This window comes from Mustela nigripes, chromosome 12 (assembly GCF_022355385.1).
Source record: "Mustela nigripes isolate SB6536 chromosome 12, MUSNIG.SB6536, whole genome shotgun sequence".
Taxonomy (NCBI): Eukaryota; Metazoa; Chordata; class Mammalia; order Carnivora; family Mustelidae; genus Mustela; species Mustela nigripes.
Genome location: NC_081568.1, coordinates 73,078,050 through 73,222,228, shown reverse-complemented (window position 1 = coordinate 73,222,228; position 144,179 = coordinate 73,078,050). Strand labels below are relative to the sequence as shown.

The 144,179-nt window shown below is 47.9% G+C and overlaps 1 protein-coding gene and 1 long non-coding RNA gene across 3 annotated transcripts; one reads left to right on the top strand and one right to left on the bottom strand.

Annotated features, from left to right (window-relative positions):
* Positions 1-39,689: 39,689 nt before the first annotated feature.
* On the bottom strand, positions 39,690-122,902 carry LOC132028536 (uncharacterized). Of its 2 annotated transcripts, none has more exons than XR_009407470.1 (3): positions 122,811-122,902; positions 41,289-41,385; positions 39,690-40,166 (listed from the first exon to the last, which is right to left on the bottom strand). It is a non-coding gene; the product is annotated as an uncharacterized LOC132028536 (long non-coding RNA). The 2 variants fall into 2 exon arrangements; XR_009407471.1 differs by lacking the exon at positions 122,811-122,902 and adding an exon at positions 73,751-73,863.
* Positions 115,849-122,945, top strand: CXCL14 (C-X-C motif chemokine ligand 14). The gene is made up of 4 exons (XM_059417615.1): positions 115,849-116,100; positions 116,269-116,374; positions 120,068-120,181; positions 122,832-122,945. The coding sequence occupies exons 1-4, from the start codon at positions 116,037-116,039 to the stop codon at positions 122,845-122,847; spliced, it is 300 nt and encodes a 99-aa protein (XP_059273598.1). The 5' UTR covers positions 115,849-116,036; the 3' UTR covers positions 122,848-122,945.
* Positions 122,946-144,179: the final 21,234 nt, after the last annotated feature.

Genomic DNA, 144,179 nt, shown 5'->3' with positions numbered 1-144,179 from the left:
TTAATTTTTTTAAGTTAGCTGTTTCTTAAAGGAAACGTCATATTTTGAGGTAATTGTAGATTCGCATGCAGTTTGAAAAAATACAGAGAGATGCTGTGTGCCCTTCACCCAGCTTCTTCCCTCAACTAGTAACACTCTGTGAGACAATGGCCAGGATGCTAACCTTGATGTAATCCACGGAGCACGGTCAGACATTCCTCATTGTACTTGTACCCAGGCGTGTGTTTAGTTCAAAGCAGTTTGGTCACATGTGAGGATCTGTGTATCCACCACCACAGTCAATATACAGAAACATTCCAAAGCCACAGGATCCCTCTTGACGCCCTTTTATAACCATACCCACGTCCCTCCAGCCCCCCATCTTTGGCATCTACTAACCTCTTCTCCACTTCTGATGTTACTATTTCAAAATGTTACATAAATGGAATCATACAGTAGCCTTTTGGGATCGGCTTTTGTCATGTGGCATAATTCTCTGAAAAGTCATTCAAGTTGTGTGTATATCAAAAGTTTGTTCCTTTTTTTTTTTTTTTTTTTTTTGCAAAGTCATATTCCAAGGCTACCCCGAGAAGGAGGCAGATAGTTAGCTCCCTGATACAAGGGTGGCTTCGAAGCCAGAGCAGGCTAGCCATTGCTTGGGGATATGGTCTAGAGCAAGTTTCCCAAGGAGAGTGATATACACCTAACAGGACAAAGCTTGGTTCTTGGGAGGCAACAAGTCTGAGCTGTTACAGTGGCTGTGCCCTTCAGGGACCATAGTACATAAACAGATATGTGGCATTTCCCTGGTACTGAAATTTCATAGGTGGAAAACATCTAAACAGACTAAGAGATAACACAGTTGAGGGTATCCTTTGCTGGCCAGAGCTTGGGTTGAATGGTCTCAAAGACCATTCTTCCTAGTCCACAGCTTTTGACAACCCAAATCCCACATTCATAATTCAAGGTTTCAGACTCCCAAACTGCTCCTTATTAAACCTTTTACAGAGATAGAATTGGGGACTGCCTTTCTAGCACAGTATCAGGAAGCACTCATTGGACAAGGACAGGATTCCTCTCACAGATGCCTGGAAGCTCTTAAAGAAGAATCAAGGCCAATCAGCTACCACAAGTGAGGCTCACGACGCAGATACTCCTGAAGAAGTAGCTGACTCACGCACACAAAGGTGGAAACAAACAAAAATCAATGGGATCAGAGAACAGTCTCTCTGAGAAATTGTCTCCCCTCTGCAGGAGCACAGGAGATTCTGGGGGACCTCAGGTCAGCAATAGGCTCACTTTCTTCAAACCTACCACCTCTTGCTGGCCCATGAAAAGGTGCTCATTGAAAACCCAATTGTCTAAGCCAGTACACCAGTCACAGGCACAGTGGAAGGGCAGTGGGTCCGAGTGGCTCTCATCCAGTTTTCGCAGGGATGTAGTCTATCCTGCTTCTCTCCCTGCTGAAGATCATTATGGATGCCCCAGGGCTGGGACCTGGGTAAGATCAAGGCTCACATATTTCCCTATAGGTGAGCATTCTTTGTCAAGATGGTAACACACCACCAGGTCCAAGCCACAAGCACTCAAAAGCCTTAGAACAGACTCTTGCAAACCATGTATCGGGGTAACTGGCATAGTTATTAGGGCTAGGAAGCAAAGAGGAAATCTCAATATGAATCACTTGTTCCAAATAAAAGGCAGGAAATACAAAGCAGGAGTCTCAGCCCAGGGAAACAGGGCGATACCACGGCAGGGGCACAAAAAAGGGTTTAGCCCCAGAAAGCCATGCACGCCCTGGTCAAGCTGGATCTTCCAGCTTTGTAATTCTGGGCCTCAGCTTTAAGGAGACCCAGCTTCCTAATTACAGGTACAAGTGATTTCAAGAGAGAAGAGGCTGTTATCCAACTTGCAAGTTCTCTTTCAGGAGGCATTAGCACAGAATGGATGGATTAGTAATTTAAGAAATTTGTTTTTTCCTACAAGTGCACTTTTTATGCCAACACTCCTAGGTCCAAACCTCTCATCTACTCCCTGGGGCTTTGGAGAGAGTCCTGAGAGATGAAGTCAGGCAGTAGCCCACCCAGCAGCTAGGGTGTCTATACAAGCTCATGAAGGGACAATGGCTCAGGCCATGCTGGGGTGACAGAGGAGCCTTTGAAAGAGCTATGGAAGTTGATGGAGCCATCCCAATGCACATCCACCACCTCCCTGGGCTCTCAGGAAGGGTTGTGCTACCCCAGCCAGTGTGGGAGCCCAAGGCCAAACTTGGGGAACTTGGACACAACCCTAACCCCCTCTTCTCTGCCATAGTGACTCACATGGTTCACACAGAAAAGTGTCCCATCCGGGACTGGAAACCACAGCCTGGAAGAGCAACCAGTGTAAAGGCTGGCTGTGTGGCCTCATTTTAGTGGCAGCCCCCCTGCTACTTCTTTCAGATGTAGCCCAGTGGCTCAGCCCTCACCGCCTCTCTGCCCTGCTGAAAGAGCCTCTGTGCAGCCGCCAGGCCTCTTGTCTCACCAGCCAGGCCCCCAGGAACTACCTCATACCTTCCTGGATCACACAACAGACTTGAACTCCCCTGGCCAACAGGGCGAAGCTCACACTCCTTAGCCTGCCCCTCTTGGCATCATCGCTCCCCACCACACCAGGCCTGAGCTCAGAGCACTGTGTGGTTTGCAGGTCCCCTTTGCACTGATCCTTCCACTGCACTGTGCAGGGCCACAGGGACGCCCCCCCCCCACCCAAACATCCTTCCAGCCACTTGCCTTCCCCTAGCTAATTAACCCAAGGGGTGGTTTAAAACCGTTCTTGCAATCATCAGTGTGTGACCTGGAGCAATCACGTGGCCATTTTACGTTCCCTCTGCTTCGTCTGTAGAATGGGGATCCTAACAGGACCTTCCTATTGCCTAGTTTGGGGGGGGAGGGAATCAAAGGACTGAACGCAGGTCAAATGTTTAGAAGCGTGCCTGGCGCGGGGAGTGCTCACACAGCACCAGCCATCACAAGTGGTATGACCTCTGCCCAGAATTTTTGCAGCCAGGGCACCTAAGCCAAAGCATGCAGGAGAAGACAATACACCATCCCCATTGGGCTTGGCCTCCACTGCAAGCCAGAGGTGGTAGGCAGACTTGTAGTCTGCTGACAAGCTGAGCAATTGCAAAAAAGCACGAGGTGATGGGCCTCCAACTGTGGAAAATGGCAGTCAGAGACAACTGCCCTCCTGGCTCCTTTTTGGCTCAGGTACCCTTCTTGTAAAGTCCAGGACAGGGCCTGGATGAATCTGTGGAACAGCCAAAGCCTCATCTGCTTCTGTCCTTTGTAGTGATCTCTAAGGGAGGTTGGGCACATTCGTGTGGTCTGGAGTTCAACACGCAGATCCCCTGTTCCCCTGATTCCTTATTCTGCCACTGGTCTCACCACAGGGTCCTGTGAGCATTTTGTGAATAAGTGCCTCTCTACACTCAGATGGATGGCCAGAACCCAGCATCCTTGGGGAAGGGGCTCCTAGGGAGATGATTCCAAGTTAACAAGCATTACAACCGGAAACTGTTCTCAATAAGCTTCATCAGCACTCCTGTCCTACCCTTCCTCCCTGCACGGGCTCCTGTCCTGGGGGAGGGGGGGGGCGTGGTAAGCAGCAGGTGTTTGCATCCCCTGGAACAGCTCCCTGCAGGGTTTCCCACCACCAGCTACAGGGGCTCCAAGGGGAGCCCCTCCACCCCCGGGGCCAGAGGGCTGTGACAGTGTGCCAGGATGGAGACTCGGGTGGGCTGTGCAGGGTGCCCCCACCTGGAGGAGGTTATTCCACCCAGAGCTTTGCTTTTGAATTTGCAAGCAGCCTCCATAACCACAACAGGGGGACCCCACAAATCTCTTGCAATGGAGCATGAAAGACAGCCTGCGGTCACCTGGAGATGGGAGGTCGGGGGAATTTCAGTTCTGACACTTAGGAAATAAACTGGAACAAGCTTCGATCTATTTGAGCCTTAGCTTCCTCGTGTGCAAAAATGGAAAGAATGCCTGCTGCCCTGTCTCCCTCAGGGGCCTCTACGTTTATTCATTTGTTCAGCTAATTAAACTGCAGCCACATGCCAGGCCTGGGCGCGGGCTGTCAGGGCAGCCTGCCGGTCCCTGGGGCCTCCAGGAACCCAGTCGAGCTGCTCTGATAACCATACAATCCCCTATTTGTGAAAAAGCTTTGTGAAAGTGTGAAATGCGAAAGCACTGGCGTCATTGACATGGGATGCCTTGTGCTAAAGGTTATCATCTGCTGAAAAGGGGAAAATGTGTATTAGGTTAGTGCTCTTCTGACTTTAACATGCACTAGAATAACCCAGGGATTTTGTCAAAATGGAGAGTCTGATTCAAGGTTCGGGGGTGGGCCCGAGACTGCATTTCTTGTAAGCTCTCAAGTGACTGGAATGGGGGCCACATTGCGAACAGCAAGTTAGGTTAATGCTGAGTGATTACAGTTCCTTAAATATAAGCTATGACTTGGCTTATCAGATCTGCTAACTGCAGGATTTGGTGGGAGGGAAACATAGGATAGGGAAGTTTTGATAGGACTGCCTGGCACTGGACAAGTTCTAGAATGCAAGGCCTCTTGGAGTTGTGGTCACTGAGGATGGTCTATGTATCTATAGGGCAGAGCGAGATGCAGGGACATTTGAGGGAGGTGAGGTCTGGAGGAAGAGACGGGTCAGCACAACTTCATGGGTTCCTTGGGGTGTCCAGAACGCTCTGCATAATGACAGGTTGCCCAAGTGCGAGGGGTTGGCATGGTTTGGGCACAGATCTTGGGCAGCTTCTTCCAGGGGATTCTCTTCTCCTACAAGTGTTCAAGGGGAGGAAGATGGTCTTTTAGTGGGTTTCAGTTGAGACTGGATTCTAGGGCAACTGACAAGCCAGAAAATATCCTCAGGGCAAAGCATCAGCTCGCGGAGCTACCCGTGCCAAGGAATGCTGTCAGACCTCAGGAGGAGTGGGATGGAGCTGGCCTTTTGCTCAGGCCCTCTCTCTTGTTTTTGTTCCTCTCTGTATTCCCCAAAGTGCCTACTGCAGGGCCACAGAAGGGGCCTGGGAAGTCAACAGAAAGAGAATGGGTAAGTACGTACTGGGATCATAAATTTGACCTTACAAGTGGTCGCCCACTCAGACACACATGCTTTACAATAAGAATGGAGTTGGGGCACCTGGAAAATTCTGTTCCTCACTTGATGAACTCTTTCCTCCAAAAATAAAGCCCATAAACTTGTTCAACAGCTGGAATTTTCCCTCTGAAGAGAGTACCTCGTCTGGCAGTCGACTTAAGCAGTTATTTGCAGCCTATAATTTTCACAAAAACAGTAGGGTGTGCCTGGCAGGAGATGTTTTCTACAATCCCATGGAAAGAAAACAATGAGAAAACTTTGGAACAAAGAACGCCTCTGATTCCATCCGAAAATCATCGACAACTCAGGGTCAAGGCCAACAAAGACGTGGAAAGTTTTGGAGCCGACTTGCAAGGAGTCTGAAGTGCTGTGCTTTGGGGTGCTGGAGCACAGCCGGCAGGATTCCTGGTAAGAGGAGGCGGCAGGACATGCTAGAGGCAGGGACACCAGGAAGAGGTGGCCGCAACAGTCCAGGTAACAAAGCTCCAGGCCCAGGGAGGCAGCAGCAGTGGAGGCTGAGACGAGGGATTCGTGTAAAGCCTACACAGGGAGAACCAGCAGGGCTCATCAGTGAATAAACTGTACAGAAGGGGAGTCCAGGAGACCAAGGCAGTCTCGAGGTACCAACTCCAAGCTACTGAAGAATATGGTCCAGGCAATGAGGACAGGGCACAAAGGACGGACAGACTTGAACGTGCTGGGGAGAGTCCTGTGCAGTCAGTAGCAATGTGGAAGTATGCCTGTATCCCCAGTCCAGACGGCTCCCCTAGGTTCCTGGGCCCATAGGAAGGCAGGGAACTGAAGTGAACCAAGAGGACTGGTGAGAGAATGGAAATGGTGGAGTCTCTGCTTCTTGGGGATACTCCTTGAGGCCCTTGGCACTGGTGCTTTCCTTCCTTCCTCCCAAACAGCATGAAAACAGCAGCTCACAGGGCCTTTCTGAGACCTGACCAGACAGAGTCCATTCACACCTACACATGAGGCCAAAATAACTGGAGGGGCAGGGTCCTGGAAAGGCTGCAATTCTCCCACAGGCCGGGGACACTAATATCCACAGGGAGCTGAGTATCACCAACTCTAGACAACCCTCATCTCTGCCACCTTGGCTCCCCCTGGACTGAAGAGTAGGAGGGCACACAGAACAGCAAAAAGACCTTGACACGTAGAACTGCCCATAGGAAAAGCATCTGCAGGGCAGAACGTGTACCCTGTGCCTTCCCAGTTGAAGTTCGCATGTGACACTTCTCTCTCTGGGTCTTCTCGCTGCTGCTCCATGTCTGCACAACAGCAGTGACACCGAAGCTCTCTGGCGCTTCAGAGTAGCCGCTCTGGACTGGATCTGACCACCTCTCTGAGTATTCCCCAGGCTTCTCAAAGTGTCTGCTTACTATGACTGTATTAGCGAGGGCTGGCTAATGGTGGGGTTGGAACAGCAATATCCCAAAACTCGATGGCTTAACACCAAGGTTTATTTCTCCCTCACGGAAAGTCCACAGTGGACTCCACGTCAGCCAGCTCTCCTCCAGCAGGAACCCAAGCATTCTGGCTCCTTCCATTGTGTGGCTCCACCATCTCTGCGCCTGTCACATTTTATGACCAGGTCTCTAAGTGGCATGGAACTGCTTATATTTTAAATCAAAGCGTACCAAAGATTTTTCCAAACTTGGCAAAAAAAAAAAAAATCATCCAACTTCTTCCACATGCTGGAATAATTGTAAAGAACTTAATATTTCTTTGTGTAGGAAAGGTCCCTTCGAGGAGGAAATGAAACTTGCCATGATGGAAACGACCTCTCCTTCTCAACCCATACCAGCGCGGCTGGATTATCACAGAGCTTCTAAACTCCTGGATGAAGGACAGCACCTCTGAGACAGGATTAGACACGATGTGGCACCCCTCCACCGAGCCACCCCTCTGCCTGGCCCTATCCTGAGCACACAACATGTATTACGTCTGTGTGTTACCACCCCATGTGACAGATCCATGAACACACCCGCTTGACGGAGGAGCAAACTGAGTACCAGGGAAGCTAGCTAACTTGCATCAAGGTCACACAATGGTCACATGCAATCCTAGGATATGATTCTAGGACAGTCTGGTTCTAAGACCCACACTCGCTCCTTGGCACATGCCTGCCTTTCTCAATGATCAACACAAGACAAAAGCAGAACCAACAAGGAGGCAACAGTGGCTTCAGAGGCCTCGTACCCTTTCATGCCATCCATGGCAAATGGTAAATATTAGCATGTTGGAGCCATCGCTGCCCTTTGATAATCATTTCTTCTCTGGATTCCTAATGCTGGTAATTTGAGGCTATGATTCCCATTTCCTGCATTAGCTAGGAGGACTCAAGGATAGCAAAAATGTGCAAAATCCAGCTGCCCCTTGCAGCAGGAGGTAGCAATTACATTGGACTCTGCCCTCAGCCCTCTGCGTTTATCAGCTCCAGCTGAGGCAACCGCATACTCCTGCTCCACAGTGAACAAGGACTCTGTGCCGGGACTCCACTCACAGCCACACATCCTGGCCCGCTGAGCACATCTACTCTCAGCTCCATGTTCAACATCATTGCATTAGAAGCTTGCAGTTGGCCCTGGGGGAGTATTTGTACCACAGAAACTGGTAAATGTCCCAGATCAGGACTTTTCTTTTAAATGCAGAGATCCAGTTGATAGTGTTCTTGGGACCAGTGTGTGTTGGGGGAGGGGGCCCATGTGCGGGTGAGGAATGGTATTTACTATTTACTCAGTGTGAAGTGGGCACTTACAATGTGCCTGGCTCTTGGCCGCACTCTTGAGCTATTTTCTTGAATAACCCATAGGAAACACACCATGTACATATTATCATTGTCTTCATTTAAACCACCCTTGAGCTGCCTCACTGTACCTCTCAACATAGTGATGCCTCTGAAATATGGCCAGGTCCTCCTCCTTTCCCCCTTCTAGCTGGTTTATTAAAATGCAGATTCCGGGGCACTGTCCCTTCTGTGCCAAGTCATGATGTTTGGGGGAGGGGAGCCAGGATTCTGGATTTGTACCAAGCTCTCTGGAGATTCTTCTGCTCACTACAAGTTGCAAATGAGGGCTGAGGGGTTAAAAACTGGCCCCCAACTATGGTCTTCCCATAGCTTCCCATAAAATTTACTGGGAAACCTGGGCAGAGAGTTGGTCTAGGACTTGAGTAGGGTTTGAGGCCTTAGCCCAAAAGGCCCTGGCTAGGAAGTCTAGATGCTGATTCCAGCTCCTTCCCAAAGAACCAGTGAGTTCCCCAGCTCGGCAGCCTCTGCAGGCCACGGGTCCCCAGAGGCTGGGGCACTTGGAGCAGGTGGCAGGGTCCTTTCTTTTACTGTCAAGAAAGGAGTAGTGTGTTGAGTTCTCACTTTTACAACAATTCTCAGTATATGGAGAAAAATCTGCTTTGTATTATTTTCTTCTCAAAATAGACTTTTCCACATTTTATAATAATAAAATCACCTTGGCAGGACAGTCATGCGACCTAAATGAAAATACTCTCTAATGAAATGGCACTTGACCAACTTGAAACAAAGCAAAGGTCTTATTTTAGGTGGGAAGGGACTGGGGGTGGGTGCACGGGCGCCCTTGGCCATAGTTGTTACCAAGGCCAGCCCAGTTCTCCAAGGCCACGCTGGCCCACCCACCTCCCTGGCCTTTGGAGCCTTCAGGCCCTCTCTCTCCCTCTCTTGTGTGTTTTTCCACCTGAAGTCATTAGGGATGATTCTGGAGGCACTTGGGCTCTCCCTGGCTCCAGCTCAGGTCTGGACCGGGGCACAGCAAATATCCCTCCCATTGCCCATAGCCACTCCTTCCTTACAGGACACCAACCCGGGAGAACGGAAGCGGCAGTGCCACAAACCAGCAGTGGCCAAGTCGCCCTGCGATGGCATGGCCACCTCTGCCTGGCTAGGGCAGGGCCTGACACCCACCATTACAGTAGAGAATCTGGATGAAAGCGTACCCAAGACGAAGCAAATCTCATCACTGACACCTCTGCGGGACTACATGGAGCAGGTCCCTGCTGAGGGCTAGTGCTGACCTGGGAGAGACGGAGCGGGAGGCTCAGGATTCTCGGGGGAGGGACAGAAGGAAAACACTTGCCAGAAAGTACTTCAAAGCTCTTTACACGAAAGGAGGCCCTGTGGGTTTGCCTCAGAATAACCCTTGTGGGGGTTGGGTATGGGGTGTGTGTGGAGACACTCAAGAACAAGAAGGGCCACGAGTTGATTGTTGTCGCAGCTGGGTGACTGCGATGGGTATGGATTATACTCTTCTCTCCACTTTTGCAGATGTTTGGGGGTTTCTGTAATAAAACGCTAAAAATTAAAAAAAAAAAAAGGGAACCTTGGATATTTATACTCCTTTGCACAGCTCCTGCTGCCTGGGAGGTTGGAGGGTCCATGTCCCAGTGGCACGGAGCCAACAGGGAAAGGATGTCACAGCTGCAGAGTCCCAACTCTCAGGCCCCACCTTCTCTCCTCATGTTCAGCCTGAGGCACAGAGGCCTCAACTGACTGCACCCATCTATCATCACTCAATGCATATTTACTGTCCTTCTACCAGAAAGCCTGCTCCATGCCAGGCACCAGAGCCCAGCAATCAATAAGACAGACACGGTGCCTGCTTTTAATAGCTCACATGCTATGTCGGGGGAGATGGACAGTTAACGCAAACACTTGAGGTCATTTCGGACTGATACAAACTGTGGGACAAGAAACCAGGATGCTAGGAAAGAGAGGCTAGCTGCTTTAGCTGTGGGGGTCATGGAAGGCCTCTCTGAAAGGTGACATTGGAGTTGGAACCTGAGTGAAGGGAAGCAATGAACCATGAGGGCTTCTCAGAGAAGTGCTCCAGCAGTGGGAATAGCAAGTGCAAAGACCCTGAGGCAGGCATCCTAGGGAGTCTATGAGAAACCAAAGTGGGGGCCAGAGTGGCTGAATTACTGCTTGCTGTAATTCAGAAAGGCAGGCACCACGATGAGGAGGTGGGGCAGGTAGAGGATAATACACAAGTGCTTGAAAGCCTGCTAGGAGAGACTGGAATGCCACCAACACTCTGGTTTGCAGAAGAGACCGAGGGAGTCAGAGTGATGACCAAGGGATCAGATCACAGGTTGTAGTTGCTTCAGAATCTATCATACTTTTTACTTCTCCCATGAAATGTTTTCCTAATCACTGAAGCCAAAAGAGTCTGCTGCGCTCACCCACCACAGCCCTATAGGGTCCCCTCTGCTCTTTCATGATCATGCCTGCATGTCCTGTATGGGGAGGGAAGACATGGCCACACATCAGCATTTTGAGAAAAGGGACTGAGCCCCTTACGCCCCTCATCCTCCTGGGAGCTCCTCCTCCAAGTCTCATTCCAGTGGCACCTTCTGGATATTCAGTGCCCCTCCCCCAGTGCTTCTGTTGCCTCCATCACTTGCTTCCCTTGGAGCACTGGTCTTGCCACCTCCAGCTCCTTACAAATCAGAAGCCTCTCTGTAAGAAGAGCGACCTCTCTGTAAGAAGAGCTAGGCCCTATGCTCAGCGCATCCTATGCTCCCACTGATCCTTTGAAGTGGGTAATATTGTTAACACAACTCACAGATAGGGGAACTGAGGCTAGGAGAATATGAGTGCCTTGTCCAACGTCACACGCTAGTGAATAGCAGAGCTAAGATGTGGACCGAGGTTTGTCTGAGCAGAGGTCCTGCTCCTGGTCTATTGTATTCCTCCATCTCCAAGCCCAGGAGAGAGAAGGTCTAAATTGCCTTTGGACCCTCAGTGCCTGGCAGAAGTCACCAGGGGCCTAGGAGGTCCATGACACACATCCCCTTCCTGACTGCCCAGCCCAGGGCTAGGGCCTGCCCTGGAGAAGCAGCCAGCAGAAAGGCCCTATTTACTCAGGTGTCAGGTGTCTGGTGGGGGTCTGGCTGCAGAGGCAGAGCACCTTCTTGTAGTCACGAGGCCCACTTTGAAAATAAAGGGCTGGACTGGTGGCCAGATGGGCAGCCAGGAAGAAAAAGCTGAGTTCAAAGAAAATGGTTACAGGGTGAGTGACTCCTGAGAACAAAGGTGGGATGCGGCGGCCACATACACCCGCCTGTGTTCCAGCCAGGCCAGCTCCCTGTCGGTGCAGCTGGGACCCAAGACTTGGCTGTGGGACCAGCCAATTTCAGGAACTCCTGCCATCCTAATGCCCTGTGAAGGCCTAGCTCCATCTCCTGGAAAGAAGACCTTGCCCTTCTGCTATAGAGGAACTCTCTTCTGAGTGGATAGGCTCAAAGGGGCTAAGTAACTTACTCAAACTCACACAGCAAGTAGGCACCAGAGCCTATATACAAACAAGAAGGATGACCCCAGCGCATTTTTTGTCTAGGCAGTGTTGCCGTACCCTGTTTTGAGCAGTAAATGACACAAGTACACAGCCTAGCCTGGACTGGGATCTGCTGGGCACATGGCCCATGCTCTGTCACTGTTGCCACCATCATCACTGTTTCATGTTCAAAGCTAACAGGCATGGAATTTCCCGTGTGCTGATTGCCTGGCATGGATTACCTGATTCCCCACAATGACTCATGAGATAACCATTAACATTCCCACTTTATGGATGAAGAAACCAAAGCTCCCAGAAGCTACAGAACATGGCCACTGCTGGATGGTGGAGCGAGCCTGAGAAGCGAGGAACAGCAGCTATGTGGAACCTCATGAAGGCAGCTACTCGCCCTGCGGGGGCTGCTGCTCTCTGTGTCAGATTCAGAAAATGCAGACCATAAACTGGATATGGGAGCTCTGAATTGGGGGGTCCAGGCCTGAGGGCCTCAGCACAGACCCGCAGGGAGCACTGTGGCCTTGTCAACGGGAAGGGGGTCCAGAGCCTGGTCAGGGCCCACAAGACACTGACTAGTCTCTCCCAGAGCCAGCTCAAGTTCGCTCAGACAAGAATGTTCTTTGCAACTGCCCACACACTCCCCACGGCCCCAGCTCCTTTTCAGCCATCCTGGCCATGCCTGCCCAAGTCGAAGCTTCCTCTTAGACATCCCACCCCAAAGACCTGAGCAGCAGTCAGGAGCAGCCCTGGGCTTGCATCGTCAACCCAGACTCACACTGCAGTCTGCCTGACACCAGGGAACTATTGAGATATGTGGAAGTTGCCAGAAAACTCAGTTAGGAGCATAGCTTTGCCAGCACACAGTACTGTGTTTGAGTCCTGAGTCTGCCATTTATTAGCCATGTTACATTGAGCAAGTTAACTAACTTCTCTCTGTCTCAGTTTCCTCATCTATAAAATGAGGCTAATAACAATAGCTGCCTGAAAGAGTTAATAGAGGGATTACATGGCATAAGATACATAAAGTTCTTCACATACCTCCCAGAACTTAGTATATACAGAGAGAAAAAAACAAAAACAAAAACTAATTTTGATCCAACTTGACCCTTATATGTGTCCCTTAAAGGAAACGGCCAAATAGCACTGACCTGAAAGTCGGAAGTCCTGAGTTTCAATTTATGCAAATAACTACACATCTCTGGGTCTGTTTTTCTTTCTTTAAAATTGGAATATTGCCCACAACCTACTCAATATTTGAAAAAAGAATTTATGTGGCTCATGCATGAGGATCTTTGGGAAATCTGAAGCCTCGGAGAAGATGAGTTAGAAGTTGCCTATCCTCTACATAGCTAAACCGAGGGCGCCTGGGTGGCTCAGATAGTTAAGCATCTGCCTTCAGTTCAGGTCATGATCCAGAGTTCTGGGACTGAGCCCCATCTTGGGCTCCTGGTTGGCTCAGTAGAGAGTCTGCTTCTCCTTCTCCCTCCACTGCTCGCACCCCCCCCCACCCGCTTATGCTCTCTCTCTGTGTGTCTCAAATGAGTAAAGAAAATTGCAAGTAAGTAAATAAATAAATAGATAGATAATAGATAGCTAGCTAATCCAGAATCTTCCAGCTTTAATTAAGGGCAGGCGTGGGGCTGCAGGTCTGATGTGACTGTGAAACTGAGTGGGTTAAGAAACCTTTTTTCCCCTCCTGATTTGCCACCCATACACATATTCGGAGGATATTCTCCCCAGCAAACCCCCAAAGGAAGCGTTTCACAACCCCAAAGGAAGAGTTTCGCAATGCCGATGGAAGCGTTTCACAACCCCGTCCTGAACTGCTGTGTCTGAAGCAGAGGTTGCTCTCTTCCCTGAGTCCTCCCAGCCCAGAGCAGGGCACAAGCCCACCACTGAAATCCGGGCCTTCTGCAGGACTTTGAGCCAGGTCCCAAGTGGATGGGACAACCGTAACAGTAACTGAATGCCGCAAATGGATACAGATATGGATATAGATATTTGCTGCATCTCAGGAAGGAAATCTTTGCAGGAGCATGAGCCTGCTGTAAACACCAGAAGACTGAATCTGGCATTGTATGCTGACCACCAGAAGGTCACTCCTGGGTGCTGGTGATGGTGCAGCCATTTCCAGCCAGATTTGGGGGAGCTGGCACACAGAAAGGATGCTTATGGCCATGACAGTGGGGTCTGAGGAGGTACCCAGGGAAAAACACAGACGTTCATTCATTGGCTGTGTTCTGAATACCCTCTTAGGCCAGACACTGGGCTGGGTGTGGAGGATACAGTGGTGTGTGTGACCATTCTATCCTCATAGAGCCCCACAGTCTGGCCAAGACAGACACTGAGTGTGTCACAGTGTGGTGTCAGTGCCTCAGAGCAGGGTGCCCAGGGTGCTTAGGGAGAGTAGAGGAGGGGGACACAGTTGGCCAGAGAGTCTGGGATGGCTTCCTGGCAGAAGGGACACTTCTTCTGAGAAGTTAGCCAGGCAGGGATGGGCAGTGGAAAGACTGTGGGCAGCAGAATGTCAAGTGAGTCACATGACCTTGCTCTTAAAATGCCCACCCTGTTAAAGCAGCTCCTCACGGAGTAAGCAAATGTGTGGCTCATCTGTCCCCCAGTCTTGATGTCTGCAGCTGCAGAGGGTGAGAAACTGCTGCTCCTCACCATTTGGGAACAACAGGGAGACTGGGCTGGGCTGCCGCGCGGTTATCTCTGAGACATTCTTGGCTGAAAGGTGGAGGCATGCCAAAGCATCCTTGAGTAGTGATTGAAGTTTCCAGGTTTGCCTTTAGGGAAATTCTTCTGCAAAAGCTCATGTGTGGTTCCCACAGAGCTGCTCCAGATTTCAGACTTGGTGTTTTTTTCACACTTGAGATGAAAACAGCACAAGTCCGCACATCTGCCTCTGCTATTTTTGCCTGTGGGTCCCTGTCTGATATTAAATATTGCCGTCTTGCTCGCTGCTGTGAATGGCATTTTCATAGCCCTTTCTATAATAATTAATTTATTGATGTCTTTTTTTCCCTCTCCCCAGTGCCGGGGAGAGGAGTGATGGAAATGCTCAGGTGGTTCAGTCGAGAAGGCAGTTTCCTGAAAAGGGCCCTGCGTGTGGCTATTTCCAGCTCTGGCTTAGCCAGTGAGGATGCCTGTTTGGCATTTAACAGCAGTTCTCAAAGTGTGTTCCTTAAAGCCTCAGCTTCACACCATGTCAAAAGGTATTTTATGAGAAAGGGGTCTTGAGGCCATTTGTTTGGGAAATATGTGATTAGAAAATATTGACTACATTTCCTGGCTTTGGGACTTCTCAGAGCCTTTCATATGCAGTTGGGCCCTGGAAATCTCCAGAAGGAGAATATAGCACCCAGAGGGGGCCAGACCCTCCCCACTGCAACAATAAGACAGTGTATTGCTTTCCCAGGGCTGTGTAACTAGGTGGCTTAAAACAACAGAATTTTGTTTTCTCTGAGTTCAGGAAGCTAGAAGTTCAAAATCAAGGTATTGGCAGCACCACACTCCCTCTGAACATTCTAGGGGAAGAATCCTTTCTCATGTCTTCCTAGCTCCTGGTGGTTGATAGCAACCCTTGGCATTCCTTGTGTAACAGACAAATTCCTCTAATCTCTGTCTCCATCTTCGCATGGTCTTCTCCCTGCACATCTCTGTGTCTTCATGTGCCTTTTTATGAGGACCCAGTCATGGGATTCAGGGCCCACCCTAATCCAGTTGGACTCATCTTCACTTGGTTACCTCTGCAAAGACGCTATTTGCAATTAAGATCACATTCATAGCTACCAGGAGTTAGGACTGGGGCATATCTTTTGGGGGGCAGTAACCCACTACCATCGGGCTAGAGAGAAAAAAAATGTTAAAGCGGGGCACAGTGAGGCTCAGTGCACAGGCTTTGTAGCCAGATCTAGAATTAAATTCCAGCCAGCAATGGAAACAAGTTAGTCGTGGTAACTTCAGCCTCATTCTTCTTATGGAACCATCTCATAGGCCTGTTGCAAGGATCAAAGAGATAAACACATAAAACATGGCGCCCAGTGCCCAGTACACAATAGGATTTTAAGCAGCAATGTGACAGGTTCAGATGAGTTTTTTTGAAAGTGATCACCCTGGTTTCCAGGTAGAGGATGAGTTGGCGGTGCCAGACTGCTGTCTTGGTCTCACTGGGCCTTCTCCTGGGTGCACCTGAGGAAACACCTCACAAAGCCTATCTTGCCTCAGTAAAAAATACATGGGATGGATGCCCAGATCTGGACCGTGTGAGGCTGTGCTCAGGGAACATGGACTCACAGCTGTCTGTCTGTCCCATTGTCTATTAGCTCAGACATCATCACGAGACATGGGCCAAGTGATCAAAAGTTTAGGAAATCTGTTTCCTCCTCTAAATGTGAGAATGATGGCCCCTTGCTATATCCCTTACAAGATGACATGGGGATCAAATGACAAAATGCACAGCGAAGAGTTTTGTAATATGCAAGTGAGTGTTCAAGATGTATGTATGGTGGTGGTGGGGTGGTAGGGATTCTGCACCTCAAGATAGTGCTCATAGCAAGCCACCCAGTGCCTCTGTCAGTCTGGCTTACGCTAATCCCAAGGAAGGTAAGAACAGGGCAGAGGCAATTATTAGGGAAAAGTCCCCTAAAATATGAAGGTATTGACCCTCAGCCAAAGCTATCCTCAGCCAAGCCACTGTCGTCTTTGATTGCCAGTGATCAGAGATGCACAGGGAGAGCAGAATGGTGCACAGCCTGGGCCGAGTGGACCAGGACAGGCAGCAGGGGACTGTCACTAGGCTACCTTGATAGGGTACCCAGTGGCCCAAACTCAGAGGCAGGTGGGCGTGACTCTGCCCACTGCTGCTGGGGCTGGGGCTGGGAGTGTGAAGTACTATAGGTCTCTGGGAGACTGTGTGCAGATGATAGGGAAAGATGCCCATCACCAGATCTGCAGGTGGGATGGGCCCAGCAGACCTGCCTTTACGATTCAAAGGCAAGAAAGCAAGCTCCCTAAGGCCTTGTGATTTATGGGGACCATGATATCTCAACTTGCTCCAAACCTGTTTTTAAAAACTAGAAGCCAGGACAGGCCTGGTCCCCTGCCCTTGGGCCTCAGCACATGCAGAAGCAGCATCGACTGTGTTGCCACTGGCAGGAGTGTCCTCCAGAGCTCTGGAGACAGGGAGTCCATGCAGAGGCCCAGGTGTGCACCTGGAGCCTAAGGGGACTTCACAAGTCTCTCTCTGACAGGGGTCCTATGCCTTAACCTGTTTGCAGAACCAGTGCCTATGATGATAAAAGGGCACTTGCACCATCAAGGGACACATTTCCAAGCAAGGCAGGAGCCAGGGTAGAAGGCATCGGAAAATAAAACCAAAGACTGGGCTTAGAGACCATCAGAGAGGAATGCAGGGGCCAGCAAACACCCGGGAAACCAGATGTTTGCCTGCATGGACCTCTCTAGATTGTGAATTCCTGGGGTGGCACCCCTCTTGTTTGCTGCTTCTGCTCAGCCCCAGGAGAGTGCCCGATATGCAGCACATGTTCACTCAACAGTGGACAATGCCTGGAATTCCCACTGTCAGTCCAATATCATTTTGCTAAAACTAGCAAGGTCAAGTGATAAATGCTGATGGGAACATGGAGGTAACAAAGTAAGAACCAGAAATACAATTAGAACCTGTAAGGCCTCAGGCCACAGAGTTTAGGTTCTGCTCTCCCCCCACCATTTAAAGGGCCCTGAAACCCCTCAGATAAAAAATAGTCATGATGGGTCCTACCCCTCTAAGAGGGAGGTTGTGAGCATGAGAGACCACTGATAGGCGGTCAGTCACAGAGCTGTATAGCATAGTTGTTCAATAAACGCTGGCTCGGGGTGCCTGGGTGGCTCAGTGGGTTAAAGCATCTGCTTTCAGCTCAGGTCATGATCCCAGGGTCCCGGGATCGAGCCCCGAATCGGGTTCTCTGCTCGGCAGGGAGCCTGCCTCCCCCTCTCTCTGTGCCTGCCTCTCTGCCTACTTGTGATCTCTGTCTGTCAAATAAACAAATCTTTAAAAATAAATAAATAAATAAATAAATAAATAAGTGCTGGCTGTTGATATTTTTCTAATTAAAACATAAAATACATTGAGGCACCTGGGTGGCTCAGTGGGTTAAGCCTCTGCCTTCGGCTCAGGTCATGATCTCAGAGTCCTGGGATTGAGCCCTGCATCAGGCTCTCTGTTCAGTGGGGAGGCCTGCTTCTCCCACTCTCTCTGCCTGCCTCTCTGCCTACTTGTGATCTCGCTCTCTCTGTCAAATAAATAAATAAAATCTTTAAAAATATCAGTAACATTTCTCTTAAAAACAACATAGAATGCATTAACTATTACATAACACCAAATGCAGAGACCTTAAATGTCCCATTTGTGGAGTTTTGGCAAGTGCATACACCTGTGTAACCATCATTTCAGACAAGATATAGATATTAAACATTTCCAATCATCCCAGTTCCCTCACACTCCTTTCTGGTCAATCTCTGCCTCCCTGCTTCCAGAGACAATCATTTCTGATTTCCATGATCATAGATGAGCCCTGCCCATTCTAGAACTTCACATAAATGAAATCACAGAGTGGACATTCTTCTGGCCCCATTCTTCTGTCTGGCTTTCTTTTTTGCTTACTATGTTTTTTGGGTTCATCTATGGTGTTGTAGGTAAGAGCACTTTGTTATTTTTTATTGGTGCATAGTATTCTACTCTAGCACTTAAAAAAAAAAAAAAAAGAGCCTATTCTCCTGTTAATGAATACTTGGTTTGTTCAGAGTTTGAAACTACTATAAATAAGTCTGTTATAAACATTCTTGTATTAAGCTCAATATGAACACATGCTTTCATTTCCCTTGGGTGAATAATCAAGAAAGGAATCACAGAAGAGACTTATGTTTGGAAGAAATGGCTAACCCATTTCCAAGGTGCTTGTGCCGCTTTTCCTTCTGACCAGGAATGTGTGAGAGGTCCGTATCCTCACCAGCATCTGGTGTAAGGAGTCCTCCTCACTTCGGCCGCACTCCTGGGTGAGAAAGCATACCTCACTGTGGTTTTAATTTGCATTTCCTTGATGACTAATGATGTTGAGCAAATTTTCATGTGCATTATTGGCCAATTGTGTATCTTATTTCATGCAATCTCTGTTCCCATTTTTTTAAGTTGGCTTCTCTTTTTGTTTTGATCTGTTGAAGTTCTTTATATATTCTGAATATAGTTCCTTCATCAGATACATGCATTTCATATATTTCCCTTCTGGGGTTTGCCCATTCATTTTATTAATGGTATCTTTTGATGATAAAAAGCATCTTTTTATCACTTCTGACGAGCAATATATTATTCTTTTTATTCATAGTTTGTGCTTTTTGTATCCCGTCTAAGAAAAGTTTGCTTACCCCAAAGCTTACCCCTATGTTTTTTTCTAGAAGCTTTCTGATTCTAGGTTTTACATTTAGATTTACGATCCAACTCAAATTCTTATTTTTTAAAATTGTAGTAGTTGATGAGAGCCATGAGTACTAAGGAAATACTCAGAATTTTTAGATGATCAGACTTCACTTAAGCTGCAGGCTGAAGAGATAACATCAGTTCAAAGAAAGGGCCTTTGTTAGAGTCATGGCTGACTGACCACAGGCCACAAATGGCTGGTATAAGAACCACCAGTCAAAGAAAAAGCTATGTTGACTTTCCAAATTACTTCCAATTACTAACTTAGACAACCACAGTGTGACCTTATGGTGGCCCTGGGAACCATAGCTGGTCCCAGCACAGGACCCTAGGATGACCAGCAGAAGATGACTGTCAGGATGCTGGTAAGCCCCACCCCATTGAAGCCCAGCTGGCTCTCAGAGCATGTGAGCATGGCAAATTGGAAGATGACATGACTTTAGGCAGCTCCTTGAGGTAGCAGGACCTGCTTGCAGCGGATGTCAGAGCTGGACACAGCCAGTCCTTAAGGTAGCAGGACCTGCTTACAGCAGATGTCAGACCCTTCCACAAGGCCTAGGGATAGCCTGGACAGCTGAGGAGCCTGGGTAAGAGGGAGAAGGAGGTCATGAGGGGATGATGTGGCAAGGAGGAGAGGCATTCAAAGGTTGTGAACTTAGCCACAAAGGCCTGCAGCCCAGGCTTTGCAAGCCTGCTTCTGTAAACTCATCTGGCAGCTAGGGCCTGTCAGACGTGTTCTTATCACCTCAAGGACACACTAAGGACATCTGTCCATCTCTTGGGCTCTGGGAGAAGGCCATTGGGGTGTTCTGTCTCTCCTGGAGACCCTGCCACAAACCCAGTGCCTTGCTGGCTCTGCTGGCAACCCATTGTACATCTTGTCTACCCTCTCATTATGTTGGACCTGGCTCTTCTCATCATAGCCCTGGTTGATATAAACTGGCTAAAGCTAATATAAATTATGTTACACAGCTTCTCTCTCTTTTCTTTGTATTTCCAAAGACAAGGGTGCTGCTAGGACTCACAGAAGAGCAGGTCAAAGCTCTGGCAAACGAGGCTTTCAAGAGGCCCACACTCTATTAGCCCAACCTCTCCAGAGACAGGAAGAGACATGCCAAGAGCACACAGCTCATGAGTGATAGCATAGGGATTTGAGTCTGGGCAACCTGACTCTAGAATCATATCCTATCCCAAGGAAATAAATGGACCAGTTGTTTCTGATTGCTCCTTGTTTGCCTTGGAACAAGGCAAACAAACAGATATCAGGACCCTTGGTGACCAGTGTTTATGGGGAGCCCCTGAAAATCACCACCCACCGAGGTCAACAAGCCTAAACCTTGGAGGCCAAGCCAAGCTGGCCATACAGAGGGGGCAATGTCTGTGCCATCTCCTCCACCAGGAGGGAAGAATCATGTGAGGTGGCCTGAGATACTCTGGGTTAATCCAAAAACTTAGAGTTTTAAAAAAACAATGTTCTTTGCCTCTGAGTCTCTTACAAGGGACTCATTCCAGCATCCTTTCAACTCAAGTAATTTTGGATGTCAATTGTGTGTCTTTAATGAGCCTAGAAATTTTCATAATTACCCATTTTTTTCAAAGTCATAATTATAGGTTTGAGTATATGCTACAGACAAGAAATTTAAATAGCACTTTTTACACACTTAGGCATTCTGCTTCTTTCTCCTTTCAATCAATCAATCAATCAATCAATCAATAAATAAATAAATAAATAAGCAAGCCTTCCGATTATCCTTCCATTACCTTTCTTTTTCACTTGACATAAATATTAAGAGAGGACTCTAATTGTCTGCTGCCTCAACACCAGGTCACTGGTCCCACCCAGCCCCCATCTCCCTGCCCTTTCAAGGCATCCTTGCTTTTTCCCACACTGGTTCAGAAGAAAGGTCACTATGAACAGGGACAGGCTTCCCATCTCCAAGCACAATGACTGGCAGAAGGTGGAAAGGGTTACGTGGAGGTACTCTCCAGCAAGCAAGGCCCAGGCTAGCCCTGAGCATACCCAGAGACCTCCCATGGGGGTACAAGGAGCCACAGCTCCAGGGGGTATTACAGTGGAGCAGAACCTCCTAGACCAGCCCCTTCCTGTGGAAAAACTTACTCCCACCGGTACTCCATGGCCTGTCCTAGCTCCTTGGCATGTATGTGAATTTGCAGGTAGGTGGGGGCCCAGTGGGGACAGGACAGAGGCCAGGGAAACCACAACCCTTGATTCACTCACTCATTCATTTATTCACTTATTCATTCTTCACTGAGTATCACTGTCCTCTTGGAACTCACAGCCAAACCAATCTCTTTCCTTACTCATACTTACTGTATGCCTGGCACAGAATTTGGCACAAGGGATCCAGGAAAATCAAAACTCAGATCCTTCTCCCTCAGAGTTCATCTACCTCCTGGTAAGTACCAACGAGTTTGGCAGAACTCCTGGCCCCATCTCATCGTCAGCTGAGAGCAGGGAGGAGGGCTCTGCTCTCCCCGACTCTGGCTCATCCCCTCTGAGCCAGGTCAGTCTGGTCCCTACCTAGTGGTCTTGCTGCTCTATGGTCCCAGAACTCTCCCTGGCATTCCTAGATATTTCATCGCTGAGCTCGTGCTGGGCACTTTCCATATATGGCTTTCATTCTACTCTTCAAAACTGCCCCTGAGTAACAGATGTTACTGCTTTTTCTGGTGAAGAAACTAAAGCTCAGAGAGTTGGCATTTGAAGCACACTGCTAGGCTCTGATCCACGCAACCCTCCCCTGGATTTGCAGGGCAAATCCAGGCTAGATTTTTGTCACGGCAGGCTAGAACGTGAAAACGTGTCTTCCTGGGTAAGGATAGGCTATTCTGGCGAGGAAGGGACAGAGATCTTGCTCTTGGTGAGACTTTAGTATTTTCTCTCTTTCCAAAATGACAAAGGTCATCTCCCTCACGTCCCATTGCTGCTGGGAATTTATTTACCTCTGAACCCAAATGCCCGTTTGCTAAGAAGGTTGTGGCAGAAGCAAAAACATGTGGCCAGCATCAAAGGAGATTCCCAAGAGTAACTGTCCTGCAGCCGGGGTCCAAGAGGAAACAGCTGCCTCCAGCCCTGGCAGCAGGAGGAAGGTGGCAGCACTGCTGCCCTGAGGTGGGAGGCCGGCCAGTGAGAAGCCCCTGTGGGTGGGAGGCAGCTTCCGGTCAGTGACCAGCAGAGGCTGAAGGAAGAGGGCTCACCCAGGCTGATGTATGCATTGTTTTGGCATACTGGCCCCAGGAGGGTCAGACTGCTTCCATCCTAGCTCACCATCCTGCAAAGCCAGCTGAAAAAACAAAGAAACAATCCTCTGGTCCTAGGAGACCTAGCAAGTTAAGCTCACTGTCAAACACCTTTGTTGGGTGCTAGGTCTTGCTTTCATAGATCTTATACTCTCATAGGGGGAGACGGACAATATGCAAGAAAAAAAGTAACTAGGACAACTTCTGAGAGTGATGTGCTCTGTGAAGAGAGTGATTCCAGGAGGGGAAGGTGGTGGCTTCAGACAGGATGCTCAGGAAGGCCACACTGTGGAGAGGACCACTGAGTTGACCCACAGGTAATAAGCAGCAGCTAGCTCTGCAAGCTTTGGGAAAGAGTGGTCCAGGCAGAGGGACTGACTAGCACAGCTCACCCAAGCCCCTGGCAGGCCTGTGCTTTTGAGGAGCAGGAAGTTGAGAATGGAGAAGCTGGAGAAGCTGAAGGGTGCGAGGAGTGCGGGAGGTGATGGGGCCTGACAGGTCGAGTCATTCCGGCTGCCAGGTGGACAATGAGATTCTGGAGAGCAAAAGTCAAAGTAGGGAGATGGGAGCTGCCAGAGTTCTGATTTTAATATTATTTGCAGCCATTTTCCAGAGCCATTTCTCATCCCTAAATACCTAAGCAGTGTCCTGCTAAGAGGGAAGCTGGCTTCATCTTCATAGACATCAAGGTGAAGACTGCTCAGAGTATTTGACCCTCTCCAGCCCTCTCTTCATGGAGGCCATGGCCGGGGCTGGGCCTCTGGAAGCCTGTGTGGGCGGGACACATCCGTGCAGCCGGTGGCTCAATAAAAATAGTAAACGCAGGACACCAGGCCACCCAGGGGACCAGCGCATTTCATCCAGAAGCCAAGAGCCTCCTTCGCAGTCTCTCCCTGTCTCCACGCCGGCCTGCCAAGGTCCTGTCCACTGTTGTGGCTGCCTGGCTTCCTGTGTCTGGGAACAGACACCTGGTAGGGCTGCTAAGGTGAGCGGTGACCTGAAGCTCACCACCCACACCCTACTCACCACCTTTCAAGTGTGTTCCCTAAAGCATCTGGTGAGGAAATGCTCTTTCTCCAGAATGTTCCAACCCACCGGACCCGGAAGGCTGCAGGACAGAAGGGCCCTGTGGACCCTCATCCAGACCTGCTCAAAAAGCAGGCCATGCTGCGGGGACAGCAGTTGTGTTTCATCTGCGTCTCCACTCTACTTGACTGGCAGTGGCTGCTTTGCAAAAGGTGTAACAGGGCTTCACATCATGCCTTGTTTCATAAGGAAAGAATGAAGTGATAGATTAGTGATGTCTGCCCTGAGCACAGGGGAAGACCCAAAGCACCCATGCCTTTATTTGCCAATCCTATCACAGGCTGGAGATGTCAGAAAGCAAGCTAGCATACGACTCCATCTTCCTCTGTGGAGCTGAATATCTAGAAGGCTGCTGGGTTGCTCGGTAGAGCCACTTCCCAACCCCCACCCACTGAGGGCAGGAGAACTGCCCAGCACTCTCCAAGGTCTGATCCAGTCCTTTCCTTGACTCCAAACTCCCTAACCATATGGGGACTCATATGGGTTCAAAACAGAACTTTCTTGGGTAGGCATCGGCCACAGCGGACTAAGCAGCTTCAGATCCCTGCTAATTCACAAGCTAAGTGGTAGGACTTTTAATCAAAGAAAATTTAAAGAACATTAAGAAAGTCTCAACACGTCAAGTTATTAAAAAGTCTACTCACAGATCCAACAAGGAAAACCATGTTGAAAACACATTGTGGAGACAAACACTGTAAAATTTTGAGATGACTTAGTTTGAGCTTTGGATTTGATCTTGGCTGGTAATAAGGTCCATTTTCAAAAAATAAAAATGCAAAGCTATTTAGAGGAACTTTCCTCTCTGGGCCTCGCATTCTGATCCACATCTTCAGACCTCAGCTTCAGTTGGACACAGGCTGATCAAATCCAGCTCCACTTGAAAACAAGGACACATCTCTTAGTTGAGTGGCAGGCTTAACAAGCAGCCGCATTCCATTTTAATTGCTAGATTATTAGCAAAGACAGCATCTCCATGGACGACTGCAGTGCATGTCAATTTGGAATGAGATCCTCGGCTATGTAACTTTTTCCAAAGAAATGCACACACGCAGACAGTGCCGGCTCAGGTGGGCTCTCGGGGTGCTGGGTGGTAGGTAGTTGTTCTTTGCCCATAGCTTCTCCGCTGGGGCATTTTTAACAGCCACTAATCCTCTCAAAGGACCAAGTAGGATAGAATTCTTTAACACTAAAAAAGCCTTAACAAATCCACCCCAGGTGATCTATGTCTTTACCTGATGAGTGATTCTTCAAATCAGGTTTAGTCAGCCAACCAGATAAAGTCATTCTCAGGGCAACACCGTTCACTCTCTAAAGAGCACCAGCCTTCCTGGCTGGCTGCTTTGAAACGGGGTCCACTCTGAGACCAACAACTAATATGAGCTACTGTCTGTCTCTTTTCTGAAAATATATTAGCGTGAATGACACAATATGAGTAACCCTTGGGTAGGACTCAGGATTTCTCTGCGCCCTCTGGGTTGCTGCAAGTAAAGGGGAATAGCCCCCTTTTAAACAGCCACATGGAGCAAGGGGCAGATGATAAATGGGTGTCACCTCAGGGCAGGGACCTTGTCTGGGCCCCTGCCCACGACTTAGCCCTCAGCTGCCTACTTTCAGCCAATCCTCGTGCTACAACGGGTGGTGGAACAGCTCTGAACACAGAAGCACCAAGTCAACATCCAACACCTTTGGTTTTAAGCATTCTGCAAAATTGTTGGACAGGAAATAAGGACTCCTGCGCAAAAACATCATGGTCCTTTATACGGGGTGGCCAAAGCGGTCACCTAGTTTACCTGGGATTTTTCTAGTTTAAGCGCTGACTAAAATCCTGCCTCCGGGACACCCGTCAGTGTCCAGGATGGCTGCTCAGCCTATTTCTAAATGTCCAAGGAGCACACGCCAGATGCCTCAAACAGTGCCTTCCACGTCCAGTGAAGTGACTGGAGAAACATGGTCTTTCCCTGGGATTCCTAACTTGCTCCCAAACCCGCTCCGCCTGCAGTGGGGCAGAGCACCAGACGTTGGTTTCCCCGGACAGGCGAGAGCCATCGGTCATTCTTGCCTTCGATGGCCCAGCCGCCGGGTGTGGAGGCATCCCTTCACACAGTGCTCTGAGTAACAGGAATATCTGTGAGTAAAATTTATGATTCGTGTTTCCACTGGAGTTAACCTTTTAACCCTGGGAGTGCTTAATTGCCTTTTCCAGGTTTTGCTTTAATAACCAGGTTGACTCTTGCCAATTTTGGCTGGATTGAGAAATACTGAAAGTGTGACTGGAAACGGAAAGCTCATTATTTGATACTTGATATAGCCTGTGCCAAATCTTTAATTCATTAAATTCACTAATTGTGGCATCTTTTCCTAATGACAGAGATTTCCTTCAGATGAAAAACTTCCCAACTCAGGAGCTATCTTCAAAGCTGAATTTTTATAAAAATGCCTTCCCCTAACACATATTTAGGGGGAACTCCTGGCCATAAATTACAGGACGGCTTTGGAATTCTTGGTCTCCCGGTCTCTCCCAGAGGAGCCCCGTCTTTCTATTGGGGCCTCCCAGGCCCCACACTCCACCTTCCAAAGTAAGCACAGAGTAAGGTGCAGACATCTGGTTCCTGTTTCTGGATTCAAAATTGATCTGCTGGGTGATTCTTGGCAAGTCACTTAACCTCTCTGAGCTTAAGTTTCCCTAATCCTGGCTCACTAGACACCTCTCATGGGGAGGGGGCGGGTGGCCAATTAATGAGCAGGTGTTTTAGAGAAAGAGGACTCAGCCTGTGGTACAGCAGAAGCAAATCCCAAGGAAAAAAATGGACAGGTGGGGGTGGGGGACAGAGGCAACTGAGAATCGCAGCAGAGCAGTAGCTAAATTCTGCAAAACGTAAGGGGCCTGAAGCAGGAAGAAGTTATTTCTAGAGTCACTCATTTTATTCCAAGGCAATCAAATCTCCTTGCATAATTTCAGACCGAGTGTCACTGCTCTTTAAGGCTCTCTGGACCACATTCCCTCCATAGAGTCTTCCTCCGTTCACTTAGGCTCATGCTGGCTGTGTCCCTTCCTGAATGTTCCTGCATGAGTCTTGTCCCTCTTTGATGTCTTAGGGCATTCATATGCTAGTAACCCCAAATTCCACATGCTTTACAAATCTAATCACTTTCCACCCTTTCTTACACCAACTTTAAGGGTTTGGTGTTCTTGCCTCCCTTTTGCAGATAAGAAAACTGAGGCACGGAGGAGGTTTAACAACTTTTGGGTGAGCAAGTCATCCTGGTCTGTGCAGGTCTTTCCTGGTTTTAGCACTAAACATCCCTTGTCCTAGAAAACTCCTCAGTCCCAAGCAATCTAAGTCACCCTCATTTGAACACAAATGCTTGGCTGGCCCAAACCAGGGCTCTTTCTCCAGAGTTCCTTGCTCCTCTTCCTCCCCCATCCTCAGTCCCAAGTCCCCAAGCAGATAGAGACTCCCTAAGGACAGTGGCCAGGTCTTCAACCTTTGGAGTTTGAAAGGACCCAGATAGAGCAGGACCAGGTTAATGTTGGCCAATTTTACTCCTATTGACGTCGACCCCCACTGAGGGCTCAGCCAGGCTCAGGTAGGCGTTGCAGGTGGTGAGAACATCCACTCCCAGTCCCACTTACTGCTCCTTTCGCTGCACATGTGACAGAGACACCTGCTCCTCCGCAGACTCACAGCAGCCCCCAAGGGCAGCCTACTTTCCTGAGCCCTGTTGCATGAGATGAATGTTGCTTCTTCGTGCACAGTGCTGGCCGTTAGCCTTTGCTTTTGGCATGTTTACAATAAACCTGAGTGTTAGAATCAATGTTCTCTGGAACAATTGCCACGTTCCCTCATGGAATCGGTTCTTGAGCAATTTCTTTCCACTAATGTTATTATTATTTTTTAAGTTGCAACACATTGTTCTATAACAGGCACCTTGACAGACATCCCTGCAAAAACACTCTGGTTGCTCAGGTGTGATCTCCAGAAGGGACGTCTCTGTGACCTAGACATCAGGCCCCAGTAAGGGGAACCTCTCAACTATGTCCATGAAGGCTGTGCGAAAAAGCTGCAGAGAAGTGATGGGCTACCAGCAAGCTGAGGCGCGCAAGAAACACTCGGGACAACAGCCGACATAACAGGAGAAAGGTAATAAAGAGGGGAGAAGAATCTGTAGTTAATGGGCACGGCAGTCAGAGGCCACTTCCCACACAGCCAAACAGCCCCATATTACTCCAGGAGCCCTGGAGAACATTCTTGAATACAAGAACCCAGGAAAATCATGTCTATTTATAAAGAGAAGCCCGAGTCTTCGTGAAATGATGACTTGCATCTGAGGTGCTCTGTTCACTAAGCAGGGAAAGGAACATATCTCTGTAAAAATAGTGACATAAAAAATAAAATAAAATAAAATAAGACCTGTCCTAAGTTAATTTGAGGGAAATTGCAAAAGAAGGATTCTGAAAATGCTTTGAAGTGGGTATGTGGGTGGCTCAGTTGGTTAAATGTCTGCCTTCAGGTCAGGTCATGATCCAGGGTCCCGGGATCAAGTCCCACACTGGGGTCCCTGCTAAGGAGGGAGGGAGCGTGCTTCTCGCTCTCTCTCCTCATGAATAAATAAGCAAAATCCTTAAAAATTTTAAAAAATTTAAAAATACCTTGAAGTAATTGAAGCATTGGAAAAATAAAAAAGGACTTAAATACGCAGCCTCAGTTTCATAGAACTCTCACTCATCTGTAACACCATGTTCCTCAACTTGGCAGTAAATGAAACGTTTTCTGTGTATAAATACCACAATTCTAAGTGCAACCGTGAAATCTTTGAGGATTAATCTTTTGATAGATTATGACTGGCTTTTATAGAAAAACATACCTAATGATTTTCAAATAACGTAGGTGGTGAATTGCTCACCTTCTCATTCAGTCTGTAGGTAAACTTTTTGAAGAGTTCAGTGTTACTCCTTAATGTCAGCCTCCTTCCTAGTTCCCTGAGGGCTTGCTACTGATAGCATAAGGACACTGAGTCTCAGCCTCACAGGGGAACGGAGAACCTGGAGTGAGACAAGCTAATCAGTCATGCTTTCTCAGTGCATTTAAAAGGAGGTACCATGGCCTAGGTTCTGCTGAGGAGAAGATGTTCTTGTCAGGTTTCTACCGCTTTGTGGAAAGCACTTTCTCCTTCTTTCCAAGTCACAGCCTTCAGAAATAAAGGCAGCTCCTCCCAGAGCTATCAGGTGTGACCCCCAGGCAGCTCATCTATCTGTCCCTCTACACACTCACACACCCACTCATCCACCCATCTAGCCATCCATTCTTCCACTCAGCCGTCCATCTCACCATCCATCTGTCCTCCAGCAAACCTCTACCACGTGCCTCCTGGATAAATGTGAGTCCAGGGGAGAGGTTCAGCGGCCCTGCCCTCATGGTAGTCTCAGTCTAATGAGGGACACTGGTGGACAGGAAAGGAGACAGCATGAAGGTGCTGTAATACAGCATGAGAGCGCTGATCCTGGGAGGGGTCACTAACTCACACAGGGGAGCCAGAGACGGCTGTTTCTCTGAGGACGAGACTACTCTGAGGATTATAGGGTAACGGGGCATAAGCCAGAGCATGGGTCTCCAAGGAAGTGAAGGAGGCTCAGTGTGGCTGGAGGGGCAGCAGCAAGAGGGAGGGTGGCCTGGGAGAGGGGAGGTTGGTGGGTTAAAGAGGGACGTATCAAGTAGTTTACATTATCACGTTTAATCCCCTCAGCAACCCATAGAGCTCTCTAGTTTATTTATTTATTTTTTAAAGATTTTATTTATCCATTTGAGAGGGAGCGAGAGAGCACAAGCGTGGGGAGCAGCAGAGGGAGAGGGAGAAGCAGGCTCCCTGCTGAGCAGGGAACCCAATGCGGGGCTCGATCCCAGGACCCTGGGATCATGACCTGAACTGAAGGCAGATGCTTAACCGACTGAGCCACCCAGGCGCCCAAGATCTCTATTATTCCCCCATTTTACACATGAGAAACTGTATCTCAGAGAGGCTCATGACAAGATGACATTCTTGTTAAATAACGAGGAGAACATTTGAGTCCAGATGTGTCCAACTCTAGTGCCTCTGAAAATAAAAGAGTACACGCCACAGGAAGCTCTACCCAAGTTCAGTGTGTTACAGTTCCAGGGACAGTCACCTGAGAGACAGAAAAATGGGAAATAGGTTCATCACACTAAACCAAGCCCGGGGAGAAAAGTTCCAGAAAAACAGCAGGTCTTAATGCCTACTTGAAAGTTTCCTAAATATACAATAGTTTCTGTGTCTCCCTACATTAGTTAAAGGGTGAACTTGTCAAAATATATTAAAAAGTTCTGATTTTCATACTATATAAAGAGTTCCTGCCAACCAATAAGAAAATGGTCAACTAAAGAAAAATTAAACAAAGGCTGTAATTAAAATGTTTGCAGAAAAGGTGATGCAAATTTCATTTAAACTTAACAAAAAGACTCCCTCATTCATAAAAAGAGAAAAACAAATTGAAATGACCATAACAAACTATTTTCAACCCTTCATACTGGGAAAAATAAAAAAATGTTTAGTAACATAGTACTGGCAACAGTAGGGGAAATAGACAAGCTCATACATTGCTGGTGGGAGTGTAAACTGATACAGCCCCAGGGGATGGCACTGGATAGAATCTTCCAAAATAAAATGCACAGATTCTTGGATTGTGCAATTTGACTATAGGATATACTTGCACATGTGTGAAAAGACAAATCTACACCAAATCTACAGAACTGGATGTACTTCTAAAAGAATGCTAATAAACTAAATGTCCATTAATGAGGAACTTAAATTATGCTATACCCACCCAATGGATCACTCCACAGCCATTAAAAATGGAGTAAGGAAACTATTCATATACTGATGTGAAACAAATGTCAAGATCTACTATAAAGTGGGAAAAAAGCAATATAAGAACAATGTACATAATATGCTGCTAACGTTGGCCCATGCAGATTAGCCAGCTACTGGAGGTGTTGGAGGGACCCCAAGTTTCTCTGCAGGGGGTTGCCCAGGGGTGAAGAGAGCTGCATCACAAAGGATTATGCCCATATGCAATGACTGATCAAAGGCCTGCCCTCCCATACCCCAAACTTAGAGGGCCATTCCAGCTCCAGAGCTCCCGGGGAGGCTGAAGCCTCTGTTGTGATAGCATTTCAGTTAGAACTCCTCCTTCTGGTCAACCCTGCTTCCTTCTCTTCCTCACAGTGCTGGCTCCTGCCCTGCCCATCTCCATCTCAGAGTCCGTTTCTATAGAACCAACTGCTACTGGTACCATTTGAGGGTGGAGTCGGGGGTAGGAGGGTAAGGGCAGAAAGATGATCCACTTGCATACCTACTTGATTGTACAAAAAATACCTCTAGAAGTACATGCAAGAACGTGCACAATGGATCAGCTCTGGGGAGGAGACCCAAGTCGTCGGGGCCAGGTGAAGTAGGGGGACCCTTTTTGGTTTTTTTTGAAATTTTAAAAGCATTTCCCCTTCCAGTGTTTTTGAAATTCATATCATGAGCATATGTTACCAATTGACAAAATAAAGTAATAATGCCCTTAAAAGGCGAAGGCAGGGGAGGTTTAAGAAAACCTAACGGGACTCTTCCAATCATTACATAATTGCCAGCATTCAGCAGAAAGTCTCTGCCAGCCTGAAACCAGAGTCTGGGTTACTCTCTGGCCTGCTGACACTGCAGGGAGGACATTCCTCCGTTCCCATTTCAAAACCCACAGAGGCATCCTGGATGCAAGCCGGGCTGGGAATGAGAAATGATTCTTGCAGGGCATCCCTCCTTGTGCAATCGGAAGTGTTGCTTCCAAAGTACAGGCATCACCGAGGGAACTTGGGCCTTTGGCGCTAACCTGAATTATCATTCGGAGGACCGGAAAGTACAGGGTAGTGTGCGTCCTCTGGTCAGAAGCACTTTGATGATGATGGGGCTGACCTTCCCACTAGGCCCATTTCTGGGAAGACATCTGAATGCCTGGCCTCGCCCTGCCTTGGTGCTGCTGACCACCCAGCTTTTCCAACACATACTTGGTGGTGTGCTTTTCCAGATGCTTCCTCCGAAGAGAACTTCTGCCTCCATAATGAGCCAAGCCCTTGCTTTTAGAAGTTTCTTCCCCATCCCATTTATGAATATAGAAATGAAACATTCTAAGTGAAATCAGAGGAGATTTTCTCAAGAACTGCTAAGTCAGCAAGAATGCCAGTTGGCAGAAGGAGACTGGGAGTGGAGGCTCTTCTCAGCTTTTGCAGATCCTGGGGGACCAGTAAATATCTGATGCCAACAATTCTGGCCCTAGCCATGCCATAAAATGCCTTTATGAGGCCTGACTCTTCTCCATGTACTAGATCTCTCCTCATTCCCAGACCTTTCTGTACCCTGCTCTCCCCCTACCCCTTGGCCAACACTGATTAAGCCCATGGTATTTTCTCTATTTGCATTCAGCCGGCAGCAATGTGCATTATCTGGAGGCACCGTCTGGGCAGTGGAGGGTTACAATCAATGCCGGAAGTAGGAATAGTGTCAACAGAGGAAAGTCATTCTGGCCGACCCCTCAGAGGCTTCCCCAGAGGGACTTGGGGTCTTAGAAACAGTCTCAGTCCTCCAGTGCCCTGGATCCCTTCCTCCTTCTCCCATTTAGCCACAGCATGACTTCTCAGAAGCAGAACTGGTCCATGATGATTAGTTATAATCATAACAATCCAGATATGCTATACGTCCCAGATGAAATCCTGGTGGTATAACAGTTTTAAATCTATTAAAAAAAAAAAAAACTGCCCCAAGGTATTGTTTGGGGCCCCTAGATTGGATTATTTCCTGCTGTTCATTTTTAGAAAAAGTCCTTTACCTAGCCAGTTGAGGCACTTGGGTTATGTTTGCAAACAGTCTCACCTCTTGGCTTTCAAAGAAACCCATCTCAGCAGCCTTTCCTCCTCCTGGAGGAAATGTCCCAAATCCCCCAAAGTAATGTGATTGTTGTGCAACCCCAAAGAATGCTCTGCCCACAGCGAAAGCACTGTACAGATTAGCGGATTCTCTTCAGTCCTTCAAATAAAGGCATGTATGTATATGAGCATGTCTATACACACATACATGTATATTTATAAAGTGTATAATCTGTACACTTTAAACATGTGTGATTTGTCCTGTATAAATTCTACCTTGGTAAATCTGTAAATAATAATAGCTTTTGTAAGAACTATGGGAGAAAAAAAAAAAAAAGACTGGGGTTAAGTGTCCATTCCCAGAACACCTGGCCGGGCTGTGAGTGCCCAACCTCCCTGCCCTGTACCTCCAACCAAGTCTTGCACTTAGCAGCTGAGCCTCAGTCCTGACACCCGAGAACCTGACACTTGAGATGAGACCATGGGTTTGAATAGCGGGTTTGAATAACGGCAGTCACCGCCCCAACACTCTGGCGGGGAGATTCTCTTCCTGCCATTTAACCTGCTTGGTGACGAAGTAATAGTAAGAAATAAATACGAGGAAAGGCTTGGGGGGTGGGGGGTGTCTCAGGCACCGATGACAGCTGCAAGGAACCTGCTGTGGCTGTGAGCAGTTCAACATGGTCAGCTCCTCCATGGCTCACTGCGGGCCCAAAGCCCACATTACCTCCTTCTATAAGCTTTAATATCCCTCGGAAACACTCTCCCTTTATATTCTCCATCTCTTCCCTGGAACTTCTCCAGAGGGCTCTGTGATTGGGTTGCATACAAGTTTCCGAGCTCGCAACTTCCTTTTGGTCATAAATCACCTCTTACACACTCACTTTTTTCTTCTCATTGTTCTTCGATATTAATAGTCCCAAATCCCGGGAGCATTTGAGAACCGTTCCAGTTTTGGTTAGAAAATCAATTTGGAAACTAGTAGTTGGCTTTGCTCAGACTTCCAATCCTTCTGAGAAGGTCAGTTCCTACAAATTGGCCAAACTGGGGGACGGTGGGGGCGGGGGAGTTGTGGGGGGGAACGCCTGGTAAAGACCCCGTGTTAAAAGTCTAGCCATTTTCTTATGAACTGCTAGATACCTCGGAGTCACTGTTTTTCTTTTAACTCTGTCTCTAAATTTAAAATGTTAATTTGAGGGGGTGGGGAACCTAATGCCTTCTGTTGTGTGATCTGATAGATAATTTTAAAAACTGCTCATTTTAGGATAGGTCAAATTCTATTATGAAAGCAGAGGAATAAATATGAAATCTGGTTCTGTTCGTTAAAAGGCTCTGATATTATTTTGAACTTTTTGGAAATATCTTTCTGCTAAATAAGTTCTGCTTCCTCCCCAGGCTTCTGACCTTCTGCAGGGCAAGTGGAGAAAATGTCCCATCTTGAGGCACCTGTGTGGCTCAGTGGATTAAGCTTCTGCCTTTGGCTTAGGTCATGATCCCAGGGTCCGGGGATCGAGCCACAGGACACTGGGCTCTCTGCTCGGCTGGGGGGTCTGCTTCCTCTTCCCCTTCTGCCTGCTTCTCTGCCTACTTGTGATCTCTGTCTGTCAAATAAATAAATAAAATCTTTAAAAAGAAGAAAGAAAGTGTCCCATCTCATCAAATGCTGATCTCCTCAAATGCTGACAGGCCAGAGCTCACCCGTAGATGGGAGCAGAGATCATCATCTGGGGTCTGCCCCCCACATCAGACATCAGGAGCATGCACTGAGGGATAAATAAACAGACCATTGGTTGGGTTTCCAATGGGAAAGACAGAAGAGGAGCTCTTCACACATAGCACGTTGCCTGGAGTGGTCTGCACCCCAGACCAGAGAGGGAAGTGGAATAAACAAAGCCCAAGCCTTGGCACCATGTTGTCAAGCAGGCCTCCTGGACAGGCAAGACAAGGGCACCGTGTCCACTAGCAACTCAGGGACCACCAGCCTCCCAACTCCGGAGCTGGGCTTGACCTGGACACACCTCTGGGCTGCAAACTTGACCCCAAGCTTGAAAATCATAACTTTCTCTAGCTCCTTCAGCCCTTATTCCGTCCTCTGATATTAGAGTCAGGTTTGGCATCTTTCCCCATATAGCTGATCAGATGCCAGCTTGTGGGCAACCCCGACATGTGCCCCCTGACAGATCTCCAGGTAGTTCATGTGCCGCCACGGCCACAGGATCCCACCTCTCAGCCAACAGTGGGGCCCAGGTATGGCACAGATGAATGATTTATTTAGAAGTGCCTCCCTAAAGCTCCCTCTGGGAGACATCATCAACATTTCAAGAGGCTGATAAAGTCTCCTGCATCTGGGGAGGAAGGCTATTAATCTATTCGTTAGTGTGAGACAATGTCTCTTTTGAACCCGATCCGTCTAATTGTGGAAGAGAACAAAGCCTGACAATTACAGCCTAAGACAGGCAAAGAGCATCTGCTCCCATGACATCAGGATTTCTTCCAAGCGGCTCACAAAGTGCTGGGAGTGCTCCCTCCTGCCCCCACCGAGGGGGATCCCTGTTGGGGCAAAGTGATGAGAACAAGTAGCGAATCGTTTACAGAGTTCTTGCTATGTACTGCACACCATGAGAAGCAGCGTGTGTGTACTAGCTGTCTTCATTCTCAAAACAGCCCTGAAAAGGGAGTAATTTTATCTCCCTTCTACAAATGAGGGAACTGAGGCTCAATATGCATGATTTGCCTAGAGTAACACAGCGAGTAAACCGCAGAGCAGGGGTCTTTCCAGGCCCCTGGCTCCCGAGCCCATGCTTCTTCCCACTGTTCTGTGTCTGTCCCTGGACAAGACGGCAGTGTGGCACCTGGGACCCAGCTCTGGGAGGCCTCCTGGCAGCAGCTCTATTCATGAGCAGGGAGGAGCCCCCACAATGGGTCTTTTGCCCTGGGTTCCCCAGAGAGCATACCAGATCTGCACCAGGTGAGATGGGGTTCTGTGGGCTAGCCAGTCAGCAAGAACCCAGAGAAGCTGGCCTGGCTGATAGCACCAAAGCCGACACTCAAACCTGAAATCCAGTATTGTTTGTTAAACTTGCCTCCAAAGGCTTCTATACCAGTTTACTAACAAACAATTGGATCATTGATTTCTGGGACATTGCTGGGACATCATTCTGGAGCACCATGGAAAGATTTATAAAGTCCTCATGCTTATTAATGGGTAAGGAGTCTCTGCTGGGCTTGAGCCTGCCCCTCTAATTCTGAAAAGGAATTAGTGGTGTGGACCTCTAAGCTCAAGAACAACATGGTGCCTCCCTCTACGGTGTGGTCAAGGACCTGCACTGCCATCCTTCATCCCTGGACCCCCAGGGGCCACAACCAGAGATAGGCCTAGCACAGTGCACTCACCTAGATGCACGAGGCTGGTCATTGAGAATGCCAACCCCTTTCTGCTAGAGAGTTAATGGCCCTAAAAGCAGCCCTCAAGTAATGACGGGTGGTGGCATGGCCACAGATAACTCTAGCGTCTTCAACACTCAGCATAACTCTGAGATGTGGTTTGCATCATCTCACTGCATGCCCCAGTGCAAGTGACATCAGTTGCCTGCAGAAGGAACTTCTGGATTCTGCACCCCCAACTTGGTGTCCTTCCCTTCTCACATCACTATTCCCACCAGCACCACTCCCAACAAAGTCCATGCGTTCCAATTCTTGTCTGGGGTCTGCTTCTGGGAAAACGCAATCCAGCCCCATTCCAGGGCATCCTCTCCCACTCCAACCCCAGGGAATATCCTTCGTGCCTCTCTCCTTATGATGCATGACAGAAGTTGGGCAAGAAGCTTCCTTATATTGTGTGATCCTAGGCTCAGGAGCTGATCTCCCATGGCCTCAGCATTCTCAAAGGTACAGTGCACTGACAAGCAGGCTGACAGTGTAAGGGTGTGATATGGGGGCTTATTATTGTTTTCTTTTATTTTAGAATAACCCAATCACTTGCCTTTGAGCTCTGTTGTCAAGCTGTGACTTCCTGAACGTCATACACATGAACATTTTATCTCTGTCTTCCCCCTCACAGGTGACACTCCATTAAAGACTTGTTGCATTAAATTGCTTTGCCTAGAGATGCCTCGGTGGCTCAGCTGGTTAAGCATCTGACTCTTGATTTCAGCTCAGGTCAGGATTTCAGGGTGGTGAGATGGAGCCCCTCAAGCACTGGGCTCCCTGCTCAGCAGGGAATCTACTGGAGAGTCTCTCTCTCTCCCATTGCCCCACCCCCGCTCTCGCACATGTGCCTTCTCTCTCTAAAAAACTAAAATCAATAAATGATTGTTTTGCCTGATCTTTGTACTACCTGTTCTGAAAGAACCCTAATTCCGCTGCGTTTTTTCCAGGCGCAGGGAACAGAGCCCTAAAGCACTTCCTGTTTGTTGACTTCTTCAGTGCATGTGTGCTACTCTGTGTGAGCCCACAGCCGGAGGAGGCAGCTGTGAGTTATCTCACAGGTTATGATTTCACTCTTCCTACATCAGAATAGTGAGAGCATGTCTCACAGGAGGCAGACCTCAAGGACAGCACCTGTGTTGATCCGTGACCATGCTCCTCTATGCCAGGCCTGTAGAAGGTGCTCATTAAATGTTTGCCATTGGACTCAAATAATCTGATACGAATATGTGAAATAGCACCAGAGGCTTTGCTCTAACGACTCCCATCCCTGACAACTGGATATAGCCAAGGCCTGACTAGGCTGATTTATAAGAGAATACCTTTCAAAAATTGGAAGGTGACAGATAGTCATTAACATTGGTAATTTTGCCCTCCTAGACACCATTTATGCACGTCAGGTTACATTTAACTTTTCTGGGTGTATTTGTAGCTTATATTCGATTTCTAAGATATAAGCCTTGAAGCATCTCAGTTTAGAGACTCCTTCCCTGAGTTTTGATGATTTGGCTATTATGGGTCAAATCTCAGCCTTTTTGTTAGCACCAATATTGGTTAGCTGAGATTTTAAACACTTGATTAGGAACTACCTCAACCACATCACGACTGTTTCTGAGAGCCTTCGGTATCTTAGAGAATACATGGGGCCACTTCTTGGCCTTGGCCACTCTATGATCAGACTCTGCCCTGGCTGCTACAGTTCACAGAGAAGCTGAGGGCTTAGAGATTTCCACACCCCAGCGATTTAAAAATCAATTCTGTGCTTGGGAAAGAGTTGTCACAAGCACATACACTTAACTCCACAGGTGAGACTAGAACCATTCCCAAGGCTGGTGAGGATCTGTAACTGCTCGTAAAGCAGCTATAAATCCTGGCTGCGTGGAGGCATCAGCTGGGAGTCTGGCACCTGCTCTGACCAATCAGATCAGGATCTCTGGGCACGGAACACAGCATGGGGGCAAAAAGGATCCCTGGGTTCCTGTACTGTGCAGTCAGGCAGAGGGGAAACCCGGTGCCCTGAAGAAAGGATACAGATTCAATCAAATTCCTAAACAAAAGCAGATGAGAAAGAACAGGTTTGAAGATGGAAGGAGAATGGCAGGAAGTGGGGAGGACCCAGTATATCAACAGGTCACAGTGAGAAAAGAGCAGAATGGTGGAAATCTGAGAAAACTTTAAAAATGCCTCTCTCTGTGGCATGGTATGCAGGACACACCTCAGCAGAGCACATGCCGCTTTGAATTGAGTCCATTTTCTCTATATTAATTTTAGATCAGGAGCTCGTTGAGGGAAAGAGCCAGGTCCAATTTGTCTTTATGCCTCTGACACTGGCATCGTATTGGGGCAGAGGAGGAGGTCGGGAAACGTTGGACAGCGAGTGAAACAACAAACACCTCTTCCCTCCTGGATGCCCTGAGGACGTGGACCGGACACAACGTGAAAACAGCGGGGGTTTATATGACTGAATCGTTCTACAAAGATGCTTACTTGGCACACCGTGTGTGCCAGACGCCAGGCAGAGTGCTTTTAGGAAAACAGAGCTTCAGAGGCACAGCGTGTAGACGCGTGACAAGGGAGCTGAGGCTCACATGGGAAAGCACGGGACGTGCTTCAGAATGCACAAGACTAGCTGAAGCTCTGGTGCAAGGCACGGGCTGAAATACAGCAGAAGCAAAATGCTGTTCCTGCACTCCCTTCAAGGAGCCAGACAAGGTACGACACCCATTAGAAAGATTTCCTTCCCAGATAATTATGCTTTTTCAAAATCTGCTCACAGGCTCTGTTTTCTGGGAAATCCACTCATAGTAAACTCATTCCCATAATTCTGGATGAGCAAGGCATTTTTACAGCCACACTTCCCACCCAAACTCCTTCCTCCCTGCCCTTGAGTCAACACCTTCTGTGCCCTTGCTCCTCTAAAACCAGCAAATTGGGGCCCGGAGAGGACAGCTTTCCTTCTCCTGATAAGCAGCACTTACAATCCGCAGATCACTCACAACTCACAGCTGAACTCCTGCATGAGGAAGATTCCTGTCCCCAAGAACTGCCCCTCTCTGATCTCTTCAACAGCGGCTTCTATGAGAAATCAGAGCCTGCCAGAGCCTTCATGTCTTAGAATAAGGGCCTTGGATTTCAGCCATGGCTCTAAGTTGGTCCCTGCTTTAGAAGTTTCCCACAACCACAGGAAAAACATCTGAGGAACAGGGGGATCTAGGCCAGGAGTGATTGGAATTGGATTTCAGTCCTCACTTCCATCCTGCTGAGTTCTTCCTGAATATGAGCTCTTTCTGTGAAAGATAGCTAAAAACAGGTGATCGCTGGGGTATTTTGCTGAAAAACCACACTGCTATTTCCTGGTCTAAAATGCACAGATTACTGAAAATAGTCCTTGAATAAATGGAGAAGTTTCCTCTCAGTGGATTAGTGTGCTTCAATAGTGTCTCACCCGATCCCAGGGGTAAGGGTTGTTTCCTCTGTTTTCTGGATGGGACACTGAGATAGAGGAGTTATGAGAGCTGACTGTGGTCCCAATGAAATGGTGGCAAAGCAGGTCCAAGATCTCCATGTCCTGGCTGTTCCATGAAAAGACCTAGTGTCACCTGCAGACCGCCTCTCTCACCAGGTCATGGCCCATAATGAAGGTCAGGTACTCATGGAGCCCAGGTATATAGCTGGAATTTCACCAAGCAGTGATGGCACCCACAGTGGGTTTAAGGCACTCCATGTCTTCAAGGAGTATACACAGTAGAGAGGAAGAGAAATGTACCCAAATAACTATATGACAGATCAGAGGCCACTGAATGTCCTAGGAGAGGGTCAAACTGCAGGACAGTGAGGGAGCACGAAAGCCTACATTCCATCACACTGGGACAGGAGAGATCAAGTGGAAGGAAGCTCAGAAGTCATGGAGGCAGAACTTGAGGGTGGATCAGATATTTTTAAAAACATAATAACCAGGGTATTTAAAAATATAACAAGATTTATTTATGTCAAAACAAGTCATTCATAATCCCACTTCCCACTGCAGTGGAATACCCATTCCAGATTGGTCCATGCTCACCACCGGGATTCAGACACATATGGGCATGCCCTAGAGAGCTACAGGGCAGGCCACCAAGAGCCTTTTGGCAGAACATCAGGCATGACCCGCTCAATCACTAACAAAGCCAAGGTGGTCGGAATGATGAGTCTGTCATTGTATCTGTCCCTTGGATTGAGTCCCAGCCCAGTCTTCCATAAACATCTAAGCAGCAAAGAGCAGGTTCATTAAAATTGCATATCTATAGCTTTGCAGAGAATATGAACAGACCATGTTACCATGAGTGTTCCCCCAGACACAGGGCCTCCAGCATCAGTATGCCTGGTGGAGAACTTCAGTGCTTGGCAGTTGCTTTGTGTGTGGGCATCTCCTAGCCCCTACAGTTGTCTGAGGCTGGGGTAGATTCCATGGCAGAGGCAACTTTTCTGTCATGAGATTCGTTTGGAGAACCAGGGGAGACTGAGTATTCCCTGGAATTTCTGGGACCCAAATCCTACAATAACAAGTGGAAGTGAGAGACCCAAATGCTGGTTTGTTCCATAAAAAACAGCCACTTTTTTAACCCTCCAAAAGAGTAGCCCAAGGAAACATAGCTTACATAACTAAGTTCATCTTTGCATATTCTATTCCAGTCCGTATTCACTTGCATATATAACTAATCACAGTGCATACTTTTCTATAATTCAGTTTTTCAAATTTATCACCAAATTACAAATTGTAGGTGGGGAGATATGGGGGGGCCATCTATGCAGATGAAACAATATAGCTCTCAATAAGTGGTTCTCAACAGGGGGCAATTTTGTCTTCCACAGAAACATCAGGCATTAGGCGGTGTCTGAAGACATTTTTCATTGTCACGACTGGAAGGGTGATGCTATGGGAAGAGGCCGGGGATGCTGCTGAATATTCTCCTATACACGGGAGAGCTCCCCACCACAAAGAATTATCTATCTCAAAGTGTCAGGAATGCTGAGGTTGAAAAACCCTCCTCTCTAGGTGCAGAGACGAGAAAGGATCTGAGTAACTGTAAGTAGCCCAATTTGAAAGCTGGCTGGGTGGGGATACACTGAAGCTACCCCAGGAGGTGTTCTTGGGAGGAACAGAATGTACAGAGAAGGACCTGGAGGATACCCAGACAAGGACCATTCAAGGGCAAAAGAGAAGAATGGCCATAGGGGCAGGGAAAGATCTAGTAAAATCTGTGCCACAGAGGCCAATGGTGCCATGAGGACTAAGGACAGCATGAGGCAGGTCCAAATCTACAAGATGGCACCGAAGAGCTGAGCTGGGGGAATGTCACCTGTGCCCTCCACAGGGAGAGCTGGTATTTGAATTTGGGTCTGCTGGCCCCCAGCCCAGGGCTCTTCCCACTGGCCACATCACACTGTCTCAGGACCCTGTGGGTCCTTGAACACCTCTTGCTGGACACAGGCGGGCTGGCTAGAGCTGGACTATCACAGACACAGAATGATGATTAACAGTTACCAGAACAGAGAGAGTCTGGTGTCATACAGAAGCTTTCTTCTTTCTTCCAACATGAGCTGAAAGCCCTCTGGGGGCCATAGCAACTGCTTTTGCACAGAGTCTTTATGTTAAACAAATAAATACTGCTTACCTCCTCCGGCGAAGCCCTTGGTGGTAACTCCACAGTGGAGAGCTCAGTGGGGAGCTGAGCTGGTGGCCGGGGGCTGCTGGAAACCGGATTTCGTGAGCTGCAGACGGGAAACAAACATCAGAAGGGATGGGTGCCTTCCTAGTGAATCCAGACATGCAACCATAAATAAGCACAAGATGATGTCTTTCCCCTTGAAGAATGACAGCCATGGAAAGGCTTGACGCTACCCTGCCATCGCTGGGATGTGTTGAGTGGACACATATACGCTGTAAGTGGAAGGTGCATGGTGGCGGGTATGATCTTTTGCTAGGTACCACCTATCAAACGCACAGAGGCACTTTCCGTTTGCTCAGGCACCCATCCTAGAGAATGTTCAATGAAACTTAGAAAGTTAAAAATTTAGAGACAAACAAAATGTTCATCACTAGGGCATGATCTGACTGCCCTATGGTATAGCTATGCTGTTGGACGTAGCTGTTAGGGAGAATGAGGCAGGTCTCCATGTGTGTTGATATGCAAACAAGGATCAGGATATATTTTGAAATGACAAGAGCAAGGTGAAATTGTGAGACAAGCAGAGATGAGACATTCCTGTTTCTAGATGAATATGTCTGTGAATATGCCATAGAATATGTACTGGGAAGACACACGCAATGGGCTGACAGTGCTCTCTCCCTGAGAGGTCCGTGGGATGACAGAGGGCAGGAGAGTAGCAGTTTTAACCCGTGCTTGCATGTTGCCACGTCGTTACAACTCACTGGTGAGATTTAATGCCTACCTGATGGGATTCCAACTTGTCTCAGAGAGAAGAGGTCCCAGCCTTGTTCACCTTGCCCAAGGTTGCCAGCTCTGGTCTGGTAGCCATGGCCACCTGGGGCACAAAGACTTCAGGAGGACACCCTACAGGGCTGCTCCCAGGGCACAACATTATTGCTGCTGATGTATGAAGGGCAAGTCAAACTTGGGCAATTTAGGGCTGCTTGCAGACACCTGGGCACTGGTGGTCTTCTCTCATCCCCCTTTCCCCATCTGCCTGCCCAGGTGAAGAAGGGAGCAGCCTGCAGAAGCTGTATTTCTGGAGGCAAAAGAAGCCAGGAAGAGCAAAGTGACTCCTGGGCCACGTCTCTTCCCATAGCAAAGAGCACAGGGATCAGGACTCAGGGTCAGGGGCACATCCACACTCTCTCACCCATTTCTGTTAGGGTCAGTCATCAGCCTCGTACTCCAGCTCCAGTCCAGTCCTGGGACTAGCAAAGCTAGGGGCATTTCGGGTTCTGAACCTTGAAGCTCGGGCCCCCCGTGCCAGCTTCTGCCCCTCGCAGCTTCATACTAAAGCTGGAAAAATCAACGATTCTTGAGTGCTTACTCTATATCAAGTACTCTTCTGAGTCCTGGCCATGGAGCGTGGTCTGAGAACCAGCAACAGTCAGCATCGCCAGGGAGCTTGTTAAAAAGGCAGACTCTCAGGCATGATAGGACCCAGGTGATTTGTGTGACATTAAAGCTTGAGAGCCACTATCCTTAGTACTTGGTTCTATTAAATTCCCTCTGAGTCCTATTATTATCATCCCCATTTTGCAGACAGAGTTTAAGCAGCTTGTCTTAGGTCATCAGTCTAATAAACCCTATGGGCAGGATTGGACCTGTAGAGCCTACACTGTTAGCCACCACAACACAATGCTGACCGTGTCAACAGCAGGGATTACAGCCTCCTGAACTTCCTGTCCAGCCAGATGGCAAAGGCCTTGGGGTGAAGAACAAAGTCAACTTCACCATGACTAGCTCGGTAAAAAAAACCATGTCTTTAAAAATTACAGAATCAGAGAGCAGAATCGTAGTTGCCAGGACTAGGAATGCAGCTAGGTGGGGTGGGAGCTGGGGGTCACTGTGGTGATGGGGCCATTCTATTTCAGCTGTATCATTGTCAGTATTCTGGTTGTGATATTTTATTATGGTCATGCAAATGTTATCACTGGGGGAAACTAAGGTAAGTGTGCAGAGGATCTCCCTATTATTTCTTGAGGCATGTGAGTCTCAAAAGGGTTTTAATTAAAGAGAAAAAAAAAGCCTTCTCCATGGCTAATAATTTCCAAGCTTAAGACCCTGCTGAAGAAGCCAAAGTTAAATTTTTCACATATGGACTAGAAGTGTGTTCTGATTAAAATATGCACAATTAAAGGCCTGGGGAGGGGGGAATGAGAGGAGGCGACCAAATCCAAGTGCAGCTATTTACCAAAACCATTTGTGCTTTAACATTTAATTCTCCTTTGTTCCAGTATCTCGGCTTATAGCATGAACGTGTGTGCGCGCACGTGCACACACACACACACACACACACACACACACACACACACGTATGCATGCCTCCCACAACCACAACCTATTAGTCATTTAGATGGGAATAATCTCATAAAGCAGTATTGATGCTAAAGAATAAAACAGGAGGGCTCCAAAGTGGGGAAACCATGACTGGCTTGCAGCAGAACAAGAAGAGTATCCTATGGGCTACAGTCGACTTTTTTTTTTTTTTTCTTTAAGATTTTACTTATTTATCTGTCAGAGAGAGCAGAAGTACAGAGAGCTGCAGGCAAAACAGGCAGAGCAGGGAGAGGGAGAAGCGGGCTCTCCACTGAGCAAGGAGCCTGATGTGGCACTCGTTCCAAAAATTCTGGGATCATGACCTGAGCTAAAGGCAGATGCTTAACCGACTGAGCCACCCAGGTGTCCCTACCATCAACTTTTAAGAGCAAAGAACCAAACTAGAGTCCTGCTCTTCACAGAATGTTCTTAGCAGGGGGTTATCTGGTTGTTAGACAAGCACAGATAGAGTTATGTCAATTAACAGTCTGCAAAAACACCCAGCCCAATGGTGAACCCCAAAACTCGTGTGTGTGTGTGTGTGTGTGTGTGTGTGTGTGTTAGAGAGAGAGAGAGATGTGTTGTGTACCACATACTTCTGATGGAAACCAATTGTTGGTTCAGGTCATGTGAATCAGGCATTTTTGTAAAAGGCTGGAAAGTTCTAAGGTGAACAGATGACCTCCCTGGTGGGTGGTTCATCAGCTGGCTGCCGGCCACTTGTGGCAGAAGCCGGCTAGTAGGCATCATTGACACTCCTTTCTAGAGTCCAGACCAGACTCAGGAAGCAGCTCTTCCTTCACAGCACAGCAAGGCCTCCCAGGCTTCAGGGAACTCTGTAAAATGAAGATTAAGCCCCCTTGGGGACTGCCACCTCCGGTCACTTTGCACAGTAGTCTCTGATGGATGTTCTCCGTGCTGACCACTGCCAGAAGCCAGCCCCAGATTGTCGCAGACACCACATCACAGAAACCTGCATGGGTGGTCCCAGTAAGCCACCACATGACTCTCGCATTGGGTGGCAACTGAAAAGACAGGCCTTTGTGTGGGAGGTCATTGTCCAGTGATCCAAGGAGAGGACCGAGTCTGCCATGCCTGGGGACTGCAGTCTTTGTGGAATCGCAGTCCGGAAGCCAGTATCAGCCTCCTTCTTTCCACCCCTTCTCTTTCTATGTGTATGTGTGTATGTCTTCCTTTTCCTCAAACCTCATCTCATTGGAGAATGCTATTCAGCTGAAGATTATATTAATTCCATCACCTTCAGTGGAAATATCCAGAAGACTGTTTGATATGCTCCTGAGGAGATCTACCACACCCAAAATCCAGGTTTAATAGGGGACTTGAACTTCACCCCAGTAGACTGACACCAGTAGTCTAGGAAAACGTGCCATCAGCACAAGGCGCTCTGCAGCCTCTATCCTGACCCACTTGTCTTCACCCAGAACACTCCACCTCCCATTTTGTTTCTAGTTTTTCCAGCCTAGGACCTCCTGTCTTGTCTTCCTGCTTATTCTCTTGTTGTAATCCACTTCAGTGTAAACACAGGGGGTAGGGCTTTCAATTTGGTCACTTCATCACTCTTCCTAGCACATGGACCTTGGGACATAGTATCTACTCAATAAACAGTTCTTGGGGGACTACCGGTCTCAGACTGATCTCAGAGCTGAGGGTCAGTCCTACTTCTCTTGCTTCTGGCTTCGCTCTTTGACCAGAAATTTTATGGTCCACTGGCCAGTCTGGAGGAATTCTTCTCTTTCTCCAGAGCACTAGAATCTCATCTCTTCTCAGCTTGTGGCCTCCCCGTTTTCACCCTAGTTCATGGAGTAGAAAAAGACACACAGTCCAGGGCTAAGACCACACAGGTCAAAGGTAATCTGAAAGCCATCCGTCTCCAAGGCCTGGGTGAGAGCCAAGTGACTAAAGACCACAGGGGGCAACCAGGCATGGAGCCCTGATGCCAAAAGTAATGCAAAAGAGGTTTGGGATGAGAAATTTAAGGCTGAAACTTTCTGGAAGGAGCACCAAGAAGAGAAAGACAGAAACTCAGAGCTACACACTTAGCACCCACAGAGTCCATGGCTGGAGGAAATCACAGCACAACACTGTTCTCTGTACACTCAAATGACAAGGAAGCTCCTTAGTGGTTTTCTCTATCCTGTAGCTCATGCTTGATCATGGCTGCCATGTGCCAGAAAGCTGGGAAAGAGTTTGCATTTCACAAACATGGACTTTCATAAGCCTGACATTTCCCACAGGGGGCCCTGCTTCATCAGCATTCGGAGAAACATCTCTGATCAAACCTAGGTCTCAGCTTGGTTTCCGTGGTGTAAGAGCTAATGGAAAAGAACATCCATGTGTTTGGATGTTGGCTCCAAACTTGAACCAGCCATGGTCACACACTCATGCGATGCTTAGAAATAGTGATAGAAACAAATAATAGAATTGGTCAACAGAAGCAAAGGGGCTGGTCTCAGCATCAACTTTGCAACACTCACCCTCTGAAAAGGGCATCCACCACCAAAATGAGTGCAAATGCCCAGTGAGGAGGGGCTGTGCCAGATGCTCCCAGAGGGTGGGGTGTGGACATGTGTTTGAGGGACAGGAAAGATGCCACCCCTGAGACAGAGGATACATACTGTCCTAGGGCCGCTGTAACAAAGTGTCCCAGACTGGGTGGCTTAAAACAGAGATGTACTGTCCCACTGTTCTGGAGATCAGAAGTCGGAAATCAAGGTGTCAGCAGGACCGCGCACTGCCTCTGAAGTCTGGAGGGAGACCATGCTTTGCCTGTTCCACAATTCTAGGGGTTAGCTGGGAATGGTAAATGCTTGGCTGGTAGCCACCTAATTCCAAGCTCTGTCATTGTCTTCATTGTCACATGACTTTCTCCCTGTGTGTCTCCATGTCTCTCACTTTCTTCTTGTAAAGATGTCAGGATGAGGAGCCCATCCTACTGCAGAATAACCTCATCTTAACCTAATCACACCTGCAAGGACCCTATTTCCAAATGAGGTCACTTTCTGAGGTAGTGGATTCCAGCATATCTATTTTGGAGGAGATATAATACAACCTATACAGAGGGGTTGAATAAGACGGTGGGCCCGGGGTTCCATGACTGGCAAGATCCAGTGTCCTGGGAGCATGGCAGGAAGACAAGCAGACTTCCAGGAGAAGCAGAGACATGGGGAGGCAGGATGTAGGACCCAGTGCTCTCAGCCTCAGCAAAAATCTGATGCCCAAACTGGGCACATAAGTAGCAATGCTGTCCGCTACAGACCTCAAGTGCTTGGACAATATGGTCAGTATAGGCTATGGACCACCACACACTTCCCGAGGATACTGGCCAACGTGGCCTGAGAGCAAAGCCCAGGGTGGGAGCCCCATGGTGACCAAAATCAAACCCTGTAACACCAGGCTCTGGCCTTGAATTCAAGATTATTTTGATTCAGAAAAAAAAAAAAAAAGAAGAAAGAAAAGCCAACAAAAAACAAAAAAACAAAAAAACTAATGTAAACATGGCTCTTAAATCCAGCTAATATGGTGGTTGGAAGTTTATAGTAAGCTTTCAAATTTATAGACTATAAACATAATCACACTCTATTTCCATGCACTACACAAAAACCAGCCCTCAAGATACAGAAGACATGAGTCAACATGGCCAACAGGGTCAAAAATGGGCAGAAAGATGCCAAACGTAGGTAGGTGTCAGCAGGGAGTAACGATGAACCCGCAAAAACCAGTGCTGGTGCAGATCCCCTCCCCCTTCTAAGTCCTTGCAGAAAAGAATATTAATAAAATGAAACTCTAAATCGAATCCCGGAGCAATAATAGAATGCTCGTGCCAAACTTCACAGCCGTGGGAAGGATGGATGTAGCTGAGCAAATCTGTGGACAGCATTTCTCAGCTGAAATTCTTGAAAGCTCATAGTGCTCAGGCCAAAATGCTCTGGAAACCAAGTCCCGTGGAAAATGCAAACTTTATGAATTGCACATGTGGCCACAAAGTCAGCTCTGCAGTCGGAGTGAAAAGATTTGCCGAGAAATCTTGTCCCCATGCTGAAGACCACCAGGGCTGATGCAGAGCATACCGTGGGCCCCAGAGAGGATAGGAGACTCATTCAGCCTTTGGGATTTTCTTGGAAAACTCCAGAAAAAACAAGTGGAGGCCTGTGCCAGAATCAGACATGACAGACCAAGGGGCCATTTCCCTTTGCCCAAGGGTCGTCACTGAAGAAGCAGCACCCGCGGAGCAAAGTGAATCCTTCTCCAGGTACTTGCCCTTTTTGTCTCTCCCTTTTCCCATCTGTGAGTTGAGGACCATATAGAATTTATCTCGTGGGGTGGCTGTAAGGGTGCTACGGATTCATATATGTGAAGCTTGAAGAAAGCGCCGGCCAACACAAGTCCTCACCTGCAGCGAGCACTCCGGCAAAGCTGAAGTTTCAAATCTCTCCCCGAAGCTGCTTCTCTTCCAGCACGCCTCCTAAATTTTCATTTTTACTTTATAGATCTCAGATTGCCTTCCCACTTTGTCTCCCAACAACCTCTTCTCAATCTGGAGAGCTTCCCGCTCCCTGTCATAGGATCTAAGGACAGGAAAGGCCCTCCTCAGTCCCTCAGCTTCCGCCCCTGCCCCAAGGCAGAGCTCTGTTCACACCGACTCCGACAGATGGTTGTCGTTTCCAGACAGGAAATATTTATCGAGCATCCATTCTGGGCCAAGCCTTGTGCTCAGAGTTACTAGGAATACGCACAGGAGTGGGGCCGGCTGGGCTCCCACCGTCTGTGTGGGGGAACTGGAAACTCAGACAGGACTAGATGCTACAGTCTTGAGGCAGAATTTCTTCTTCTCTGGGAAACCTCCGTTTTTGCTCTTGTTGCCTTCAACTGAATGGATGAGGCCCACCCACATTATTAAAGGTCAGCTCCTTCACTTCCAGTCCAGTGATCATAGATGCTAATCACATCTAGATTCATGTCTAATTAACTGGCTACTGTAGAATACCAAGTTGACATAAAATTAACCTTCACATTCAAGGTTCATTTATCTTTGCTCTCCCCACTTCATGTCTAGCTTTCTTCCCACCCTCTTGTTCTGTGACCTAGAACAACTTCAGGCCCACCATGAGACACAGAGAAGATAGCTTTCCATTGGCTTTTTCATCAGCTCTCCCACTTGCATTCACTCTTCATCCCTAAAATAAATCCTTCATTCCATTTCACTCATAATGGTGGGACTTTAAACCTGTCTTCCTTCAAATTTATTTAACGTATGTGCCTACAAGGCATCTGCATGGGGAGGTGGCATACCTCCTGGGATATGCCAGGAGGTATGCTCCTGAGGACAACTATCCCCAGAATTACCCAGGAGGATGTCACAAAGAGTGCTCACATAGAGATGCCTTGCTGGCAATATTTTCATGACTCCAGATGCTTCCAGAAAAGATGCCAGAAGAAGATGCTGGCCACTGAACACTTTTGGCTGTGACACACTTACAGGAACTAGCAGTTCCAGAAGCCAACCTCTGCAGGGATGGAGTGCTGGAGAACGTGTGCCCTTCAGCCTGGCAAGTGAGACACAATGGAACCAGGAAGAAGAAGCCTCTTCCTCTTCTCTCCCTTGTGCCCTCAGGGTTCCCAGTGATCACATGGAAAATTTTCCAGCTGGCAAAGAAGAACTCTTTGCAAAGCCCATACCCACCTCCCTTTGCTTACAGAGTCAGCAAAGGGAGGTGGATTTGGAGCTAAGAAGCAATATGCCAAAAAAACTAGCATAGTTTATTCAGTTTCCACATGGGCACTTGGACAGATGTTTGAACTTTCAGGTAACAGTGAAACAATGCTATCTTCTTTCCACCTGCCATGATAAGGCTATCCTCCTTCCAAGGGAAGATTTTCTCACACTGTCATCAAAGCTACCTATGGCTTCCTTCCTCCGTTCTGTACTCCTCCCATGCTCTCAGTCAGATCTCAGATGGCTGGACTCTACCTGAAGGCATGACTGACATCTTAATTCCTGAAGAGTCCTTAGTCACACTTCCTGTATTTTAGTTGCTGTAGTTTTCTATTAACCTGTGCTGCTAGGTGTGGAACTACTAGGAGGTGCCCCCAGAAAATCCCATGGGTTCCAGAAATAGTATTCCTTTCCCCCACTGTGTAGCTACAACCTATCATCTCTTGGTGCTCAGGGTCAATCACTCCAGCAAGTAGGCCAACTGCTTTTTCTTGATTCAGTGGTGTAAGGAACCCAAAGCAGCAAGGTCTCATCTTCCCACTTCATGGAATCACAACTCATGTGAAGCACTCTCTGCCTGGGGGACTAAAATCTACAAAGCAGCAGAGCTCAAAGACACCTGAACAGGAAGCAAAAATTCTGTGTATGGATCACTGGGCATACTAGCAAGAGCAGCAGCTCCCATTTATGCCCCTTGATTCCTTGCCCCAACCATTCTAACTGTTGGGGAGACCGTACTATATTAGGATTTTGATTCAAAGCATATACTACATCCTGTAAGACAGAACCCCACCCATTCAGGAAGTTGTTTCACAAAAGGTACTGCAATTATGTTTTCAGTAACTCACTGAACCTTCCAATTAGCCCAACCATGTCCAGTGGATGGGGTAAAACCACATAATTCCATGGAAGGGGCATTAGTCCACTGCTACACTTCCTTTGCTAAGAAATGGACTGCTGATCAGGAGCAACGCTATGGAGAATGCCATGGGGGTAGACAAATCATTCTGTGGATGGTGGTGCTACAGACAAGCTATGTGAAGATCTATAGCTAGAACACATGTTTATTCCAACGATGACAAATACCTGCTTCCTTCATGACAGAAGAAATCCAATGTAATCAATCTGCCACTAAGTTGCTGGCTACTTAACCCAGGGAACGGTATCAAGGGCCCAGGGTCAGTCTCTGCTCTAGGCAGAATAAGCAGTATAAGCACCCATGCCACTCAGCTCCTGCATAGCCTCCATGACTGCACATGGTTCCTTTGTTAATGGGCCCACTGAGCGAGCCCTGGAGAGGCTGGGGAAGGAGGTTGACTGATGTCCACAGAATATGTAATTTTGTCCACGTGGTGACTAACCTTCCCTGTAGTGGATACCCTTTGGGTATCCACATGGGACACACATATCTTCACAGTTTGTGCCCATTCTGAGAGAATGGTATTGTTCATCCAATACCTCCTTCCCCCAGACTCTATTGCCACTAATCTTCCAATCATGTTCCTTCCAACTCCTGGATCATCCAGCCAAACCATAAGGGCATTGCAGGAGCTCAAGACACCACGACTACAGCAGACATGCACTAGAGAAAGGTAGCCCCTTCAGGAGCCTAATACAGCAGAAACCACACGCTCTCAGGACCTGAGTACTGGACAAAGCATGATCTGTAGGAGTCTGGTAAATGAAAACCAGAGAGTAGAAACCCCTTCTATCTCCAGTGTGTCTCAATGTCCTCTACTGACAAGGCTTAGAATCATTCCAGCTGGCAAAGAAGAAATATTTAGAAAAAGCCCATTTCCACTATCATGGAGCAGGCAGAGATGAGTTTGGAGCTGAAAGGCAATAAATTGGCAACTGGCATGGGGTGGGGGGTGCTATACTAAGAGATGGTCAGAGAGAAGGGCAGGAAGCAAACTAACACACTGCAATGCACTATTCTATGTATAATCTGAGCAGATGTAACTTCATCAGGAGGCAGGGCCAGAGTAATCAGGAAAGACTGCCTGTAGGAGGAAGAAAGTGAGCTTCTGCCACCCCAGTAAGATGATCCGCTCAACCCAAGGGTAGGGGCTGCCTGAGTGTTCTCAGTTCTCTTCAAGTCTAAGCAAACCACCCTTACTAAAAGCAACTTCTGTGAGCCTGACATTGACCTGAGCATCTTCCCTCATTTCCCCAGAAGCTGGCCAGGGCCAGGCTAACAGGAGGTACTTAATAACAGTCAATGACTTTGAGAGACTTTCCTGTTCCACTCCATCAGCATGTGACCACACTTTAACCTGAGGGTCATAGTTTGCCCTAAAATCTTCCTTCCCATGGACCAGCCTGCCTATGACCCCAGCTGGTTCCTGAGAAGTCACTTTGCTTCTGGAGGCTCCTTCATCCCTGTGTAAAGGAAGTGTCACCCTCTATTGTTCTAACCGCAGCTCTGACCTCCTGGGGGCCAGCAAAGTCCCTCCATCCTCATGACAGAGAGAGCTTGGAGTGTCATGATGGAAAGAGGAGTGGAGGGAAGGAGCAGTCCTTGGTGTACCTTGGAGATGGACACAATTTTGGTCTCTCCAACCTTTGCCTTTTAAGAGTCAGGCTTTTAGAAAGACAAAGAAAGAAGCAAAGAGGTCCCCTGGGGTCTCCAGGACTTTGTATTAAGGAAGGATGGTCACTGTACTCTCAATCTTGCAATGTCTCCAAGTTGTGGCCTTGATTTTATAAACGTCTCCGTTTGGGCTCCCTAAGTGAAAAATGTCTTGGACAATGAACAATCCCAGAGAGATACAGAGGCTTCTTCAAGGTTCTTGAGACCCTGGATGAACTGTTCATAAATGTTCTCTTTCCCCCTCCTTTATTGCTCAGTTTGGTTCACACTTCACCTCCCTCAAAAAGGCAGATCCAACAAGTACTGAGTCCCTACCTGGATGGCCATTATCCTCCGTAGCCTGGCTTTAAGAGGGATGTGAGGGCTCTGTCTCTAGAAGCTCACCATCCCACTCAGGAGAGCAGAGTCCCACCCTTGGATGAGGCAGGGTGGGTAGAAGAGCAGGTGCTGAAGGTCCATCCTTCCCAACATTTAATGAGCAAAAGAATCACCATGAGGCTTCTTGAAAGGCAGATCCTTATTCAGAAGTTTTAGGGAAGGCCCAGGCAATCTATACGTCCAACAACTTCAAGTGATGCCAAAGCTGCCATCCTATAGACCACACTTTGAGTTGCAAGGGTCTCCAGTGTGTGGGTTACAGAACCATGGTGATACAGAAACTCATGAATCCAGAGGCTACAGGCCCCAACAAGGTCTAGGACGTCAGGCAAAGTTTCACAGAGTTGCTGATACTGGAACTGGCTCTCCAAGACCAGGAGGTTTTGCAGGGAGAGAGGTGTCCAAGCAGGGGTGCAGCACCCTCACTTCCTCCTGCCACAACCACTATTCTCTCCTATCCTGCCTCTGATCCTCCCACGTGCTCTTCCTGCTCAGCATGCCCGGCTTCCCAGGGTTGGATCAAGTACATGCTGTGTGTCATGGTCACGTTCCTCTTCCCACTCTGGTTCCTTCTCTGACCCCTGAAGGCAGGAGGAGGACACTTTAGTAAGAACTCCTGCCTACTCTCTCCTCAAGCAATTATGGGGCAGCAGGAACAATGGGACTGCAGGAAATATAAATGGGCATATATTGGGGAAATGTGAGTAAGGGCCAGAAAAGGACAAAAGATGAGAATGTCCTCATTCTGGATGACTGGCAGGGGAGGTGGGTGGAGGTGGGCAAGTCTCTGTTAATTCACTCTGTTTGAATGAGGCTCTGGGGAGCGATTTTCAGCCTCTTAGTCAAGAGTCTGGCATTTAAGCTGCATACATATCCCACTTGGTTCAGTGGGCAAAGTTTGTCCACTCCTAAGATGCCGATGGCTACACAGGAACAGTCCTCTTTCCGTCCTGCCCCCACAGCCATCCTATTCCAAAGCCACCCTCTCCTCAGGACTACAGCCAAGCAAATCCTACACGTGCATCTTTGAGGCCCTCACCCCCTCTCATTCAAACCCCGCTCCGCCCAGCCTTTTCTGGCTTGAGAGCCTTAGCCTGTACAGGGGTATCTGCCGGTGATGCTCTGCCCTCCACCCACCGGCACACTGGCTCCTCCTAAGCCTTCAAGTCTCTGAGTAAAGTCACCTCCACAGAGAGGGCCCCCTGTCTGCCACTTGTGACCACTTCCTCATCTGTGGTTCACTTGGTGATGTTCTTTCTGTCCTGCCAGGATCTGGCTCCATCAAGTCGGGTGCCAGCACAGTCTCTGGTACCTCCGGGACATTTGAGAGACATCCATGATGGGAAAAATGAAGCCCTTGGACTCCCAGACCTCTCATGAGGGGTTCCCAGGCTAATTGATACCACATGGATCATTTACAGCATTTCTTTCTAATTCATGTTATTAGCCACAGAACCCCTTCTCTGTCCCAAAGCAATTTCATCCCAGAAACCCAAAGGCCCCCACCTAGTGGCTCCTGCAGATGCTATGGCTCTCAGACTCCCCCGAATGAGGGCCAGTCACAGGCCAGTGTTTGTCCCCTTACTGCCTCTGCTCCATTTTCCCATAAATGAGTTAGCTGGGGACCTTATTCCCAGTTGTTTGGCTCCAACCAGAATTCAAAGCTGGAAGTGTGCAAGAGGGAGTCTGAGGGTCCTCTCAGAGGAGAGCTGGGAGGCCAGGGCTGGAGGCTTCGAGCCCTTGTTTCTGGGAAAGACCTGAAAAACTGTTGCCACAAGCAGCAGAGAAGCAGACGTCTCAGGCTGATGGTGTGTGCCAGCCCTGGACAGCTATGAGTCAGTCCCCAGGCCACCAGTGCAACAGCCCTGGAAGACCAGTTCACCGCTGCTTGGCCCTTGCCTGCCTCCCCGTGCCTACTGTGGTCCTCATCCACAGGCACCAGCAGAGAGGATCTAAGGACTGTTTACATTCTTGCCATTTTTGCTTGTGTTTAGAACTGCTAAAAAAAATCATCTTAAACATTTATAAGCAATCATAAGCCCTCGTGGATTTCAAATAAACTTTCCTATAAACCAGTCAACATCAGAGTATCCATCCCCCTAAGAATCGTAAACCCGCAGAGCTGGTAGGCCCTTAAAGATCCCAGTGTCCTTGTTTTTCAAGTGGAGAAACCAAAGCCCATGAGGCACAGGGACCTGCCCAAGCTCCCAGGGCACTTAGTGGCGTATGTAGGGCTGGAGCGCAGGGCTCCTGCTTCCACAGCCCAATGTTCCCATTTCATGTGTGAAAAATCAGAGCCCATCAGCACACTGCCTCTGCAGGCATGTGGTTCTAGTTTTTAAGAGAACAAACTGATTTGAGGTTTCAAAATATTAAGCACTTAGAGTCTGGAGAAGGAATGTGTGTTAAGTGCACATTCTTGGTCGTCAGCCATCCCCCAGCGCCGGGCAGGCTGGCTGCCTGATGCGAGGGCTCTGAGACTCAGTGTGTCTAGCCGTCCGCGACACAGCTCCACGCCACAGGCCCCGAAACTGCTCACATTGTAGCACGGTGCCACAGCAAAGTGCCAGGCCTCAGTGGCGGCCCCAAAAATCCCCATCTGGAAAGAGGACGGCAAGGATATGTCCTCTCCAGGCAGGATGAATCCTAGGGTTCTTCATGTCAAACTCTCCCCCCAGGTTCTGCCCTAATAAGGGGGCTACAGACCCAGGAATGGAGATCCCTGCTGAGGTAAATGGAAGCCTCCTCAAAGCCCAACACCAGAAAGGAAGGGTCTAGCTTAAGGCCGGAAGACGCCATGCAGGCCCTAAGCCCTCTGGGTCATCACCTTCCTCTCTCCACCACCACAGGCCCTGACAGGAAATTGAGCAAAGCTCTTTCTAAACCTCTACTGTGGGACTTCCAGGCAGGGCTCTGAGAGCCAAGGCCTATGCTCCAAGGAATCGGCTTTTAATAAAAGCGGTGGCCCCAGGGGATCCCACCACAGGGCCTGTTCAGCAGAGGACACTGGACCCTATGCTGGCTTGGGATGATAGAAAAGGCCAAGGCTGGCTGGGAAAGCCAGAAGGTGCTGCTTCGGCTCAATGCAAAGACTTGGTGGCCTCTTCCCCCATCCCTGTGCCCAAAGCCCAGAAGATTCCCTTTGGAAATGCCCTAGGCTCCAATCTCCACACGACTGGGAGGCTGAGGTTTGATGGCACAATGAGGACTGCCACCTTGGGCCCTAACGGTCTCCCTAAAGCACAGAGGTTTTAGCCAAGATGTTTTCAGAGCAAAGTAATTGACTGTATACCCAGACTTCGGTTGTGCCTGGCCACATGCCTGACTGTTCTGTGTCTGAGATGAGAAGGGAGGATGCTGCTAATCTCAGGGGCCTACAGACCAATAGGAGAAGCCTAATTAAATTCAGTCTAAATGCAATGTAGTTCCTTGGATTGGATTAGGGGATAGACCAAGGACACTAGTATAAAACCCAGTAAAATCCAAATAAAATCTTGAGTTTAATTAATAGTTATATTTCGAAGTTGGTTTCTTACTCTTGATAAATGCACCACCAATATGTAAGATGTTAATGTGGAAAGCCGTTACAGAGGAGGGGTAACAGGGTATAAAAGGGTGAGGAGTATATGGGAAATCTCTACTGTTATTGCAACTTCCCTGTAAATCTAAAATGATAAATAAAACATTCATATAAAAAGTAACCACTGATCATGGAATCACTATGTGTCATTCACGGGGCTGAGTACTTCCTCTGTATTATCTCATTTAATCCTCCCCAAACTCTATGGAGACTGCAATTATGATCACCCTTTATAGCCAAGGAGACTGAGGCCAGAGCTGCAGACATTCTGAGTCTAGGTAGGCAGCAGGTCACCGCCCCTCAGAGGAGCAGAGATTGTGTAAGAAGCACCTGTACAATCCCATATATAGAAGGACTCTGGGATTAACACACTACATGGAAATCCACATCCAAGTAAAAGTGAGCGATTTGCCATAAGGCCTCTGAAACACTTGCCAGGACTTCTGAACTCCCTCCAAAGCCCACCTGAGAGTACTCTCCCACCCTGTGCAGTGTCAATGGTGAGAGCAGCCATCCCTCCCTGCACATCCAACTCCTTCCAGCGGGAAATTAAATTCCTTCCTACTCCCTCCTCAAGAGCCTTGGAACGTAGTGCTCAGAAGCTTACCAAGGGAAAATTCTTTCTTCCTTCTATTTATAAGATTTTTTTTTTTTAAAGACTCAAACACTTCCTAGGGCTCTTTTTCACACAAACAGAAATTGTGCAGCTATTTCCAAGTCTCTGGTTAAGCATGAGGCCCTCCTTCCATCCTGCAGTCTGACTGTGCCCACTACTGCCCCTGACAGCCCTCACCCTCCTCTTCCCTCCTCGGCCCTGCATTCCAATGCCAGGAAGTATGAAGTCATGAGATGAAGGAGAAGGAGAAGTTCAAGCTCTCTCCCCAACTAGCCTGTTAGCTGACAGAGCAGGGAGTGGGTCCTAGTCTCTGGGTCTTCTCTTTCTAATATCCATGTTCTACTAAGTGCTAGAAATAGGAATTCTTGGCAGCTTCCGGTCCGAGGAGCTGCTGAACAAGAGACAAACCCACAAAGGGCATTTACACATGGGGATCAATGGTCTCTGCTCTGCTCTCAATTTCAGTCATGAGCAAGAGAGACCAGGCCAGCCTGTCCTTCCCCAAAACACTACTCCAAGAAGAGTTATGATCACAGACAGACCTGGCAGAACTCAAGGAACTTGGGGGCAACCATGTCATGGCAACTCAGGGTGAACGTGAACTCAACTTCCATGTCAGGTTTTGCTCCTAGTGGCTGAATCAACCTCATCAGGAAAAGTTCCCCATTTCGTCCTTGAGGTTATAACCACTTTCTAGGAGTGACTCCAGTGAGCAAGGTCACAGCTGAGATGCTGATGGTCATTTGGGGGTATTTTAGGCCCAGTGAATAATTATGTGAACAAAATAACACAAAGTAGTTGCCAATAGCTATTAGCCCCGTGAAAAATAATAGTGGAAAATTCAGTTGATTGTCTATCAAAGGGCCTTTACAGAAAGGAGGAAGCCAGCTGTAGTTTAACATCTGTAAACTCAAAACACAACGCAAAAGAAGCGAACAACCAAAGGAAAAACTGTCCACAAGTCCTTACCCTCAGAATGATATCAAGACTCCTGTACATCACTTAATGGCCGAGAGCTGGGTTCATTCCAAACTGGTGTGCACCTAAGCAGTTCAGAGACATTGGCTGTTTCCAAATAGTGACAGAGCAGCAGACAGGAGACTTATTCCCACTGCCCCCCCAAAACAAGTTACTCCCTCTGCAGAGACTACACTCTGGTGAGTGAGAACCTTCCTCTTGGTATTCCAACCCTTTCCATCAACACTAATGGCAAGGGAAGGCCTGGGTGAATGCTACCTCCTTGCAGGTGAAATCAGCACTAGGTGATAGCCTCATCAACGACTTACCCCTGCAAAGGTGGCCTCATGGGAGTGATGATGAGCAGGAAAACAGTCTTCATTTCATCCTCTAATCTCCTGGGAAATGTCCTATGTGGTGTGCAAAGGGCATGGCTATCAAATGACACAGACCTGGGTCTGATTCAGAGTTCCATCACCTATTATTAGCTGGGTGGCCTTGAGGAAGTGACTTAACCTCTCTGAGCTTTAGTTTCTTCATCTGCATTGCAGGGCAGGGTAAATACTAGAGATAATAAATAAAAACCCTCCAGTATGGTGGCAGCTATGCAGATATGCAGAACAAATTGCTGGCTTTTTCATGAATATTAGCAGGTGACACCACCCCTAGGACACTAATCACCAGTATGCCACGCATATGCCAGATATCAGCATCAACCCCAAATGTGCACTCGGATTAGAGACGGCACTGCCCCAATCACCATAGCTCCCACTAACTGCTTTGCAAAGTTGACTTAGAATCTTAGCTGCCTGTGTCATCTTCTACCACCTTCTACCACAAATGCCAGGTTCCTACCACATCAGACTTCTCCTATAATATCTTTATTAAGACTGGTCCTCTGCTTGGGAATTTTTTACCATCTGCCCTTGTTGAAATCCCATAGGTCTTCCAAAATCTGTGTCATGAGTGGTCTTCCCTGAAGAGCCTTCCTCAATCTCTGTTAGAACAACCACCTTGACCTTCCACAGCACAGTCTTATGTACTGTCGTCAGTTGCTTATCCTAAGGCCTAGATGAGAATGTACTGTGCTCTGCTGTCAGTCCTCTGGCTCTAGCAAGGTATGGGCTCTTCCATTTATTATGGGTGGCCCATGTCAAGCAATACTTGATGCACAAAGCCTCAGTTTTCTCATCTGTAAAATGAGAGGATACTCATGGTACCAAACACACAGAACTGTTAGGAACATTAAACATATTTATGCAAGTGAAGATGCATGATATGTATTAGTCCAGAAATGTTTGTTCCTACTCTGAGAACATGTGTGAATAAATTGGGTCACTGGCTCACCAGCCTGAAAGCCCACCAAGGCCAAGAACTAGATCACCTCCACAGGAAGAACATGGTTCTTGGCAGGGGCAGATGCTCCATAAATGATGGCTGAATAGGATTTCACTTGGGAGAGTTAGCCCTTGAAGACTGAGACCATGCCCATCCTGATCTCTCTGCATGGTGCTAAGTAAGGACAGAGGGCAAGTTAGCCCTTCATCAGTACTGCAGGAGAATGAGGCCCATGGAAGACAGGTTGTAATGGGGGGTGCCCTTCTCTACAGCAAAATGCCCTTCCCCCATCTTGGCCCCATCAGGGCCCGTGAAGGGTCTCTCTGGTCTCAGCTCTGCCTTCCTGAGGCAGGAAGAATTCATTCTTGCTTCAGTCCCACTCCTAGCTTGAAGGTTCTTCGATTTGGAGCAGGTGAGTGCCATTCTGAAAGGGTCACCATAGAAGGGGCTAGAAACTCAGCTTGGTCACCTCTTCCAGGGACTTTGTGTTTAGCCCCACATTAGGCAGGGCCACAAATGACCAAAGAACTGGGTTTCATTCTCATGGAGGCTGCAGCTGTTCTTGGCTTTTCCTGACCGCCCGTCAGGAAACAGGACAGAAACAAAATTGAGCAGCTGCGGCTGAAAAAAGAACCCGCTTCAGAATAATACATTGTGTCCAGCAAGTATGTGTTATGGGCCGGTGATGGGACAGCTAACACATGTGAGAGATGAGTCCACTCTGTGCACCCCCACGCTGCTCTCTGTATACTTCCTTGCCTGTGTGTCATAGGTTCAGGACTTGTGTGCCATTCCCTCCAGCTCCCATAGCCCCGGGTCCCTCCTGTGGAGGTCCCTCCTGTGGAGCTTGTATGTGAGGTAGACTCTTAATGCCATTGCAAAGATCATAAGTGAGGTGGATGCCATCTGAGGTCCCTATTCCTTTCTCTCTATTCTTGAGCAAATGCCCATCAGATGCCACATCAGCACCATCAGGACCTGACAACAGAGTTTTCATCCCAACCTCAGCCCTTCTTATGTCCAGATCCACTCGTTATGGACGTAGTCAGGTTTGGCCAAACCATGCTTGCACACGTGTTGTTTTGAAAGATTAGCACTGAATCCAAAACAATATTTCTCTTGGGTTCCTTTTCCAAGCCAAAAGAGAAAGACAAGTTTCCAAAAAAATAACACATTATTAACCAATGAATGAGAGCCAAGAAAACAATGTAGCCAGCATATTTATTCCAAACAGCTTGTTTAGAATGCAAATTGCAAATATATTTAATTCCATCAGGCATTCTGGAGAACCATGCTGAAAGCCTCTTACAGGCAGCAGAGCCAAGAAAGTCACCCTAAATGGTTTGGCCCTGCTTGCTGATCAGGGACTGCCTAACACTAGTTATTCTTGGGTTCTCCAATATCAGGAGAAGTTGCTCCATGCCATAGGGCTCACTCTGAGAGCCCTGCTACCTCTCAAACCTCCTGCTTAAGAGCAACATTCCTTCATCCCATGCCTTTGCCTTGAGAATGGCCATCTGGCCAGAAAGGTTTCCCTCTAAACAAAGGCACTTGCCCATGAGAAGAGAAAATAAAAGCCACTGTGACAGTATCTATTAATGGATGTCAAAACTAGCCCCTAAGTGTGTGAAAGTCCAAATCAATTTGATTTACGAAAACTAAGCAAACTTTCCAGTAGGTTTGGCACATCTAATGCAATGAAGAGAGGCTTTAATTATACTGCCTCTGCTCATTAAATAGATAAGATCTTAGCAGAGACAAGTTATGTTTTGTCTTTACAAAAAAATGTGAATCCATCTGGCTCCATATTTTATAGACATCAGTAGCCTGAAGCCATGTGAAATGCCCAGAGTTTTCATCTTCCCAGATCTGGGGGTGGAACAGAAGTGAGACATCAACACGAGAGCTCTGAGCCTGGAGATGACGGTGATGTATTGAAGCATTCCTGTCTCTACAGAGCCCCAGAGCCAAACACTGCACATGGACTCAATGAGATGCCAAGGCATAAAAAGCCCAAAGAAGAAATAGCCCTGCACTTTATCACAGAAATGCCTTCTCTTGGGCAATCAATGGAAAGAAGATTCATACTCTTAATGGTTCAGATAACCCCTCTTCCAACCCAGAAAGGACCAATGCTCTGTGGGCATAAGCCTCTGCATGTCCTAGGGCTTATCAGTGAGGTCATCCCAAATACCAACTAGAGAGTCAGTTGGTACTAATGGAAAACTATGTGTGGGCAACAGAGTTCCAACACCCCTGGGGAGCCTACCATTGTTCAAATGAAAGTGGCTTGGGGGAAATATTGCTTTTACTGACTCTCGCCCAGAAGAAGCCCCATATGCTCCTCACCTCACAGTCAAGACTCAGAGCAGGAGCAAGTATGTGAAACAGCAAAGCTCACTTACAAAGGACCCACAGTCCTTGGACTTTTCTTCTTCCCTCTTTATTTTTTTCTATCATTCATCCAAATGTCTTAAATGTCTTGTAAAATGGTTCTAAATTTATATATCCATGACAGGCTTCTTCCTTGAATCCTAGATCTTAGATTCAGCTGCCAATTTGACGTATCATTTTCAACAGATTTCAGACCAAGCTTCTTATCAGTTGATTGTATGTATTGACCTTGTGCCCCATTATTTTGACAGAATCATTTCTTAACTCTTGTATGTTTCCCCCATAGGTTCTTTAGGGTTTTCTACATACAAGATCATGTCGCTTGTAAATAAAGATTATTCTATTCTTTTTTTTTAAACTTGTATGTATGCCTTTCATTTTTTTTTTCTTCTTGCATTATCTCACTGGCTAGAAGCTCCAGTACAATGTTGAATAGAAGTGGTGAGAACGGATATCCCTGTCTTGTTCCTGACTTTAAGAGAAAAGTATTTGGTCTTTAATGAGAGAATATGATGTTAGCCATAGGTTTTTCACAGATGCTGTTTATCAGGTTGAGAAAGTTCCCTTCTATTTCTAGTTTCCTGAAAAGTTTGATTAAATTGGGTGTTGAACTTTTGTCAAATGCTCTTGCTACATTTATTGAAATAATCATATGGTTTTTCTCCTTTGCTCTTTTAATATACTGAGTTATGATAATCAATTTTTAAATGTTAAATTGAGCTTATATCCCTGAAATAAATCTCAATTGGTCATAATGTACAATACTTTATATATATTTCTGGATTCAATTTCCTCATATTTTGTTAAGACTTTTTTCTGTTTGGCTACTTTCAGGAAAATACTACTCTTTAGGTTTCCTCTTTCATGATATTGTCATATTTTAGTATCAAAGTTATGTTGACTTTATAAAATAAGTTGGAAATACTTCCTTCCCTATTTGCTGAAATAGTGTTATACCAGTATCACATCTTTGTTGAATGTTTGATTGAATTCATCTATGAAAATCTGGGCCTGCAGTTTTGGTAACAGAAAGGTTTTTTATTATGAATTTCACTTCTTTAATGGATATAAAACTGTTCAGATTTTCTATTTCTTTTTTGGTCCATTTTAGTAAGTTGTGTTTTATAAGAAATCAGTACATTATATCTACACTGACATTGGCATAAAGTTCTTCATTATGTTCCCTTGTTATCCTTTTAATAAATGTAGGACGCATAGGGGAACCTCTTTCATTCCTGATAGTGGTAACTTGGGACTTCTCTTTTTACCTTAGTCAATCTTTTAAGGAGTTTATCACATTTAAAAATCTTTTTACAGAGCCAACTTTGAGCTTTGTTAATTTTCTGTTAGTTATTATGTTTTCTATTGAATTGATTTTTTTTTTACCTTTTTTTAAGGATTTTATTTATTTGAGAGAGAAAGAGAGGAAGAGCACGAGAGAGTGAGCACAAGCTGGGGAAGAGGCAGAAGGAGAGAGAGAGCAGCAGGCTCCCCACTGAGCAGGGAGCCTGATCTGGGGCTTGATGCCAGCACCCCAAGTTCATAACCTGGGATGAAGATAAATGCTTAACTGACTGAGCCACCCAGGTACCCCACTTTTTTTACATTTAAAATTTCTTTCCTTTTATTTACTCTGTGTTTAAATTGCTCATCTTTTCCTCCAGCTTCTTGAGGTGGAAATTTTAATCACTGATTTTAAACTTTTCTACTCTAAACATTTAAAGGTATAATTTTTTCTCTAGTGCATTAACCGTATGGTGTTTTCATTATCATTTCAAATATTCTTAATCTCAAAAAAAAATATTTCTAATTTCCCTGGAGATTTCATTTTGAAACTCCATTCAAAACTATCTTTTAGAACACACTTGGAAAAGTATTGTTTGGGATTTCCTAGATATTTTACTAATACTGATTTCTACTTTTTTTTTTTTTTTTTTTCAGAGACCCTTCTCTATCATTTCAGTCATCTGGGTCATCTTATGGTCTTTATTTTTTTTCCTTAACTAGTAGTCACATTTTATTGCTTCTTAGTACATCCAGTAATTTTTTTCTTGTATTCCTAACACTGTCAATGGTGCCTGATAAAGTCCTGAATAATGTCTTCTTTCTTTAAAGCGTATTGCTGTTGTTATGGAACAGTTAAATAATGTATCTTGATCCTATTGACTTTGGTTTTATTCTTTGCTGGGAACGGTCCAGTTTTGCCTTTGTGTGTTTGTTTGTTTTTCCTTAATCTCAAGGTATGGTCCTCAATCTAGGGAGTAATCCTTATTCCTAAAATATGATCTTTCCAGGGTAATAACTGAACATTTGAAGAGCTCATTATATTCACTCCAACCTTGCAGTTTTCTCCCCTCCAAAACCCTGCCCCACTGTATCTCCAAACTCTGATTTTTGCCTCATCAATCTACTTTAATTTGCTATGCTTTATTCAGAAAAAAAAAAAAAAAGCTGGTGATAGATGTCTGTAGAATATTAAACCTTCTGAATATCACAGAGAGCTGGAGAGCTATGAGACTAGGAATTCTCATTGTTTGGCATCTACCTGACTATACTATAGCCCTTGAAACACAAAAGTATCTTTCTTCTGGTGCTCTTAGGATCTATAAAGACAAAGTTGGTAGTTAAGAGCCCAGGCCTTGCTGAATAACTTTTGTTTGAAGTACCATATTAAATGGGCTATTCACACCGGTTGGTACCTAAACATTATTTATTGGTCCCACATTTTCCTAATCTATCTGGTTATTTGATCAGACAGCTTTGCTATGAAACTGGATGCTACTTAAGGTCCTTTACCTCTCTGCCTAGCCAGCTTGTAGCATCTTATCCTTTTTGTTAGAAGGGGGTAGATTGAAAAGAGGGCAGAAATTTGAAAGAAACTGAAGTCATTTATGTTTAAGATTGTGTTCTTCTGTTTTGTTGTGTTCTTTTTCGGGGGGGGGGGGGAGATCTTAAGCAAGGGCTTGACCTCACAACTCAGAGATCATGACCTAAGCTGAAATCAAGAGTTGGACACTTAACCAACTGAGCCACCCAGGTGCCCCTGTCTTATTGTGTTTTTGTTTTCTGAGCCTAATACTATTCTGAGCCTAATACCATGTCATACTAATACCTTGACAAGATGCAGAAAAAGAATCCATAGAGTACTTAGAATTGAAACCAAGTGCTTCATGATTTATATAAGGATAAAGATGTGTGCACATCACTGTATTTCATGAAATCTAAGACCATTTGATTATAAGACTTACTATTTTGGGTACCTTACTTAAACTATGACATGATCCTTCATCAACAGCCTTCTGGGACACAAGAAATCAGATGCACCATTATGGTTCTAGAATTTCTTTCATCCTATGCCTGGGGATTTGGTATTTATCATGTCTTTAATAGTATGACTCATCAAGAGATATACAATCCATTGTATACAGTTCACTAACAAAATGAGCACAGCTTCATGTATTTATAATTAGTTTCCTTTATAGCTTCGGTAAAGCCTTATTACTCAGTGTATGGTCTGGGCCTGTACTAATAACATCACCTGGACGCTAGCTACAAAAGAAGACCCTCGAGCTCCACCCTAGATCTCCCAAATACTCTTAACAAGATTCTCAGACAATTTGTATGCACATTAAAAGCTTAAGAAATATTTTTGTAAAGTACTTGGTTGCTGTTCTGCAAGAAATAAGGAATTTTGGTCATTTCTGCAATGACTGATATTTGTTCCACTTAATAGTGATTTTAAATAACTCTGCTCTTTTGTGTTTGTTTCAATACCAAAGCATAATGTAATCTTTTTAAAAAACAATTCTAAATGTCAGGGAGACTTAACATACACAGCACCAAAATGTATATAACTTCCAAACTCACTGAAGTGAAAATATGAACAGTTAAGACCAAGTTTTCACATGCACAGATGGTGACATGTCATGACTGCTCCCTGGCCAGCAGGAACCGTACCACCCCATGAATTATAGAGATGTTAAAATATGAAAAACAGAGAAAATCTGCATCTTCAAATTGATGAAATGGAGCAAGTGATGAAAAATATATTCACTCTTTATGTAGATTTAGACTTTTCTGGAACTAGAAATCAAGGTCCTTTCTTACAAAAACAAATACAGTCGAAATATTCTCAGCAGTCCCTGTCATTGTGGCCTAAACTGTTCCAAAGGGAGCCACAAATGGCTTCTCTAAAATTGACAGGAGGTTGAGGATGCTGCTTTAACCAAGAATAGGGAGCTGAGACTTCCAACCCACTTCATAACTGCCATTTCTGTTGCTTATGAAAGGAATTCTCTTTGCTTTGCTGCATACCAGACTTTTCAGCACTCACATTTCTCTCCTGATGGAGAAACCCGTGATGAAAAAACACTTCTGCCAAGAGAGACTCCTCCTGGATTAAATAAAATTGCTGTACTCCTTAACCTGACCTTTAGCGTAAAAAAAAAAAAAAAAAAAAAATGAGTCGGGGACCATGATTAAAAGAACTTCTCAAAAATTTTTCACCCAACTGCCCCAAAATTGTTGCAGAGGCTCGAGCTTCTAAGTTGGTAACATCCTGCTCTTCTTTGGGTCCCTGTGTGCTTGGTAAGTTTTCCTTTTCACGAAGTGGCAGGAGGGGTCAGTAGGGGGGAAGTGGGAGGAGAGAAGGGAAGAGGGAGGGAGGGGGAGAGCGAGAGGGAGACCATGAATTCATCTGGAAGTCCTGGGAATCCTGCAGCATCTACTTCAAATTGCTTTCTTTGCTGCTTCAACTCCAACAGGAGGGTTTCACATGGGCAGAACTAAGCCAACATTTGGGTTGTATTGGTTATTTTGCCAGTTCATAGCCAGCATGTGATAGGAAGTTTACTTGGTTATTTGGGTTGACCCCATTGATGATAAATTACAGATTCTGAAGGTCAGGGATGGGATCAGTTCAACTCACCCTGCATCAGCTCCAAATCCACACACAATTGTTAAACAAATGCCAGTCAACACAGATGCCAGGAGTAACTGTGTTTGTTAAAAGGGGCTGACTTTTTAAAGGTCATCTCTATTTTTCACTCCAACTCCTAATGGATGTTCACTCTTCCTCACTCTCTTTCTCTCTACACTGAGGCAGTACAGAACTTGGAAAATTCTTCCTCAGTCCCATGGGAAGCAGACCACACTTCAGCAGAGATGTACAACACGGTCTGGCTTGACTAGTAACAGCCCACATGTTTCCCGGTTTGTGAAAGTGGTATTGCTCAACCTCAGGAGTAATGAAAGTTAAAAATTGGCACCAGAGTCCAACATCTAAAGACTGTGGCTACTGTGTGTGCAGTTGCTACAGAGGATGTTTCTAGTACAAGAACTAAGGGCTCGTTCCATTTCACACGCTGAGCTCTTAATCAGATTAACAATGGCGCTGTTAAATCTCCTATCACTGAAACATGGGCAGCTTCCTACAGACATGAGTGTGACAGAAGCTGCCCAGAACTTTCTGTGGAAAGTGGTCTCTGCCCTAAGAAGTTAGCCATGCTAACTGGTCCCTTTCCACAGCATAGATGCCAGAAACGGCACACCACAAGCACTATAGCGATTTACAGATGACTGCCACTGAGACTTCAAGGTCATCTTCTATGACCATAGAGTCAAAAGTGACCTTTCCATAACAGAAAGCCCCAGAGCACATTCCCACCCCTCATCATAAAACAAAGCACTTCAGATTGGCTTGTCTCTCCCCCTCACTGAACACTTAGCCCCTCAGGAAGAGTCTGTGTCTCACTCATTACTTCCGCACAGTGCCCGTCACAAGACTCGTTACCAAGTAGATTCTCTATTGTGTTTGTTGAATGAAATTAGTTAGAAACATAACATGCTAGATATGAGGTAACCTGTAAGGGGACGATTAGGAGGTCAGCAGAAGGTCATTATTCAAGACCAGTGAGTAATAATTACTCTTTTTATTAGAACCTCTAGTCCTAAAATGCAGTCTGCTTCTTAAATCCAGAGGATGAAATCTGAAAGACCCAAGACATGAAAGGAAGAATGGAATGAGCAACATCAAGGGTAATGAATTTCCTATCACTAGAGGTATTTTACTAAAGGCAATGGTGTGCAGCATCTGACTTGTACTTCCTGGAGAGAGCTGGCTGTTAGTATCTTCCCAGGGTTGTGTTCAAAGATGTTGTAGTGATAGCTTGAAATCAGCCATGGTGGGAGTATTTACACCATGGAAACTATTAATTACAAACAAACACCTTTAAATTTTCCCCAGAGAGCCAGCTGTTAGGCATCTACCAGCATAGCACTGATTAAAGATTCAATGACTGATATTGAGGACATTTATACATGAGATCCTGCACTGAAACAAGGTTGGCAAGATAACCTTTCAGGCCTCTACCAGCACCAAGTTATTTGATACATCTCTTGCCCTCTCTGGAGAACCTCATGCCTTGGATGGCTGTCATTGTTGCTGGCCCCACCACCAAGGTTCCCAGGCCTGCTTATCTCACCTGTTTAAACTCGTATGGACTTGGCCAGAGATCTGGCTCCCCAACACCAACACCACCAGACCCTGGCTCAGTACGTACAGATTCAGCCCCCGAAAGGCAGTCCTGCTCAGAGCCCTGAGTTGGCACATTGCTGGGAATAATTTCCTGTCTGTGGCATGAGAGCTTTCCCCAAGCTCTGCTGCAGACGCGGAGCAGCCCTGGACTCCACATGCTCGTGAACAAGCAGAGGCTGCAGGGCAGGGCCACTAGCATTTTCTTGCAGACAGCATGTGGTTTCTGAGATCTACCCCAGGGATCTCATCCTCATGAGGTCAAGAGTCACATGGGGCTAATGGGAGGGCCTGTGGGTACTGGAGTCACAGGAGACACAGATGAAGGTAATTAGCAGTTGTCCCAAAGCAAAGCTGCAACAATGGCAGCACTCAATGCATGGGGACTCTTGGCTTCCTCCTGTGAATAAGGAATTCATTTGGCTTCAGCTCTCTTGATCCTCAAAGCCACAACAGACCTAGAGAGATCCCCCATGCACATGTGGCTACTTGTTTTCTCCTTTTCACGACACGGCCCTGGCCTGACAGTCAGTAAGCACTTAAAAAGTATTCTCTGAGTGAGCAAACTAACAACCATTTTCTGCCTTGGGCCTCTCAGACTTCATCTCTCTCTGAGGACTGGAACAAGTGCATCTCCTCCAGAAGGACTTCTCAGACCCTAGGTTTCAGGCATACCACAAAAACCCAGGGCTTAACCCCAAATCATTCCTTTCCCTTCTCAGAAACTCCCCCAGTGGAAGTCATCCTGTGAAGACCCCTACTTGGATTTGTCTTGATTTCCTATGGGTCTTGTTTTTTCAAGGAGACCATGAGCTCCTTGAGGCCAGGACCCATACTTCTTCTTTCTCTAGCGTCCTTCTATAGTGTCTAGCTCAATGTCAGGGGTCTCAAGGTTCCATGATTATTGGTCATTGGCTAGGCTTTCCAATCACTGGATCATAGATCAGCTCTAGAAGATATTTTCTCTCTCCCTCTTTTTATTGTTTCTCTTGTTTTTTGCCTTTGCATGTACACTGGGTTGCAGAATGGACTCCATGCCAGCAATGCCTCCCCACAGAGTGACAGAAATGGCAGCCACTTCCCTAATGAGGAAGCAGCAGAGCCCACAGGCTAAGCACACCCAGCACTGCCTCATGACCAGGTGACACAGAGCTGGCCCTGCCTTCCTACCGTGTTCTTGGAGAAAACTGGACTGACTAAAAGACAGTTCTGGGCACAGTACCCCCACAGAACAGAAACAAAAATAGCATGAAGAACCTGGCCTTCCCCAATTCTAACTTAGTCTCAGAAAAGAACTCAAACTTGGGGAGAAATGGATTTACTTTCTCTGAAAGAATTCAGAAGTCATCTGGGGAACATGTCAGCCGTTTGCCAACTTCAGACTTAAATTAAGTTAAATTTTTTTTTAGAGCTCATAATGTTTATGCAAATTCTAAAACTGAGCAAGATATTTGCTACTTCATTGTACAAAAATCTAAATCCAGAAGAATCAGTGTTTATTACTGATTCCAAACTTAGAACCATGAGAGTGGATTTGTTTTGTTCAAATAAATACTATAATTGAATCATCCTCACATCTACCTGTCTGTCTTAGTCTGCTTGGGCTGCCATAATAAAACACCACAGACTGGGTGATTTAAGCAATAGAAATTTATTTTCTCACAGTTCTGGAGGCTAGAAGTTGAAGATCAGGGTGCCAGCACGGTCAGGTTCTGGTGAGAGCCCCCTTCCTGGCTTGCAGGTGGCCCCCTTCTTGCTGTGTCCTCACGTGGCCTTTCCTTAGTGTGTGTGTGCGTGTGTGTGTGGAGGGATCTCTCTTTCTCCCTCGTTCTCTTCTTTTAAGGCCAACAATCCTATCAGAATAGGACTCCTCCCTTATGACCTGATTTAACCTTAACCTTACCTCTGCCTAAAAGCCCTATCTCCAAGCACAGTCACACTGGGGGATTATGAATTTGAGGGGTGCACAATTCGGTCCATAGCAATGTCCGTGATGAGTTTTGCCACGTCTCCAAGTTCTTCCAGACTACTTATCTTTCTTATGGTAGGCATGTGTCTGATTAATACAACCCACTGTCTTACAAGAAATCTAAACAACAGCGCGCAGAGAAAAAACATCACTTCATCTAGTCTGTCATGTTCCCATTACTCGGATCAGCTCCCCCATCCCCTTGCAATCACCATTAAACCGCAGAGATAATTACCGATCTGAGGGCTGCAGTCCTCCCACATAACCTGAAGCCATTGCCATTTGTCACAACAGATCATTTCCAGAAGTCTGACAGCCTGTCCTGGAAGCAGGAAGAATGCTCATTTTCCTCACCCTGCCAAAGCTTCAGAAAGAACTCAGCTCAAAATAGATGCTATTGAAGAAGGAGACACATGAGGAGGTACACAGCCTATCACTACCTCGACGCGGGCCTCTCCTTGCCCTCCATTCTATTGACCACATGAGAGCCGCTGCTGGAAGCTTTGTAATCCAAAACCATCAAGTATTCATGTGGCTGGCAACCACAAATAGAAAATGAATTGAATCGCTCTCTTTCAAATTAGGATAATGACATTGTCTGGGAAATGATGATTAAAAAAAAATAGTTCAAAATATTGGTTTGAACTTCCTTCCCACTATTCTTTCTGCTCGGGCTCTTCTCTCTGTTTTTTCACAAGGTTTCCCTCCCAGTGGCTTAGAGACCTTGTGTTCAGTAACACGCTCCCAAGAATGAGGGGCCAAAGTCAACCCTGACTTTGTACATCACTATTTCCAGGGTAGGAACTAGACTTTTCCTCCTTCGGTACTTCACAGTCCATCTTGATGGATTTTAAGTTTTATCTCTTAGATATTCTCAAATGTGCCTCTCTTTTGCACTCCTTCCACCCCTGCTTGAGTTTAAGCCACCAGGTCTTCTCTCACCTGGGCACACACCTGCCTCTCACAAAGTCTCGGTGGCCCTAGGTTCTCTTGTGTCATCCATCCATCACATGGAAACCTGAACCATCCTTCTATGGCACTAAGCTTCCTTGCCACTTTGTTGTAGAAACCTTTTAGCGGCTCCCCAAGGCCCTGAGGACAATGCCTACACATTACAGTATGGCACGCAAGGCCTTCTGTGACCTGGTCACCGTATTAACTCGTGATGTCCCTATGGGCCAGGCCTCCAGAGGATGCTAGGAGAACCTATCCAGCCACAAGACATGTCACACTCAGGTTAGTCTTTCATCCTAACCCTCGAGGGACAAGAACCACACAGGTAGAGGGGATCTTAAGAAACACAACACGTAGGCCCTTGTTTCTAGGCAGAGGGCATCTAAATCACAGCATGGAGAAGGCTGGCATGGTCTCAAAGACTTCTCCCTTCCCTGGGTCTGACTTCAAACAGTGGTTTAGATAAAGAGCAAAAATATCCTATGAGAAGTAACGCCATTTAAAATCAACACTAATGATTGGATTGAGAAGCTGTTTAAATCCTATGGCTGTTCTTCGTATGGGGGATAAAGTGCAGAGCAACCTCACAAGATGTTTTAAATGACTCATCCTCCAAACAGAGTCTCCTCTCCAGAGTAGACCCGTATCATTCATCTGTGATTACGGCTGTTATTTTGCACAACATGAGAATGACTTTGACGGCTGTGCTGATGTGGGGAAAGGTGAGGAGATAAGTCAAGGAGGACAGATTAGTTCTGGAAAATCAGGCATTTCCTGGGTCACCCTGGAGTTTTTACCTTTGAATTTGGTCTCCTGGAGCATTAAGTCAGCCTGAAATCTTTCTAAAATGAGAACCCCTCAAGTGCCAGTTGCACAGAGCCTTTCTTGAGCTGCAAAACAGATAGGAGCCATGCAGAGATGAGAGGCTGCAAGCACCTCGAAGGCACAAGGCATGGCTCCATCTCCATACTTTGGACACAAAACTCATAGCATGACCTGAGCCCACTTCCCAGGAAACTCATCAGCCCATGAAAGGAAACCCCACCACAAGGAAGTCAAGACTCTTCAGTCTATTTTCCTCCCTCCTCTTCCATTCTCCACTCTCCTAACCAAAGCATGCCCCAAATTCCACCTAGAGAACCCTACACTCTGCATGGATCATTGATCATCCACCCACAAAACTGTCCATTTTGCCAAATGAAAGACACACATGCTTCTAATTAGAGGCTTCATGCCAAACTCCAGGGTCAGTGAGGAAGGGAAGTGTTCAGGATCCTTCCACAGGCCCTATCGTCTATCCTGGCCATCCTCTGGGGATAGATAGCAGGAGGGCAGAAGTGGTGCTGCCTCCTTTGGTCAGGCCCAGCTCCCAACATTGTTGCATGAGAATGGCGCTCAGCCATTCCCATCTACCCTCAATCCAGAAGGGAGAAATGTTTAATGTCTAGAACTCCATCCTGAGAACCCTGGACCAGGACACTCAAGTCAAGGCTTTGTCGGATCTACACCAGAGCCTTGGTCTCACCATCCCCATGATGAGGAACAAGGCTGCAACAACATTCTCCAAACTTTCCTGTGGGGCCAGGTGCTCCATTCTCAGGGCTGTGGAAGAGACTTTTCATTAGAAAGAGGCACAGAACAGGATGCCTGGGTGGTTGAATTGTTAAGCATCTGCCTTCAGCTCAGGTCATGATCCCAGGGTCCTGGGATCGAGCCTTGCATTGGGCTCCCTGCTCAGTGGGGAGCCTGCTTCTCCCTTTCCCTCTGCCCCTGCTTGTGTGCCCTCTCTCACTGTATCTCTCTGTCAATAAAATCTTTCAAAAAAATTAAATCTTAAAAAAAAAAAAAAAAAGAAAAGAAAGAAAAGAGAAGAGAAGAAAGAGGCACAGAAGAAAGCGCCCCAGGAGGCCTCATAGGACTACAGCAGAAGTGGGAGAAGGCACGTGCCTTTGAATCTGAGAGAGCTGGCCGAACACAAGAGCACTGCCCACTCCAGACAGGCTCCTCATTGGCAGGAAGATCACTGCAGAAAGGTGACTGGGGCCTGCCCACCCCAAACTCTCAGAAACCTGCCACATTCTACCCTAGTCATTCAGTTCCTGGCATAAGCACTGATGTGGGAAACAAAGGCAGGAGAAAAATTACTAAATTGCCTTACTACCTACAGCCCATTAACAAGTCCTTGAAACAGGCAGTGTGACATTCCTCTAGGGACTCAACTGCCTCCATGTTCATACTTTGTTAAAGGCAAAAGACAATCCTAGCCTAATCTCCCCCACAGCCTCCACCACCAGGATCCTGTAGGTTTACTCTAACATATAAAAATTTCTTTAGAAATTTCCTTTATCTCTAATCCCCCCCCCCCAAGATATGTGTTGGCAATCACCGTCCCAAGCATATGACCCACTGATATACATCCGAAAGGTCATGACTAAGGTTTTATTAGATAGTAATAAATGACTTTTTCCTAACAATAACTAGCCCCCTCAAGGTCCTGGAAACCTTGTTTCCAAATTCCTTAGAGTCTTTAGCTATCCCTAATCTCCTCCCAAATCGAAAGTGTAAAATGGGACACTCCTCACAACCCTGGTGCAGCTCTTTCTGCCCATGGGTCCTGTCCCCATGCTTTAATAAAACCACGTTTTGCAACAAAGATGTCTCAACAATTCTTTCTTGGCCATCGTCTTCAAACCCTAACATTCTTTCCTTCATCAAGCATGATACTTTCCAAGTCCTAGGTAAGAATAAACACCTCCCTGCCCACGCCCCCCCACCCCCCACCCCCCACCCCCCGCTCCCAGGGAGAGGATCACCTACTGGGTTCCCAGCAGGGTCACAGAGATGAAATGACCAGATCAGGAATCTGTGAGTCTGGGTACCTGCGCAGTCGCTGCTGATGCCTTGCCCTTACCCTCTCCATCATTATAATGCATGCCAACTGTATGGCTTCCACACACAGGGTCCCGAAAGTTTTTGTCCTAGGGCTTTCTCCAGCCAACAGAGTCTGCTGAGACCGTGCACAGAGCAAGCCTGAGTGCTAGGGAGTCAACACTACTCACCACCGGCAGCAGCCCTCAACCCCTGGTGGATGGGATTTGTAGGACCAGTATCCAGCCCTCTCATTCCTTGGTTGTGATAATTCTGGACACATTCTGCACTGTCTCCCAGAGCTCCCGAGTCTGATGTACTCTAAGTCACTCACAGAGTAACCCATTAGACCCTCTACTGGCTTCTTTCCCTTCCCGATCTTACTTCCTCACTTTCCACCCTTCACTGTCCAGTGTCCCTTGGGATTAGAAGTCAAAACGATGTGATGCCAAAGCCCCAGATCTTTCCACAACACTAAGCCCCTTTCTTTGTACAGAGCTGTCCCCCAGGGGCAGTAGGGGAGAGGGGCACTGGAGAGTCCTTGTCTTCAGAGACCACACTGGCCTCTGAGTCAATAGCTTATCCACAGGTGCTGCATTCCTGGCATTCCGTGCCTGTTTTATGCAGTTGGAGTCCAACACAGGTGTTTGGCTACGAATCCAAAGGCTAGGAAGTTTTGTTGTTGTTATTTGTTGTTGTTTTGTTTTGTTTTGTTTTAAGTAGGGCTGCTTTAAAGAGGCTACAACACCAGGGATTCTGGTATTGGATGTCCCTTTAGATTCATTCCAAAGTTGAATTTCTGTGCAATAGTCCACAAGGCAGAACTGGAAACATAACATAATAAAACATCCCCCCTTAGAAAGTCATAGTTTAACGGCTGTTATAATTGTTGGGGACTTTATGAAAAGAGACCACAGCCTAATTTTGGAAATTAACCTAGCACCAGCTGCAGCTTCCTGGCCCCAGCCTGCAGACATATATCCTTGTCTTCACACATATGCTCATCTGGACATGGGATGGCCTCGGGGGGCTGAAGCATGCAAGATGAAATCCCACAAATCTCCATTATTAAATCCATGATATATTTCAAAACCTACCCTCTATCTCAGTAATGACACCTCTGACATCCCTCCAAAGTAGGAGAGAGGGAGGGAGGGCTGTAGTGAAAGAGGGAGGGAGGTTCTGTTTTCCTCTGTCCATGCACCAGCTTCTTCTCTGCCATAACCCTGGGAACAGTGAGACAGGTCTCCTGCAACACCCCAGACCACAGAAGGGACTGTCAACCACTGACTGATTTAAATCTGCCCAATCTCACCTTCCTTTGGTCCCAGTATCCTCAGATTGCCTTAAGATAGTCCAGACCCACTGGGATGCTCTTCCCAGGCTATCTCTGGGGCCCAAACCTCATTTTATTCCTCTTCCACTCTTCTCCCCTCCAACAATTTACCTCAATCTCTCTCTAAGCAGATATATGGAAAGCAAAGTGAATACCAAGTGAGCTTCTCCAACAGAAGACAACCGAGCCCTAAAGAGCCACCTTTGGAATTCTAAACTTGCCTAAAACATATTAGAGATTGTCTTCAAGCTCCTCTGGGTGTGAATCAACCCTTTGTGGTGGCACTACCTCCATGGAAAGGGTTTAAGAGGCTTCACTAAGACACAGACAAGCTGTTGAGGGCTTTGCAGTTATTTAGAGGAATTAAAAACCTTAGACTCCACCTTTAACCTCTGGGTATCTCCCTATAGTCATCTCTGCACATCCTACCCATCCTTCAAAACCCAGCCAAATACCACCTCCTCTTGAAAGCCCTCCATGATTCCATATGACAAAGGCAGGCTCTTATGCTCCAGACTTCTCTGTACTTCCCTCCTTGGGTGGTGCTCCATGTTACCCTTACTTGTGTGCAAGCCCCTACATTCTCAGTGTGTAGCAGGCTCCTGGCAGGGAGGCCTGCCTCTTCATTTCTGGTCCCAGCTCCCACCCCCAACATCAGCATAGAGTCTTCTTGCTGCAAAAAGTTCTCCATACATTTTAGAGGAAGAAGATGGGCAAAGGAATAACTTTTTAGGTCTCTCCATGACAAGAGTGGCAAAAGGAAGGCATAGGGCAGATTACATTCCCCTGTCCCATGTGACATCACTTCTTTCCTCAGCAAAATGGAGCTGGCAGGAGATAGGAAGGAAGAGTAAGTGATGAGGAAGAGGAACAGACAGTCCTTGATCATCCAGGCCCAGTTAAAAAACAGGAGGTAATTTCACAGAAGGATTTTAGTACAAGAAACAAGTTACAGAGTGGCCAAGGGCAGAGAACAATGAGGTAACCTAGACATCATCCAAAACTAGACCCTGCTGGAAGGTTACAAGACAGAGATAGTATCACCAGAGTCCAGGAGCCAAGGCCACCAGTCAGATCTGAGAGCAGAGTGGGCCACGCAGTCTATGGTAAATACAACCCTAGAGGAGATGCGGCCATTGCCGTAGGCACTGCCCTGAACAGAAAGGGAGAGACACACCCTGACTTCTGCCTATTTCTTGCCCTCCAGGTTCCCACTGGGGCCTCCCATTGGCCAAACATCCTCTGAAACCAGAAGGTAAGGGAACCTGAGGAATGCCACCTAAGCCCTTGACTGCTGCTGTGATGCCAGTTGGAGCAGGGGGTGAAATGGATCTGAAGCCACAGTACAAGAACATTCTTCTTTCACTTCTTCCATAACAAGCATCTGTCCCGCCTCTTCCATGGTCCTGAGTTTTCCTTTCTATGTCCCTCCCACCACCACCCCTGCCATGCCGATTCAGGCCATGAGTGGGGATACTTCTGTAAGTCTGTTCCAAGAGGACAACCAGCCAGGTCAGGGAGCGACACTGGTTGGACCTTGGATGATCAGCCCCTGATCAAAGAGCCCGGGCAGGCAGGTTTCCTGGCTAGTCAGGATGTGGAGCAGTGCAGGCAAAGGGAACCACCAAGCTTGGCAACAGCCTGGGCGAACTTAGAACTGCCCAACTCCCTCACCCCACTCCCAAGAAGTCCCCATCCCAATGGGACCATAAAGTCAACTCTCTCAGGACCATATGATTGACCTGGCCTCTCAGGGCTTCAGGATGCCTCTAAGATCATGGATTTGCCTACCACCCTCTAATGCAATCTGATAAGAGCCACCAGAGGTTTGAACCACAAGAGGGAGGAATTAGGAAGCCTGCTTTCCAGAATCTCGAAGCCAGTGGTCAGTAATGCCGAGAACAACCAACTCTGACACATAAGCAGAGCTCACATGCCCATGAATGTTTACAGGAAAATATGGAAGAAATCCCACTTTGCAGAGAAACAGCTGGGTATTTAGAAGCATTGTTTACACTCAAGGATCTGCCTCACGAATCTGACATGTTAAATAAACTCATTACCACCCACCTTGTCCAAACTTTCATCAGAGAAATGGAAAAGGACCAACGAGGGCAGGTAGACCCTGGCTCCCGAAGTTCAGACTCACAATTCTGAGTAGTCTTATTCCTACTCCACCCCAATTGCATCAAGCTTTAGCCTTGGTTTTAGGGTCACTGACGTTGGGAGACTCTGAGGCTATTGCTAAGCCCAGAAGAGATGGGGCATTTAGAAATTTGAAGGCCAGGGGTGGCAGTTTGGCTCATACAGACAAAGTCATTGTTGGGGCCTGGGAAGACCCACCTTCTCAGTGGCCAGAATAGTGTTACTGAACCAGACACATATCCAGAGTTTGCCAGCTGCTGCCCTACCCCAGGAAGTAAAGGCTGACCCACGAGACTTGGATGGTTCCTTGCAAGGTGGCTGTCACAGCCAGCTCAGGCAAGACAGGGAGTCTGGGGAGGTTTACCTCCCATATCCTTGCCTCCCTTTAATGGCCTTCTTCCCCCATTACACCTGGGAGTACCCCAAAAGGCCTTAAAATGCCAGTCTGCCATTAGGCATTTGGGAACAGATGCACACAGACACGGAACTAAACCCTGAGCCCTAGGACAGAACTCCCCGGTTGAGATGGAAGGGAAGGGGCCCTGTTCTGCCTGGAGGGCCTCATCAAGTCCCACCAAGTCTGAGGATGAGTTGTCCAAAGCTGGGTAAGAAGGAGCCTGAGCAGACCCAGGTAATGCCCTATAAACAAGTTCACCTCTCAGGAAGGAATCGTAGTCTCCTGGGTCCAGTCCACAGAGCCCCATAAGCCTCATTTCCTGCTGTCCCTACCACACTCCCCTCATCTGGCTCTTATGGTGCCTCAATCTTCACAACACAGAGCTTGGGTCTTCTTAGGCCAGCAGTTTCTGAGCCTTTGCCTGTGAATCTCTGCCTCCCATATGGCTCTTCCCACCTTCCTTTCAAGGGCCAGGTCAACCACCACTTCTGGTCTCATCCTCACCTCCCCAGGCTCCTCACCCCCAGTGGACAGGGAACTCAATGGGGCAGGGCTCAGGAATGTGTCACCAGCCCTCCACCAGGCACACTCAGATTCCACAATTCAGTTCACAGAAAGGAAAGCCATGTCACTTAATCATATCAGCCACACTTCCCCACCTGATTTGGATGGACAATTCTGTTCCACATATCTGACCTGTTGGCCACAGACCTAAAAGGAAATCTCTATTATCAGATCCAGCCAAGAAAATGCTAAGCCAACCATAGCGGCCAAAAATGCATTCTGTGTTTTCCATGTATCTATAGACTCAAACAAGCTTCAGACAAACACAAAGTTGGTAACTTCTGATAAAGACTCCCCCAGGTTTGGACAAATTTAAAGGATCCCCTGCCTTGCCATTATCCATTTAAGATAACACATAAAAATGGATGAACCAGAAGGGCCCACTCACAGGACAAAAGACTCCATGGAATTCCAGTTCTCAAACGCTCATCCCCACCATGGTCATAATTTTTGCCATCATCCACTAACTATCTGTGTTATTATTAATTTTGTATTTTTCTTCATATAACATTAAAATTACCCTCTTCTATTCAAACTGAGCTTTCCTCATTTAGTGCATTTTATTTTTCCTAATATCTACTAAGCCAAACACAAACAGCTAACATTTCCATAAGTCTATACACAACAGACAACCTTTTGGGTCTCCCATTCGGGTCGAGCATGGCCACCTTGGGGGTGGCCCCCATTTGCTGTGTCTGCCTTTTGATGCTGTGGACTGAAATGTCACCACTTCTGCTCCACTTGATCAGGGAGCTGGCACAGTGGCTCCTGGGCCTGGCTCCCGGGCTCTCGGCTGACTCACTGACCCTGCCCAGAAGCTCCCGGGGGCCCAGTTAAGGAGGTTACTGTGAGCAGAGTTTGCAAACACTGGAACGGGGAGGTCAAAGCCAGGCTTTGTGCTCATTTCAGGGAATACGCACACCCACTCCAGCTCCCACCCACTTGCTCTCCATCCTCCAAGTAGCTCCGGCAGATATGAGAACCTGTAGAAAGCCTGTTCTCACAAAGACCTAGCTGAAGGTGGGGACTGGAGAGTCTTGCCATCTGCTCATGCAGTGCCTAGGGGCAGAGGCCATAGCAACAACAGCAGCAGCAACAGCAATAATAATGACAGCCTGCAGCCCCTGACGTCTTCCTGCCCAAATGCCAGGTAAATTTCGTGAGCACCTGGCACCATACCCACATGCTGCCTAGCTGGGGGAAGACAAAGGCTGAAGTCATTGTAACTGTGATTTATGGAACACCTCCTTCTGTGTCGGGCTGGGATAAATGCTTTGCATACATTTGCTTACTTAAGGCTCACATGGCCCCTCGAGGTACTTAATACCGATGGGGAGCTTAATTTATAAAGGGAGGGCCTGAAGCTGACCTCAGTGAAGTGAAGGGACATGGTCACACCCAGAGTCACGCAGCTTCTTTGCATTCCCACAGCAGGAGTCGACACCCAGTGTAAAGGACTTCAACGCCCAGGAGCCTTCTGCTGCTCCTCCCAACCTACATGAGACCAACCTTCCCCGCCATCCTGGTGTCCCCAGGTGACATTATAGTCCATTTTGGGGTTGTCAGCAGAGATTACACTCTCCCAGGCCTTGAGCACCATGCCAACGGGGAAACACTTGTCTCCAGACCTTACTGGCCACTTGCCCAGTAAGCAGCCAAGTTCCTGGTACTAGGCTGGGTGCTAGACAGGAGTAAGAGGAAAGAAAGCTCAGTCACAGCACCGTATTGGCAACCTGAGGTATCTCAAGAGTAAACTCTTTATACCAGAGATCTTTTCCTTTTAATGCAGCAGAGTCAAAAGGAGAATTGAGGAGCGGGCAGGGGTGGGGTGCCTGAGTGGCTCAGTTGGTTAAGTGACTCTTGGTTTTGGCTCAGGTCATGGTCTCAGAGTTGTGGGACTGAGCCCTACATCAGCCTCCACACTCAACATTTATCCCAGTAACTCAACTTGGAGTCTCTTCCCCTTGCCCTCCCCTGCTCTTGTGCTCATTCACTCTCTCTCTCTTTAAAAAAAAAAAAAAAAAAAAAAAAATCAAATAAAAAGAGAGAACTAGCCACACCCCATACGTCTTTGCCTCAGTGGCATGTTTGGAGGCACCTGCTATGCTGTAGTGAGTGCTCAGGGGTGCGGGCTTCGTTCATGCCTGGTCAGCGTGGTCTGCAGGATGGGGTTTACTCAGAGGGGGTTCAGCCTTTCTGAGAAGCTGTGGCACCCTGCAGGGCCTCACACACTCTGCCCCCAGCCTGCCTGTCTACCTCCATGCCACGCTGCCTTTCCAGAACAATCAGATTCTGATATATTCATTCTGCTTCCTTGATTCATACTATTAAATCCAGGACCACCGTCTTCTTTCTACCTTTTTTTTTTTTATTATGTTGTTAGTCACCATATAGTACATCATTAGTTTTTGATGTGGTGTTCCATGATTCATTAATTTGTGTATAAAACCCAGTGCTCCATGCAATCAGTACCCTCCTTAATACCCATCACCGGGTCATTACTTCCTTTTCAAAATACGACTCACTTTCAAAATCTCTCAGCTAGTCTCATCTGTTTGATTATGTTTCAACTAACATTTTTCTCATTACAAGTATGTATGCATTGCACAAAACTGGAAAATCTGAAAAGTAGAAAGAACATAAAAATTGTTCAAATCCAACCACCCAGATGTAAGTACCATTAAAATGTTGGTATATCTTTTTTCCTTCTTTCCATCTTTTATCTAAGTGTGTGATTATTTTTAATTAAAAAAAAAGGAATTACACTATATACAGTTAATATCCTGATGTTTTTACTTAATACATTGTAAACATTTTCTCAGGTAATTTAATGACAGGATTCTTCAAAAACATGATTTCTAATGACCAGAGTATTGTCTCATGGATGAGCCATGATTGAGTTAACTGTTACCATATTGTTGGACATTTCAGCTGTTTCCAATTTTTTTCTATTAAAATAATGCTTTGATAGATACCTGCATATGTAAGTCTGTATATGAATCTCTGATTCTCCTCCAAGATAAATTCATGGAAGATGAATAGCTTGGCCCCCTAGGTATAGATATTTCTCAAACTTTCCAAACAAAGCATTTCAGAAAACTGCTTTAGCATCCCCACCCTCACCTGAAAATCAAAATGCTCATTTCACTGCATCCTTAACATCACTGCTTCTTATCATTTTTAAAACAATTTCTCTCTTGAAATATGAAAAATGATGTTGTTTTAGTGTGCATTTTTTGAAAGTGAAGTTTGGCATTTTTCCATATGTTTATTGACCTTTTCCCTTTTTCTTTTGTGGTCTGGTTATTCATGTCCTTTGCCCTTTTTACTCTTGTGCACTCCTATTTTTCTTACTGAACTGTCAAAGATCTTAAACTGAAAATATGGAAGATGATATAAATATTTCCTTATTCTGTCTTTTGGTTTGACATAGTGATGTTGACATTTATCCCAGTAACTCACCTGGAATGTATTCTGATGTGTGGTATGGGACAGCAGTTCCCACATTTTAATGTGAAGCTCAGGGTAAACCTTAAAAATTTGCATTTTAAGGAATGCATGGGTGGTTCAATCGGTTAAGTGTCTGACCTTTGATTTTAGCTCAGATTATCATCTTAGGGTCCTGGAACAGAGCCCTGTTCCAGGCCTTCCACACTTCCACACTGGGCATTGAACCTGCTGGAGATTCTCTCTCACCTTTTCTCTCTGCCCCTCCCCTACCCTCTAAAAAATTCTGCATTTTAAGAGTGCTCCAAGAAATTCTGATGGCTGCAGCCACACTCTGAAAAACACTGCTACAGAGTGAGAGGCTAAATTTTTTGGTAACGGGGAATTGTTCCAGCTTATTTATTGAATAACCTTTCCTTACCAATTGTCATAACATATTAAACAATAAATTACATTCCAATATCTACCTGGGTCTAACATCTTTTAGATTTTTGTTTAATATTCCCATAAACTGAAGCATTAATTTAGGGGAATTAGTATAAAAATAATAGCTCATATTTATTAAGCCATTTCCTTTGTAGCAGGCACTCCTCTACACTCTTGCCACGTAACAATTCACAACAATCTAATGAGGCAATTACTATTATTGTCACCATCTTAGAGATGAAAAGACCTAGGTCCAGAAATATTAAGCAATTTAACCAGGACTACACATTTGGTAAGTAGTAAATCTGGCACTAGGATCAGGGTAATATGACTATAAGCTGTTCCCATGTCGTCTTCATGAAGCAGTGTCTCACATGCCTCCAAAGTACCAAGTCCTCCAATTCATGAACATGGCACACTTCTCCATTGATTCAGTTCATCTTTAATTATTACTCTGAGTAATATTCTGAGGTTCAACATATTGCTTACTCATTCCTAGATATTTTATATGCTTAAAAAATTAAAATAAGATCTTTTGCACTGAAAACATTTCCAGCTAGCTGTTTTTAATACTTGGGAAAACTACTATAAAGTATCTATGCAGCTTGGCCATCTTACTGAATTTTATTAACGCTAATAATACTCCTATTAGTGCTCTTAAGTTTTCTTGGAAGGTAATTATACAATTTCAAAGTAATGATCACTTTGTTTCTTCTTTTCAATAGTTATACCTTTTGTTTTCTGGTTTCATGCTTTACTTCATAGAGTCATATTAAATGTAAAGGTGGGAGAGAACATTCTTATATTGCTGGTTTTAATGGGAATGGCTCTGCTGTTTCCCTATTTTCTACAAAGTTGGATGTTGGCTTAGACAAATATTCTTTATCCTGTTAAACAAACATTCTTTGCAACATAGCATTTTTAAATGTTAATTTCTGATTTAAAAATCTTTCTAAAATTTATTGACTTCTGTCTTCTTTAAATGAAAGATTCAGAGCATAATTTTCCTTGACAATTCAGAATCACTGATTGCATATCTACTACTGTAACATTTTGGGGCACACAAACATTCTTGCCTCTATAAGAACATGTCTCCTGCCACTATGTTTCTTGAAGTCAGGGTTCTGCTTTTTATGTTTCTTTTCTGTGCTATTAAGCTGTCATTTCCTTCTGACGGCAATGCATGTGTCTCTAACTACTCTTCACCATAGAGTTTTTTTTTTTTTAAAGATTTTATTTATTTATTTGACAGAGAGAAATCACAAGTAGATGGAGAGGCAGGCAGAGAGAGAGAGAGAGAGAGAGGGAAGCAGGCTCCCCGCTGAGCAGAGAGCCCGATGCGGGACTCGATCCCAGGACCCTGAGATCATGACCTGAGCCGAAGGCAGCGGCTTAACCCACTGAGCCACCCAGGCGCCCCACCATAGAGTTTTGTAGAGCACTAAGTTAGAGAACCCTACTTCTTAAAGCTATATGTAAAATGAGAGTAAGCTCTGAGAAAGCAATTTCTTTAGGAGTGAGAGTGAGTTTTATTACAAATAAACCTTGAGCCATTATGGCTGATTTTAAACTTCTCCCTGTATTCAGTGGTTTTCAGTCCTGCTCCAAGGGAGACAGGATTCCAGCTAGGGGGAGCATTATTACCCCTATAGGCAAGAAAGTAAACATAAACATGCTTTAAGAACTTCAATAATAAAACAGGAGTAAAGCAGACAGAAAAACAGAAAATTAAACATCTCATTCTACAATCATTCAAGAGGCTTCCTATGAAGTTATTGGGAGATTTCATTCTAGGACACAATGAAAATTATTGTTATCCATGCCCTTTCTACCTTGGAAAGAGCATGGAGGAGGAACAGTAAAGAATCTACTGAGGCAAGTGAATCTGGTTTTGTATACATCTGTCTTCCAGGGTTACTCACGTACTGACACTGCATGAAGCTCTATGTATGCTAGCAACTCTGGGGGGACACAACCCTGGAAGAGAATTGAATGTGCACAAAATTATTACAGTAACAGGCAGCACATGCATGAGGGCCGGGGTTGCAATTATCAGATTCAAAGAAACAGTCACTTGAGGTAGGAATGCCAGAGAAAGAAAACAGGCACCCCTGTCTCATGCAGTGGGAAAAAGACCATGGAAAAAGGTCTGAGCCTGTGGGAATGGATGCCTGGGGCCGGTCACCCCCCTCTCCTAAGCTCTCCAGGCTGGAGCTGGCCCAGGCCCATCCTTAGTCCCACACCTGGTTTGTTTTTCTGGCACCGAAGATTCCACATACCCTTCCTCATATACCAGTCTTACTTTTGTTGCCAAATGGCCTACAGACATTTCCTTTAAGTAAGCATACATAGTTTTATACAACTGGGTTTTTGCATTGGGAAGTAATATATGCATGTGGCTAAAACAAAAATCAAACAGTGCAAGTGGACATGCAGTTACAAGTGAGTCTTTCTTTTATCCCAATCCCTCTCAGGCACGACCACCAATTTTTAGTGTACGCTCCTAGAGACTTCCGCAAATGTACAAGCATACATGAATAAACACACATTCTTTTAAACAGATGATGGTAAGTTATACACCTTGTTCTGCATTTTGCTTTTTTCCATCTGATCAGCTAGCTTGGAGATGGAGTTAAACCTTAACCCAACAGGCTCAGACTCCCTCCCCCAATCCTTGCAAGGAAAGGTAATCTGTAAACCACCTGCAGAAGTGGCAATGGGACTTGCCATGTGTCCCTCTGCCTGGAACACATTTCTGCAACTCTGCACAGCAGTTTCCTCAGGCTCCGGTGCTAAAAGTCACCTTTAGCAATGTGTCCTCTTGGGTCACCTTATCTAAGAAATACCTGCCACCCCCACTGGATGGATTCTTCTCTCGGAACAGGGTATGGTTTCTTCATACCATTCAACATGGTATTCAACTACTTCATTTGCCCATCTATTTACTGGTTCACCATGCATCTCTTCCCATGAAACAGCCCCTCGATGAGGTGGCAAGACCATGACTACCACGATCACTGTCATTCTCCTGGTGCCCAGCACACACTGCCTGTGACAGGTGCTCTCTGCACACTGGGTAAGAAAATAAAGTTACCTTGTGACTTTACAAAGCTCCTTTGTTTCCCAAGTGAGGGACAGATGAGGCAGTATGAGATCATGGGGTAAGAATTAACCCCAATATACTGGTGGAAAAACAGGTTTGGAGAGGAAGTATAATTTGTCTGAGGTCACACAGTGGGTCAGTGATAGAGTCAAAATTACAACTCAAACATTGTGATTCAATTCATTGTGACTTTTTCTGCCTCTAGAAAAATGCCGATTTATACTCATCAAATCTCAGCTTCCAAAATGTCAGTCCTTGTTTTCAAATAGGACCCTAACTCTACAGATATCCACAGATAAGGGGCCAAAATCCCTCATACTCCTTCCTCCAGTTAAGATCTAAGGATGTGCCCCAGCCCACCCCAGGAAGCAGCTAGCCCCTCAAGGAACACAAACTGTCCTCCTCACATTTGACAACTGTTAGGGATTTGGGGCACCAGAAAGAGCCCAGGAATTTCTTCTCATGCTTGCATAGCCAGCCTGGGGAGAAGAGAGCCCCTTAAACCTCTGACCCAGCCCCCTCACTTCCATAGATCAGTGTGCATCACGGAGCAGTCCCCCACATACTGCACCCTCAGTCATTATATACCCGCATGCTTCAGCCCAGGACCTATAGCTGCATGATCAAGGTCAGAGTGTGGACAAGGGGTGCATGGCTTCAAGTGGAAAACTGTCTTCCTCTAATGGGTCGGGCTTTCTGGAAACCACCTCACTAGCTGGCCCATTTGCAGACATTCCAGGCCAACTGCAGAGTTCTCCCTCCTGGTGAGAAAAGGGCTATTGCTGGCTCCCCTCTGACTTGAATCAAGCACTGATCTTCATGGCTGGTCCTACTCAGACTCTGACCATCACCATTAGATGAACCTAAAAGAAACCAGCAGAACTTTGCCAAGTGGGCAGACATTCATGTTCTGCTTGATTTATATCCTCTATAGATAAAGAGGCCACGAGACTTAGTTTCCAAACCAAGACAGTCTTAAAAATAAAAAGGGTCCCCTTATACATATGCCAGGATTTCAGGCATGAACCATAAATGTTCCAGGAAAACCTGGCATATTTCACACTAACTATGGCAACAAGTTTGCTATTCCTAATGGCCCTGAACAATCTCTGAGCTTGGCCCATCCTCCAAAACACTACCCCAGCTGCATATTCTCCACTGCCTGGCATTTATAAAACTTCCCAAGCATTTCACATCCACATACTTTGTGAACTATAAAAACAAGTGTAATTTCCACATTAAAAGCAAAGACAAAGGTATGGTATGGTAAGGGGATGGCCAAGATCCCACAGAAGTTCGTGGCAGAAATGGGACAAGAACTCAAATTTCCTGACTGCAGTCCGGTGAATAAACAAACTCCACGTCCTTTTTCCACTGTCCACCGGCACTTATTTACATAGTGGTCAAAGTAGAACAGGCCCCTCTTTGAAGTCATAAGATGAGCTTCCACTAGGAACTAATGAGTCACTATTCATTAAGAAATCCTGAGCTAGTGGCTCAGTTGACAAGCGTCTGCCTTTGGCTCAGGTCATGACTCCAGGGTCCAGGGACTGAGCCCCACATCAGGTTCCCTGATCAGCAAGAAGGCTGCTTTTCCCTCTCCTGCTTCCACTGCTTGTGTTTCCTCTCTTGCTGTCTCTCTCTGTCAAATAAATAAATAGAATGTTGGGGAAAAAAGAAAGAAAGATAGATAGATAGGGGTGCCTGGGTGGCTCAGTGGGTTAAGCCGCTGCCTTCGGCTCAGGTCATGATCTCAGGGTCCTGGGATTGAGCCCCGCATCGGGCTCTCTGCTCAGCAGGGAGCCTGCTTCCTCCTCTCTCCCTGCCTGCCTCTCTGCCTGCTTATCATCTCTCTCTGTCAAATAAATAAGTAAATAAATAAAATCTTTAAAAAGAAAGAAAGATAGATAGATAGATAGATCCTGAGCTAAAAAAAAAAAATTGCTCTTTTTACCTAATACAATTTCTAGTGGGTTTAACATATTTCAGGGAAACATATATACTCAGAGATGCTTGTATACTCTTCTTCCAAAAATAATAACAGAATATGTAACCTACCCTTCTGTGATCATAGAAGATCTCATTCCGTAGTGCAGTGGGGGGCTGGGTCTTTCTTCTCACACATGAGAATCAGGGCTGTCTTCATCACTGCTATGCTCTACCTCTTAACACAGGGCCTGGCTTGAGCAGGGACTCAAAGTTCATGAATGGGTCGATGATGAATGGAAGGATGGCTGGGTGCATATAGAGATAGGTACATGCGTGGACATATGCACGCCTGCTTAGAAAGGAGTTGGTCTCCTCTGATGGGGGATCAGTTATATTTACAGATCTATCAGAATGGGATTAAGTAGGTCTTAGTTAAGTTTGACCTTTGACAACCACTTTTTCCCCACTGATAATTCAAGTGCTATTGTGCGAGAAAACAAGGCAACCAAAGGCGTTGGAGAACATCCTAACCCAAAGCAGTGAATAGAGTAAACACAGGAAGCTGAGCTTCTGAGAAGCAGCAGCTATGAATGCAGCTAGAGGGCAAGAGAAGGAGAAGCAGACTAGCTGACTCGGTGGACACTTAGAGGTCCTGGGGTCTAGACAAAGTGTGGGAGTGGTCAAGGCAGGATACATGGTCAGGGTGGGGGCAGGAAACCTGGGAGAACTGAAAAGTATTATGGGCTTCACCAGCAAGGAATTCACTCTCTCATGAGCCACAGTGGTAATCTCATCCATTTTATTGCTCCTCTGAACTATAAAAGCAAACCAAATACACATTGGGGCAGCTTCTCCAGGCCTGGAAAACCTCTCCTTTATGGCTGGGGAAGTTTGTTCAGAGACCACAGAAATAAAAGCACCTCGGATGGTGATGTTATGCTTCCAAGGAACTTCCTTACTCATCTTGTGTTGCGTATACATCCCAGTGAAGTTTCACTTGCCCTGGGAGAGAGCATGACCTGTGTACCAGGAAAGACAGAAGAACCCTGGGCATTTGGGAGTCAAAAAGAGCTGGCATCCAGCTCAGGGTCTGCCACTCATCAACAGGGACCCTCGGCTGAGCCACTTATCTTCTCTGAGCTTTGGCTTCTTACCTGTTAATCCACCCTGACACTACCGCTGGGTCACAGGCCTGGTGAGGACACAAAGAACCTGTCACAGAGCACAGGTGGCCACCTGGTGACCCTGAAGGGCTCTGCACAGGGACAGTGGTGTCATTTGTCTATTTAGAGGATTAAAAATCACAGATGGCTTGTCTGCAGATAAATGCTTCTCAAATACTTTAAAGATTTTATTGATTCATTTGAGAGAGAGAGAGCACTCAAGGAGAGCAGGGAGAAGGGGAGCAAGAGAAAGGGAGAGAATCCCAAGCAGACTCCATGCTGGGTGCAGAGCCTGACACAGAGCCTGACACATAGCCCGATCCCACAGTCCTGAGATCCTGACCTGGGCCAAAACCAAGGTTCGGATGCTTAACCGAATGAGCCACCCAGGTGTCCCTTAAATATTTCAAATGTAAAATTGAAAAGTGAAGTCAGATCCTAGCAAATTATCATCAATTTCTAGGGCCTCATATTAACTTTGAGTTTAACCCAAATTAACATCTTCCCCAGCTTTGTCGAGATAAACCAATAACTCAGACCACCACCCTCTGAACTGAAAATGTGAACATTTTATATGGAAGAAAAACGTAGGGCTGGTAGAATGTGAGCCAGCGTGAACCATCAGGTCTCGCTCTAGACACAGGCCTGGGTCTGACTTAACCGCACGTCAATACAACTGCAGTGTAAAGGTTTTAAGCCAGTCTACCCTTGCTAAAAGGCCAGATTTTTTTTTCTTCCCTTCCCTGGGGCTGAAATTGTTATCACAGCTCTCTGCAGTGGCATTGCTTAGGAGAGTACCTAGCACATTTCAGATAATCAATACATGTTTCTTGAACTAAATCTGAAAATAAGATGGTAATTTGTGAAATGCTGGCTTTAAACAGCCAACCTATCTTTGACAACACTGTCCGAAGCCAGGTGTCCACTACCCAAAACTTGCAGCTCCTGTCGCAACACGGATTTTTCTCTGTTCATTTCTGGTGCTGTGGTAAAAACCAGCACTGCCAAGGAGCAGTCAAGACCAGGCAGAATAGTCTTGCTCAGCCTGAGACTTTCGACTGGCACCAAACTTAGGACAAATTTTCAAGCGCAAGTTCACTGCCACTTCCAAAGATGGGTCTTTCAGGATGCTCAAACTTCAAGCAAGGAAGATGATGTTAAGCGCTCATATTTCTGGAAAGCAAGTACCCAAGGTAAGCTCAACCCAGAGTGTCCACTGTCTCCATGGATACCTGCAGCATTTCTGCAGATGAGATGGTATGCCCCTTCTTCATTCAGAAGAGACCCAGAACAGGTGTTTCCCACCAGACATGCTAGCCAGAAGAAGGCTACCAACCAGAAAATTCCCAAACCCTCCTAATCAGATCTAGATAGGAAGCCTTAGACATTTCCAATCAAGAACCCCCAATCTTTCAAAGGTACACAGTCCTCATCATTAGAACCCATCTTGTAAAGGAGTGAGGGCTGGGAGGGCTGGATCCTGGCCTGAAAGAACAATCTTTGTTTGATATTCTTCAATAAGATTTTTTAAAATTATAAAGTAATTCATGTTCCTTGCACAAAAGAGAGAGAATACAGAATGTTATAAAGAAGAAAATAAAAACCATCCAAATTTCCATAACATACAGATAATCATTATTAAAATTTCTATAAATGCATATGTATATGCATGTCTGTATATAAGTATATATAATGTGTATGTGTATGTATATAAATATATAATTAGAAGCATAATTTTTGCATCCCACGGTTCTCACCTAAAATTACTTAAAAGCATTTTCCAATGGCATTCAATGTTTATATTTCATGAACACCCACATAGACCTTACTCTGCACCAGGAACTATTCTAAGTGCCTCACAAGCATTAATCCTCACAGGAGGCCTGTGAGGTGAGTATTATTATCCTCCCTATGTGCAGCTGGGGACACAGAGCAGGCAGGCAGCAGAGCTGGAGTTCATAACCTGCTTCTAATTCCAAAGGCTGTGCTCTGTCGCCCACCATGCGGCACTGTCTCTGCAGCCTTTAGAAACCTGACTTTTTAGGACTCAATAATATTCCAATTGGGTCTCCTGGGATTGAAGCAACGCCACATTTAAGTCCTCCAAGTCCTTTGCGGCCAAGGTCCTATTAGGCTCTCTCAGTTTGTTGGACATAGGAAGAGGATCCTGGCTATCAGATACCTCGACTGTTGACTACAAGCCACGTATAGCAAAGTGGGGGAAATACTGCCAAAGAAACACCCATTGTGAGAGCATTAGCTCTTTGACGCCTGCCACCCGTCTCCCCCCCCCCGCCCCGGGGGTCCTGGTGCTCCAGGGAGCGGCTGCTTCCCCACTTGTTCAAGATCGGGCAGGCTGCCTCATTTGCCTGCACTTTACTTTCTCTCACTAACACAGGGCACTTGGACCTGCCTGACAGGATGTTGATAAGACTTAAGGAGAAAGCTCGATGAACCTGAAGTACTGGCCCAAGCTGGCCTGGGGTTGGGTAGAGGACAAGCCTGTTTTTTTGTGGTATGTGTGTGTGTGTGTGTGTGTGTGTGTGTGTGTTGTTTGTTTTGGTTTTGGCTTTTTAAAAATATACCTGTTTATTTCGTGGATGTCATCTCATCCACTGGGATGGGAAGGACAGACTCTACAGTCAGACAAGGTAGGACTGACTCCCGGCCCTGCCATTTCCTAGCTGTGGGACTTTGGACAAGTTTCCTAGCCACTCTGAACCTCGTTTGCTCACCTGTGTAACAGGCATCATAATGGCAGCCACCACACAAGCCACTGTGAGAATTAGATGAAATAATACATGTCAAAGAATTTAGCATCTGGCAGGGACTCGCTAAGTCATAGCCCTTCGTACTACTTTTTTGCTCATTTTCTACCTTCTCTGATTTCCCCTGTGTTCATTCCTTTCTCTGTTGAGGTGGAGCCCGGGGGGGAGGAGGGGGCGGCGGCAGAGGAACCACCAATCGGGTCTGAGTCTGTCACACAGTAACCCTCAAGCAGCCAGAATTAAGGGGAGGTTAGAGACCTGGTCACCCTCCAACTTCCCTTTTCCAATTCACACCTCAGGAGACCTGACTAGTGTGCCCAGCCACGGGCCACTGGCCACCACCATCAGAGAGTACTGCTGGGGTTTTGAAGGCCTCTTCCAGCACCCTACACAGTCACTAGCATTGCTAAAGGAATCACCGAAGGAGAGCATCCTGAGGAGCTTGATCCTGCCCCTGGGGCTGGAATACCTGTTTCCAAAGTCCCTGTCCTTGGTTCCTACCTGAGGTATGCAGGAAAATGGCTGTCACCACACAGGCCTGCCAGCTTCCAGTGTTACGGCTCCCTAGGACTTTGAGCTGACAAGCCCCTCAAAGACAATACCCCCTCCCCAGCTCCAGAGAGATGCAATCTGTAGGCAGGACTAGGCCTGCTGGAAGGCAGGCCTGCTTCTTCAGTATTTCCATTCAGCCCTCGGGCTATAAGGGAGGAACAGGACACTCCTCAAAGCCAGCATCGTAATTGCAGGAGGCATTAAGCTTAATTAGGCTAATCATCTGCCTGAAGTCATTCACTCTCAACCTCCAAAAAGTGTCTTCAGAAGAAAATCCCATACCAGCTGTGGGGCTGGAGGATGCAGGTGGAGGCTTAGGGTGCTGGTATCTGGAATTCCTAGGGGGCCTCCAGCATGGTCTCAAGAGTTTTGGGAGCAGAGCTAACCAGCTAAATCTATACCCAAGAAGGACAAAAAGAGGGGACTTCTCAGCCTCAGTCTCAAGCCAGCATCTGGGCCTGAACTGGAGGGGGTCTTTTCTGGTTTCCCTCTGAGCCTATTTGACTTGGTCAGTCGAGGTCTGACCCAGGAAACCGTCATGCCCAGGCACGTTCCCACAGGTTCTGTGGTTTAGTTTCTCCAGCCCTTTCCTCCCCACAGCAGTGGCCTCCTATCTGCCAGGATGATTCTCTGTAACCAGCCAACCTGAGAGACAGAAAGACTTATCTGAGTGGACTAGTTCCTCACTCAGAAAACTTCATGGGAGGCTACAAAGCCCAGCTGAGAATGAAAAATCTTTTGCAACAAGGAAAAAAAATCTATTTAGAAGCTAAAATTGAATCCTAAACCCCATAATTTAAAAGCCCAGGGAGTAGAGATGCCAGCCGCCAAACCCTTGTGCGTAAATGCCTTCCTGGAACTGGGGCATGGGGAGAGAATCTGGAAGCTGGGTCCACCCCCAGGTCTGCAGAAGCCCACACACCTACAGCAAAAATCTCACTAAATCAAAATCACTCATCCAGAATTCAGGATAGCTAGGATAGGGAATGCTTGGTTCCTTCCATTGTAATGGTTTATGGAAGGCACATTAGAGAACACAATTGTGGGAGAAACACTTAGCCCCACTGAGTCTTCCCGATCCTCTTAGTTGCACGTATTAGCACAGAAGGAGCTAGACGTAAATAACCCTACTTTGTCCATCAGAGATGATTCTTGCCATTAGAGGCTCACTTTGTAGGCAGTGGGCCCTAGCTTTATATACAATCTCTGCAAAAAGTAAGAGACAGTTTATGGATTGGTGCCTGCCCTGTGCTGGAGAGAAGCACTAATCCTTTGCTCTCTGCTAAGTGGCAGACCCAGGGCAAGGTGATTGACACTGAAGTCACTTCTCACAACAAACCCAAGGAGGGGGGTTAGATGTCGTTAACCCAGATTTATGAAAAGAAAAAAGCAAGGCCCAGAAACATTGCATAACCACCCAAGGTCACTGAGCAAGCAAGTACGCTGCTAGATTCAAACTCAGGGTGCATGTGTGTACACACACACACACACACACACACACACACACACACACACACGGCATCCTCAGGAATTCTACAATAGGACTTCTTTTGTCACAGCTAGGCGTTCACTGTGGCAGCCATGTGAAGGATGGATAGATACGATAGGAATGAAGCCCAGGCTAGTCCAGCTGGGCAGCCCACAGTCCCCACAGTCCAGCAGGAGATGGCAAGGGCCCAACCAAGGCCACAAAAGGGTGGGAGCCCCCTGAAGGGAGCCATAAAGAAGGGAAGAGCTTGGGGAGAGAGGACAGCTTCTTCAAAGACTGTATAACCCCTGGGTTCAGGTCAAGAAGGGAAGAAGAACCACACTTTCTCCTAAGAGTGTAGATAAGGTAAAGACAAACACTTCAAACACATATGACTAGCTCCAGGATAGAAGAACTTATCCCTAGAAGATTCCCAGGCCTGCCCAGGAAGGTGGAAACCAAGTAAAAGCCAGAATCCCCAGGCATGGCAGCAGGAGATGCCTGTAGAAGGAGGCAGTCCTCAGCAGCGACAGCCTCTCACATAGACATAAAACACTATGCAGAGTTTTTATGAGGTCCCCCCGGCCCCAGACCTCTGCAAGGACACTAAGCAGCCATAGGTTGTAACTGCAGATGGAGACCTTGGTGTCTGAAACCATAAATGACTTACCCACCCCAGGATGGGTGGCTACCTAACCAGTGGTCAGAACTTCCCCAGGTCACTCCCTCACCCAGTGCCAGCCCTTTGCTCTCTGGTGTCTTCTTCTGTGGTTGGGTTTGTGACTTCCCACTTTTGTGACTAACTCTGTGAGAACAGGGGAGGGATAACAACTGTTCATTCATCTAGTCAATCGGTCAGTCAACAGACACTTGAGTGTCTACTATTTGCCAGGCACAGTGTTTGGTGCTGGGATATGACACCAAACACACAGTCCCTGCCAGGGAAGACATTCCAGGCAAGGACTCCAGACAAGGAGCACAGAAGTAGGGGCTACAAAGGGGTAGGGGTGAGTGGAAGGTTGGTCAGGGAGATAGCATCTGGGCATGACTTCGTGCCAGGGACTAGCCTGGGAAGAAGGGAAGGGGAGGGAAGGGAAAAGAAGAGAAGGGAAGGGAAGGGAACGGAAAGGAAGGGAAGAGAAGAGAAAAGGTGTTCCTTCCCTCCAGGTACGCTTGCTCAGAGGACACCGGCACCACTGTCCGTAAGCTGAAGACCCTCAGACTGACAAAACGACATCCTCAGGGCTTGAACACTGGGAAGCAGAGAAGGCAAGAATGGCAACCCTGCCCCCCTGCAGAAGGAGGCCACCTTACTCATCTGTTCCCCAAGCTGTTCTACTTGGAATGTCCCAGCCATCACCAACTAGGCACCAGAGCATGAAGGCCCTGGAAATGCCTCATCTACCTTATTATTTTAACCTACTTTTAATCAAACAAAGACTACACCCTAAGACATAGTTGCTAGCAGGAGAAGCTTTAATGAGGCCAGCAGATGGAGCCTTGACAGCTCTAACACAGCACAAGGGCTGAGTGATCTCTCGAGCCCTGAGGGGGCTGGCCAAGGGAGAAGGGAGTATGCAGAAATATGAGTGGATTCTTTCTTAGATATGTTATGGCATGGACAGACAGGAATAGACTCCTCTTCCCAAAGTCACTGCCATGTACTGACTTCCCCAAAGTTGCCTGGAGAGGCAGCCCCATCCTGGACAAGCCTGTGAGTGCAGAAGGCCAGGTCTGGGGCTGTGCCCTCCAACTTCTAGCTCCCCGCACAGAGTGAGCCCAAAAGTAGCAACAAGGAATATTTTCTGGATAAAATTTTCAGGGGAATGAATGCCAGAAGGAAGGGGTGACAAGCAACTTATCGGGCTGGCCTGTGCTCCCTACAACTAGAGTAGCAAGAGCACCATTAATACTGGCAATATTGGCTGTGTCCTCCCAGCCTCAGTTTCCCTAGTAGCCCATCCTGCCTCCAGCTGTTCTGGACCCTCATGGGTGCTAGGTGGTAAGGATACCTGCAGACCCGGGCATAGCACAATAGAAACCCTGTCTGTGTGTGGTGAAGAAGAAAGGGAAGCAGTAAGTGGGTTGATTACAGCAAACCCCCAAAGGCTCTCCGCCAGAATCTGGTGGGAAGGGAAGCACCCCTAACAGCCATCAGGTCTAGGAATCCAATCAGTCAGAAAGCCCAGGAAGGACATGCACTGCCATATAATCACATAATTGTCCCCAAAATGAGAAGTAAGCATGACCGTCCAGGTGGAAGTATCCTGGCCATCCCTGTGCAAGAAGGATCCTTCCCAAGTTCATGGTCCCTTTGCAACCATGGTCCTATGAGCTAAATTAATGGTAACGGTTATAGCAACTCCACCACATCTTCTCCCTCTCTCTGCCCCAGGCCTCATCAGCATCCAGCTTTCCCCTGAGGGTGCTGCTTTCCCACTGCCTGCTTGGATGGAGGCTACCCCTTCCTTCTTCACTGGCAAGTGGCTCCAAGCTGTCTTCACTCCCCAGAGCTGCTTCCATCTCGTACTCCTCTGCTAGCACCTGAAGCTCCTGTCCATCTGAGGCTTTGCAGGCTGGTCCTCCTCTCCTTGCAGTGGTCACCTGCCATCCACATCCTTCACACCCCCTCACTCACTTCAGACCTGCAGGCAGACTCACTGTCCTCCCCCCAGGCCATCCAGGGTGACCTCAGCCTCTGGGGATGTCATCAGTCCTGAGCTCCTTGTCGCCAGTAGCCCTTGTCCACACCCCAGTCCAGATACCCAAACCCAGAGCCATACCCTGCACCCTGTCATCCCCCAGACTCGCTCCACCTTCCAGATCACCAACTCAGACACCTCACCCATTAACCACAGGCTCCAGGCCTCCCGCCCTTGGGGTGCTTCATCTTCCTGGAGAGCTCCAACCCTGGAGCTGCCCCTGACCTGGACTCTGCCACAGAGCCCCATTGGTACGCCCCCACGGTCTCACATGAGGGGCCTGTGATCCTCCCACAGACTTCTGTGTCAAAATTCCAAACAGCAGCTCTTCTCACTCTCCTCTCCTCCCTCCTGACACCACCGCGCCCTTCCTGCCACGTGCAGATCCATCCCCACATCACGGAGAAGGTCCATTTCTGACTCAATATTGCATGTCATCGTTCCACCCCTGGGCTCTGGGTCCCTCTCTCACTGCTGGGGGCACAGGTCTCTCCTACCCATCCCACCTCTTGCCAGTCTCCCGATTCCACCCCCTCCCTCTGCCTCCTTCCCCCAAACATGCTTGGGTCCTGCCCACTCATCCAAAACCAAAGAAGACACAACTCTCCTTCCCCTTCATTTCTCCACCTTCCCTCAACTTGCTGCCCTCTCTCCTCCCACCAAAGGGAGGTTACCTCTGAGAGTTGCTTACAACCCTCGCTTGCCCTCGTCCACTTCAACCACTGCAGTCTGGTTCTATCCCTGCCACTGCCCCAGAAGTGCTCTTACCAAGGTCACTGTCAGCTCCCTGTGGCCACGTGAGCCTTCATCCTTCTGACCTCCCAGGAGCATCTGTCCCTGACTTTCCGGCTCCACGGCAGGAGCACAATCAGGAGAAAGTGGTGTGTGCAGCACGAGGGAGTTCACACTCCGGAATCAAGCCGTCCTGAGCTGGCAGTCCTGCCTCTGCGGCTCACTAGCCATCCCTTTGACATCTCCACGGCAGAAGGGGACGAATGCCAGCACCGCCTCCCCAGGTCACTGTTAGACTGAAAGCTTGAATGGGGTGTCCAGCCCCTCCTGGCACCATAGCGACAGCGGCCATCACTGTACCACAACATCACCAAACTCTGGGCACACACTGGGTACACACACAAGGAAGAAGCCGAGAACAAAATTGGAAAGAAGACTTACTTGTCAGTGAGGTCTGCATGTCAAAGGACCAGGTCTTCCATTAATAACTCAAGGAAACCAGAGGCACCTGCGCAGCTCTGTCGGTTAAGGGGCCGACTCTTGATTTTGCCTCAGGCAATGATCTCAGCATTGTGAGACTGAGCCCTACTTCCGGCTTTGCGCTGGGTGTGGAACCTGCTTGGGATTCCCTCCCTCCCTCTCCTTCTGCCCCTCCCCCTACTTGCACATACTCACTCTCTTTCTCAAATAAATAAACATTTTTTTAAAGTAATTCAGGGAAATTGGAACACTGCTGACAAGACAACCATTGAGAAAAATGCCAGACCAGGAGGGAGAAGTGTCTGGAAGGCTGGGGCCGCACTCAGTGCAGGCCACTGGCCAGCAGGAAGAACAGAGTGGGACCACTGAGAGGGACCAACTCTGTGAAGGCCCTACAAACTCCCCTCCTCCACTTACCCACCTACAGTGGGCCCTTTGGCACCTTCTGGTCCTTGCCTTTGGAACTGACATTGCTCCATCCTGATGGCTTCTCCAGTTGTCCCTTGAGCAGTTCAGCAATGACCTCAGGCACCATTGTTCTGGGTGTCAGGCTTGGGTAAGCCTGCCCATGGGGTACGTCTAGGTAATGTCAGGTCTGTCCTTCTACCTGTACATCTAGGTAAAGTCAAGGTCTGTCCTTTGGGGATGTGCATCCCAGGAGTGGGAGAAGACAAGTTCAAGTGACAACAAGAGGGAAAAGTGCAACAGGTAAAGAGACAGGTATGACATGTAGGTGCCTTATGAGGCTTGGTGGCTGGTTGGGGTGAGCAGGTTGGCAGTGAGAGTAAGTCAGAATGGTCCAAGCTCCTGGCACAGACAGTACGGCAGAGGACAACATGACACCATTACATGAGACACTGGATCACAGAAAACCACTCTGCAAGGGAGGCCCCCAAAGAGGAAGGTGAACCTTAACACTGTTCATTAGGGGTCAAGCCAGACTCCTGAGAAGGCCAGGAAAATAATGATAATGATATCAATAATAATAATATCAAATATTTTGAGCACTTGCATTAATCCTGAGCGCTTTGCACTGGATTCTATGGATCAGTCCTATCAACCCCCATTCCATTCTCTTTCTAGCTGGGAGGTTGGAAAGCTAAACAAGTTTCCTAGACTCCTGCAGCTAGGGTCTAGGGTGTGATCTAGGTCCTGCCAGTCAGATACACTCACACCAGACTTGGAAAGCAGAAGGCAGATGCCATCCTCCTATGTCCTTTAGCTGTTTCTAGTGGCAAGCATGGCTCTGGAGATGTGGGGTTTCTTGGAGGCACATTCTAGACCTCCTCCCACAACTTCTCAGTTGTGGGAGGCGAGTGTGAGTGAGAGGTGAGTGTGGTGCCACCAGCAGCAGCAGTGATTTTTTTCACTCTGGCTTCCTGGTACCTGGATCCCAGCTGCAAGCCTGAGTCCTGAGCTCTGAACTCCAGTGTCAGAGGCAGGCAGCCCCACCCCAGAAGGTTCCGTTCTGAACTTTCCGGGATATCCTTTCAGGGGCTTGTCAGTGATCTGCTCCTCCAGCCCTCTGAACAGTTGTAGGACCTCATTCCCTACTTTAAATCTCCCCTTGCTATATCTTAAATTAGCCTTGATGTGCTGGGTTTTTATATGCATTACCTTGTGCTGGGTTTTTATATGCATTACCCCTCACGACAGACCTACTATTAGCTTTATTATTTCAAAAGAGGACTGAGTCATAGAGATGCTAAGCAATTCACAATAGGCTACACAACTAGTAAGTGACAGAACCAGATGTCAGCCCAATGCCAAGTGCACCCCCAACCTTTACAGTATAATCCCCTGATGGGAAGCACACGGTTACACTGCCTTGCAGAAGCTGCCCTGTGGGCATGTCTTTTCCAGCTTCCATTAGGCTGGGGTAGGGGCAGAACAGAAGGAGAGGGACGGGGGGCCCACTGGATAGGCACTCTTTCTCAAAATCATGGTGGACTATGGGAGGACACTGCAGTGGGTCATTCTGATTAAAAGTGGGGCATAAAGCTCTGCTTGCTTAGCAGTTGGCATCAATGAGAAAATTCCCTGTCCTTCTTAGAAAGTGGGGCAAGTTGGCACATGGAGGTTATGCACAAGTGGGGGCTGACAACCATTCACTCCTCTGCAACTTCACAGCTGAGCTTGGCAGGTCATTTCATTCTCCACATCTGTAAAATCTGGCCTGGTAGGGCGAAAAATGAGACCACTTGGATGGCGAAGTGAGGGAAAAAGACTCAAGATATTTGATTTTGAGAGCTATAGACGCTGACGCTTTAGGCTGAAGCTAAGGTTGCTCATACGCCCTCCCTCTGGATGCGGACAGAAGGACACAGCTATGCAGAGGAACACTTGCTAATCCTCTTCCTCCCCCCAGAGATTTTTCCTTGGCTGCTTAGCCCATGAGTGAAGTCATGTGTCTCTGTGCATAAGTACAACAACTATAATTTTCAGGGAGTTAATTACCTTCATACTTTGATCTGGTGGAGTTTCATCTCTATGGTTACCGGCTGAGTATAAACAGTTATCACTTGTCTCTTTTACATAAAATATTCTTGGAAAATACCCCTAGGGCTTCAATCATGGAAATCAAATATGCAGAATGTTCAGAGAACCTATTAAGATTTTTTTATATAAAATATATCTACACACAAAAATAGATAAAATTGGGTAACCATATGGCTATAAATAATAATTTGAGAACTGATGCAGTTTGCTTTTTCAGTTCTACTCTGCAATGAGCACATCAGGTCTCCTCAGTGAGGCTGGTCTGGCGAGGGTAAGGGCTTGGCTGAGTGACAGGCAGGGGTGCACAGGAAACAGTGTCCAGCACTTGATAATGTTCACTGGTAGTATTAGAGCTGGGAGTGACTGATGCTCAGAGGGACCATTCAGGTAAGTGATCATTTAGTCATTGTACTTATTGATTGTGCCTGCCTGGGGCCTTATGCTGAAGCCTGTGTAAATAGATGTGACTGTGTTGAATGAATGAATGAATGAATGAGTGAGTGAGTGATGAAAGCTAACATTTACACAGAATTTAATGTGTGCCAGTCATCGTCATGCACTTTACCAGTATTTTCTGTAATCCTCACCATAGCACTAGGAGTTAGATATAACTGTCATTATAAAAAATTTATGGTGAGGAAACTGAGGAAATCAGAGAGGTCACATAGCTAAAAAGATGTAGAGCCCAAGTCCATCTCAGTCTAAAACCCTGCTCTCTCTGCCCCCTCCTCGGCTGGCATTATACGACAGGCCCACAAATGTGGATGTCATGACTGCCAGACAACACTGAAATTTTCAAGGTAAGGGGCATGACAGTTTTCCTAATTTCCCAAGACAGAGCTCCGTAGATGGGTGACCCTGATGGGAAGATGCTCCTGATGACCAGAAGCATTCAACCATTGGTCAACAATGTCTATATATTGGTATATCTATCTCCCTGATCAGTGGTATCTGCCCATTGGCAGGTCTATGTCCGTGGTCAGTAGTCCACCCACTGGTAGCCCTATGTCCCTACCCAGTAGTGAAAATCCACTGGCAGCTCTATGTTTCCAGTCAGCAGTGCCCATCCAGTGGGAGCCTTCTCATCCAGGGTAGAACCGCCAGCATCTCTAAACTCCAGGAGTCCATGAGGTTGAGCAGGGTTACCATGTCACACAACTCCAGATGGCATACAATGGGAATAGTGCCCAAGAGTTAGGCAACACCCAGCCCTGGCGATCCAATCTTGTCTCCAAATGGAAAAGGTGGCAGGGACTATACAGGGTGGATCTGGGTAAGAGAATGAGAGGACCCACCAGAATGGTACTGTTTAAAGATGGAGGTCTCTACTTGCCTCACCAGGGACTATTTGGAAGTGGGGCCTGAGTCAACTGCAGCTATGATTAGATTTCAAAGGCATGTGGATCACATCTCTAAGACTCGAAATCTGGGTACAGAGTCTGACCAACTACAAAACAGGGATAGAATATATGGAGTGAGGACTACTTACCAAAGCCCTGGGTACCATACTCCCACAGAAATGGGCCACTGTGATGGCTTTAGCTCAACAGTCAGTCCCTTAAGATGTCATCCCCCATCTGCCTCTTGGAAGAAATGCTTGGAATTTTGTCTTATGGTGCCAGAAATTGCAGATGCTGCTTTAATCAAGTGAAAATACTTCCCTAGATCCATTGAAGCCCCATTTCATTTTCTGTTCTGGATGAGATCTGGCAGAGATTAGAAATAATATACACATACCTGTTGAGTGTTGACCTGAGGTTAGCACACATAGGTTGTGAGGTTGTGATGGAGGCTGACACTCAGTCACAGCACAGAAAGTCAGCTGGTGTTCCACTGCAGACACAAAGCAATCAGGCTCACTGGTCACCAGCCTCTCACTAAGGGCCCACTGTACTTGACCCTGTGTATTCCAAGATGGAGAAACCCTGGCTTATGCCCCAGGAATGGAGAGCATTGAGGACTACATCAGCTGTGAACAGAAAAGGAGGGAACTCGTAGATGAGAACAGAGGAGGAGGGAGAAACCAGCAGAGCTGGATGAAGTGCCTTTTCCTATGCAGCAACCTTGAGAGCCTAGTCAGCAGCACTCAGAGCCCTTGGACAAGAGCGCTCATCTGGAATCTTGCTGAGTTCAGGGGTGGGAGAGGGTGGGGGAGGGTGGTGCACTCCCTTGGCCACTGCTAGAGCTCCAGGACCTTGGGCAATGGACCAGGCAATGGGCATTTCTGTCAGGAGTAGGGTGTTTACACCAGGACTCTCCCTCCCACCTCAACCCCCACTAGCTCTCTCAGAGAGTTCTGCTACAGGTACTGGTGCCTTTGGTGTTTTCAGAGTTTCTAGAAGCCCCAAACATCTGCCCTCCACTCTCCAGTACTTATGTGGGAACCAACTCCTCCCCCAAATTCCCAGTGCCCTCATTCTACCTTCCTGCTTCCTAGGGCATGGCTAGACTGTTTCAGGTCACGTATGTGTTCTCCCTCTCTCATATACACACTCACACATATCCTCACAACACACCAGACACCCATGCATAGACCCTCACACTCATATACACTCACAACCCACATACACTTATGCAGCACTCTCGCACTCACAAAAACCCTCACACTTATTAATACGCACAACCCTCACACTCACACTTATGCATGTTCACAATCCATGCACACCCATAAACACTTGCACATGCTCGCTCACACATGTTCACCCTCCCTGAGCTCACTCACGCTATCATACCCAGCTTGCCTTCCTTTCACTCTCACAGCACATCACACCTTACAGTTTTACTCTCCACGGCCCATTCCTTTCCCATTTCTGTTTCCCATGATCACGTCCCTATCCGTTCTCCCCCCCCCCCATGTCCCATTCCCTCTGGCCCTTCCGGCTGAGCCCCTAACACACCCCTGTCTAGGATGGTCTGCATTTAGCAATGGAAACCTATGACAGATGCATTCTGGAGCCGCCATGCCTCAGCATGGAATCAAGGAGAACTTCCTCCATACCAAAGGTGTGAACTAACAGTGGATCTTCAGGGACAGGACAAAGTCAAAGGCATTTAGGAGTGAAAAAGCATTCCTGGAGCCATAGACAATGTCCATTTCTGGTCATCTGGGCTTAGTTACATAGCCCTTAATGAGACTACACCACAGGCCTGAAGGGCTGGGCCTGAGTTTCTGCTGTACCATAAGCAGGCCTGCATGGTTTCCAGGCACTCTACATATTTCAAGTCCCTGGCCCAGAAGATTTCCCTGGACCTGAAAAGTGGGGTGGGATTGGCTGTGGGGGTACTTAGTTTAGGTTTAACCCTCACAGAACCTGGCATGGGGACATAGGTGTGAGCGGCTTATTTAGAAGTAGTCCCAGGGGGCTCCTGGGTGGCTCAGATGGTTAGGCATCTGCCTGAGGCTCAGGTCATGATCCCAGAGTCCTGGGATTGAGCCCCCACATTGGGCTCCCTGCTTATCAGGGAGTCTGCTTCTCCCTCCCTCTCCCCACTGTCCACCCTGCTTGTGTACTATCTCTCTCTCTCTATCAAATAAATAAGTGGAATCCTATAAATAAATAAATAAATAAATAAATAAATAAAGGCAAGAGGGGCTCCTATGGGCTTGAGAAGGCTCTGGGGGAGAAAGCAACAGGGTGCATGGAACACCTGAGGCGGGTTGAGGCAGGGTGGAGGGCAGGTGAGTTGGAACTGCCCACCACAACCACCACTGAAATCAGAGATAGGCTGAGGGAGCAGCCACAACAGGCACATGTGGGCCTGAGTCAGCCTCCATCCCAGAGAAGGACCACCCCAAGGATACTAATACGCCAGGCATGTGCTAGGCATCTAAGACATCTGAGAATGTTTTATCTGAGACATCTGAGAACAACCCCACTCCTGAGCAGAAGCAGTTCTTTCTCTGCTCTGGGTCTCAGTTTCTCTATCCTCCCAAAGAGGGGTTGGAATGCTTTCTCTACAGATGGCACAAAAATGGATGCAAGGCAGTATATGACTCTCCAGTGCTTTGCGCTCCTCATCACCAATCAAGGCCACGCCTTTGCCCAGAAAGGTACAGTCTAACAGCAAAATTACAAGTACCTTATAAGCAGAGAATCACTATGGAGACAAGGCAGTCCTCATCCCCTGGACATCGTGGAGGCTCCTGCTCGAGTATTTGAGGGGTGGGGAGGGTGAGGGCAGTAGAGAGCTTGTGACAATGCAGAGGCCTTGGAAATGAGATGTGAGTTCACAGCCCAGGTCTGCCCAAAAGCTGGTGACTTTAGAAAGGTCATTCATTCTCTCTGCCAATGGGAAATGGGCTGAACTCTGGGCTTGGCTGATAGTTTGAAGACACAGTATCTGTGAAGAACCAGTACCCAAGACCTAGCACAGAGCAGTTCTACAGCAAATGCCCTCTGCTGGCTGCCCAATGTGCGGGCCAGAGAATGTCAGCTGGGCTCCCCCAAAGTCAGGCTATCGACTCTCCTGCAAAGCCTCACACCCTCCTTCACTGGATATAACAGTGCTGGGGGGTGGGGGCTGTGCAGGTGTTGGGGTTGGGGGGGGTGGGTCAGCAGCAGCCCTGGAAGTGCTCAAGCTTTACAGTCCCCCGGCAGGGGCTGTGTTCCCCTCCACTAGCTCAGACCCTCGGCCCTCTGAGGAGCCCTGAGCTTAAGGGAACCAGGTGCCTTCAGTAAAAAAAAGAAAGAAAGAAAGAATCTACAAATAAAGGGTGATTTTGCAAGGGAGTGTGGTGCATTTTTAGGGGCTCCAAGCAGTTTTACAGACCCGAACACAGAGCAAAGGTATTCAGGGACCACAGAACAGTTCCTACACCTAGTAGGGTGGTGGGGGCCCAGGCCACAGGCAGGGATGGGGTGGGAAAGGCCCCTCCTCCAGCTCCTCACTGGTCTCCAATAGCAGACTCCTAGGTGGCCCTACTGCAGGCGGGTGGAAGGAAGGATGGGGAGAGGTTCAGCTCAGTGAAAAGCCAGGTTCATGCAGCTTTTCCTGTGAGGGGCCTTACATCCCAGGGACAGGCTTTTCTTAAAAGCAGCTTGTCTTGCTGCAGATATGAAATGGGTACATGCAAGCCCTGGGTGAGAACACCCATCCTCTCCACACACTCCCAGAAATGCAGTCCCTCTCATGTCTCACTAAACAAATCTGGGAATATATAGAGGCAGGAAAATCAAGACACTGGACTGAAAAATCCATTTATGAAATCTTTCTTTTTGCAACACACAAAGATGTCCAAAATTCAAAATGCATGAAAGCATGTCAAATCACCAGATACAAAAATACAGCAACCAAATGAGCAACTGTGGCAAGAACCAAATGCCCACAGGGAACCTGGGTGGCTCAGTCAGTTAAGTGTCTGCCTTCAGCTCAGGTCATGATCTCAAGGTTCTGGGATCGAGCTCTGTGTCAGGCTCTCTGCTCAGCCAGGTGTCTCTGTCTCCCTCTCTCTCTCTCACTCTCACTCAAATAAATAAATCAAATCTTAAAACAAAAAAAGCCCATAGATGTCACTAGTAGTGAACAGAAACCAAATTCAGATAAACTGATATTTCAGTACCTCGATTTTCAGCATTGATTTTTATTGAGAGGACTGACCTGGGGCCCTTAACAGACTGAGCCCAGTGCCTGGCAGATGCAAGAGGTCATCCCAGAGCGCTGCCATAAATCCCTGTCCTGCTGCATTGACCTTTGTCATCCCAGTGGCCAGCCAGGAACCTGGGCACAGTAACACAAGCTCACTTTCCCTGGTACTGTAGGAGCACATGGTTGAGTGAAATGGGGGAGCCAGCCCAAAGGGCTCTCCAACCTTCAGCAGGTATGAACTACAGAAACTTCTGGAGAATCCAAACTCAAACCACTAAGCTGGAAATTGTTCATATTCCAGAAAGCCTGTATTTTACCCTAGGTCATTACCCTCCCTAGGTCATTTAAAGTGGGGAATCAGTGGAGCAAATAGGGGAGTCATAAAATAATGTGTGCCAAAGAAGATCAGTGCACGTGGATCACATAGTATGACTGTAATTCTGTGAAAGTCAGCAGGGACAGCAGGACTGGCTCTTGGCAGGGTCATGGCTCCATGGTACCCTTTCTTCTCCTCAGTGCTCCCATACTATCTTCAGGACAGGATACTTGTATTGTCTGGTGGCAGGGACGCGGCTGCTTAAATATTTTTTAAGAAATGAGTGTTGCAATGGCATCAAACAGACCTAAGCACCAAACTCAACTTTCCAACAAGTTGATTAGAAGTTCCTGACACCAGCTTTCAAAACTCTCCCCAATGCCCCTGCTGCCCACAGCCCCCATCTGCCTCTTCATGGAACCAGCTACTCCCTGACTCACCACACTCTGCCTCCAGGCTGTTCTGCTGTTCAGTCCCCATGGCTCTGCCTTCCATTTCCCTTCTCTCCCTGGCTAAATCTCTCTCAATCTGCAAGGTCCACCTCAAGCCGACCTGCTCCATGAAAGCTCGCTTGGCTCCTTAGCTGAATGGGGCTGCCGCTAGCCACCCTCTGAAATCCCAGAACGCACGTCTGGAACCCATTTAAAGGAATCTTCCCAGACTGCTGGCCTGTGGTTCCCTCCGCCACAGACACATCACGAAGCTGCCCGCATCTTTGCAGCCCCTGCTCCCTGGCAAAGATGCAGTGCTCATGGTCAAAGGACAGTAAACAACAGTATAAAATAAATCCTCCATCTCAAGCCAAGGAGGGCTACTTGGGCAAATATACTTTCACCCCAATCCAAAGGGATTTCCATATACGTTACTCTTTTCCTCTACAGAATAAACAAAGTTGGTCTTTTCGTGCTATTTCAAGTATACTGTTAAAGAACTACCTCAAATGTCGTCTTCAAAGACAAAAATTCAGAAGAAGCTTATAAAATACTTCTGTTAGTCCTGCTGAAGAAGCAGCAACAAGAATGGTAACCCTCCAGTCTCTGCCTCTTCACTTTGAAGCTGGACCTCCCGGCCACCACCAACAGGGGCAAACCTGCCCTCTTGCCATGGCCTGGCCTGGACTCCATCTCTGTCAGTGATGCAGAAGCCACCTCTCGCCCTCACAGGGAGCCCTTTCCTCCACCTCGGGCCCACAGGGTGCTCTCTTCTCCCTCTAGCCTGCCTCCTCCCTCCAGACCACCCATCCCCTCCCCCGCCTGCCCCCCACTACTACCTGCCCTTCAACCCCGTCCCTCCTCCTTGCCTCCCACACCCTCCCTCCTGCCTGTCCCCTCCTGCCTGAACCTCCATCTGCACATCCTCCTTCCCACCTATCCCCTCACCTTCCCCCTCTTACTTGCCCCCATTGTAACCCTCCCCCCAACTGCCTACCCTCCCCCACACCTGCCCCCTCCTGCCTGCCCCCTCCCACCTGCCCCTCTCCAGCATCCACATCTGGTTTCCCTTCCCCACAAGTTTCACAATGGACAGATTCTGCACTTCAAGGATTTATGGGTCCTGCTGCCCCTTCTTGCTTTTGATATGATTCCATTATGTGCTTAAAGTCTGGGCTGTGCTCTTGGCTCCTGGGAGCTGTTTATGACAATTCTTTTACAGCCCTAAATCATTCACCATTAGGAACCTGGTCGTGTTCAGAAGCAATGACTAGTTAGAGTAGTTCCTAAGACAGAAATTTGCAATGTATGTCAGACAGTTGGTTGAAAAATTTTCCTCATACATGATTAATTAAGGCTAACGTTCACCTGGAAGCTAAGTCCTCTGAGCAATGCCTTTGACCCTGTCCTCTTACACATGGCTGAGACCCTGATTTAGGGGCAAATGAGAAACATCCCCGCCCCAAACCCAATCACTTCCTCCTTTTGCTGTACTCCTTTCTCTGGGAGCTAAAGACCCACTGATAGAAGGCTTGGTAGAAATACCAGCACTGCAAACGCCTCCCTCTCCATAACAAAGGGGCCTGAACCGGCTTTCATTTTCCATCTCTGAGTTACATTTTTCAGGAGAAGACAAAGAAGTCTCAGAATAAGAAGACAAAGTGTTTATTCCCTGCCCTTTGGTCTAGGACTTCCCTTGGCCGAGGTTTCTCTTGCCTCCCAACTCCCCGTCATGTCTCCTTCACAGAAAGCCAGACATCTTCCTAACAGGTAAAATCTGATCACTGGACCCTCCTGCTCACAGGGCTCAAGGGGTCCTTATCATCTAGGTGGTGAAGGCCAAGGCCCTGCGCAGTATGGCCGTCATTCACACATCCAGCCATCCCCACTTTTGTGCCAGATCCCTGCCCTAAACTCACAGCTGTCTGTGACACCAGCCCCCTCCACCATCTCCGAAGCACTTACTTAAGCTGCTCTCTCCACCTGGAATGTCCTCCTTGATGCCTGTCTTTTCAGATGGTCTCCTCCTCCCCCACTAGAGCCTGAAAGCTCACTCTGCCCCACAAGAGAATTCCCAAGTGTGTCTATCCTTTCCCTCCTCAGCTGGGCCCAAGGCAGATCCGAGGGGGCTCCCACATCCGTGTGTCTGAGACCACCACTTGAAGGAGGGTGGCCCAAACCACACTGCAGCCCCTGATGCTGAATGTAGGGTGGCTATTCAAATTATAAGAACTTTAGTGAACTGTTGGGGGGGGTTACGATTTATTTTTTAACTTTTTAAAATTTAAATTCAGTTAATTAACATAGAGTGTATTATTAGTTTCAGAGGTAGAGTTCAGTCACTCATCAGTCTTATATAACAGTGCTAATTCCATCACGTGCCTTCCTTAATGCCCATCACCCAGATACCACATCCACCACCCCCTGCTCCCCCAGCAACCCTCAGTTTGTTTCCTATAGTTAAGAGTCTCTTTTGGTTTTTCTCCTTCTCTGACTTCATCTTGTTTTATTTTTCCCTCCCTTCCCCTATGCTCCTTTGTTTTCTTTCGTAAATTCTACATATGAATTTCACACAAGTAATGCATAACTTTTTAGGGTAAGTGTGTCCCCGCATGTTGCATGGGCATCGTGTGTTTGTGTTTGCCCAACCCCAGCTGGATGGGAGCTCTGGGACACCCTGCAGGGACAGGAAGTAAAGATCACAGGCCAGCACCACAGGGCAAGGGAAGCAGTGGGGAGGCAACCTTCCCCTGTTCTCTCCTCCGGGGGGTCAGCATATGGCCGTTCTGAGCACATCCTGTAGCCACACTGCTTGGAGGTAAAGATCAGCTCTGCCACCGGCCAGTTATTTGGGGCAAGTTACTTCCCTTTGCTGTGTCTCTGTGCCCTTTTTCACACGGGGGTCACCCACCCTAGGTGTTTATGATGATTAAATAAATAAATAAATAGTTGTACAGCGCTCAGAATAATCCTTGACACAAAATAATTGCTATTAGAGCACCTGGGTGGCTCAGTGGGTTAAAGCCCCTGCCTTCGGCTCAGGTCATGATCCCAGCGTCCTGGGATAGAGCCCCGCATTGGGCTTTCTGCTCAACGGGGAGCCTGCATCACCCCCCCTGCCGCCTGCCTCTTTGCCTACTTGTGATCTCTGTCTGTCAAATAAATAAAATCTAAAAAAAAAAAAAAAAAAACCATAATGAGGGCTATCTAAGCCTCTCACAAACATAAAGCGACAGCAAGTAGCCAAGCAAACCCACAGACAAGGGGACAAGACAAGGAAATCTAATAATAATAGTAAAATAAAACAAGAACAGACATGTGTGGAGCACGCTACGTGACAAGACCTTGTGCCGCGTGCTCGTCCTTATTGGGTCCCCACCACAGTCCGACTGTTATTTCGCCTGTCCTCTTTTTACTGGTGAGGAAGCTGGGGCACCGAGAGGCACCCTGTGGTAGACTACGGTTCTGAACCACAAAGTCTGACTCTAACTCACTAGACTGGGGTAAACTGTGTCGGTTTGTTCATCACTCATTCACTCATTCATGCATTCCTTGAGCACCTGCTGTGTACCAGGCTGTGGATTCCTGCCGGAACACGGGAGTCCATAAGAAAGTCCTCTGAAGTTCCTAGACTGATGGGGAAGATCTTGAGGGAGGCTTTGTGGGCATGAGAAGAGGTACTAAAGAGAAAATGAGCCTACAGACCCTGCACGCCGACAGCAGTGGCCTCTCCCTGACTGGGACAGGGGCAGGGAGGGGATGGGATAGGTGTACATGGTCACGGAAGGCTTCCCTGTGAAGCCTTGCAGATTAAGAAGGTAAAGCAGCAACTGGCCTGACCAGGGGGGCAGGGGAGAAGGCTTCAGAGAAATAGGGAGCTTGTCGAAGGAGTTTGAGTTGGAGCTTTCAGGGAATTGAAGACTAAAGGGTGTGGCTGGAAGGGGTGGGGACACCCCTACAGTATAATATAGTGAGGGGCAGCTCCCAAAACCCACATCAGGGGACAGGGCTCAGTGGACCTTGACAGAGGCCTGGGGGAGAGGCCGGGACCCTGCTGGGAGCATGAAGTAGGACTGTCAAGAGAAGGAGAAGGAAAGCAAGACGAGGCAGAAGGGGCCTGCTGGGACAGGCCTGTGAGCTGTGCTCTGGAACGTAGGGACAGCTGTGACAATGGGGCCCAAGCCCTCATGGGGCTCACCTGCACCCCAGGAACTCTACGTGCTGCTTCTGCGGTGCCCTGCAAAGCGGTTAAGGTGACCCAGGCCTCACTGTCTCAACTAAATGCTCTTGAGTTCCTTCCAGAATAAGAACATTCAAATAAACAGGAAATCGAGGAGAAAACCTTAAATGAATGCCCAAAGTCCTGCCACTCAAAGAGCATGCTGTTTGTACCTCTCATTCTGCCTTGCTGTATACAGCGGTTGCTGTCTTACATACTTGCAATCACGGTGTTTATACGACCTTGTATTGTCCCTCCTCGCTGCATAAGCATTTACTCCACGAAATTCCACGGGTTCTGTAATCAGGAGTCTTCGTACCAGTATGATATTTCATTCAGGGCTTTCACTGTTTACTTAACCAACATCCCACTGTTGGGCATTCAGTTTAACTCCTTATTTGCACGTGGCATTTTTCCCTTATCAACTGTTTAAATAGGTCTGAAGTGTGTTAATGGGGTGAAACAGTTCATTTCAAACAGTCTGGCTACATACTATAAATATAATTTCCCCAAATCTTGTAACAATTTATAGTTCTGCCAGTGATGCCTGAGTGATGCTTCCGCCCTTTACCATCGTCCGCTTTGAATGTTACGCTTTAAAATAAATATTCATTATCAGGTAGGACCCAAACCAGAATGCCATGACACTGCAGCATTCGTGTGGTTTTCCTTGATTGCTAATGAGGATGCACATTCTTTCATGAGTTGGCTAATAATTGCTTTTCTTTCTGTGTTCCCCCTGAATTGCACTTTGATGTCCTTTGCTCATTTACTTGTTAGAGCCCCCTTTTGAAAATATCTTTGCTTGTGTTCTTGATATGATAAAGTGGCTTGTCTGCAGTGAGGTGGTGCTGAATAAATAAATAGGAAGATAAATGCTAACCGTGGGTCTGTCGTGTCTGCCACAAGAATCCTGTTGCATGTCCAGGGGAATACACAGCACCCTCGCTTACCCACCCCAGTGGCAGAGCCCCTCTGCTCCACAAGGCTGCCCAAAGCCTAATTCAACACTGCCTGGCTACCCCCTGCACCATTTCCTCTACGCTCCGTTTCTCAGGCTCTCTAAACATTCCAAGTATAAAGAACAAAACCAAGAGTTGTCCTCAGGAAACCTCAATCTGCATCCCTCTCTCCCTCAGAGCAAAGCCGTGGGGAGGGGGTCAGTACGCAGAACTGTGCTAAAGGAAAGCCACCAAAAAGGAGGTAACTGGCCACCCAGGATCCCACAGGTTCTGGGGGACACTAGGAGAAAGGTACACAGACCTCCACCACGGGGAAGTGTTGTCTCTCGGCTCCCTGGGCTCCCTGAGCAGGAAACCAGCCTTGACCAGTTCAACTGGTCTGCTCTGCAGACCTTTGGGGTGGGACCCAGATACCTGCAGGGTTTCCTGGGAAAATCACTCTCCTGCTCATTCACCTTCTCCTCCTCCTCCCGGCAAGCACTTTTCTGAAAGCAAATGTGCTCAAAAGAACTGCCTTTTACTGAAAACATGGTCTTTCCAACAGTCACCCTTCCCCACCCCTACACGTGAACACACGTGCACACCCTCCCCTCTCCCCCTCTCACCTGACCTTGTGGTCTACACAGCCTAGATTCAGCAATTCTCTATCACACCCATGGGGTATTGCCTGAAACACACTTTTATTTTTTCAAAGATGTGGCCAGGCACAGCAGTAGGTACAGAGGATGTGCAAGGAAGTCACAGACGCTACTTCACAGAACCAGCAGACCAGAGGATGACCCACCATACACCCCCAAATAAACAAGAACATGGTACAATGTGAGGTTGTTGCACATAAAATGTAAAAAGTAAAATAGGTCAATGGCAGTTGACTGCAGGCACAGGAAGGAGGAGACTGACAGTGTGACCAGGTCTCAAGAGTGACTATAGGGGAGAAGAGGGCCACCTGCCAACACCTGGACAGCAGCAGTGTGGGCCAGGACAAAGATCCCGAGACAGGGACAGGCTTGGCATGTCTGAAGGAGAGGACAAGGCACTCTGGTGGAGAATGGCCATGGAGAGAAAGGTGGATGCTGGTGACGAGGGGACTGGCTTTGACTCCTGAGATCAGGAGCCAGAAGGGCATTGAGCAGGGTGTTAACCCCAGGAGATCACTGTGTGAAGAGTAGAGACTACAAGGGGGCAGGAGTGGTCTCCTCCCACTGTCACCTAGTTAATTCCTTCTCATCCTTCAGACTGCCGCCCAGGGGGCATTTCCTCTGGGAAGCCACCTCCGCCTACCCACTTGCTGAGATCCCCTGATGAAACCCAGCTTCCCTTCAGCACATCTAGCTCTGGAGTAACTTCATGTGCATTTCTGGTTGTGTGATTAATGTCTGTCTTCCCCCACTAGACTCTGAATTCAATCTCAGACAGTCTCCCCACTCCTCAAGGAATGATTTTCTGCTTCTACTTCTTCCCATCTCTGTGCCCCCCACAACTTGCATGTACCCGTTGCACAAAAGCCATCATGATCATAAATAGTTGCTAGTACTTACACACACATACAGACACATACACACACCAGACTGTGCTCCAAAGGGCAGGATATATCTGTGGTCCTTCACTAAACTCCAGAGATCCCCTTCAATTAGGCAGTGTTGGTGTGCAGAGGACTGTCTTACCCAGATCCACTTCACCCTGCCCCACTGACCTGCTCAAAGACTCCCCACATGAGCTCAGTAGAGAGTCTGCACCCTAAAGGTAAGTCAAAGGTCGAGAGCACTCTCTTTCCCAGTTGAGAAGCATTGTCCACAGATAGGCCGGCAGCAGAAGGCCCCCATCCTCTCCTGTACCAGTGACCCTCAGAAGAACTCACACAAACAGGAGTGAGCTCTGCTTGCAGAAACACATGACTGTATTTTGGGGCACCTGGGTGGCACAGTTGCTTAAACATCTGACTCTTAGTTTTGGCTCAAGTAGTGATCTCACGGTCTTGAAAGCCAGCCCTGCATTAGGGTCCATGCTCAGTGCAGAGTCCGCTTAAGATTCTTTCTCCCTCTCCTCTGCCCCTCCCCCACGGCATGCATGCTCGCGCGTGCCCTCTCTCCTTCTCAAATAAATAAATAAATCTTTAAACACACACATATATACACACACACACAGAGCTGTATTCTGCAAACCAAAGATGAGCATTCATACACTAAGGAGTACAACTAGGGACTAAACACAGGATTGCCTGACCTCTGATCTCACCCTGGAAGTTGGGAACCTGGCCTGTATTTTTAGGGTCCACTTTTTCCTATAAAATCTCAGTGACCATGATCCCTGATGCTGTTAGATCCTACTTAACCAATCAGCACTGTTAATTAAAAAGAAACAAAACAAAACTATTTCACATGGTCTGAGAAAGCTTGGTAGGTGAGAAATGCTTTTTTTGCAAATAAAATGCATTATATTTTTTAAAGGGCCATTTGTATTAAAAGACTTAAAATGGGCATGACATGGCCCAATGATTCTGAGACATGGTCAATTTTTTTTTAAAGATTTTATTTACTTATTTGACAGAGAGAGAGAGAGACAGCAAGAGAGGGAACACGAGCAGAGGGAGTGGAAAAGGGAGAAGCAGTCTCCCACCTAAGCAGGGAGCCCGACATGGGGCTCCCAGGACCCTGGGATCGTGACCTGAGCCAAAGGCAAACAGTTGACAATGGCACCACCCAGGCACCCCGAGACATGATCAAGTTTTAAAGGGTCCCAAAATTGAGCTACAAGAATATCTGTCACACAGCACTGCTTCTGAGATAATACAGTGGAAAACAATCTACGTATCTAGCAGAGAGTAATTACTTAAAATAATTATGACACATCGTACAGTGGCATATGCTGTATCCAAAATACTAACAACTACACACAGCACATAGCGAGCACTTCCTCTGTGATGGAGACTGCATTAAATGCTTTACAGGTGTGATCTCATTTAATCCTCCCTAAACTGCGGGTACTACTCTCCTCACCATCTCCCAGATTAGAAAGTCAATATTGAAAAAAGTTCAGTCATTTGCCCCAGATCCCACAGCTAGTAGCAGGATTCACACTCAGGCAGTCTGACACGGAGACACCAAGGTCCCAGCCACAATGCTCTATGACCTCATATAACGATATTAAAAGAGAGCGTGGAAAAGCAAAACCAGCCATGTGGAAGAATGTTGGTGATACCGTGATCGGTAAAATAAGCAAGTTATTAAATGGAACACACACACTGATCACACTGATGCAAATGAATGCAAGCAAAGACAAAAGGGGTGGCATCTTGGTGAAGACCTCTGGATGGGTGGAGGTGTGTTTTTCTATGCTTTTTTTCTGCCTGTGTTTTCTGATTTTTCTGTAACAAAGGTTTTGATTTTGTACTAAGAAAAACATTTCAAGGGATTAAAAATTTTTTAAATTAACGCGAATGCCAAAAATCACTCCCTTGTACTCCTCTTTTGCATAAACCCAAATATCCAGCTGTTGGCCTTGCTTTAAGTATAGATACGACTGCACGCATAGGACTCAGGAAATGGCCTGAAGCCAGCTCACGAGATCTGCAGGCTCTTCATGGCCAAGCATCCTCTCAAGGCGGCCAAAGACTCAAACTGGGAAGAGACAGTACACGTTTTTCTACTCTCCCCCAGCATCCTGCCCTCCCCATTCTCTCCAGGACCCTCTCTGGGTATTTGTACCCCCAGAGAGTTACTGAGCTGACAGCACAGAGCTGTGCAAGCTGGAAGAACCTGGCAGCTTCTGCCCTGGCTTCAGCTCTGGCCTGGGAGCCAAGCCCAGGGACCCCTGGAGTCTGAGACACTCCATCCCCTGTCACTGGGTCTAAGAAGGAAGCACTTCAAGCACATGAAGGAGACAGGACAGCCAGGAGACTGGTGCCCCCATGCTGCAGCCCCATATACCAGGGACCCTCCCAGCTTGGCCACCTGCTTCCTGGCCACAGGATCTTAAACAAGACATTTCTTCTATCTGAGTCTATTTCCATGCTCGTCAAATAAAGAATTAAAATATCAACTTAGAAAAGGACTTGCAAGAATCAAAAGAATACATACTAAAATACATCCTACAAGGATACCAGGGAGTACCATTTCCTGGGCACCAAGTACGGGTCAGGCACCGTGCTGAACACTTTCTATGTCTGATCTTACATACAGCTCTCGCAGTTGCCCCATGACAGGCACAGGAGGCAAACTGAAGGCTTAGAGCAGCTGAGTGGCTTGCAATGGTAGGGAATGGAGCAGGTACTTCTTTTGCCATGCCTTGGCCCACGCCACTCCACCACAGAACCTGGCATAGGTGGGGAACATGGACTTGGTCCAGGTGGTTACCACTGCCATGTGTCCCTCCTGGGCAGAGGCTTTAGAGAATGGTATGGCAATGAGGTACCCCCGGCTGCTTCTCCCCACCGCACAGGCAGCTCCCACAGACACACACCACTTGAGAAGCCTTCCTCTCAGAGTGACCAAATCGCCCTCACACCCATCCTTGGAGGCAGCCCCAGCGGCCACAGGCAATGGCTTTGCTGCTGTCGGACCTATGGCACCCTCCCTCCAGACCTGGCCTTGTGCTCTGGCCACCAAGGCGGCTGGCCCAACAAGGACGACTCACACGCTAGGAGTCAGGCCTGCTGGCACCCACACCTGGCACCTGCTCCAAAACCCTTTCAGTTCTCAGATCTGGGCCGCGGGCCTGGGTCTCTCAGTGGCTCAGAACAGCAGGCCGGTCTGGCCAGGGGGAACCACGGGAAGCAGAAAAGCCGTTCCCTTAAGCAGCCCTTCAAGTGTCTGGTACAGTCGGGGCGCTGGCCGTATGCGAGGGTTGGAGCCCGGGTGTGCAAGTGTACGCAGAAGTGAGAGGGTAGCGGGCGTGAGTGTGCCTGTGCGCGCGTGGCTGCGAGTGAGCGCCGCTGTGATCACGGTCCCGGGGCGGGGAAGGTCTCCTCCCCCCACCTCGTTGAGAAATCTCAGTGAGTCAGCGAGTGGTTCTGCATATTAATGAGCTCGCTGCGGCGAGGGCAGGAGCGGATTTAAAAGAGGCCGGGGCGGGAGGAGGGAGGCTGCGGAGAAAGCGCAGAGCCGACAGCAGAAGCGCCGCGCGGTAGCCGAGGCACCCACCGACGGGCGCAGCGGGAGCGAGCGGAGCCAGGAGGCGCGCTCCGGGCAGAGAGAGCCGAGCCGGCCGGGCGCCCTCCCCAGTCCCTGCTCCCGCGCCGCGCCCCTCCGGCCAGCATGAGGCTCCTGTCGGCCGCGCTGCTCCTGCTGCTCCTGGCGCTGTGCGCCGCACGCGTGGACGGTGAGTGCCCGGGAGGTCCTTCGTAGCCGTCCCGTCCCGTCCTGGGGCACCCGGGTGCGGACTGCCGGGCTTCCTGGGACCGTGGAGGTTCTGGGTGGGCACCGGGGGGAGGTCCGGGGCAGTAGACCCCGCACGCAGCTGAACGGCACCCCGCGCTCTCTCTTGCAGGGTCCAAATGCAAGTGCTCGCGAAAGGGGCCCAAGATTCGCTACAGCGATGTGAAGAAGCTGGAAATGAAGCCAAAGTACCCGCACTGCGAGGAGAAGATGGTTATGTGAGTTCTGGCTCCTCACCGTGAGCGTGTCCGCGCTGCTCTTAACCCGGTGCTGGGGCACAGCATGGGGCTGGATCGGGCGGGCTAACAAACATTCCTCTGTGCCTCTAGCAAGGCCTTGGACCAGCTTTTGTAACTGCCCAGCGAGTCCTTGGGACGCTGGCACGACAGTGTGAAAGGGAGTTTGGAAAGAGGGTCAGTGTCCCGTGCTCCCGGAAACAGCCCTCTGGGTTCACCTTTGCTAAGATTCAAATGGGCAGCCTAGGTGCATGCACTGCCCACCTTTCTGGGGTGATCAAGGGTTAAATGGCTCCCCTTGTGTCAACTTTTTAAAATCCAGATTCAAAGCATTCAAAACACACCCAGAACTACTGAACTTGCACCCAAACTGGGAGGCATGCTGCCTTTCTGTTACTGAAGAGAAAATAAAAACAAATGCTTTAAGTCCTCAGACCCTCCTTTCAGAGCCTTTTTCCGATCAGGGGACCGCAGACGGCCAGTTTTTGGCTTCTAGCGATTTCATTTTGAGACTGATCCTTGATCTTCCACCACCTGCTGGACTCCCGTGGGTCCCTGAGCCTGAGCGGGGCTGTGCAAAGTGTTCTGCTGGGGTTAATGTGCCATGTGGCTGGAGCCCTGCTTGGTGGGGATGCGAGGAATATTTTAAAAACTGGGGCAGAGTGAGAGAACACTGAGTTTCCTTGCTCCTCTGCCTTCCCAATTAACCACTTGAGTCCAGCACCACTGTTTCCCCACCAATATGCACTTGGCCAGGAAGGGAGCCCTTGGCAAAGCAGCTACCGAATATCTGCCACGGACCATTGGCCCTTCTTCCCCTCCCCCAGCAACAGGACACACTTTATTCTCAGTCTGGGCAAGTGCCTTCCGTCTGCTGGACCTGCTTGCCCAAAGGCCTCCACACAGGGCATGCAAAGGCAACCCCCACCGGCTATGGCCACCTGGGGGCTGTCCAGCCAGGCTCAAGTCAGGAGAATTTGCAAAGCCATTAGGCTTGAGCTGAACCACACTGCCTTCCCGCCCAGACACCTAAATTAACCTCCTGTCCCTGCCCCTTGCCTTGCAAACCCAAGTCCAGAAAAACTGCCGGAAAATCCTCTTTGGTGAGGTCCAGGGTTCCCATGACCTGAAAGAAGGGCTACAAGCCCTCCCTCCTCCCCATGGTGCCGAGGTAGGGGGCTGAAGATGACAGGGAAACTGAAAATTAGGTCTGCACTCCTCTAAGTGCTGAAAACCACCCGACCCCCAAGGCAAGGTGTCAAGACCTTTCAGAGAACAAGAAGCAGGGTATGGGGGTGCAGAGCCATCTCAAAAAGATAGAACCCTTGATAAACAGGCTTACTCTTTTTCCTGGCAAAACTTTTCAGAATAGAGAGTACACTGACGGCAGTGGGCAGGTGCAAGAAGGCTTTATGCAGCCTTGTGAAAACTTGCAGGGGGCTCTGGAGGTCCAAACACAGTCAGTGTCTCCTCCTAAACCTTCACCCACACCCAGGTCTCTCCTTCCTGAAGGCTAAACGTTCTTTCCCATCTCAAGCTCCTGAGAGTCTCTAGATCAAATGAGGGGCCAACACTTAGGGCCAAAGCAGGTTTTCAATCACAAAAGCTGAACAAAAGCAAGTTTTCCAGCTCACCCTGAGTCACCCAAAAATCTCTGATGAGGCTGGGGGTGGGGTGGAGAGGACAATCAGTGGGAGATCTTACACCAGGAGACTCCAGATTTTTTAAAGGACAATTTGTGTCATACGTCCACTGAACTCTTGCCAAATCCCTCGGCACCCGGAACTGCTGAGGAGAGGGGACACAGGACCCAGAATCTCTAAGTAACTGCTGCAAACAGAAATCCTCATGTCTTCACCCCACAACCAATTTTCACAGTCCCAGCATTGTGACAGGCAGTTGAGGACTGTGGTGGGAGGGTCGAGTGTCCTCCCCTGCTGCCCCTCCCTTCAGGACTGGGGATACTCAGCCTGTACAGTGACCTAAGGAAGGGATTTTCATCAGGCTTCACCATATCCTTTCATTCTGAGTGCAAAGGCAGTGCTGTAGGCAGACAGTAGCGAGCTCAGTTCCCACAGAGCAGCCAGGTAGCACAGGGAGGAGACCAAGCACACTCCACCCTGATGTCTGGCCCTGTGCTTGAAACCTAGAAGGAAAGACAGGACCAGGGGAGCAACTGGTCTTGGGGAGGGCCAGGGAAGGCAGAGCCCAGTCCACAGGCATTAGCAGAAGACCCACTCCTGCTTTAGGAAGCTGAGGTGGGGGGGCGGGGGGGCTTGGAAACTAAGAGTGCAGGGAAGGGAAGAGGACAGGTTGCCCAGAAATATTCTGCTCCCATACTGGTGGCAAGAGTCATTTCCTTTCTCCCTGTCAACTGGGATATTTGGTTCATGGTGGCCCTGCTCCCACCTAGAACTTGGCCCTGTGCCCTGACACTTCCCCTTGGGGAATCTGTGGGGTCCTCACTGACCTCTCTCCTTCCCTTCTTGCTCCTCCCATTCCAGCCTCCAACTGCCCCTCTGCAACCCCACAGCTCATTCCCCAGCATGCAGTCCACAATCATCCCTTGCTTCTGCTATGACCTCTCAGGAAATGGCCCCTCTCACCTTCCACTTTTTCAAGTCTCCTATGTGGTCCTCATTCTGGAATACCATCCTTCCTCCCCAACCTAAAGCTTCCTCCTAAATCCTGCTGCACTAGCACTGCCCTGGCTCAGACCAGCAGAGAGGTTCTGGGCATGTGTCCTGCCTCCCCCTCCAGGCTGGAGCTCACACACTAAAGCTTCTCGTTCTCCCTGGCCATACCATCTTCCATGACAAATACTAATGACAGTAACTCTTCACTGTGCACCTACCAGGCACTAGGCATTCTCCATAGATTGTGTCATCTCATCACCCAATAGCCCTAAGAGGAATGTCTTAATATTAGACCCACTTTACAGATGGGCAAACCCATTCAGAGAGTTTACCCAAGGTCCACAGACAGACCTAGGATTCATACTCTGCATGCTGCCACCTGCTTCTCTGCCACAGGGCTAGGACCTCCACTGGGTTGGAACACTGGGTGACAGAAGCCTGAAGGGAGGTCTTATTTTCCTGCCGAAGACTGAGACAACAGGGACTTCATGCTTAGGAATCAAAATGGGCTTCAAGGCCAGCAAGACTTAACTTCAAGATTGGCATGCCTTGGACATTCTTCAGAAGATCAAGTAGAACAGGGTTTGAAGGGCCAGAGACCACATGTACAGAGCATGTCTATATCCCATCGCAAGATCCTCATGTCTAAGGAAAGAGGTCTTAGCATGTGCACCTTGCTGGCATTAGCTCTCTCCACCTCGCCACCCCAGGTTCAGAGAAGCTGGAACAGTCCCCTGAGCTTTGTTCTCCAAGGAGACATAAGCCCTGTAAACAACAACCTCATGGGGATAGGGGCAGGGTAGGGGGACTATCCCAGACTCTGAGGGCTCCAGGGGAAAAGTGAGAGCCTATGGGGACACCCAGAAACTTCCAGAGAGCCAGCCAGGCAGGGAGCACATGGGCATACTCCCATGAAAGGAGGGAGGGGGCCACAGTCTCTCAGTGTCCTGACTGGGATAGACCAGGGCCACCCACAGGCCACAGTGAGGGGCTGTCATTCAGACTCCTCAATCCTCTACCCCATGCTGCTCCATTTCAGTATCACCACCAAGAGCGTGTCCAGGTACCGGGGTCAGGAGCACTGCCTGCACCCCAAGCTGCAGAGCACCAAGCGGTTCATCAAGTGGTACAACGCCTGGAACGAGAAGCGCAGGTACGGCCCCCCTCCTTGCACCTTCCTTCCCACCTTCCCCCCAGCTCCCGATCCTACGCCCCATCCAGCTCATCCAGCCTCATGCAGTGGGTGAACACCCACCACTGTAGCCACAACAAGCCCCGCTTACAGAGTCCCCATGGGGTAAGGAATTCACCACTTCCCAAGGCAGCGACTGCTCTCTTGGACAACTGGAAGCCATCGAAAATGTATCCTTTTGTGAACTAAAGTTTGCAGCTTGCTAATGCTTTAATTTGTAGTCTTAATTCCTCTTCTTTCTGAAGTAACTTAAGGTCTCCAGTCCTGTTTCCCTCTGTCAAATGAATGAGCCAGCACCCATGGCTGTCTGTGATTCTCATGTGGTAAAACATGACCACTTAAGTAACTGGGTTTATGAGCTGTAACCCTGGGTACAACACCATGAGATGATGAGGACACTGCTTTGCCTGCAACATTCCCTCCCCTCAAGGTGCTGCCTGACCCCTGCTGCCCAGAAAGCTGATAGATGCCCTCCCATGCCGGTGCAGGGAAGGACCTTGGGCTTGACCCTTTAAAATCAGAGCCTCTTTTTTTTTTCTATTTTTTTTTATTAATACATAATGTATTATTAGCCCCAGGGGAATCAGAGCCACTCTTAATCTCAGAGAGCAAGAATAGCCAGATGACCGGAGCCATGAGACAGACCCCTGTCCTCTCTGGACTCTGTTTCTCCATAAACAGAAAATGACTTTCCATCTCTAGTTCCCTGAGGTCCTATGTCTGGCAAGTTCCTGGTTTCCCCATACCACATACAAGATAACCTGTCCTGGAGCACACCCACTCCTCACACACTCAGGGCCTGTGTACACCTGTACCTACCTGTGTAGGTACTTCACAGATAGTGAACTTCTCTGCATGCTCAGAGAAGCACTTGCATGTACACACATGCACACACACACGCACACACACACACACATGGAGGACTTCCTCAGGAATTGCTGCCAGCACCTCATCCTGCAGAAGGGGAAACTAAGGCTAAGTGGAGGTGAGGAGTAACTTCCTGGGAGCACAGGGCAGGAAGCCAGGCCTCCCAGGGTCACCTTCACCCTGCCTAGAGGGGCTGCCTGAGCCACCCCTCCCAGTGTCTCACCCAGTCCTTCCACTCTAAGCTCAGCCCATGACCAGCTCTCCCCTGGCTGACACTTGGGCCCAACCCCAGTCCCTGAGCCTTCTGTGCAGCCTCCAAAACTGCCTTGTCTGCAGCTGCTTGAAATAGAAACTGATGACAGTGAGAGATTATTTTCTACAAATCTGATGGGAATCAAGCCCTCTTTCTGGTCAGGGCAGGTGGCTCACGTGGCAAAAGCAGGACCTGCCTTGTCCACTGTCATGCTCCAGACCCTGCATCATCAAAGTGGAACAAGGCTAACCTCGAGGCCAGTCCATGGAGGGAGTTGAGAACATCTCTACCGACTGCTGGCAGACACTCAGGGGGTCTGCACACTTTGTCCCTCAGCCCTCCAGCTGGGCCCTAGCTCTGATGAAGAGGAGGCAGGCATGGGACAATGCAGTCCTGCTCTTATTTCTGCAAATTCCAGTGAGGAGGGCATCTCCGTTACCAGGCCTCCCATCACTTCATTACAAAATGAGCTCATCCTCTTTCTGGGGAAGCTGAGGCGTCCTGGGAGAGGAAGAGGGCAATCTCTTGCCCTCCCCCTGTAAAAGGTTGAAAATGTCTCCATAAATGTATAATGGAAAGAAAGGAACTATCTCAAAGATTTCTTTGCAGAGACAGCAAGAGAGTGCTAAACATGGGGTAGAGGAAGGAGAAGCCAGCCGGGCAGCCCAGGCCTATGGAGCCAGACCAGCAGCTCCACATCTCAGAGCCCCCCGCTTCTGGCTACCACGGGAAGCAGTCGCATCAGGCAGAGCCCAGTTAGGTGGTCCTACTCAGAAATCAGAAATGAGGCAGAGGATCGATGGGCTGTCTGAGTAGGAGGTATGGCCCTGGAATAGCCATGGGGCAGAAGAGAAGGGATTTAAGTACCTAAAGAGAGGCAGTCTGGAAGGTGAGAGAGGAAGGTCAGCTTGGGAATGCATAGAGGCCCCACAACCACTAGAGGAAATGACCTTGAGCCACAGGCCTTGCTGACAGCCCCAGCCCCAGCCCTGCTGCCACCCTTCAGTCTTCAGGCAGCAGCTTCTAGAACTAGCATTCTTCTGGAGGACATGCATTTCTGGGCAAAATACAAAGAAAGATGCAATCCTAAGTTGAAGGAGGAGACGCCTGTCCTCCCCTGTCACATCCCTGCCCATGCTGGAGACAGACCTCGTTCCCACCACTGACAGTCAGTGCTCACTGGGCAAATCTGAAGTCCCCTGTCCCTCAGTTTCCTCACACATAGAGAGGGTTTGCTCCACAGGGCGTTGAGGATTGCAGAATGCACAAAGCCAGATTTGGGTAAGCTTTTGTGGTCCATGTAATGACCTCCTCTGAGGTGTTCCCCACTCCCACCCCCATTTCTCCCAAGCTCCAGCATTGCTGGAAGGGGAACTCCTAAAGACAAGGATGAAGCAGCTGAGCCACCTCTGGATCACGTCTGAATCAGGCAGCCTCTGGATCGCCTCTGTCATATCCTGAGCCACTTACACAGGTGTTTTCTCTTCTTAGGGTCTACGAAGAGTAGGGTGAAAAGTCCCGCATGGAAAAACGTCACACCGGCTGGGAGATGAGCGAAGGACTCTGCAGATTAAAAAAAAAAAAGCAACAAACAAACTTTTCTTTCTCACAGGCATAAGACACAAATTATATATTGTTACAAAGCACTTTTTACCAAGGGTCAGTTTTTACATTTTATAGCTGTGTGCGGAAGGCTTCCAGATGTGAGACGCTTCTCTCTCCTGCTCCAGACTTTATCACACACTGCTTTTTACTGAAAAGGGGGAAACTCATGCCTTTCCTTCGTGTAAAAAAAAAAAAAATGCTTTTTTGTATTTGTCCAGACATCACTACATCTGAGCTTTATAAGCGCCTGGGAGGAACACAGAGCTGGGTGGAAACATTTCATAGCAGCACTGCTCCATTGCTAATGCAGGAAGCTTCCGCTCAGAGGTCCTGGCGCCTCCACACAGCTGCCACAGCCTCTCCTGGGCTCATGGTTGGTCACAGCCTCAGGGGGACTCCACGGTGGCCCCTGTTACCGGGCAAGCAGAAACCAATGTCTCTGCCTTTGTTCTTTGAGGAACTTCAGTTTGGTTGCCAGGGAAATGTGCTTCATCCACCTCCCCCGGCCCCCAGTTTATTTTTGCATACTCTGGGAAACATCTCTAAGATTCTGAAATGGCAAAGCATAGGGTCCTTAAGGAAGGGGTTGGGTCTTCTCTCCTTGTGAAAGGTTCACTGCTTCAGAACTGAATGTTCTGGAAGCACATGATGTTCCCAAGACTGTTAGCAAAATCCAACAAGAAAGTTTAAAAGTGTACCCAGACAGGCACAGTGTACAACTACAGACACACATTCTATCAGTGATGGAGAACCTTCAGAGCATGTTTCTTTCCCTACTTGCAACAGAACAGGCAGGACAGAAGCATTCTATCTGATTTCCCTGTGTCATTCTTCAATGTGAAACAGTGCAGTCCTCTTTTGAAAGCTGAGACAACCACGCGCTCTTTCCTTTGTAAATGTACTCTTCAAAACGCCCCTTCCACACACTGCCCCTTCAGTATATGCCTCATTGTACTGCTGTGTCATATGCTATGCACATGTCAGAAACCATTAGCTTTGCATGCAGGTTTCATATTCTTTCTAAGACAAAAAGAAAAGTAATAAAATATATTTGAAATGTATCAAAATTCTAGACTACTGATGTTTTTTCTATTCAGTGAGGTCAGGATGACCATCAAATGTTTAGCACATTGTGAATAAACAGGGACAGATGCTTTGGGAAGGAAGGAAAATATGTTTCCCAAATTCCTTGAAATTTTGTCCCCTTTGTGGAATGCCATTATGGTCCTGAAGCCAGAAAGCTAGGTCTTCAAGCCTCAGGGCAGGCTCATCAGAATAACCAGGTCCATACATATGGAACTAAAGGGTCCCTATTTAGGGAAGAGAGTAAATGGGGAATCAATCAAGATCTGTGTGGCCCAGGGCCCCATGATTCCAGTGGGGATCAGGGAGAAGTGGCAAGTGCCCACCATGTGGCTGTGGGGCTCTGAAGCCAGGCTGTCTGGGAGCCACGGCCAGAGAAACATAGAGGCTCTCTTTTTGCTTCTGTGAGGTGGGGCCAATGAGCACATGCCCCATGGCACTTCTGGGGGCTGCAGGAGGCAGTTCACATAGAACACTCAGGGCACCAGGGCTGAACACTTGGTAAATGTCTGCACCCTTAATATTCACGACAGCAGGCCACTCTGTACTGTGCACAAACCACCCACAGCCCCACATCCCACTGTATCCAACTCAGCCAGGCCTTCAAATAGGCCTCTCTGTTCCCCCACGTTCCCCACACTGCACAAAACTGCCTAAAGGGCAACCTCCACCTATCTCCACTTTCTGTGTGCTACCCTAGGAACCAGGAGCCAGACATCCATGTGTGCGTCACTTTTAGGATGACTTCCTGTGTGCACACTTATAGGGACACACCGCAAATACCCTGCCCTAGCATGTCCTCTGCAGAATGCTACAGTAGACACTGTCCATCATGGCCTCATCTCCTGGCAATGCCAAGCTATAACACATGTATTCCTGAGGAAACTGAGGACCAGAGAGGTTAAGAAAGTTGCCCAAAGTGACTCATCACACTGCTCCAGTAACTGAGCCTGACAGTTTTTCTGCTGAGGGGAACAGGAGAGAGCAGGCCAGGGCCACCGTGAATGCAGGTCCCGGTCCCCCATTTACCTTTATTATGGAGAAAAAAGGAATACTGAATAGGGAGGCCCAGACACCAACAGACAGAACAGAGCAGGAGGGCCCCAGGAGGAGGGCATATACCAGGGCAGGGGACAGCAGACACCAGGCCTCTCTCTCTGGGAGCCCTGAACCCAGCCTGGCCCCAGATCAGCACACCATGGGGGCTCACGAGGGAGGGCCACTGGAAGGAAGTCGGCTGAAGGACTCCCCCCATCTCCAGTCTGGCAACATGGAGGCATGACAGGATGGGTCATGGGGTACAGGGTTCGCCGTGCTGCTCCCCGAGTTTCAGGCTTCACCTTTCACTCATTCTAAACACACCATACACACATCCCCCCACTTGTTCTCTCTATCCCATCTGTGGTTCCAGTGCTAGCACCTCCTCTCCAGCCCTGCTGGCCCAGGTGCCCCCTTGGTTCTCTGATCTCCCAAGGCACAGAATGGATTCTTAGCAACCATAGCAATGTCCCTTTCCAGTGTCAGGCACTGAGCTGGGCACTGCCCTGCATGCTCTCCCTATACCCAGCCAGCCATTCTGGGCTACAGGTGCCCAGACAAGTTCAGAAGTTTTTTAGGAGACATGGTCTGTAGAGGGAGAAGTAGACTTCAAGACCCAGTCCATCAGGGAGCAGAAGGAGTGGGAAATTTTGTGTAAATGTCTCATCTCATCTACAGAAATCATGTGTCCCTGGAGAACAAAGACTGGGCTATCCTTCCTGATGACCGAGACCCTTGTCCTCCAACAGACAAGTATTAGCCAGACCACTAAGAAGAGGCTCTCAGCCCCAACACTTCACTGAACACCAACTGAGGATCCTCAAGCACCAGGAACCGTGCTCTGCTACAGGGAAGGTGCCCTTTTCCTGCTTACAGAGCTGTTGCCCATCGTTCTTCTCCTGGGGCCTTCCCAGCAGCTCTGTGAGGTGTCCACCCACCACGTCCAGAAATGACGGTAACACTAGTGCAGCAAAGCAAGGCTGGGCTGCCTTTTCAAGTGGCTCTCCCAGGCCTCCCTGTGGAGGCAGGCAGGGGCACAGGGCACATGGGGCAGCCCAGGCCCCCACGCAGGCTCCACCTTCAGAGCCACCACTTCCTCACAGACAGGCACACTTCAGGATCAAACGCCTCACCCCCAACTCCTTCCCCACCCCACTCTTCCTGAAGGCCTGTCCTGAGTGGGCCGCAGCACTGCACCAGGCTTGATGCTGGGATGACCACGTCCTCTCAGAGAGCTCTGGCCCAGCTCTGCTGCTCATCTCTGTCCAGCTCAAGCCCTCTACCACAAAGCTTTTCCCGGTCAGCATGGATCCTGGGTCAAAACCAGCGACATAACTGCAAGGCCTGGGGCAAAATAAAGATGCAGAGCCCTCTATTTAAAAACTAAGAATGTCAAGATGGCCAGAGCAGAGCATCAGACCTTAGCAAAGGGGTCCATGAGAGTCACACTCTGCAACCCCATGGAGCCAGCCCTCTACCTCGGGTAGTGACCCCAACACCCATCGGCACAGCCCATCTTGGCCCTGAGTTATTATATGACTGGTACTACAATTTAATAGTCATATTTTAACTTGAACAGCTAACAAGATGTGCTCCTACAGGCCAGGGATGATTTCTTACACTCATTTTTAAAAACCTCCCAGAACCTGTAACAGCACTTGCAAGGTATTCAAACGCTGTGAATTGATCTTAGTCTCAAGGAGCACCCTGAGAACATGCTTTCTGTACCCACTTACTGAGCCACCACAATGTGCAAAGACTTGTGCCAGGCACCATGGGGAACATAGGCGTGGTCACGTGCAATCCTGTCCTCAAGGGTAGAGTCCACTGTTCATCCACCCAGCAGCTGTCTCATTAGGAAGCATTTGCTATGTTTAGCACACCATGCTGGCTGCTGGGAATGACCTCTCCAGAAACTCCTGGTCTACCAGGGAGACACAGACTCAGTTGAAATTGCCCACGGGTCTAAGCGCGGTGCACTAGAGGACTGCCAGGCAGGCTCCGGGCAGGCTCTCAGCCCCTCCAAAGGGGTGCCTCGCCCAGCCTTAGAGGAAGCAACCTCTGACCAACACCTTGATCAGCCTAGAGAGGGCTCATGGCAAACTGCAAGTTGTTCTCAGGGACAATAGGAAGTGCTGATTGCATCCTGGCTCTGCCTGGCCTGTGGCTCCTGGATCCACTGGTAATAGGATAGGCCAGCAGAGACAGGGAGCACCACACCTAGAAAAGTCAGGAAGGCTTAGGGAATTCAGAGGGGCATGAGGAACACCAGCCACGACCCAACTGAACCTCTGGGGAAACCAGCTACAGCTCCAAACTCTACCCTCCCCATCCCCCCACCCCCACTGTTTCATGAATGTCTCTTCCTCTCCCTTGACTTTGCCGGCCATCTGGCCTGCCAGTGAGCCATGGCTGGGGCCAGCCTCCCCAACTTCATGGGCAAGGAAGCTGACCACAGCTTTCCTGAGCAACCTCCTATACATGGAATACATCATCCTGTTTTTAGGAACCTTAGGGTATTTTCCTGTCCTCCTATTTTTGAAAAGTTGGAAAGATATTCTCAGAGGTGGTCAAGAAAGCAATAAAACCCAAATTTTCTTATTTAAAGGTAATCTCTCCCAGCTTCCTCTTTACGGGGCCACTCTGATATGTGCCACCAGAGGGCAGCAAGGAGCAGGTGCACCGCTGCCCAGGGCTCTCCGGTTCTCTGAAGCTCTCTGAGAGCCCTAAGGGCAGTAAACCTGTCCAGGTAGTGTGGCCTATGAGCCAGACCCTGTGGTGAGGATTTTGCCCACCTTATTCCACTGAATCCTGCTGACAATCATAGCAGGGCACTCCATCATAGCTCCACTTTATGGATAAGAAAACCAAGGCCTAGGGAGGTGGATACACTGCCCGCATTCACAAAGCTTCCAGGCAGTAGACACAGGATTCAAACTGAGTGGCATGTGGCAGGGCTTTTGCTCCCTGAAGTACACACTGTCTTACCATTCCTGTTGACCTGGGCCCACAGGAGACTCTGCTGTGCCCGCACGCGGGGCTTACCTCCTATTTACTGAAGAAAGATTAATTATCTAGTCAACACGGGCCACACAGTGAGCCAGCCTTAGCCGGGGTTGTCTTGAGTGTGATCATTTGTCTTTTCAAGGCAGAAGACCGCACCCTCCACGTGCTCCTCCCTTCTCCAGCGTGGACCCCACAAAGCGAGCCCGACCACCATGCCGTGGTTGTTTGGGCCCACATTCTGGTAGATGCAAATTCTGCAGGAGAAGCAGGGGCCAGAGACTTTTCCCGCAACCACCGAATCACTTCAACAAACAAGATGACTGCACCAGCATCCAGTTAGATTCAACATTTTAGCTAGAAACAAGGTGAAACCATCTCTGCTTTCAAAAAATTAATTCAAAGCTGGATTTGAAAAGAATCAGCTGGGCTTCATAATGAGAGCTGACATTGTGGGATGAATAGTAGGCATGTCTAATTGGATGCAAATGAGACTCTCATCTCATTTGAGTTATTCCCCAGAGCAAAAGGGAAGGTGAAGCAACAGGCTCTTCCTTTCAACCCATTGTTTCCTTAAAGGCAGCCCTGGAACAAGAATCGTTTCTAAATTACAAAGGCTTTTGTCCCTTTGAAATAATGATCTGCCAAGACAGACTGAAGCTGAATACATGCATTAGTACAGTCAAAAAAATATTATAAACCGAGAAAAGATGAGAGGTAGAATAACCTTCACTTCCTTGATCGCTGCTAAGATACCAACCCTTCTGATTCTCTGCACTTTGAGGGGCAAAAAAGTTTAATAAAATCTGTAACCACCAGCATGAACAGTAGTTATTGAGTGCTTTCTCAAAAAACTCTTTTAGTAGTCCCATTTTATAGATGGGGAACTTAAGGCTTAGAAAACCTGAGTAACTTGTGCATGGCCACACAGTGGCCAAGTGGTCTCAGGCAGTGTCAAATCTTTAGACACTTCCAGGTAGGGTGACCATATACCTTGGTTTGCCTGAGACAAGCCCGGTCTATGATTGTTGTCTCAGTGTAATTATGAAGTGTTTTTTTTTTTCTCTCTCTCTCTCTCTTAAAAGAGTTCTAGTGCAATTGATAAAAATTGGGATTGCTCCACTTACAGGGCCTGACAGGAGAGTACAGAGGGTTTGGAATTGTGCCGTATCTGATAAATGTTCAGTCAGTTTCCCTCCTTGAACGACCTACTCCTAAGCTAGTGTGGGCCTTTTGGAAGTAACGGTGCCTCTTTAACCCTGAAGAGCTCCCCACAGAATATTCCAGAGCAGCCTCCTGGTTTCTTCTGTTCTGCCCTGGTCCGCCTCCTCTGCTAAGTAAAAACTGAAGCTGGTGCCCATGGACTGCTCTCTGGGGAGCAGGCACATGGCACTCCGGAGACCCGTCTGTTCAATGAAGACACGAATCAAAATCCCTCTCCCTTTCTCTGTGTCTGTTCACATGAGACTCCCCAGACAATTGGGAGCATCAGACTCTGGTTTCAGGAGAACAGAATCAGCCAAGCAGCTGTACTTCCCAGAGGACTGAGGGAAAACTGTCCCTTGAAGATGTGGTTGGCATGCACTGTGAGTGGGGGATTAGCTACTTCAGAGGAGCGGTCATGAGATATGGGCCTCTGACATCATCCTATTCTGAGGCAGGGATCCTGGGGAGGGCTGAAGCATATCAGGAAGGTTTGGGAAACCCTGCAGACACGAAGGTGCACTCCCTCTCCCCACATTAGTTCCGAGCACCTCTCCCCTCGACTGCCCACTGCGGGCAGTGGTCAAGTCTGGAGCACTCTCCTACCACAAGGTTGCTGACTGACTTCCTTCTCTAGGCCTGGAAGGAGCTGTGGCGAGGGAGAGGGCACAGCGCCAAGACTCAGGGTATGCTAGATCCTCACTTCACTGGGCCACCTGGAGCTGTGGCAGCTCAGGCTGGGGAGGGGGGCTGGGCACATGAGACCTTCGGGCTCACTGACTCAGCTGTCCTCTCCATGTTTAGCCCTTGGGCTGGCATCCTGTTCCCAAGGCTGCAGGATATGTTCAGTTGCTGCTCTGCCTAACCTGCTCCACCCCAGATCCTTAAGGGGTTCTCTGTACCTCTCCTCTCCCCCATCTGGTCAAATAGCCCCTCATGGGATAAATCACAGAAGGGGCCTAGGTCCCAGCATCATGTACCAGCCCCAAGTGTCTGCAGAGCTAAGAGTGCAGGCTGCAAGTCAGATGGGCCCATTCAATCCTGGCTCCTACCCTTAAAAGCTGAGTAACCATGAGCAAGTGACTTAATTTCTCCCAAGCCCTGTTTTATAATTGAGCATTAAATGTCTCAACACAGAAGGTAAAAATTCAATACATGGTTACTTATTATTATTACCATCCTACCTTTAAAATTTCCAACATGACATTTCCCAGGCATAAAAAGGCCAGATGTGGGGGCACATATCTACCAAGAAAAGAAGCTGGAACCTCATGTGAACTTCCATACCTCAGTTCATCATTTATAAAATAAGAATGATAATAATGCTTAATCTCAAAGAATTTTTTTTTGAAAAACGCTAAATGAGACAATTCAAGTAGAATATGTAAAACTCTGTGAGGCACAAAATAGGCACACAGTAAATTGGCAGCTAATAATAACAATAAATTCACATTAGCCACAAGAATGTATTTAACAATTTATCACAGACTCTCACATCTGGGGGTAAAAAAAACCATCTTAAAACCTAGTCCCACCTTGCATCCAGTAGCTAAATTTCATTAAAGTTATGTAATTTTAAACTGCTTTTGGATGCTGCCTGCCCCCCCCCAAAAAAAGCTGATGAATGCAATGTTTCATTCTCCCTGAAAAAAAAAAAAAATCCACAGACATTTTACAGTTTCGGGAGATTATGAGATTCCCCCCAAAGTCATCCTAATGATTACCTAGATTGTATGTGAGTAATTCATGCTTTAGACCATCCCAGATGGAGCATCCAGAGGCTGCCTGAATGCTTCTGCTACCAGGAGCCCCACAACTCATAATGCAGCTCACTCTGTGGTTGGAAAAGTGCTAAAAAGTTGTCCAGTTCTTCCTTGAACCAGGATACTAAAAGATGCTTCCTGAGGCCCATCTTTGGAGTAACATACAGGTAGCATGATGATACCTTTCTCAGGTGCCAACCCTTGGCATTTGTGGAAGGCAGGACCCAGGCCGTGACACACCTGATCCTCTCCAGGCTAACTCTGCCCATCCTCTCAGCCATTCCAGGGGACGGCTTCCAGGCCCTTTGTCATCCAGGTCACCCTGCCCAAACCACCTCCTGCAAGCCACCTCCTGTGGCTCCTTTCCTCCATCTAGGACATTGGCTACTGTTCTTAGCCACCTCATCATATCCATTAGGCAAGAATCTATCTGATCCCCAAGGCCTCCTCATACAAGAGTAGAGTTTCGTGCCACACACACTCCCCCTTCAACCTTGTGTTGGGCCCACTGATCTTTCAAACCTAAGGCCACCACTGTACGTCTGTCCCAGTCAAATTTAGTCTCACCAATTTCTTCCCTGACAAACCTTTCGGGAGTGTTTGGAATTTACATTCTATCACCCAGTGTATTAATTCTGCCTCTCAGCTTTGAGACGTTTGCAAATCCCAGCCAAGGTCAGGCAATCGGTAAGATTTACACATCTCCCTGTGTTAAGCTCGGAGCAAAGTGCCTTACACGTGTTCTCGTTAAATCTTCACATCACCTCTATGATCCAGGGCATTGACATGTATACTGTCATCCCTGTTTCATAAAACACCACTGAGTCTGAGGGACAGTCTGTCACTTGTGTGACAGGTACTGAAGAGCCAAGCCAGGATTTTGACCCAGGCCCGTCGGAGCCACACTATTTTCCACCCTGAATGACATTTTTTTCCCTAGATATGTCCGTCTCTCCAACGAGGCTGTGGGACCTTTGACAATAGCGAAAAGGTTCTGTCTCCAAATTAACCAGCCCCTGGCTAGTGCCTGGTGCAAAATGGTTGTTTTATGATTAAAAGGGAAGGCAGGAAAGGGGTACAGGGCTGAGCCCCGAATTTCAGGTTCTTCTGTTAGGACATTTATTCTACCCTGTGGAACATTAGGATACGATGTCGGCCACGCATGACCATAAGATTCCGCGTCCCCAGCTGCCAGGATCGCACTGGCCTAACAGCGTGACAGCCCTTCACTGACGTCACTGGAAAGCTGACCCAGAAGAGCGGCCTCACGTGCGTCCCACACCCCCGCGCACCCGAGCCCAGCCAGGGGCGCTCGCAGAGTGCCACCCACTCCTCCTGCCGCACAGCCGGCCTCCTCAGCAGGGGGCTCCGCCGTGGCAGAGAGAAGGTTCAGGAAGCCTCTGGCTTGAGAGCTCTCGAGTGTTCCTGATGGACTCAAACTCTCCTTTTCATGAAATGGACTCTGGAAGGAACTCACAGAACTTTTTACAGAGGAACCAGGCCAAGGAAAAGAGGCGTAAGACAACGACTGAACACCACCGCCGCTCCCACAGCGGCTGTCACACCACAGTCCGCGTGCTGAACCGGCTCCGTCCACACAGCACTAAGTTTCCACGCACACCCCTCTCATCGCATACACCCCCCCACCGTGGCCTGTTCCTTTTACTACTGCAAGGTCTCAATTCTTCTGAGAATCATCCAGCAGGAGCCCGACGAAAAGCTATCATCTCTGTGGGTTAACGGACAGAGGGGAAGACCCAGCGTTCACGTGAAAGAGAAAGAGCGGGAGCGCCATCTTGTGGTGACTTCACAACTTGCAAGCCTAACTTACCCCTTCCACGTTAACATCGTCCCAGCTTCTTGCTCTTCCCTCGGGAAACCCCTTCCCCAGCCCCTGAAGCCTGTGGGGGGCGATGAACCACCACGTCCAAGCCCACCTGCCCCCGGCAGTAGAGACGGTCCCTAACTCCGGTGGCCAGAGTCCAGCGTCGTCCCCCCCCCGGCACGCTGATTGGCTGAGACGAGGACACATGACCCAAGAAAGCCAATCAGGGACTTCACAAGATTTACTAAGAGAAGCAGGAGTTAAGAGGCTTCTCTTATCTCTGATCTCAGGCTGTAGTGATGTGGCCTCAGGGCACCGCAGGTCGTATTTAGGATCTTTTTTAAAGAAAACCTGCCGGAGCACAAATCCAACATGGAAGGAATCAGAGCAGAGAAATGGAGTGCCGGAACTACAACCACAAGGTTTAGTCCCTGGATCAAACTCTGCCTGAACTTGCACCCACTCTCCTCAGCTAACAGGAGCCAACTCGTTCTGGTTTTGCTTAAGCAAGAATCAAGTGTCTGTCACTTACAATCAAGAGGCATTACACATCTATAGAAGTAAACGAAAAAAAAATTAAGCCTAGTTGCAAAAAAATAAATAATGCTTTCATTAACTTTATAATAAGGCTTTTAAAAACAAATAACTTTAATATCAGCTCTACTAAATTCAAATAAAATAATTACATGATACTATAAGTCTTAAAGCCATGGATCTTGATCTAATAGATTAAAATATAAAGCTAGCAAGGAAGAAAGAGCTCCACCAAAAGTTCAAAAAGAAGTGATTGCTAAGTATAACAGAACTTCTTCTGAGTATTTTGTATTGTCATATCTCTCTTTGCAACCTGTGTGGCAATATGGAAATATCCTCAGGAACTGCTGGATAAATTCTTCCCATCAATAAAACCATTTTTAGGAGTACATGCTGAGAAAAGAATTCCAATCAAGGAAAATGATACTTGCATGGAGATGTTCACTGCAGCATTATTTACAAGAGGTCTGAATAAATAAATCGGCAAACTCAAAAGGTCAGAATACATAAATGTTATGTAACATCAGTTTCATTACATAGACATAACCAGGCAATCTATTCATACACCAGCTACAGAAATATTTATTCAAGGGCACCTGGGTGGCTCGGTCAGTTAGGCATCAGATTCTTGATTTTGGCTCAGGTCATGATGTCAGGATCTTGAGATGGAGTCCCATGTCTGAGTGTGGAGGCTGCTTAGGATTCTCTCTCTCCTCTCCCTCTGCCCTTCTCCCCCTTTACCCCGCTCTCTCTCTAGAAGGAAGGAAGGAAGGAAGGGAAAGAAAGAAATACTCAAACTTGCTGAACACCAGCAATAATTTACTGAGTTATTTCCCATGTCATGTCATCTCACCCTGGAACAATTTAAGTATTATGGACTTCTTTATAAACCCTTCTATAAATGTGATCTAAAGCTCGGAGGAATTCATACCTTTTTGGGGAGTGTGACAAAGGATTTCAATCCAGGAGTCCTAATACAAACTCCACACACTTTCTATGAAGCAGATAAGGCAACAAGAAGGTCGCCTGAGTTATGTGTACAGGCAGCAAAAGGCCTCTGTGGGTACTTCCCTGTATGTTTAGCTGTATGTTTAGCTGTCCTTTCCAGCTCCTGTTCCAGGCAGAGGCAAAGGAAAGATCCTTTATTAGCATCTGCCCAAGGTCAGGCACTGAGCTGGGTTCTTTGTTTCCACTGTCTACATTACCCCTTATAGTGATCCCTGGAGGTGGGGATGGGGAGATCTCACAAAACCTTCATTTCTACAGAAGGTGAATTCAGAGATATCCAGAGGTTTATCCTGGCCAGGTGCATGGCCTCTTACCTATATGTGTAATAAGAAGACAAATGGGAGAAATCATGGAGACCTGCCCAGACACATCAGGGAATAAGGAGAAGGGAACTATCTGGAGGGTTCTGAAAGTCAGACGGAAGGATATGTGTGCCATAATGCCTGGAATGTGGAGAACAACCATACTATATAAATGACTACCATTATAGGACTCTAACTCCAAGCCAACACTACCCATGATTTCTCACCTCATCCTAAGAGCAGGCCTTCAATCCAGGCAATATTATCCCATTTTACAGATTAGGACTTGCAGCAAGTGGTACAACCATGCTACAGATAAAGACCCATCCTCTCAACACCACAGCCCATGGCCTTTCCAGAGCCCAGCAATCTCCACAACTGGACGGTTGAGTCTGTGGCACACTTGCAAACACAAGAGACAGAGAGGGGCTGGGTGGCATACCTCACGTGGCTCCTGGTGGGGGGTGTTCCGAACAGCAGCAGCATAGCTGGTGGGAGACAGCAGCCCAGCTCCCCACTAATTGTCCCCCTTTGTGGTGTTCAGTTAAGGACTCAGAAGAAACCAATCTTTGTGTCTTTTCATGGTTAAAATTCTACATAGAACAGAAACCTCAAAGCAGCCACCAAGCCAGTCTTTGTTGGGTTTCTAGGCAGTAAGGACGCTGCATCTCAACACTTAGAACTCAGAGAGAAAGGGGCTCGGTTATTCAAAGGGGAACTCAACAAGAGCCTTTTTCTCCCAAGTCCTTGCAATTCTGGACTCACTTTTAATCCCCGGAAGAAATATTGGATCTCTTTTCTCCTCCACAGCCCAACGTCGTTCCTGCAAGTTCACGAACTGTGAGTGGAAGATTTTCAGGAGTTGGGCAGTCCCCACTTTCTACCCCATTCTGATGGAACCAGTTTGGTTTTTGGAACCTTGAAACCTTTGTTTTTGAAAAATATCCATACTTTCAGAAACATATATTTTTTAACTCAAGCTTTTAAATACAAAGAAATATACGCATTGTAGGTTCACAAACAAGCCTCAACTGCATTCCTTCAAAATAAGGGGCCAGGCAGGTTTCTGAAGAAGTCATTCAGGGGAAGCTGGCTGAATATGCTTGTCCTAAAAAAAAGCATACATACCCTGAAAAAAAAAAAAAAAAAGCCAAAGGCCGGTTTGGGTGCCTGGGTTCTACAAACAAACCCTCCCAGGTAGGAGAGGGGCTGTTTCCAACTCCATGAAGAATGAAGAGCTTTTAAAGGCAACGACCTCTTGCCTTCTCTGGGCTCCAAACTCCTCGATGGGCCAATCACCACCACCACCACCACCACCACCATCATCATCATCATCATCCCCAAAATTATCACCTGAAGAGCAACTAAAACATGCACGGCCCTCCCCTAAACATGTGACAGACTTTATTCTATTGAATCCTCAAACTTTCAGGAGAAGACGAATGCTTACCCCCACTCAGCAAACACGGAACCTGAAACTCAGGTATTCTAAAGAACAACACAGCCAGCAGGTGGCAAAGCTGGAGGGTAGCCAAAGCTGTTGGACTCCAGTCCAAGTTCTTCCTGCCTCAACCTCCCATACCCCTGCCCCTGCTGATGAGAAGATGGACAGACATGATGCTTAGCCCATGATGCCAAGGTGAGACACTTCCTTCCTTCTCTCCGAGAGGCTTCCTGTTGACACACCCATATGAGCTGTTCCCAAACAGATGCCCTCTGACCTCTCTCCCCTGACAAAGAAGTACTCCAGACTCTTTCTTCTTTATAACTCCAGTTGGCCAAGCAACTGTACGCAAAAACCCTGCTCAAGGATCTTGAGATTGAAAGGTGGCCACTTGGGAGAGTGGTTTGACAAAATCTTATTGTCAAAAATGTCCATTTCTGACACTCTACAGAATATCTGACCAGTACCCCTTAGATGGATGGCACACTCAAATAGGGCAATTCAAGATGCTTTAATAAAGGAACGTCAGTGATGTGCTGGGGCCAGAGCCTGAGAGCCAATGGCAACATTTTCAGAATTGTTGGTAAGCCTGGAATCTGCCACGGTGGGAGAGTTTACACTACAGAAATCAGGAAAAGTTACATAAAATTAGGGTTTAGATTGGTTTGGTTTTTCTGAGTGAGAGAGTTATTAAACATTTACCAGCACACCCAGGAGAGAATTTGTAAAAATGTGGGCAATGTTAAGGGAACCCAAGTAGGATAATGAAATCGTCTTAACCTCAGACAGTGGGGAGCTGTGAGCAGCCAAGCCCTGAAGAGGCAAGGAATGGTACCAAACCCAGACTGCAGCTGAAGGGGAGGACAAGCAGATAGAACCTTTGAGAAAGACAATCCATTAGGGCAGGAGATAGGGGGAAAAATACTCCAGTCTTACCCCCTTCCCTCCAACCACCTCTGGCTGCTGCTTGCCGTTGATGGAGCTCACCTGAAAGAAGAGGGTATGGGAGCCTCCCCCTCCCCCACGAAGCCCAGAATGATGGGCTTCCAGGGCCACATGCAGAGGAATGAAAGGTAGAACATGGATCTGGGGCACCTTGTATCCAGAACAAGATGCCACCAATTATTTAACACACATACACACATTCTCTCTCTCTCTCCCTCTCTGCACAAGTAAATAGATGTATTTCTGGAAGGGCCCTCAAGTCCCTGGTAACAGGGGTGACCTCCAGGGAAGAATGCTGGCAACTAGGTCAGCAAGGTAGGTTTCGCACCCGGGAAAACGTGGACTTGGGAGCTGGACTCTGCCCCAGATCGGCTCTGGGAACTGGGCAACCCCTCCAAGCTTCCGTTCGTTCCCTGACGGGTGGTGGGAGGAAATGGCCCCTGAGTTGGCGGAGCAGGAGGGGCTGGTGTGGGGGGCCAAGGACAGGCGATTTCCTTCAAAGCAGAGATTTTGTGATCCCCATCAAGGGACTGGGGTGGGGGGGGGGGGCGGGGTGCTTCTGAACACTTCTCTTTCCAAGTCCTTTGCATCCACCTCCCACGCTGGGAGTCTGGAAAAGGCTTCCCAGAGCGAGCGGATGCCTCTGGGAGGCGGGAGCCTGGCTCCACCTTGTGGCTGTTCATGCAGCTCCCTGGAGATGACACAGGGATCCCGGAGGGAGCATCAGGGCTGGGGAACGCTCCAAATAAAGACTTTGCCCACAAGTTCAAGGACACCTTTGCCTCCTCTTCCCTCTCACCCTATCAACACTGTGCCTTCAGAGGAAAGGTCGCCTCTCTGGAGGCTAGCCCAGGTCCCACCCGAGACCATGGCTGCATATCAGCCCCTAAAATCCCCTCCGAGGGCCTTCTCACACTGCTCCACTGAGGCCCTTAACACGACAAAGTACCAAAACACAATACTACAGCATCTCTGTTCTACATTAATAAGTGAATGCTTTGAACCTCTGCTAAACACAACAGGGAATGTCACAGGGCCCCTAAGATTCTGGCAGACTTTTAAAACTATGGATTTGGAGACCCCTGGGTGGCTCAGTCCTTAAGCGTCTGCCTTCAGCTAAGGTTCCAGGATCGAGGCCCGTATTGGGCTCCCTGCTCAGCCAGGAGCCTGTTTCCCCCTCTCCCTGCACCCACAACCCACTTGTGCTTTCTCTTTCATTCTCTCTCTCCCCCAAATAAATAAATTCATAGTATAATACGGTATGATCTAGAGACAGAGGCAAAGTCAAAGTTGTAGGATACCTACTTTCTCTTCAGCCCGTCATTTTTTTTTTTAAGATTTTATTTATTATTTATTTGACAGACAGAGATCACAAGCAGGCAGAGAGAAAGAGGAGGAAGCAGGCTCCCCACTGAGCAGAGAGCCTGATGTGGGCCTCAAACCCAGGACCCTGGGATCATGACCTGAGCCGAAGGCAGAGCCACCCAGGCACCCCTGTCATTTTTAATTGTAAACTCACTGGAGATAGTAATGTTAGAAGTTAAATAGCAGCCCCACCCTGTCTGGGAGGACAAGCCAAATGATGCTCTGGCCTGGCCCCTCAGGCCCTTGCCTCTGCAGGTGTTCCCCTCTAGCTAAGTAAGAACTTGCATACATATAGAGCTCCCATTCATTCCCAAGGGATGTTCAGAAGGCACATCCTCCAGGAAGCCAAGGGGAGGGCTGGCCGAAAGAAGCTGGTCTGCCCACCTGCCACTGAAAGACCAGGGATGTTTCTGGTAAAGCTGGAGGTGGGGCCTCGTCCATCAGCCTCTTGGTGACCTAGAAGAAGGGACTGAGGCCTGAAAGGGGAAAGGCCTCAACCTAGACCCAGATCTGTCCCTAACTTCCTCTCCAGTGTTCTTTCAAGAAGCCACATTGTCAAAAAAAGTGGGGGGGGGGGGGGCCCCGGGGGGGCTCAGTGGGTTAAAGCCTCTGCCTTCGGCTCAGGTCATGATCCCGGGGGCCTGGGATCGAGCCCCGCATTGGGCTCTCTGTTTCAGCAAGGAGCCTGCTTCCCCTCTCTCTCTGCCTGCCTCTCTGCCTCCTTGTGATCTCTGTCTGTCAAATAAATAAATAAATATTAAAAAAGAAAAAAAGAAGAAGAAGAAGCCACATTGTCCTTGATTGAGGCTCAGAGAAAGATCATCTTTACTGTGATAGAAAGGTAGAGGAAGACCCTGCCCACCTGAATACACTGAAGCCCATTCCCTTGGAAAGGTCATGAGCTTCCCCATGTGTTTAGGTGTGAGTGCTAGGGGGTGAGTTCTAGAAGGCCTCAGCAGGTCCTTTCGTCCAGCCCTTTATTTCACAAACAGGTAAACTGAGGTCTCAATGAGAACACAATCTAGTTTTGAGGCCCTGGCCAGGGAACAACCCACCCCACCCAAGAGGCTTCCCCGCTACACACTGCATAACAATAGGAGGCTGAACCCGTGACTGAGGCCTGGGCACCAGTCACAGGGCCCTGTGTCTTAGCTGCTGGAGAGAACAGAGCCAGGCCCAGGATGCAAGCAGGGGGCCACAGGGCAGGAAGATCAGAGGCTCTGCCAGCTGCACTGTGACCCATAAACTGGAAGCAACAACCACCTCTTTGTGACCAGGGTATAGAGAAAGTAGTTCTTACAATCATTTTATTAGAAACTAAGAAAAAGAAACAGAAGGCATGCGTTTCCATATTGGAGGAATATTTACTCACCACCCATGCTTGAGTCTCCATGTAAGCACTCCCTCCTCCCTGTAGCCTTCCTAGATCTGTCAGGCAGACTTGAGTGACTCCTTAACTGGGGGTCAACAAAAGCTCCCTGCTCTCCTCCTAGGTGGTGAGCCCCTCCAAGGGTGGAACCCAAGCCCAAGGCTTCTCTGGGACATTCCCAGGAATAAGTACAGTATTGAAACCTAGTAGGTGCTCAGTAAATATTTAACACCAATTAAATGAATAGCTACCTGAACTCATCCCTAATTACAATAAAGTACAAAAATCTTCTAAAGGCAACTTGGTAAATCTTGATATCAAAGAATCAGAAAATATGGAACAACAAAGCCTAACAAGAATCCTTTGTGAAACAAGTTATCTTACACATACAAGGTTTACAGTGTTTCCATTTCAGTGGATAATCCTCCCATAAAAGTTCTCAGATTCTAGAACTCTGGACCAGGCATGACCCACCAAGGTTTATCAGCTCTAGACCCAAGGCAGCAAAGGCCCAGGGAGGAGAAGCAGGGCTGAGCTGAGTGGGATCAGAATTCCATTTGATTTTTTGCTTCTTTTTAACTTTCCTTTTTTAAAATCACTAACTGGAATATGGAATAATATGTTTAGTTTGAAAACTAAAAAATAATCCAAAGATACATTGTAGGATAGAGGGTCTCCCTGCCAATCCTGTCTCCACACACTCACTCAGGCAACCACTGTGTTAATGGTTTTCCATGCATGCTTCAGAGGTTTCTTGGGCTTAGCCAAGCAAGATGAATATTTATTTTATATTCTCTCTCTCTCTCTCTCTCCCTCTCTACACACACACACACACACACACACACAAATGGCATACTATATACACTGTTAGTCTCTGGTCTTGTTTTGTTTTTCTCTCTTTTTTAAAAAAGATTTTATTTATTTATTTGCACAAGCAGGGGGAGAGGCAGGCAGAGAGAGAAGCAGACTCCCCACTGAGTAAGGAGCCTGATGTGGGACTCAGTCCCAGGACCCTGGGATCATGACTTGAGCTGAAATCAAGAATCAAATGCTTAACCGACTGAGCCCCCAACGCGTCCCTGTTTTTCTCTCTATTTAACATACCTCGGATACTTTTCTACTTGGGTACCTAAGGAGGTCTTTTATTATTTTCTTACAGCTACACAGTATTCTTCTATATGGATGCAATGTACTTTATCTACCATTCCTCCTCTCACAGGGGTCACTTTTGTACTTCAAACAATACTGCCATGAGTAGCTTCCGCAAAAATATGTCCTTGCTCAGGTTTGCCACTTTGCCAGAACCTCTCCATGTTCCTCAAGCCAACCCACATCCTTCACTTCTGGCGCACCTCCACTGCATTTATTTTCTAAGATCCACGGATGTCCAGGACAAGGGACCGGAAGTAGCCAGCTCAACCTCCCAATTCTGCCCTCTCTGTGCCGGAGGCATAGCTGGGCCTCTGGGTTCTCCTGCACACCCTTACCCACCCCACCCCATTCAGGGCAGGCCCACACCCTGGGGATGGCAGACACTTCATGGGTGATGATGGATCCCTGGGTCTTCTGGAGTCGTACATCCGTCACCATCTTTCACCAACAGGTGGCGCTGCTTTCTGCGTGTAGACCATTCACCTGCTCCACGGGAAGCAGGACTCCTGGAAGGGTAATAAACTCTTTACTCTGGGATAAATGATGCCTTTTCAGCCATATGATTGTCCACATGCCTCTCTACATGATCCTCCAACAGCCTAAGGCCATGACTAGTCTTCTCTGCTTTCTCCCTTCTCAGTCCCTTTCCATGTTGCAGGTATGGGCAGCTTGCCTCTTTTCCCTGGACGCCGGGAGACAGAATCACCCAGTAGTTATGAACTTGGGCTCTTGAATCAGACTTATGTTCAAAATCTGATTCCACCATGTGCCTGACTGCGTGGCCGCTGGCAACTGGCATCACCGTCTGAGCTCCTGCGACCTCTGCGGGACTGGAGGACCGCACTGCACACCTCACTGAGTTCAATCAGGGATAACACTGACCTGCACTGCCTGTCCGAATATTACACCTGGCCTGGCAAGCCTTTCTCAACATATACCAGTCTTCCATCAGTTTATCCCACACTACAAGCTTGTTCCTGACCCCCAGAGTCCGCACTTGCTAGGGCCTCTGCCTGCAATGCTCTCCCCCTTGATCCCCCCACGCTGGCTCCTTCTTGTCCTTTAAGTCTCAGCTTCTGGGTCATCTCCTCAAGAGATGGTCCTTGTCGTCTCAGCTAGAGTAGGGATCTTCTGTTCTGCCCCCCATTTATTTAGCACTTGTTACCACCTTCTACTTTAGGTGTGTACTCATTTTTGTGACAGCTCTTTTTTCCTTCCACTGGCAGCTTTGCACACCTGTGTTCTGATTCTCAGGCAGATGATCAACTCTTCAAGGGCAGGAATGGTGTCTTCTCCCACATGCAACCCTTGGCCAGACCCCCTGAAAGGGCTCAATGAGTGGAGCCAGGATTTGGGGGAAGGAGGGGAGCAACTGAGAGGGCTGCTGAGGGCTTGTTGGTAGGAGGGGCTCCTGAAATTCACACCCTAAACATACCATCACCTGTGGATTTCTGGAAGTGACAGAGATGCACCGTTGGCCCCTGCCCCTCCAAATGGCTTTCCTTAGAACCAGTTCCAGCTGTCTTCCTGCTGATGGTCACCCACCCAGGTGTGTCCTACCACCCCCAGCAACTGCTCAGCCCCAGTGCTGCACTGAGGGGCTCGTCCTCTTCCCTGCAACTCCTAAGTGTCCCAGGAATGTCCATTCTCCATTTTGGACGGGAAAGCCTATCCCCATCCATTCCCACACTGCTTAGAAGGTATGCCCACACAGCTCTGTCCTAAAGAAAAAAGACTTCAACTCCAGCAGGTACAGCAGTCTCCTCTGGGCACAAACAGTGCAATTCAGGGAGCCCTATGAATCATGCTAGGGAAGTCAAGCCCAAATAAGAAATGTGCTAGGTCCAGCCAAGTCAGAAAATGTCCCCATGCCTAAAGAGACACCCATCTTGGACACACTTCCCTCAGAAGCACCCAGCTGCACCCTTTGCAAGAATGAAATCACACACATGATACACTCTTTCTCGTCTGCCCAGATTTTCCTGGAGCTGGGGAGGTAGGGACATATACAATAGCAAGGCACACATACACTTCACCATTTGATATAGATCCGAACCCAGGTCCACACTGAATCACAAAACATACTGGGCACTTCTTACACAGCAAACGTGGTTCTTCTGGTCATGAGGGAGACAACAGTTACTACCCCCCACATGGAACTTTTGGTTTAGTCAAAGACACAGACAAGGCACAGCAAGCAAATAAGTATGCAAACCACATGTACAGTTTAGCGGAGTCAGTGCTGTGATGCAGAGTGAGCACTGGGGTCGTGGAGGGGGACTTCGGCCAAGATCATCAGGAGGTCTTCCTCAGAGAAGGAGCCAGTCCAGGGAGAGTGCTCCAATAGATCGTGCTCATAGCCCTGAAGAGCATGTAAAGGCAATGAATGGGGGGCAGAACAGAAGATCCCTACTCTAGCTGAGACGACAAATGAATTTTAACCAGAATTAAAAGCTGGGCTTATTCTATAGTGAAGGCCAAGGGAGACCTCTGAAGGGCTTTAGGCAGGTACGTTAAATGACCTTCTCTGCTCAGGAGCAGTTGACTTAACAACCTGACAATGAATGAACGAGTGAATGAATGAACTGAATGGACACTACAGAACCAATGAACATGAGTCATTTACAGTCTCAGTGCTAAGATCATGCTGAGTTCTTCAGGGACACGTAGGGACAAGAGAATCCCAGAACAGCTCACAAACTCTAGAACCATGAACCCCACACCAAATAGAAGACAGAGAGTATCTCCTTCATCACTCAGAGGTTGCTGGCTTTCAGCATGGTTCAGCTCTGTGGACCTCCGAGGCTCTGCTCACCAAACAGACAGGGGGACCGGAGAGGAGAGGGAACCATTTAATGTCACACAGCCTGGTGATTCCCCAAGACCTCAGATGAGGGCAGCACAGGAGCCTGGAGGTTTCCCCTTGGGCTGCAAGCCCCCGGGGACACCTAACACCCCTCCATCTCCTACCCTGTCGTTGTTTTTTGAGATTCAGAGAGTGAGAGAAGAAGGGTTTTTCTCAAAGTAGCAGAGGGAACCCAGACCTTTCAAGTGCCACCAAGAAAACAAGGACAAAAGCTGATTTCAAAGCCAGCAACGTCTCCTGTATGCCATGGTCATAGCCCTTCTCCATAAGAGCAACCAACCAACAGACAAGAACAGACCTTTTCCCTCACCCCCACCTGCAGCTGCCCTTCCCA

Bases quoted from the DNA above. Each gene is read 5' to 3' on its own strand.
- CXCL14 (XM_059417615.1), top strand. From the start codon at position 116,037: ATGAGGCTCCTGTCGGCCGCGCTGCTCCTGCTGCTCCTGGCGCTGTGC. The intron at 116,101-116,268 runs GTGAGTGCCCGG...TCTCTCTTGCAG, and splicing joins GTGCGCCGCACGCGTGGACG to GGTCCAAATGCAAGTGCTCG. The intron at 116,375-120,067 runs GTGAGTTCTGGC...GCTCCATTTCAG, and splicing joins TGCGAGGAGAAGATGGTTAT to TATCACCACCAAGAGCGTGT.